General features: G+C 41.4%; 5 protein-coding genes across 10 annotated transcripts; 2 read left to right on the forward strand and 3 right to left on the reverse strand.

Moving 5' to 3' along the window:
- Positions 1-36,905: 36,905 nt before the first annotated feature.
- Positions 36,906-49,394, reverse strand: LOC306889557 (uncharacterized protein). 4 transcript variants are annotated; one of them, XM_079448633.1, is made up of 7 exons: positions 49,236-49,394; positions 48,559-48,682; positions 47,839-47,945; positions 44,910-45,181; positions 40,196-40,263; positions 39,018-39,208; positions 36,906-38,696 (listed from the first exon to the last, which is right to left on the reverse strand). In XM_079448633.1, exons 2-7 carry the CDS (start codon positions 48,663-48,665, stop codon positions 37,126-37,128), a joined length of 2,316 nt encoding a protein of 771 aa, XP_079304759.1. In that variant the 5' UTR covers positions 48,666-48,682; positions 49,236-49,394; the 3' UTR covers positions 36,906-37,125. The 4 variants fall into 4 exon arrangements, with proteins under 4 accessions (XP_079304759.1, XP_079304756.1, XP_079304758.1 ...); XM_079448630.1 differs by lacking the exon at positions 49,236-49,394 and adding an exon at positions 48,991-49,062; XM_079448632.1 differs by lacking the exon at positions 49,236-49,394 and adding an exon at positions 48,944-49,038.
- A 654-nt stretch (positions 49,395-50,048) lies between these two features.
- Positions 50,049-55,842, reverse strand: hmgcs1 (3-hydroxy-3-methylglutaryl-CoA synthase 1 (soluble)). Of its 3 annotated transcripts, none has more exons than XM_079448635.1 (10): positions 55,030-55,253; positions 53,797-54,254; positions 53,373-53,498; positions 53,096-53,260; positions 52,758-52,926; positions 52,405-52,575; positions 52,197-52,303; positions 51,949-52,074; positions 51,706-51,863; positions 50,049-51,621 (listed from the first exon to the last, which is right to left on the reverse strand). In XM_079448635.1, the coding sequence occupies exons 1-10, from the start codon at positions 55,038-55,040 to the stop codon at positions 51,532-51,534; spliced, it is 1,581 nt and encodes a 526-aa protein (XP_079304761.1). In that variant the 5' UTR covers positions 55,041-55,253; the 3' UTR covers positions 50,049-51,531. The 3 variants fall into 3 exon arrangements, with proteins under 3 accessions (XP_079304761.1, XP_079304762.1, XP_079304763.1); XM_079448636.1 differs by lacking the exon at positions 55,030-55,253 and adding an exon at positions 55,651-55,803 and having other exon boundaries at positions 50,242-51,621; XM_079448637.1 differs by lacking the exon at positions 55,030-55,253 and adding an exon at positions 55,763-55,842 and having other exon boundaries at positions 50,253-51,621.
- Positions 55,843-57,288: 1,446 nt separating this feature from the next.
- map3k1 (mitogen-activated protein kinase kinase kinase 1, E3 ubiquitin protein ligase) lies at positions 57,289-93,053 on the reverse strand (the record flags this gene model as incomplete). Its single annotated transcript, XM_079448786.1, has 20 exons — positions 57,289-59,054; positions 59,692-59,823; positions 61,959-62,101; positions 62,273-62,404; positions 62,489-62,651; positions 63,449-63,601; positions 63,695-64,934; positions 65,036-65,228; positions 66,001-66,092; positions 66,297-66,418; positions 69,777-70,040; positions 70,125-70,311; positions 71,167-71,248; positions 72,359-72,480; positions 72,594-72,742; positions 72,825-72,941; positions 73,027-73,221; positions 73,318-73,503; positions 73,670-73,820; positions 92,668-93,053. 20 exons carry the CDS (start codon positions 93,051-93,053, stop codon positions 58,905-58,907), a joined length of 4,359 nt encoding a protein of 1,452 aa, XP_079304912.1. The 3' UTR covers positions 57,289-58,904.
- A 26,495-nt stretch (positions 93,054-119,548) lies between these two features.
- On the forward strand, positions 119,549-128,310 carry ankrd55 (ankyrin repeat domain 55). Its single transcript, XM_079447838.1, has 10 exons — positions 119,549-120,856; positions 120,956-121,086; positions 121,164-121,273; positions 122,263-122,323; positions 123,399-123,527; positions 124,082-124,266; positions 124,715-124,882; positions 125,456-126,114; positions 126,245-126,334; positions 127,751-128,310. The coding sequence occupies exons 1-10, from the start codon at positions 120,811-120,813 to the stop codon at positions 128,020-128,022; spliced, it is 1,851 nt and encodes a 616-aa protein (XP_079303964.1). The 5' UTR covers positions 119,549-120,810; the 3' UTR covers positions 128,023-128,310.
- A 1,056-nt stretch (positions 128,311-129,366) lies between these two features.
- On the forward strand, positions 129,367-140,921 carry il6st (interleukin 6 cytokine family signal transduce). The gene is made up of 16 exons (XM_079448790.1): positions 129,367-129,481; positions 134,515-134,589; positions 134,680-134,982; positions 135,611-135,767; positions 135,867-136,036; positions 136,144-136,286; positions 136,574-136,733; positions 136,834-136,910; positions 136,996-137,227; positions 137,657-137,851; positions 138,061-138,174; positions 138,255-138,398; positions 138,497-138,637; positions 138,732-138,828; positions 138,941-139,022; positions 139,605-140,921. Exons 2-16 carry the CDS (start codon positions 134,535-134,537, stop codon positions 140,133-140,135), a joined length of 2,601 nt encoding a protein of 866 aa, XP_079304916.1. The 5' UTR covers positions 129,367-129,481; positions 134,515-134,534; the 3' UTR covers positions 140,136-140,921.
- Positions 140,922-144,179: the final 3,258 nt, after the last annotated feature.

Below are 144,179 nucleotides of genomic sequence, written 5' to 3' on the forward strand. Positions count from 1 at the left end.
GCGCAGGGAAATGACCCTCTCGTTCACCGGGGTAAACTCCAACACATGGCGGGAGAGCTGGGGGGCTATAAGCAGACCCACACCAGCCCGCCGCCTCTCCCCATGGGCAACTCCAGAGTGATGAAGTGTCCATCCTCTCTCGAGGAGTGTGGTTCCAGAGCCCAAGCCATGCGTAGAGGTGATCCCGACTATCTCTAGTCGGAACCTCTCAACCTCACGCACCATCTCAGGCTCCTTCCCCGCCAGCGAGGTGACGTTCCACGTCCCTAGAGCTAGCTTCCGTGTCCAGGGATCGGGCTGTCGAGGCACTCTCCTCCGACTGCCGCCCGATCCACTACGCACCGACCCCCTATGGTCCCTCCCGCACGTGGTGAGCCCAACGTCATGACTCTGAGAATTTTCTTAGAATTTGGCCGCTAGGAGCCACTTTTTGCACAAAAACTCTTTAGGGATACGGGCCCTGGTCTCATTACAAGGAGGGTGTGGTTTAATTGTGTGGTGTAAAATCATGTATATAGAGTCGATGTTATCTTACCTTGTAGGTATTCTGATTACCATTGTTGGTATTATCATAATTGTTATTATATGGTGTGTATCTATGATATGTTGTGTTTTTTTTTGTTTAGTTTTTTAGAGGGTTTCCCCTTTTTTCTTTCTTTTTCATGTTTTTTTTCTCATATGAATATATATATTAAATTGTAATTGAGTGTTTGGATAATGTCATTAATTAAGGAAGCACTACCCACTAACCTTTTTTTCCCTTTGAATTGTAACCGGGGTGGGTTTAAATAAGTTTGACTTCTACCCACTCCTCTTAGAGCAACAGTTGGAATAATGGTGTTAAAGTATGATGAATTTAACTAGTTGTACAGACTAAACAAAATGCTTCTTTATTGCCTTTGTTATGTGTCATTATATATTGCTCGAAATAAAATACATTCATTTATTCACATATAACTGGTCCATTTGATTTCTCCTGAGCTCTTGAAATAATCATTGATCTAAAAGCTCTGATTCACTTTTAAACCAACTTTCTCCCATCCAAACAGTTTACTGTATTCTGGTATCATTTTCTCATCATCTTCTCACCCTTGTGTTGTTTCAAACCTCTATGACTTTATTTCTTCAGCCGACAACAAAAGACAGAATGTAGAGACTGACAGCATAAGACACCAGACGCTTTCATTCACCATGAATCCCCTTTCCATAAACTGAAAGTGAATTATGACTAAACATTTTTAGAATCGTGACTAACAACCTAGCAAACATCTTTTGTGTTCCACTGAAGAATGTCACATGAGCTGAGCACAACATGAAGGTGAGCAAGTGATTAACATTTGACCTTGTTGGATAAATCCCTTAAAGGCTGCATGCATTACAGACAGTAAATATCCACTTTCTTATCATAATTATAATAATAATGATAACAGCATCTCACCTCATCCAGTTTGAGTGCGTTTCTCTTCTGGCATCTACATACTCGTTTAAGTGCTTTCTCTTGTATATCTGTGAAATGAATAATAAACCAGATAAACTTAAATTTCTATCAGTGACAGTTATGACAGGTTGTTTTATCTGGTTTTGTTCTATGTTCCTTTTTTCCTGCGTTCAGTTATTAGTTAACATACTTTTAATTAGTCCAGAACCCGTTTCTGTTCTGCCTGATTATGTTCCCCTTTGTATTTAAGCCTTGTGTTTTCTTCAGTTCTTTGTCCGTTTTGATTGTTTTTCGTGTGCTTGTGTTGTTCTTCTTTGGATTTATTAAAAGATACCCTTTGGATTACCTTCTTTATTGTGCCCTTAATTTCACACTCCATTCCGTTACATCAAACCGGACCAAGACGTTTTTCTTACTTTTGTTTTGCTTCTTCCCAAAATGGTTTCCCCAGCTGTCCAAAGCAGAGAGCAGAGAGACTGTCCACTGGAGATACACACTCTGTACTTCATAGATTTGGCGTGGCCCATAAACCCCCGGATTACTCGCTCCATCTCTACTATCACCACGGCCTGAGCAAGCAGTGAAAGGCACGCCTACCAGCAGACTGTCCCAGAAAGGATTTCACTGCCTTTGTTGAGTGGTGCACGGTGTAGTGAATGTTCTAGTAAGAGCTTTTTAACCCACACACATTTGATACAACATTTGAAAACATTCATTTAGTCCAAAATCAGTTTGTATTTCATACAAGAGAGCCCTGCAGATGTTTAAGATCATCTTAGGAAATGCTCTAAGTTTAGTTAAATGCATTGTAAACGCAAAACTCTGCAGATTCACTTTAGTTTGTCATGGTCTATTATTCTAAATAAGTAGTTGTGTAGGCTACATTGATGTTGGGACTAGATTAAATTTACAGAAATGCTCGTCTCTTCTGTGTTTGTCTATTCTTTAGTCTCTGCGTAAATATATCTGCTAATGATAATAAGAATTAAAATATTAATTAAAATATAATATTAAAATATTTGCGTTATTATACAATTAATGAATAGTAGGCCTATATAATCAGATACAAAGTATCTAAGTAACTAGATACTTGAGTAAAAGTACAAGTAGCTAGAGAAATTGTTACTGGAGTAAAAGTAAGTCACTATTTAAAAAATGACTTAAGTAAAGATTTTGACTACTCTACCCACCTAATGTTTAAAGAATCATGTGTATATATATTAAGATCTTGTGGAACACCTATGGAAAACAGGCGTTGAGGTACCTTTGGAGATAAATGGCTGTGGGATGGAAAAAGGTATGGAGAAGAGCAGGAGTTATCTGGTAAAACCTAATGTCTGGAGAAGAGCAGACGGCATACTGATCCCCGAAGAGGAAAAACTCCTCAGCTATTGATCAATTTCGCCAAATTAGCCTCTTGAATGTGGAAGGCAAGATTTCCTTCAGCGTTGTGGGCAAATAGACTCTCAGGATTTCTGAAGAGTAACAACTTTATTGACACTTCAGTGCAGAAGGCAGGTATAGGGGGATTCTCTGGATGTATGAAACATGCTAACATTCTCTAACACCAGTTGCAAATGGCAAAAAAGGCAAAGAAGACCTGCATTTGGTTTTTCGAGATCTTGCCAGTGCCTTTGGATCAGTGCCACATGAGCTGCTGTGGACAGCCTTTAACTTCTTCCATGTTCCAGAGCAGATAAAGCTGATTAAGGCACATTTACATAATCTCCAATTCTGTATTACCACACAGGATAGTACCACGATGTGGCAACAGCTGGAGGTTGGCATAATGCCAGGTGGCAATGGAAATAATAATCCGGTCAGCATGTTGGGTGGTAGGAGGATATCGTTTGAAAAAAGGGTTGCGCTTACCTCCAATCACAGCATACATATATATGGCTGGCATGACAACCATCACAACAACCGAAGCATGTACAAAGCGGCTGCTGGATAAGTGTCAGGACCCAGGCCTCTGTGGCTCTCTCCAATGACCACCAGAGAGCATCCTCTCCCGAGTTCTGATTCCGTTCTGGACTACATTACCCAGATGTCCGGTATCAGAAGATAATCACCACCCGGTGTTCCCCGTTACCGCGTTACCCGTATACTGTGCTTGAACTCTCATTCATCGCAAAGTCTTGTTTAGCCTGTCTTGCATTTCTGAGCGTTTATATCGATCTGTTTACCTGTGTATTACCTGTGACTACTCTTGTACCTTTGACCCCTTGCTGCCTGCCCTACCAACCTAGTGCTTTGTTTGTGACCTGTCTATTGCCTGCCGCCTGCCCTGATCTCAGTCTTGGTAGCCGACCTTGATTCTGTCTGCCTGTGACGCTGTTGATTGACTCTTGCCTGATTATACCACGATTTATATTAAACATTGCAAATGGATCCGAATGCCCCTGACTCGTCATTACAATAAGCGCCAGCAGCACATTAGTTGGGCCAAAAATGGAGGTGAAACCCGGCAGCATATATATTGTCAAGGGCTGTCTTACAAATGACAGGTTCTGTATAACAGGTTCTGTCCATTGGTGAGCCCACACCAATGGACACGTAAAAACCCATTAAAAGCCTCAGACATGTGGTACACTACAGACCTTAAAGACGCCAAACAGGTGGAACAACTCAGTCAAGAGACAGCCAGTGGACTCAAGAAAATCAATAAGACAGCTCTTCAGCACCAGACTTCGTAGGATGGGGCCACTGGGCTTGTGTTGTTTTCCACTGCCCCGTACTTTTTAAAATAATATGTTTGTTAGTGTTAGTAAATGTTTTTTTGTCTCCAATGACTAACAATGACACTTATTAATTGGTTGACACCAGGGCCGGATTAGAACTCATTTTCAGCCCTGGAGTTTCATGCCTTAGACCGGCCCACTTTAGTTTACGACTGACTATATTCAAATAATCATAATTAAAACCTAAGTCTGCAATAGCGCACTGTTCTCTACAGCCTTGAATTCATTGTCATTCAGTGAAAATACAGTAGCTTAAGTTTTGCTTCACAGTGAAGATTTATTAGAACAGTAAATAGCCGGACAGTATCAGAATCTATTTTCTTTAAGAATTAGTGTTCATAAATATCCAAACATTGAAATGAGGAAAAACATATAAATTACAAAAGATTAAAATAAAATGTATTGCACTGTCTAATGACACTATAATTTATTTTAATGAAACTTCTGCTTTACAACTTCAAATACTTTTTACAAATATGAGAACATTAGTTAAATAATAAAACTATTGGACTGTTATCTGACTTTTTTCACAATAATTTCTAATGATTGTTTCATCTCTTTTTCCTCTGCATAAGTGTAGCTTCAAGGAAACATGGACAACCCTAAAACATTAATTAATGCCTGAGCAGAGCACTGGTCTCTGCAACTTTATCTATCCCGGATTCCTTGTGTGGCCGGTCCCACTCGCCCCGCTCTGCGCGGGCTTCGAACCGACATCAGTCCGAATGGGGGACGGGCGCTCTAATAATGAGCTAGGTTTGCAGACAACTTTGGTTTGCACGGCCGCTAGCATCTTGGAGTGCTCCTATTCCTAACTACCCTAACGTTAGCTTACCGGCCGCTCGTCGTCTTCATTTGTTTTGAGAAAAAAATGTGGTCAGCTTAGAACATTTGGCCGCGTCAGTTTCCAGAGCTTTCTTCCTTTTTATTTTGGCCTTTTCAGCGCCGCCTTTGCTATTTCTGTCATCTATTTTTATTTCTGACGGTTTTTTATTTTAAGCAACTTGCAGTGGCGCTGTCGGGGGCGGGGCCAGGGAGTCAAAAGATAATCACGTCATCATTAACCTGCAGGCTGCGCTCTGAGTGGGGCTGCGAAAGAATATGAAATAAAAAAGATAATAAATAAAAAGATTAGGGCTGCTGTGAGTGAAGGCAGCCTAGGGAAAGCTACATTTCAACCGTGTCATGACAATACTTTTTCTAGTATTTTATGGGAGATTTGAAATCGGTCTATAGTTTCCTAGTTCATCGGGGTCTAAGTTTGTTTTCTTGATTAGAGGCTTAATGACGGCCATCTTAAAGGGTCCTGGGACATGGCCTAGATTAATTGACGAGTTGATAATGTTATAGATGGGCTCAATTGCAACAGGTAGTAGCTCTTTTAATAATTTAGTTGGTATGGGGTCTAATAAGCAAGTTGTAGGTTTAGATGTTGCAATAAGTTTAATTAAATCTTCCTGTTTAATTGGTGAAAAACACTGTAGCCATAAGCATTTCTTGTAAATATTAACTGCAACATGCAAACACCGGTAAATCCATTCATCCATGTAAATAAATAAAAACATTCTGCCTACTAATAAACCAAGTTAAAACAACAGAACTACGGGTTGCGTGAAGGTATAAACCGATCGTACTTTTTAAACCGTTTAGATGTCAGATATGAGATCTCTGCCAAAATTGAAAAGATACCTTTCAGAGGTGCAATATACAGTCTGTATTATTGTTCTGAATAAATATATTGATTAACATTGTCTAACATAACATGATTCTCATGTCAAATTCTTCAAAGAAATTAAAATATTTACAAACCACAGGTTAAAAGTTCAAAATACGGATGGAGCCAACAAAGTAATCCCTGTTGCTTCTTTTAATGTATTAATGACTTCTTGTTTATGCGAATTGATCAATCTGTGCATGAAACTGGACGTTATTTACAACAGGTAATTCAGACAACAGACTCACAAAAAACAGGTAATTCAGTCGCAACCCGTAAGGCTGGCCCGTAACGCGGCCTTCATGTCACGATGAAACCACTCGCAAAGGCCGTTGCTCTGTGGGTTATAAGCCATGGTACGGTGGACTTTCACCCCCAGGACCTCAGCGACCGCCGTCCAAAGCTCCGATGTAAACTGAGGACCTCGATCCGAGGAGAGGTCGGATGGTGTACCAAAACGGGCCACCCAAGCCATAACGAACGCCCGAGCCACGTCAGCTGAGGTAGTGGAGGACAGGGGAACCACTTCAGGACACCTGGTGGTCCTGTCCACCATGGTGAGGAGGTAGGTGTAACCACGAGAGGGGGAAAGTGGGCCCACTAGGTCCACATGCACATGATCAAAACGCCGCTCCGGCACTTTGAAGGTCGCCAAGGGGGCCTTGGTATGACGAGTCACCTTCGCGCTGGCACGCCACACAGGCAGCAGCCCAGGCCCTGACATCCCTCCGCAGACCAGGCCAAACGAACTTAGCCCCCACCAGCCTAGTAGAGGCCTTCACCCCCGGGTGGGAGAGGCCGTGGATGGAATCAAAAACCTTACGCTTCCAGCCAGCAGGTACCACAGGGCGTGGTTGGCCAGTAGAGACGTCGCAGAGGAGTGTAGAGTTGGCAGCGTCAAAAACCACATCTTCCAGGAGCAACGCTGTAGGGGTCGTCCTGTAGGCTTGCACCTCTGAGTCCGCAGTCTGGTCCGCAGCCATAGCAGCATAGTCAAGGCCCAAGTGGACAGACCCAGCAACTGCCCGGGAGAGGCAGTCCGCAACAAAATTGTCTTTACCGGCCACGTGCTGAATGTCAGTAGTGAACTCTGAGATAGCAGAGAGCTGACGCTGTTGTCGACCAGACCATGGTTCAGAAGACTTGGCCATAGCAAACGTCAGTGGTTTGTGGTCAACGAAAGCCGTGAAACGCTGACCCTCCAACAGGAAACGGAAATGACGGGTGGCGAGGAAAAGCCCCAGGAGCTCCCTGTCGAAGGCACTGTACTTCCTCTCGTTGTCACGGAGCTTCCTACTGAAAACGGCAAGCGGCTGCCAGGCTCCGCCCACCCACTGCTCACACACAGCCCCCACGGCATAATCAGAGGTGTCTGTAGTAAGTGCAACTGGGGCAGTCGGAGAGGGATGCACCAGCAGAGCAGCGTTGGCCAGCACGGTTTTGGCAGCATCAAAAGCCTCCATCATCTCTGGGGACCAAGCCAACACGTCGGCAGGCCTCCCACCCCGCAAGGCGGCGTACAAGGGTCGCATAAGTTGGGCCGCATGGGGGAGGAAACGGTTGTAGAAGTTCACCATACCCAGGAACTCCTGCAGGGACTTCACTGTGCGCGGGCATGGAAAACGGGGTGTTGGAGCGGCGCACGATGCCGAGGTGCTCCATGGTAGTGAACTCCTCCCTGGCGATCGCAAGCTTGGCAGAGTCGAGGCGCCGTGCTCGTGCATAGACTGGGGGCCCAACCGTGGTAATGTAATGCTCCACGCCATGCTTAGCCACCGCTGATGAAAATGTGGGCGTGGTAATGTCAGGGAACTCAGCAAGCAGGTGTTGATACGGGTCCCCGGTAGCAAGTGTATTCGCCAGACAGAGTGCCCCCACCCCTCCCAGCGTGCAGGGGTACGAAGCAAAAGAAAGGGCGTCGATAAGGCGGCAGTTTGTAACATCCACCAGCAGTCTGTAAGCGCAGAGGAAATCTGCCCCCAGGAGTGACGTAGATACGGCAGCCATGACGAAATCCCAGCCGAAACGTCGCCTGCCAAAACACACTTCCACATACCTCGTGCCATAGGTACGAATAGGCGTGCCGTTAGCAGCGTCCATCGGGGGGCCATGCCCGCCAGCCATAGTGTCCACAGGCGTTGCTGGCAATATGCTGCGCTGAGCCCCAGAGTCGACCAGCAGCCGCCGGCCAGACAAGGTGTCGGTGATGAATAGCAGCTTGCAGTCACGGCCAGCGCCCATAGCTGCTAATGAGCGCCGGCCCTGGCTTTACCCTGGGCTGCAAAACTGCAAGGTTGGCGACACTGCTTGGCCTTGGCCCCAAACCTAGAATGGTAATAACACAACCCATCTTCACGCTGTCGGCGAGCTGTCACAGCGGCTGCGGTGTCCGTGTCGTCCTCTGGGGGGGGAAAGGGGGTAGACGTGTGGTGGTGGGGTAGCAGCGAATGGACAAACTGCTGCCGGTTGGCGAGGAAAATCCTGTCTGCCTCCACAGCCAGCGCCCGGTAGTTTCTGGAGGAAGGAAGGGAGGAACTGGCCAGCGCAGTGCGCACAGGTGCTGGAAGCTGCCGCAGGAATATGTGGGCGAAAAGGAATAAGGGATCCGCCGTGCCCAGCACAGCCAGCATTCTCTCCATCAACTCGGACGGCTTGCCGTCGCCAAGGCCGTTCAGGGACAGCAGGCGATCTGCTTTTTCCAGCTCCGACAGTTCAAATAGTTGCAACAGGAAAGCTTTGAGTGCGTCGTACTTGCCGTCAACCGGAGGTGCCTCTAACAGCGCCATAGCCCTGGCCGTCGTCGAGGCATCTAAAGCCGCTACTACGTGGAAATACTTCGTCAAGTCCTGAGTTATTCCTCTCAGCTGGAACTGTGCTTCGATGTGCTGAAACCACGGCCGTGGGTTTTGCTGCCAAAAGTCCGGTAATTTGATGGTGGTAGCGTAGACGACACCGCAATTAGCCGTGCCGCTAGCCGCGGCGTTTTCACTGCCGTCGTTGTGGGACATAATTCCGCCGTATCCAACTCGCATCAGGGGTCACCAATTGTGGAGTGTGATAAATAAGGAGACGGGAGACGGAGATGCGTCGAGTCAACTTTACTCCACTTAAAACAATAAATCGAACAGCGAGTCAGAGTAAAACTACTACACACCGGTTAACCCGGAACTTCATAACGAACACAAAAACACACCCCCTTAAAGGAACAGTCCCTTGGTGAATGTCTCTTTCTTTGTGGATCACCACAGGCCCATTAAACTGTTGTATGGACACTATGTTTTGAGCATATAAAACATAGTTATAAACTAAACATTGTGAATGAGAATATCCAACTGTTCAAAAATTGAGGATGCTTTAAACACATTATTTTGCACCCAGGATTGGATTAAAGTGATATTTCATTTATTTCTTTGATTAGTATCACACATCTTGTAATCAGTCATTCATTCGAATTAAACAGAGAAAAGTAGTCACTGTGCGGTTAGGTATCATTGTGTGACCCACACTGAACATGGAGAAAGCAAAGGCTGGAGCTCAGAAAGAATATAGCGTCCATAACACACACTGAGGTCTCTCGACTGTTACAACGGATTTAAGATTGAACCACTAACAAAACAACTAGAACGGATGTTGAAACATAGTTTACTGTTAACGATCATTTCACGAGTGAATAATCTGAGGTAAATCAGTGTCACCTCTCCTCTCCTCTGTTGTAGTTCTCTGTTGATCCGACAGAATGGTATGAACACGCTGCAACAAAAACAAAACACATCGGCATCAGTATAATCTGGCAAAATTGACCCACTACATAGTCACAAAAAATAAATAAGCAACGACTTTCAAACCATCCAATATTTATTTAACAACAACTACTGCAAACACAAATGCTAGAATTGATAGAGCCATCACAGAGGAAGTTCACAGACAAGACACAAACAAAAATCCATTGAATCCTAGAATCAAGTTTTGGTCCTCAGCCCATTTTAAACAGAAATCACCGTCTTCTCAGAATTCAATAGGACAATCAAGTTATAGCGCAATATAAACATTTTGAACTCTGCTGTTTTCTCGCAACAACAATAACCAAACATAATTTACAGCATTTTCATGGAGCCACCACATGGAAAAATTGATCAAATGCAGTATCATCTGCTCCTAAACTCTTTTGAACTTGTTTTAAAACAGAAAACAAGCTGTCACATCACAGTTCAAAGACAGGCAAGGGTTAAACATTTTAGTGCAATTAGGGCTGGGCGATTTAGCCAAAAAAATCAAATCTAGATTTTTTCTGAACATTTGACCGATTCACGATTTCGATTTTTTCGTTTTTGCTTAACTAGTCAACTTAAAACATAACTACAACAATAAAGTACTGAAATAACATTCTCTTTATTAGTAATTTAGAAAAAAAACATAAATAAGGAAAGTTTTTGTATTTTAAAACATTTCTGTATTGTGCCTAGTTTTTTCAGTGTACTTTACAGTGGTCAAGAAGGTGTAGAAGTACAACTTTGCAAAATATATGATTGAATAATAAAAGCAACTATAGTTTAATTAAAAAAAGTGAGGCTCATGTATGGCTGAAGAGTACGACTACTCCACAGGTAAGTCGTCGTGGAAAAAAAAGATGCGCTATAAAGCTGTTCCGACACTTTTTCGCGTGTTTCAGTGTACATGCGGGGAATTGCGGCTTCTGTAAAATGTTTGCGGCTTGGTAACTTGTATCTTGGATCAACGGCGTGTAGCATATTTATGAGCCCTGCTTTTCCACGGTGTGCATGGGAACCATGTCCTTTGCAATATGAAATGCCACAGCATTTGTTATTTCTTGCCATCGGTGTGACTTTTTATCATATGGAATGGCGTAGGAAAATGATGCCGCTAATGAAACCTGGCGTTGTGCAACCTAGCGTTGTCAGTTATAATCATCACAATTAAAATAAATAAACATTTGAAATATATCAGTCTGCGTGTAATGAATTAATATCATTTCCAAGTTTCACTTTTTTAATGGAAATAGTGAAATGCATCAACTTTTTGATGATATTCTAATGATATGACCAGCACCTATGGTTTCCGTAAGCCTGCTATCTAGTGGTAGTTGTTATTTTCTGCACGGTTGCGCATGGATCTGCAGTTGCGTGTGTGTGTGTGTGGATTGTCCAACGCAAAACCGCGTAAAGAAAGTCTCAAAATCCAAATGAACCGAACAGGATGTATGAACACGCGTCACAGGATCCACAAATGCACATCTTCTCATTGGTATGCGCAAAATTAGTATACATGAACACAAAATAAAACATTGCGATCACAAATCTGCCTCTATTTGTACAAATCGCTTCGTGTTTATTCAAATCTAAATGTCACAGAATCAAATCATAAGGCATTTGTTTGTGAATCGTAAAATACAAATGAAACGTGTATCACGTAATCATTTTGAGTCGAAATTCATCCCATATGTTTTCATCTATTAATTTTGTACATTCGAGCCATTCAGCCTGATGTCTCTGTCGCATAATCTGGAACAAATTAGTTGTGCTGCCACTGCCGGTTGCAACTGACTTTCGACATATCTTGCATTTGACGAGTTTGTTTGACGTCTGCCCTCTCAAATCCAAACCATTTCCAAATCACTGAAGTAACATTACTACCTTTCTTTGATATAAGATCATCCTGATGAGAAGAGCCAGGCGTCTCCATGATGTTAGCCGTTAACTTCTACGTTACTGATTTCTCACTGAGTGAGCGGTTGAGACGCATTCAAGCGCGCCATCAAGTGGTATTGACAAGTATTTCCAACGTATCTAATTGGATGTGAATGAAAAACTTTTTTTTTTAAATCTCGATGTCTCGATTTAACAAAAATTTTATCGTGTTTAAACGTAAACTCGAATTTATCGAAAAAATCTGAAAAAATCGCCCAGCCCTAAGTGCAATATAAGCATTTTGAAATCTGTCAATTTATCTCAATTAGACAAGACAAAAAGAAATGCTATATAATCTGGCAAAATACACAATTTGAATCCTAAATAATGGTGAAGAGCATATTTAATTTGAAATGCTTGATTTCATTTGGCAAACACGTGAAACAGGGGCTGCTGGCAGACTCGACGAGCGGTTCAGATGGCGGTTAGACTCGAGAGCCATCACCGCTTCCCTCACTGATCGCACTCGCAGCAGAATCCGGGTCTTCGGTTGAAGATGCTGCTGGGGCTCTTCGCTCTCGGGGCTGTGAACATTAGCTAGCGCCAGCAGTGAAGAAATGTCCTGGCTAGCTGAGCTGTGCTCGTTGACTCGCTGGCTAGTTGCTAATGCTGACGTTTACTAGCGTAAAGAAATTGCCTATTTTCGGTATATATTTTATGCGATCCCGATATCCTTTTAAATTTCCGATAAACGCTCCCACTTAGCTTCTCCGTGTTTGCATTTTTTGAGTCGTGTTGCGTTGTAGCGCTTGCCGTCGCGCGACCGGCTCAGTGCACGTTGATTGGTGTTACCGCCCCGAGGGCCCTTTAGAGGTCGGGGGCCCCTGGGCAATTGCCCATATGGTTAATCCGGCCCTGGCAGGAAAAATGTGTTTTTGTTGAAACACCATTTCTGAAGAAAACATACACATATTTATGTTAGGTGAAGTCTGTAGTTTCACTAAATTAGTCAACTCCTTCACTGTTTTTTGAGTATTTCTACCAAAATGTCCTGTGGTGCAACATTGCAAGAATTAAGAATAGAAAGAAATATCATTAGAGAGATCTAAACTCATCATTAAACCCGTATTTTCATAAAGTGTTATTTATTTAGTATGAAAACACATGATTTTCCCCCATGACTTGTTTGATCTCAATAAATATGAGAAGAAATTATCTGTCATCCTTTCAAAACTGTTCAAATTTACACAGTTTTAAAATGAGTGATGAGCAGTGTTGGGCAAGTTACGCTGAAAATTAATTAATAACTATTTACTAATGACGTATTCAATAGTAATTAGTGTACCATACAGATGACTCCCTCCAAAAAGTATTTAATTATTACTAATTACTTTATCCATATCAACCTTGATAAGTTAAGTGATTCAAGTATAGACATGAAAGAGTTATTTTAATTGATTCAAATAAATAAACTACATAAAGTTATTGTTATAGAGTGGGAGGGGGAAATTGTTAAGTGGGATATATCCTGTAGGGGGCAGTCAAGGGTAATCAGATGTGCATGCTTAAAAAGGCATTGAGGAAGTCTTCTGGGACCCGTTTCAGAAAGCAGGGTAAGTGCAAACTCAGTGTAAGTTAACCCCAGAAAACGGGATACTCTGGGTTTTCAGTTTCAGAAGTTTCAGTTTTCACCGCGGGGTAAGTCAAGCCCATTTCAGAAATCGAGGTATCTTATACCAAGCCCGTAGGCAGGGGGGGTTCGGGTGGTTCGAACAAACCCCCCCCCTCACTGCCAAAGGTCCAGAATTTAAGTCTTTTTTTTCACGTGATTATTGTCATCATTGTTTTAATCAATGCTTGTGACACATTTCTTGGTTGCTGTTTCAAATTAATATGATTATTATTGCAGGACGCGTGTGTGTGCGTGCGCAGAGAGAGAGAGTTCTCGCAATACACTTTTCAAAGCAACGTGAAGAAGCATCGCCTCTGAATGATGCGGGGGGAGGGGTTATATATATATATATATATATATGAATGTGGCCCGCCCACAGATTGGGACCGACCCTCTGAACAATGACTTATAGTGTGTTCACACCAAACGCGAATGAAGCGTTAAGTGCAAGTGATTTACATGTTAAATCAATGCAAAGATGCGATGACCTACTTGCGGCGCGATTCGCGCGAATGAGTTGAAAAATCTGAACTTTGGCGAAAATTCGCGCAGCGTTAAACAATCAGGAGCTTGCTCTAGTAGGGCCGTGAGCGAGCGTCCGAATATTGGCTTTCAGACCCAAATTTAGTTTGTGTAAGTTAAGTTACTCACATAGCCTAATAATTTGTTAAATTCATAACGTACCATTGCGATAGAACTGACGCGCGAACCATCAGAAAATTTCAAAGAGGCGACAAAATGGCCAAGCGGTTGGGAAAGAGAAAGGTTAATTAATATGCATAAGAAAATGTTTTGAATTTAAGTAGCACTAAACTATTAACTATTAATAAACTATTATACCATTAGGAGGCATCAAAAATAAATTTCAAATCATAATTAAATCTCCACAATAATTCAAGTAGTACCTCCGGCCTGTGTAGTTTTCTGTTACAAACCGACCCAGCCCCCCATTAAAGACAGGGAGAATTATGTGGCCCTTGCAGAAAAAAGTTTGGGGACCCCTGGTCTACAATATAATAACTATATAAACGTAGCGTAATAATAATAATAATAAAACATAGCAAAGAGGCATTGACAGAGAGTCAAGAAATGATGATGAGAAGAATTATTATTAATATTTCAGTAAAGTTCATTAAATCTATTCTGTTGTTAGTGTAGTCTTTAAACGTATGAACTGTGTATGGACTGACAAAAGTATTACATGAGGAAGCAATTTGACAACAATGCAATAAATATTTTAGGTGCATCAAAAAGCGTGCTGGTTAAAATACCAGCAGACAAGCTGATCCAGCACAAATGAGTGCATAAAAGGTCACCAAAATTAAGTATTTGAACCTCATAATTAATACAAGAGGAGGAGAAAAACTGTAAAAAGGTCCACTTTTTGAAAAAAAGAACCTCCCCTTTCAACTGGTGAGTGACCATAGTAACCTACTCTGTGAACCTAACCTGGTCAGGAGCAGGTTTTATTCCACTAACCCGAGGTTTGTTACAATCTCCGCCCCTTTTAGAAGCGCAAGCGGTGTTGAAATTGCCTTCGCCGTTAGTTTTTTCAATCGTTTTCCTTAATCGCACAAGTTCGTAACACATACATTAAAATGGCATGTCCGTTTTAGATGAGGAAGCTGCATTCATTCGGAGAGAGTTAAATTTACGTCATGAGAGAATATATGGTGAAGCCCCGTTTGGATGTTTTATCATATCCGGAGGATCTTTTATTTGAGCGATACCGTTTTTCTTTACAGTCCATTAAATATATCCACAATCTGCTTCATCCTTACATCACAAACCTCACTCGTCGTGAACGCGCTCTTACATCTGAGCAGATTCTCTGTATGGCTTTACGTTTCTTTACTAATGGAAGCTTTCTATATAACACGGGGGATGCAGAACACGTTAGCAAGGCAACTGTATGCAGAGCAGTAAGAAAAGTGTGCATCGCTATCAAGCACTTTTTATACATTTGTGTTAAGTTTCCTGTGAGAGCCATCAAAGAGGAGTTTCATAGGATTGCAGGTGAATGGTGAACGTCTTTCTGAATAAGCTGATCAAATATATGTGGTCTTGCTGCCACCTCTAATAATTCAAATACCCTTTAGGATTTCCCATTGTGATTGGGTGCACATTTAAAAGGTCCCACTCGCCCAGTTCTGCGCGGGCTTCAAACTGCCGTCGGTCAGAATGAGAGACGGGCGCTGTAACGAGGAGGCTAAAGACCGCAGTCCCTATAGCGTCTGTCGCTAGAGCATCTCTGCTGGTCGGGGAGTGAGGCTTACACACTGCACAACTCTTCACTAGCTGGCCTCCTTTACACAGCTGGAGCGGGGCAAGCATGGCCAGTTTTCTGTCTTCTACAGCCACAGTGCTCGGTTCTCATGTCCTCATAACTTTCAAGGCCAGTTTATTAAATATATCAAACTACTAGTAAGAGCATTTAAACTCACCGGACTGAATGATGTTTATATATTTCATTTTCAGCTGCTGCCATGTTCTTTTTATTGCAGAAGGATTTAACCCACGTGACAAAAATTGTAGGTATATATGTTGATATATACATTATATATATATATATATAAATAGTGCCTCCAATTCGGCTGGCGAGAAATAAACAGAGCGCTTTTTGTCACGTGGCGTTGCCATGGTGAATCGTGTTATCTTCGCTCAATTGATGATGGCTTTTTAAAGCCGCGGTGATGACGCGTAACCTAGAGTAAACTTACTCAGAGTGGATTGAACTCATTGAAACCAGCTGTTCTGAAACAGAAAACTCAAAGAGTAGCGATTATCTGAGTAAATCAACTCAGAGTTCATATTTTAACTCCGTGTTGCTTGAACCTCCTTATTGAAACGGGTCCCTGACCTGTTGAAAAGTGATGGTCTGCACCCCTTCTGGGCTGGAGCTTTTCTTCTGTCTAGAAATATGGCACATAGTCTTAATGCTAAAACTTGACTCACTGGGGCCCAGGTCAGGGACATGGGCGGTTCTAGGGGGGTCAGGGGGGGCCAGTGCCCCTGTGACAACAAGCTTGGGTCTCCCTGTGGCCCCCCTAAATATGGAGTGTGAAATAATTTTACAAAAACGTTTTTTGTCGCGATCGTTTTTTACATCCGTTATTAGACCTGTTAGACAGTGGCAACGCGGAACAGAAATGTCACCCACACATTTTCTAGAGGGGCTTAAAGCGGAACACAACAGTGCGTAGAACATGCATCTGCAGGTTTTTTTCTACTCAGAAGTTGGTGGAAGTTTTGCACGAATATTATAGTTGAAGACTTCAAGCAAAAAGTAAATATAGAGGTGAGTAAAGTTGTTAATATGTTGTATTATGTATATGTAAATGCATAACGTTAGATCAGCTAATCTTAACCTGGCCGTTTGTTATTTTGTGGCAGTTTTAAAAGGGATATGATCAACAAACACGTGGTTCTGAGTGTTTTTACTCAGTTAACGAGTTGTAACATTAAATGTTTAGACATAGTTAGTTTCCTAGCAAATCAGTTATTTTCAGTAAATCAATTCATAAGCTTCATGGTCCCCATTGCTTTTGCTCTATAGTTCTCAGCTTCTCACCAAAATGAAGAGAAAGAAGGACATCATGTCGTTCTTCCAAAGAAAAGCTAAGGTAGACAGTGAGACAGAGCCAGATGGTTCAGGTGTGGAGAGAGCAAGAGAGAGCAGAGAGCCTGCAGAGAGAGAACAGGAAGAGTTGTCCATTGGAGAGACGGAGAGTGAAGGAATAGTAGAGGAGGAAAGTGAGACAGATGGAGAGGCTGAGAGTGATACACCTACAGAGGAGCCACATGTTTCCACTAGCAGTGGACCATCAGGTTTGTGCTGTTGAATGCATCTGTAAAGCAGTGCAATATGTCAGGTTATATGGTGTTTATAGAAATTAATCAATTTGTGAATTAAATGTATTCTTATTTAACATGCTATGAGCTTGTGATATCAGGTGGATTTCACAAGTTGCCTGATACCAATTGTACAATAACAATGCTTCTCAATAAATTAGAATGTCGTGGAATAGTTCATTTATTCAGCATCTCCATAAAGCTTGTCATCTGAAGGAAGCATGAAGTGCCATAATCATCAAAATTATAACAAAAAGGCTTGAAATACCTCACTTTGTATGTAATGAGTCTATATACTATATCAGTTTCACCTGTTAAGTTGAATTCCTGAAATAAATTAACATTTCCACGACATTCTAATTTATTAAGCACCTGTATATCTAAAATTAGCCAAATATTTTTTATGATTTTTTTTAAATTATACATTCAGGGTAGGAAAAAGAAAGAGTAACAAATAAATAAACAGGCATGAGTAATCATAACAGTAGTAATAACAACAAAAATACATGACAGAGTAAAAATGAAGGTGGTAAAAAATACATTCTCATCAGGAAATAAAGGAAAACTGAAAAATACTAAGTTAGACAAACAAAGTAATAAGTGTATTTAAAACTTAATTCTCAATATTTATGTAATTGAAAAGGGTATACATACTTTTAAAATATGTATATATATTTTTTTTTTCTTTGACAGATATCAGCAAATCCCGGGAAGAACCACCGGTGCAGCCAATGATGAATATATACCCAAGAACTCTGATGGGTGACCGGAGGAGGAGCTTCAAGGCAGCCTGGTACCATATCCACCCCTGGCTTGAATATTCCAAACAATCAGACTCTGTGTTTTGTTATGCCTGCAGGCATTTAAGCCCTCCCAAAGTCTCAGAGACGGTATTTATTTCAAAATTGGGATTTAACAATTGGAAGAAGGCAACTTACAAACAGGGGGGATTTGCAATTCATGCAAGGTCTGAGCGGCACAAACAAGCAATGATTACATGGAGAGACTATCAGAAAGCTGTAAAAAGTAATGCAACACTGGTAAATGCCCTAAACAAGGAACACAACAAACAGGTTCAAGAAAATCGGGACTATATTAAAACAATAGGAGAAATACTACTACTTACAGCCACACAAAACATTGCACAAAGAGGACACAATGAGTCTGCAGAGTCAGATAATAAAGGGAACTTCATGGCAATCTTAGAAACAATAGCCAAGCATGACAAAACTGTGCAAAAAAGGTTGACATCCATTCATAATGCAAAATATACCAGCAAGGGATTCAGAATGATGTTCTGAGTTGTTTGGCAGACATGGTTCGAACTAAAATTATAGAAGAAGTGATAGACAGTGAGGTCTATAGCATAATGGCAGATGAAACAAAAGATGTAAAAAAAAGGAGCAGATATCTCTAGTACTCAGGTTCTATTTCAGTGGAGCTGTCCATGAGAGCTTTCTCCACTTTGAATCGGCTGAACGACTAGATGCAGCAGGGCTTACTGACAAAATCATACACATATTAGAAAGCCATGGTCTTGAATACAAAAACAACCTAGTAGGCCAAGCATATGACGGTGCTTCAGTTATGAGTGGGAAGCATTCAGGTGTCCAGGCACGCATTAAAGAACAAGCAAAGCATGCTTTTTACGTCCACTGCAATGCACACTGTCTGAATTTAGTTTTAGTGGATACAGTCAAAGCTATCCCTGAGATAGGAGAGTTCTTCTGCTTACTAGAAAGACTGTATGTCTTCACATCTGGGTCATATGTGCATCAAAAATGGCTTAGCATACAGAAAGAAATGTACCCAGGTGCACCGGCTAAAGAGCTTCAGAGGCTAAGCGACACTCGCTGGGCATGTCGATATATGGCTCTACATACTATCATGGATAGATTGCCTGCCATTAAGCGAGTCCTGCAAGACATAGTCCAAGAACAGCGTGGTGACAGATCTGTTGAGGCTAGAGGTCTGCTTGCACAGATAGATTTACAGTTCATTGTATGCCTTGTTACCCTCCATAAAGTGTTTGGAGAAGCAAAATTTCTATCAGATATGCTACAGTCTTCGTCACTTGACCTATCAAAGGCTGTTGATTTAGTTGAAGCCTTAGTTCAGACTTTGAATGACTACAGGGATGAGTCGTTTTTGATGACCTATCGAATGAAGTGTTGAACACAGCTGAGCAATGTGATACTGCAATACAGCCCCCTGCAAAACGTCCAAAAAAGCTAAGCTCTCAATTTAATGCAGACTGTGTACTCAGTACAGTAGGTCAGATTCAGAACAAGAAAAAGATAGCTTTCGTACAACCCTTTTCTACCCTGTTTTAGATCAGATGCTCAATGAGCTTAACAGAAGGTTTTCTAGCAATAACTGTGAAATAATGACTGGCATCCAAACTCTAAACCCTACAAGTGATGTGTTTCTCAAAGAAAAGTCCCCGTTTCCATTTTCAAGAATGTATGAATCAAATATTGAGGACTTGGGGTATGAACTACATCAGTTCAGAAGAATTTTAGAAAGGAAAATACAGAGTGGCATGCAGAAAACCTCCAGTGTAGTAGAGCTGTCATTATTCCTTGAACCTTACAAAGAAGTTTTCTTTGAGCTCTTTAAACTATGCAAGATAGCTGTTTCAATCAAATGTGCAAATGTGCAAAACACATCATGCAAATGTGAAAAATAAAATGGAAATGCAAATACATTGTTGAATGATTATATCCATGGTATTTTGCCTGTTAATGCATGCAGTGCAGAAAATTATATGACAACAATAAGGTCTAAATGTAACTGGCCCCTCTAACAGTACACCTGGCCCCAGCTTGGCCCCCCCAGTTGAAATGGTCTAGAACCGCCACTGGTCAGGGAGCAGACAGAATGGCTTAAGCAACATTCTGCTTGCCGTCTCACGTTGCAGAACACACTAAATACACAACATGCGATAATACTTTCTCCCAAACATCATAAAATAGAGACTGTGTCTGTCCCCCGGATTAACAAACATAAAATAATGTGTAAACCTCTCAAAAGCAGGGACGTGCACAGGAATTTTGAGGGGCAGTTGCTCTGACCTGAAAAAGGGCACCCCCCCCAAAAAACAACAACTCACTGGCTATATAGAGACTTAGAATAACAGGGTATTTATTAAAATATATATATATAAAGAAGTAAAACACTGAAATACAGCACTCAATCACCTTAACTAGTACTAATAACAACACAGAAAAACATGACTTGAGTCATAAAAATCCCTACATCAATATCGCTATCAAAATACATAATACATTTCGTTGCACTGTACTTGTATGTGTGTAATGACAATAAATTGAATCAAATCAAAAAAATGCCTCCCTGAATAGTCTCTCCTGAATCCGCCTCTTTTCAGTGGGCATCTTGGCTTCAAACAATACCAGAAATAGTGATGGGATTTAGGCATTTAACCATTTTGAATAAAATAATTAATGTGATGCATTGCTTCCATCATTCATTCTTCTTGCTAAAACGAAATGTGAGAAACTAACAGCAGACATGTAGCTTAGTTTGCCTAATGCCTACCTACCAAAACAATTGTAGCCTAGGCTGCTTGTCTGCAAGCTATCTGTCTTATTATTTAGGTTAAACGTGGCAAACTCAGCCTGGATTTATGAAGATTTTAATTCATTTCATAAAACTTGATGATGATGATCGTTTGTTTGGTCTACATCACAAACTCACAACGCAATGGTGGCCATTTCCATAACACCAAAAAGGAGGACACTCAGCATTTAGTGAGGCAAGAATAATTACATAGGACACTGATGTACTCACAACTACAATACAATTTTGTCTATCATATCGATGATATCATATGATACAGTGATTCTGAAACAGTCTACTCTATTCATTGGCAGACAATTTTTTGAAAAAATATTTGACCTGAAGATGTTCCTGCAGCTCGTCGGTTACTTTTGTTTTACAAAATTTTGACTACAAACGTCCACTTCACATCGACATCCATGAAAAGTGTCTGTACTGCTTTTTTATATAAAGTTGTGCTCATTCTGGATTAAATGAGGTCTGACGTTCAGCAAGTTACCATTATGATGTGACGAAGCCAGCACGTGGACTCCACTTCCACGTCGTGGAGGCTTGTTTAAATTTTTTAACCAATGATATATCAGGTATTTATTTGACACCTCTTTCAGCCAATCATTTGTTTGACCGGAGATCTTACGGCGTCAGACGCTATACTGCTGCGTCCCAATAAATGTTCTAAAGCGGGTTTTGTTTAGGCCGATTCAGCACAATTTAAAAAAAGAAGGACAAATGAGTGTCTGGTTTGAGTTTGCCCCGGACGCCCTAGACAATGTTGAGTCGTATCACCCGACAACTGCGACAATCTCCTTCTAGGGCCGCTCATGCAGGCTCAGCTCAGGTGCCGGTCGCGTGCAGCGCTGCAGCCACGTAAACAGAGTTTGCCCTTCCCCTTCTGACTTTCACTTTTGTTGCCCGAACGTGGAAGTGAATGAGGCTTTTTTTTTTATCTAGACATATGTGAAATTCTGCATCCATTGTATGATTTATTTATTTTCCACCTCGGAAGGGCAACGTGAGTCGAGAAGGGCATATGGGCAGTTGACAGGCAACCTGAGCAACCCCCCTGTGCACGTCCCTGCTCAAAGGTAATTTAATTAACGTTAAACTGACTAAACATGAACATAATACAGATAATCAACTGTTACGACTCGGATTGCTTAATATTAGATCTCTCTCTAATAAAGCACTTTTTGTTAACGATATGATAACGGATCATAAAATAGAGGCTCTGTCTGACAGAAACGTGGCTAAAGCCAGATGATTATATTACTTTAAATGAGTCACAGGAATAAATTTTGTTTACACAGGAGTCTCGCCTAAAAGGCAGAGGGGGAGGTGTTGCTGCACTTTACCGTAACTTTTAGGATTTCTCAGAAGTCTAATCCTTAATAAAATTATTTTGAAGTCATGGTACTTTGTGTATCAATACCTAATACTAAGAATAAAACATCCTTAAAATGTATTCTGTCTATTGTATATTGGCCTCCAGGGCACCACACAGATTTTATTAAAGAATTTGGTGGGTTCTTATCAGAACTAGTACTGGCTGCAGACAGCGTCCTTGTTGTTGGTGACTTTAACAGCCATGTAGATAATGATACAGATGCTTTAGGAATGGCTTTTAAAGACACTCTTAACTCCATGGGCGTTAGTCAACATGTGTCAGGACCTACTGACTTTCGTAATCATACTTTAGATTTAATATTGTCTTACGGTATAAACGTGGGCGACATAAAAATCCTTCAGCAGAGCGAAGACATTTCGGATCATTATCTGGTATCATGCTTGCTTCACTTCACCTTGTTACAAATATGCTACAAAAGGTGCGTTTCTTGATTATTTGCCTGAATCGTCTCAGATCTCTAGCATGAGTAATAACGTTGAAGATCTTGACTTAACCATTGAAAATTTTAACGCCACCTTCTCGGAAACGCTAGACACAGTTGCTCCTCTGCGCTTAAAGAAGATTAACAATGACAGACCGACACCGTGGAATAATGAACACACTCAGGCTCTAAAGAAAACGGCACAAAAAATGGAGCGCAACTTTAAGAAAACTAAATTAAGAGGTATTTCCTACAGCATGGAAGGATAGTATTCGAAAATACAGGAAAGCCCTAAAAACGTCTAGATCCGCATACCTTTCATCACTAATAGAAGAAAACCAGCATAACCCTAGGTTTTTATTTGATACAGTGGCTAAATTAACCAAAAATAAATCATCAGCGACTTCTGATTCTGTATACCAGCATAGCAGTGATGATTTTATGAACTATTTCAAAAAATAAAATCCAAGATATTAGAGAATAATTTATAACTATGCAACCAGAGGTGAAACCCGCTGAACAAATGACTAACTACAGGGCCTCTGAGACATTGCGATTATTTTCTACCGTAGATCACAATGAACTGTCTAAAATCATTAGATCATCTAAATCAACTTCATGCATGTTAGACCCTATACCTACAAATCTACAGAAAGAGATGCTCCCAGAAATTATAGATCCTCTACTTAGCATTATTAACTAATCTCTGACATTAGGACATGTGCCTAAAGCATATAAGGTGGCTGTTATAAGGCCCCTTGTCAAAAAAAACCCATCTGGACCCTGGAGAACTAGTTAACTATAGATAAGAAAGGTAGATTCGAAATAGGTCTAAAGTTCTGGAAAAAGTAGTCTCAACTCAAATATGCTCCTTCCTCCAAAGGAATGAGATTAATGAAGATTTCCAGTCTGGATGTAGAGCACATCACAGTACAGAGACTGCTTTGATCAAAGTTACAAATTATCTGCTTATGACGTCTGACCGAGGTTTTATCTCCTTATCGGTGCTGCCAGATCTTAGTGCTGCATTCGACACCATTGACCACAAAATAGGTCTTTATTAAGGAAATAGCTTTGCAATGGCTTAGATCTTATTTATGCAACCGTTTTCAATATGTAGCAATAAACAATGAGGTATCACGCAAATCGCAAGTCCAGTACGGTGTACGACGGGGCTCAGTCTTAGGGCCTATGCTCTTCGCATTGTACATGCTACCTCTAGGAGATATAATTAAGAGACACAGAGTTAGCTTTCACTGTTATGCTGATGATATGCAATTTTATATTTCCTCGAAACCTCATGAAACACAGCAATTCCATCGAATAGTGGAATGCCTAGTCGTAAAAAAATGTATGAGTAACAATTTCTTATTACTGAACTCGGACAAAACTGAGGTGTTACTTATTGGACCGAAAACTGCCGTACGTAAAACCAAGAATACTGCTTAACTATTGATGGATGTTCCATAAAATCCTCAACTTCAGCTAAGAATCTTGGCATTTTATTCGATAAGAGAGCTCAGTGTTCGGTCCGAGTAAAGGCGCAGGGCGCGTACTGGGCACGACAAGGAAAGGGTTGGGACTTCCTCCCAAGGGAGAGCGCCTGCAGGTTCCCCACCACCTAGTCCTCGTGGGGACTCTGGGCATGTGGCCAGGTTGGGGTCTAGCCCACGTGGGGTACCGCAACTCTAGGCACCTGCTGGACATGTAGAGTGCGTGCTGATCCCTTACACTCCTGACGGAGCGGCGACAGTTGAAGCATCATCATCATTAGAAAGATCAGGTTCTCCAGGGGCTTCAATGGGGCCTTATGCAGGCCCACCAGGACCATGTTAAGGTCCCAGGAGGGAACGGATAACGACAGGGTGGATTAGAGCACCCACGCGCACCTTAGGAATCTGCTGATTTGGTCGCGGTGCCCAACACGACATGGATCAGGGCACTCTGTGCTGCAGGAAGTGCAGCAGGGCGAGAAAAGGCACCACTTATAGCGACAGTCGCCTAGTGATGATGCTCTTGCCCTAGGGACCATGCTCACGAGAGCAGGAGACAGGTAACTTGGGATCTCCTCATCCTGTCCAGGGTAGACATGGGGTTACAGAGGTCTGATCTCGGGTGCCAGACCGTGCCCTTCTCGCCAGGGGGAGTGGCCGTCAGAGCGTGTGCTCCGAGAGCCAAGTCTGGTTGGGCCAATTCACATTCTAGGTCTTACTGAGACATGGATTCATCCTGAGGACTCAGCCACACCTGCTGCTCTCTCTACTAACCACTCCTCACTCTCCCCACCAAACTAGAAGAGGAGGAGGCACAGGCTATCAATAATATCAACAAAGGGAAATATTCCAACTTTCTTCCCTATGCCACAACTATTCATTTGAATACCACGCTGTCAATATAACTTCACCTACTCCACTCAGTATTGTCATAGTTTACCGCCCCCCAGGTCCTCTGCACAACTTCATTGAAAAGTTAGATGTTCTGCTCTCATCATTTCCAGAGGATGGTGGCCCTCTCGTAGTCTTTGGGGACTTCAATATTCACACTGCCTCGTTCAACCTCATACGCCTCACCACAGCCGGTACTCACAGATCAGGAAACCAGCTTGATCTCATCTACACGCGTAACTGCACCAAAGACAACATTAAAGTCACACTTTTTCACATTTCTGACCATATCTTCATCACTTTCAACATGCTCCTCCCTACAAGCACTACACCAACACCATCACCTTATTTAAGACGTTGCTCTCTCTCCCCTAGCACCCCCTCTGCTAAAGTGACATTCTCTCTTCCCTCAAACTTTGCATCTCTAAATGCTGACACTGCCACCAACACCTTATGCTTTACATTTACATCCTGTCTAGATGATCTCTGTCCTCCAGACCAGCTCGTGCCACCCCTCCTGCCCTTGGCTGTCTGCCATCCTCCGTGAACAACGGAGTACACTCAGGGCTGCTGAAAGGAAATGGCACAAGACCAAAGTTTCCTGCTGATCTAGGGGACTACCAATCAATACTCTCATCTTTCTCTACTAGTGTTAGCACAGCTTAAATGTCTTTCTATACCACCAAGGTGAGCAATGCACCTAACACTCAGCAGCTTTTCAAGACCTTTATCTCTCTTCTTTGCCCCTCTCCTCCTCCGCCCACTACCTCTTTGACTGCTGAGGACTTTGCTGTATTTTTCACTGAGAAAACATCATCCATCAGCAAGCAATTCTCAGCATCTCCGACCTCGGAAGACACTACCCTCACTTCTAACACCGAACTCTCCTCTTTCACCCCCCTGACTGACACCGAAGTCACCCGACTTCTCTCTCGCCACTCCACCACCTGTCCGCTTGACCCAATCCCCTCCCATCTCATTCAGGCCATATCCAGCACACTCACACACTTCAACACCTCACTGCTCACCGGCCCTTTCCATCCACATTCAAACAGGCCCAGGTCACACCCCTACTCAAGAAACCCACATCGGACCCTGATACTACCGACAGTTACAGACCTGTCTCTCTCCTCCCTTTTATTGCGAAAACTCTTGAAAGGGCAGTTTTCAACCAAGTTTCCTCATACCTATCCCAGAACAAACTACTGGATGACAAGCTTCAAAACAATCCACTCCACTGAGACTGCACTGCTATCAGTCACAGAAGCACGGTGGCTAGCCAAGGCGGAAAACAAATCCTCACTCCTGATTCTGGTAGACCTATCTGCAGTGTTTGACACGGTCAATCACCAGATACTGCTAGCAACCCTGTCACCCTGTTCCAATCCTACAGCCCAACAGAGAGCTCATGTTTGCCTGCAGGACTATCACTGGATCTGTGGCGGCTTACTTTCACACTCTACTACACTACTACACCCCATCAAGAACCCTGCGTTCAGAAGATTAAATCTCTTTCCCGCTCACAACTCCTTCCTGGTGGAACATTCTTCCTAACTCGGTCCGGTCGACCACATCGCTCACAACCTTCAAAAAAATACTTAACACACCTCTTCGGCGAATACTTAACAGACAAATCGCTTTGGATAAAAGCGTCTGCTAAATGAAAATGTAATTACTAACAGGTTCCCATGTTTTACACTTTAAAATACTGTTCATGATTACAAGTAACAAGGCCACCCTAGAATTCACTCAATCAAACAGGGCCAGACCGAACAGGTACCCAAAATAGAATAAAGGCTCTATTCCAAGAGCAGAGCCTAGAAAAGTCAACACATAGGGGCGGACCAAACAGCCATAACGGCTACGCTTAACAGGAGAGGGTAGGGCAAGGGGCGGGGCAGGGGCCCAGGCTGCCACAGGGGGGCACCTGGGCCAGCTGAAGCGTTTCGCCAATATCCACATGAGCAGGCTTGAGATGGTCTATAACCACCCTATCAGGCCTACCCACCTTATCCACAACAAAGTTCTTTGACCCCCCCACCAGGACACGGAAGGGCTCATCGTAGGGCCATACACCAGCTCGGCCGATTAGGCTTGAAGATCATCCCTGGGGCGGAGCGAAGGCCATGCATTATCCACGGGAGGCGGTCAGCACAGTCGCAACCCGTAAGGCTGGCCATTAACATGACCTTCATGTTCTGATTAAACCGCTCGCACGGGCTCTGTGGGTTATAGGCTGTGGTACGGTGGACTTTCACCCCCAGGACCTCGGCGACTGCAGTCCAAAGATCTGATGTGAACTTGCATTAGTCCAAGGAGAGGTCAGACGGTGTACCGAAATGGCTGATGTAGTGGAGGACAGGGAAACAACTTCAGGCCACCTGGTCCACATTCACATGATCAAAACGTCTCTCCGGCACTTTGAAGGGTGCCAAGGGGGCCTTGGTATGACGAGTCACCTTTGTGTGCTGGCACGCCACACAGGCAGTAGCCTAGGCCCTGACGTCCCTCTGCAAGCCGTGATACGAGAACGGTTGACGGTTGTAGTGAGGTAAGCGGTACGAGAGGAGTCTCTAACAGCGCCATAGCCCTGACTGTCTTCGAGGCATCTAAAGCCGCTACCACATAGAAATACTTCGTCACGTCCTGTGTTATTCCACTCAGATGGAACTGTGCCTCGATGTGCTGAAACCACGGCCATGGGTTGTGCTGCCAAAAGTCCGGTAACTTGATGGTGGTAGCGTAGATAACACCACCATTAGGCGCACTGCAAGCAGCGGCATTTTGACTACCGTCGTTGTGGGACATAAGCCGTATCCAACTCGCGTCGGGGTCACCAAATGTGGAGTGCAATAAATGAGCAGACAAGAGACGGAGATGCGTCGAGTCAACTTTACTCTCCACTTAAACAATAAATTAAAGAACAGCGAGTCAGTGTAAACTTCAACACACCTAACCCGGAACCAACAAAACACAACATTACCCCTTAAAGGTAGTCCATTGGTGAATGTCTCTTCCTTTACTTGTGGGTCACAACACTGGTAACATAACAATGGGAGGAAAGTGAAACCGTTAACATTTATTTCATCAACATTTCAATTACTGTCATCAACTTAAGGTGAATTATGTTACACAACAAAAAAAACTATTCAGTATTTAAATCATACCATACCTTTTAAAAGCCAACCAATGTCTGTTTCTTTACAGCAGCAAACCTACATGCCAGATCTCTGTTGTTAGTTTTGATACGAACTGCATGAAGCAGATTATGCTCAGTTTCAAGTTTGCAGTTGATTTCCAGATAGATATCCAGATATTCTTATCAAAGCGATAACTGATCCAGTAAACTCAAATAGTCATGTTATGGTGTTGAAGAAAAAATACTTAAATTCGACTTGGACATTTTTTTTATGTTCTCGAAACCATGAACCAAGTCAACTGAAAGACATTATTTGAATTTAATTTCAGTCAAGTAATGGTAGATTAAACCTCCCTCATGAATTTTATACAATTCCTATAAACGCTTGCTTGTCCTGAAGGCAAGCAAAACTGCAAGTAACTCCAGATAGTTGATATGCCAGTGTGGCAAAGCCATGTCTGTACTAGTGATGTGACTTTCTAAATATATTCTGTTAACAGAGAAATCACGTGAGCAATGACAAACAAAGCTTCTTCCACTCATATGAATATAACCTCATACTAATATTTATTGCCACACTTGAATGGGAAAATTCATTTATTATATTCACCATTCACACACACGTTGCACCCGAAGTTTTATTTGTACAAATAACATAAAAATTAATCTGAATTTTATCTGCTAGTTGCCGCCTCTGATATATGTTTAATTAACTAACAGATGCCTCTATTTTCAACACTCTCCAAGCTTTGGACCTCATCTCGAAACAGTCAGAGTTGCTTCACTGTGTATCACAGACCAAGTTCATTGCGTCTTTTATGACAACATGAAGGTACGGTGACACAATTACATAGAGTTAAATCAACTTATTACATCATCTTAACCCACAACATTCAATCTAAATGGATCCCTAGCAGGACTCACTCAGAAGGCTTTAGAGTCGAATTGGGCAGGAATTTACAAGACTGTGGAAATGACAAATAGTGCCAGAAGACAGGATAACATTCCCTGCCCTCTTCTGAAAGTGAAAGTAACTGGTGACCCATACCCGAAATGTGACCTCTGCATTAAACCCATCCCGAGAGTAGTGAACACGCATACAGCTGACCACTGCTGGTCCTGAAGCGCTACCCTCCTGAAGATTTCAGCTCCAGCCCCAATCAAAAACACAGCTAAAGCGGCTAATCAAAGTGTTCAGGGTTGCTTCACAATTACAAATAGGTGTGTTGAAACAGGGTCGGTCTGGTAGCTCTCCAGGAGTAGGGTTGGATATCCCTATGGTAGACCCTGTCATATTTTAGAACGATTGCAGAACAGGGACAGGCGTTACAACGGTTCAGATCCTACCTTTCTGATCGCAACCATTTCATTGAACAGGGAATCATCAAATCTAATGCCACTACCTCATAGATCTGTTTTAGGGTCTCCATGTTTCTCTATATACATGCTGCATCTTGGTAATATTAGAAAACATGGGATCTATTTCCATTACTATGCAGACACTACATATTTCAACCAGACAGGACAAAACCATGCACATCTCTGGAAGTCAAGTGCACCCAAGACAAAGCATTGAATGACCACTAATTTACTTTTAAATTGAGATAAGACAGACATTTTTATCTCTCTCTTATGCAGAAAAGCTAGTTCATGTGTTTATGACATCTAGTTTAGATTACGGTAATGCACTGCTAGATGGCTTTCCCGAAACCTCCATCCATCCATCCATTTTCTACCGCTTATCCGGGGCCGGGTCACGGGGGCAGCAGTCTAAGCAGAGATGACCATAGGTGAGAGTAGGAACGTAGATTGACCGGTAAATTGAGAGCTTCGCCTTGCGGCTCAGCTCTTTCTTCACCACGACGGACCGGTACATCGACCGCATTACTGCAGAAGCTGCACCAATCCGTCTGTCAATCTCCCGTTCCATCCTTCCCTCACTCGTGAACAAGACCCCGAGATACTTAAACTCCTCCACTTGAGGAAGGAACTCTCCACCAACCTGAAGTGGGCAAGCCACCCTTTTCCGACTGAGGACCATGGCCTCGGATTTGGAGGTTCTGATTTTCATTCCAGCCGCTTCACACTCTGCTGTAAACCGTCCCAGTGCATGCTGAAGGTCCTGGTTTGAAGGGGCCAACACGACAACATAATCCGCAAATAGCAGAGATGAGATCGTGTCGTCCCCAAACCTGACACCCTCCGGCCCCTGGCTGCGCCTAGAAATTCTGTCCATAAAAATTACGAACAGAACCGGTGACAAAGGGCAGCCCTGCCGGAGTCCGACATGCACTGGGAACAAGTCCGACTTACTGCAGGCAATGCGAACCAAGCTCCTGCTTCCGCCGTACAGGGACCTGACAGCCCTTAGCAAAGAACCACAGACCCCATTCTCACATTCTCATCACGGTTCTGATCACTTGGCTGACGTCATTTCCTGTTTGCTGAGAGTTTACTGAGAGCGCGTGGTTTGAGCGGGAGCTCTACCAAATCTAATTATTCTTGTTACATCTTGAAGAATTCTGTCTTAAATTGTTATTGAGCGAGAGTGAAACCTATCCTTAAGTATAGCATAAACAAAATCGTTGTTAAACGTACTGATAACTTATTTCTATCGGATCACTCTGTGTTAGCCCTTAGGCTCTTAGCATTACCAGCCTGCATACTGCTTAACTCGCTGTTGTCACTATTACATCACTAATGGCTAATGATAATGCTTCAGACGTGTTTGTACCTTTGAGTGCAGATGAGGAAACGCTCGCGCTACGGTCGGAATTGGATGCTGTGGAGAAGCAGATCCAGGATTTACTTGAGAAGCAGACACGGCTGCGAGAACGTATAACGGCGCTGGAAAAATTCCCGTGCTGAAGCTCGCAAATCCGCGGTAAGTTTTCATCGCGATTATAATACTTCTTCCACTTCTACTCCGCGTGTTTCTCTGCACAGAGCCCAGGCTACGAGAACACGATCAGCCCAAATGAACTTCACTCCTGCACCGGCACACCATCGGCGAAAGGCGCAAGCCAGGACCGGTGAGATGACTCAGCTGCCGCCACCAGTCTTCGAGATCCCGACCAGGAACCGCTTTGCCGCCCTCTGTGAGACCGAATGCAACGCTGTGATCATCGGAGACTCGATCGTCCGGAACATACGCGCTACATCTACTAAAGGTAAGGTGCGCACTCACTGTTTTCCCGGCGCTCTTCCACCCCGACGGCCTGCACCCCAGCAGCATCGGCGCGGCTCTCCTTTCTGACAACATCTCGAAGGCGCTACGCACCTGTTGACTGTGTCTCCCTCAGGTAAGTCAAAACCTTAACCATAGAATGTGCGCATCAACTACTATAAATGTTACTGTTTCAAAATATATAGAGACTATATGTGTCCCCCGAATAATACTACCAAGTAAAATTTTTTGCAAAAGTCATAGAAAAAATCTGATCGTGATTAAACCTGAAGACAATGTAATAAACAACCAAAACCAATTTATAAAGTTCGGCCTACTTAATATTAGATCACTAAATTCAAAGGCAGTTATTGTGAATGAAATGATCACGGACTACTTAAAACACAGTTTTGATATACTCTGTCTTACCGAGACCTGGCTTAAACCAAATGATTATTTCGGTCTAAATGAATGTACCCCACCAAGTTACTGTTATATGCATGAGCCACGTCCGGTTGGTCGGGGTGGCGACGTAGCTACAATATTTAGAAACTTTCTTAATGTAACTCAGAGAATAAAGCATAAATTTAAATCATTTGAAGTGCTTGCGTTGAACATAATTATTCCTAACAAAAGTAAAAAACCATTGCTTTCTTTTGCATTGGCTACGGTGTATAGACCACCTGGTCCCTATACTGAATTTCTGAAAGAGTTCGCGGACTAACTATCGGATCTATTGGTTAACGCTGATAAAATACTAATTGTCGGAGATTTTAATATCCACGTAGATAGTGCTAACGATGCATTAGCACTGGCGTTTACAGAACTACTACAATCTTTTGGGGTAATACAACACATTAAAGGACCCACTCATCGATTTAATCATACACTAGACCTGATAATATCTCACGGAGCCGATCTAACCAATATAGATATTACGCCTCAAAGCGAAGATGTCACCGATCACTATCTTATAACGGGTACTTTGTGCACGTCAGGAATCAGCCCTTTAACTCGTTATCGACAGGGTAGAACAATCACCTCCGCTACTAAAGATAGTTTCACAAAGATCTTGCCAGATCTGACTCCTTTAATAACCATACCAATAAATAACGAATCGCTCGATGTCATGACCAGGAAATTGGGCACTATTTTCTCTAATACATTAGAAGCAGTCGCACCTACAAAGTCAAAAAAGATTACTGAGAAATAATTGCACCATGGTACAATAGCACCACTCGGGCCCTAAAAAGAGAAACTCGCAAACTACAGCGCAAATGGATAACATCGCAATTAGAAGTCTTTAAAATGGCGTGGAAAGAGAGTGCTGCTTTTAGTGCCTTTTTATAACAATTTGCAAAGGCTGAGCACCTTCGTAACCTCATAGAAACCAACAAAAACAATCCAAGGTTTTTATTTAGCACAGTCGCTAAATTAACAAATAAACAGACACCACCTGACCTGGCTATTCCGCCGCACCTCGGTAGCAATGAATTCATGAAATTTTTTACAGAGAAAATCGAAAACATTCGCTACAAAATTGTCAAAACTCAACCTCCAAATCTGTCCTATGAATTAGCACCAACCATCGCTCCAAAACAAAGGCTCCAGCGTTTTTCATCTATAAAACAGGAGGATTTAATTAAACTTATTGCAACTTCTAAACCTACAACTTGCTTACTAGACCCCATACCAACTAAATTATTAAAAGAGTTACTACCTGTTGCAATTGAGCCCATTTATAACATTATCAACTCGTCAATTAATCTAGGCCATGTCCCAGGACCCTTTAAAATGGCCGTCATTAAGCCTCTTATCAAGAAACCAAACTTAGATCCAAATGAACTAGGAAACTATAGACCGATTTCAAATCTTCCATACCTGTCTAAAATCCTAGAAAAAGTAGTGTGCACTCAGTTGTGCTCTTTCTTACAAAATAACGACATGCACGAAAAATTTCAGTCAGGCTTCAGACCGCATCATAGCACTGAGACTGCGCTCGTTAAAATTACAAACGACCTGCTTATAGCATCAGATAAAGGTAACATCTCACTCCTGGTCCTGCTTGACCTTAGTGCTGCGTTCGATACCGTAGACCATAACATACTTCTAGATCGCTTAAACAATTATACTGGTATTGAGGGACAGGCACTACAATGGTTTAGATCTTACTTGTCAGACAGACATCAATTTGTCCATTTAAATGGGGAATCATCAAATCTAACGCAAGTAAATTATGGATTACCTCAGGGATCGGTTCTGGGACCCGTTCTGTTCTCCATATACATGCTGCCCCTCGGAAACATTATTAAAAAACATGGAATTAGCTTCCATTGCTATGCAGATGATACTCAGCTATATATCTCATCAAGACCAGATGATTCCTCCAAGCTATCCAAATTGGCAGAGTGCATTGTAGATATAAAACATTGGATGACCTGTAATTTCCTTCTTTTAAATTCTAATAAAACAGAAATATTACTTATCGGACCAAAGACACGCAAACCAAATATTTCTGATTATAAACTGCAAATTGAAGGATGTACTGTTACTCCAACAAATACAGTAAAAGATCTAGGCGTTATATTAGACAGCAACCTGTCATTTCAAAATCACATCTCAAATGTCACAAAAACAGCCTTTTTCCACCTAAGAAATGTGTCCAAGCGGGACTTTTGATAATACCCAGAATAACTAAATCCTCCAAAGGGGGTCGAGCTTTCTCATACGTAGCACCTAAACTCTGGAATAGCCTTCCTGATATTATTCGAGGATCAGACACACTCGGCCAATTTAAATCTAGATTAAAAACGCATCTTTTCAGCCAAGCATTCAATTAATGCAAATATGCTATATAAATCAGATTTACATCGATATTATTTACTAGAATAAATGGATTTTTATAAAACACCATGTAGCGTGTTTTACCCTTTCTTGGGTTTTTCATTTTTCCCCTGTAAAGCTGCTTTGGAACAATGCAAATTGTGAAAAGCGCTATATAAATAAAATTGAATTGAACTGAACCCCATACTCCCGAAGCACCCTCCACAGGATGCCACGAGGGACACAGTCGAATGCCTTCTCCAAATCTACAAAACACGTGGATTGGTTGAGCAAACTCCCATGAACCCCCCAGCACCCTGTAGAGGGTGTAGAGCTGGTCCAGCGTTCCACAGCCTGGACGAAAACCACACTGTTCCTCCTGAATCCGAGGTTCTACTATCGGCCGTATTCTCCTCTCCAGTACCCTAGCATAGACTTTCCCGGGAAGGCTGAGAAGTATGATCCCCTGTAGTTGGAACACACCCTCCGGTCCCCCTTCTTAAAAAGAGGGACCACCACCCCGGTCTGCCATCCCAGAGGCACTGTCCCAGACCGCCACGCGATGCTGCAGAGGCGTGTCAGCCAAGACAGCCCCACAACATCCAGAGACTTGAGGTACTCAGGGGGAATCTCATCCCACCCCCGGTGCCTTGCCACTGAGGAGTTTCTTGACTACCTCAGTGACTTTGGCTTGGGTGATGGACGAGTCCACCTCTGAGCCCTCAGCTTCTGCTTCCTCAAAGGAGGACGTGACGGTGGGATTGAGGAGATCCTCGAAGTACTCCTTCCACCGTCCGACGACATCCCCAGTTGAGGTCAACAGCCTCCCACCTCCACTGTAAACAGCGTTGGTAGGGCACTGTTTCCCTCTCCTGAGGCGCAGGACGGTTTGCCAGAATCTCTTCGAGGCCAGTCGATAGTCCTTCTCCATGGCCTCACCAAACTCCTCCCAGGCCCGAGTTTTTGCCTCCACAACCACCCGGGCAGCAGTCCGCTTGGCCTGCCGGTACCTGTCAGCTGCCTCAGGAGTCCCACAAGCCAACCAGGCCCGATAAGACTCCTTCTTCAGCTTGACGGTTTCCCTTACTTCCGATGTCCACCACCGGGTTCGGGGATTCCCGCCTCGACAGGCACCGGAGATTTTACGGCCACAGCTACGAGTGGCCGCTTCGACAATGGAGGCAGAGAACATGGTCCACTCGGACTCAATGTCTCCAGCCTCCCTCGGGATCTGGTTGAAGCTCTGCCGGAGGTGGGAGTTAAAGATCTCTCTGACAGGAGACTCGGCCAGGCGTTCCCAGCAGACCCTTACAGTACGTTTGGGTCTGACGAGTCTGTCCAGCTTCCTCTCCTGCCATCGGATCCAACTCACCACCAGGTGGTGATCAGTTGACAGCTCCGCCCCTCTCTTAATCCGAGTGTCCAAAACATATGGTCGCAGGTCAGATGAAACGACCACAAAGTCAATCATCGACCTGCGGCCTAGGGTGTCCTGGTGCCACGTGCACTGATGGACACCCTTGTGCTTGAACATGGTGTTCGTTATAGACAAACTGTGACTAGCACAGAAGTCCAATAACTGAACACCGCTCGGGTTCAGATCAGGGGGGCCGTTCCTCCCAATCACGCCCCTCCAGGTGTCACTGTCGTTGCCGACATGGGCATTGAAGTCCCCCAGTAGGACGACGGAGTCCCCAGTCGGAGTACTTTCCAGCACCCCTCCCAGAGACTCCAAGAAGGTCGGGTACTCTGGACTGCCGTTCGGCCCGTAGGCACAAACAACAGTGAGAGACCTAACCCCGACCCGTAGGCGCAGGGAAACGACCCTCTCGTTCACCGGGGTAAACTCCAACACATGGCGGGAGAGCTGGGGGGCTATAAGCAGACCCACACCAGCCCGCCGCCTCTCCCCATGGGCAACTCCAGAGTGATGAAGTGTCCATCCTCTCTCGAGGAGTTTGGTTCCAGAGCCCAAGCCATGCGTAGAGGTGATCCCGACTATCTCTAGTCGGAACCTATCAACCTCACGCACCATCTCAGGCTCCTTCCCCGCCAGCGAGGTGACGTTCCACGTCCCTAGAGCTAGCTTCCGTGTCCAGGGATCGGGCTGTCGAGGCACTCTCCTCCGACTGCTGCCCGATCCACTACGCACCGACCCCCTATGGTCCCTCCCGCACGTGGTGAGCCCACGGGAAGGCGGCCCCACGTCGCTCCTTCGGGCTGAGCCCGGCCGGACCCCGTGGGGAAAGGCCCGGCCACCAGGCGCTCGCATACGACCACCGACCCCGGCTTCAAGGTGGTGCCCCGGTTGCGCCATACCGGGCGACGTCACGGTCCTTGTTATATTCAACATCATAAGGGGTTTTTGAACCACTTAGTCTGACCCGTCGCCTAGGACCTGTTTGCCTTGGGAGACCCTACCAGGGGCATATAGCCCCCGACAACATAGCTCCTAGGGTCACTCGGGTACTCAAACCCCTCCACCACGTTAAGGTGGCAGTTCAAGGAAGGGTCCCGAAACCTCATTAAAACAAATATTTCAGTCAAGAACGCAGCTGCTAGAGTTCCTACCATGTCATGCAAATATGATCACCAATAATGTTTACACTGGTTACCAATTGAATTCAGTATTGATTACAAAATATTGCTACTTATAAACCCTTAAAGTGATAGTTCACCCCAGAATCCAAATTTGCCGTTTATTTACTCACCCTCAGTCCAGCCAAGATTTTTTAGTAGAACAACCTTTTTACATTTTTTTAGTAAGGAAAATGGTCACTCTCCCGTACCTTCTCTGGATCTGTTCCACATTGGTGGAATGATCTACCAGCTGCTACAAGATCAGCAGACTCGGTTGCCATCTTTAAAAAACACATCTCTTCCGTCAACACTTCGCTGATTGATTTATCCTAATTCTTTTCCCTTTCCTTCTTAAAAAAACACTTACTAACCTCACTATTCTTAGCTTTGTATACTGTGCTAGGCTTTATTGGACTAGTTTGATGCACTTATGTATTTTGTTGCCTATGTTGTTATAATTGCTTCCAATGTTTCCTCATCTGTAAGTCGCTTTGGATAAAAGCGTCTGCTAAATGACTAAATGTAAATGTAGAACAATAAAACAATTTGTAGAGAAAGACTCAATTTTATTTGTGTTTTGATAAGCCACCTGCATGAATAGTAACAGCAGTTTCTTCTTCAAGCAGTGATACGACTTGTTTGTGTTTTTGCTGGTGTCTACTTAGGTGAATTAACCGATAGAAACTTTTTCCACATTGTGTGCAGTGATACGGCTTCTCTCCTGTGTGTGTTCTCTGGTGTTCATTAAGACGATTTGACTGAGCAAAACTCATCCCACATTGTGTGCAGTGATATGGCTTCTCCCCTGTGTGTGTGCGCTGGTGTATACGGAAACCTTTGGACCGAGAGAAACTCTTTCCACACTCTGTGCAGTGATAAGGCTTCTCTCCTGTGTGTATACGCTGATGTTCACGGAAATCTTTTAACCGAGTGAAACTCTTTCCACACTCTGTGCAGTGATATGGCTTCTCTCCTGTGTGTATACGCTGGTGTTCACGGAAATCTTTTGACCGAGAGAAACTCTTTCCACACTGTTTGCAGTGATAAGGCTTCTCTCCTGTGTGTGTTCGCTGGTGTACAGCAAGATAACTTGAGTGAGAGAAACTTTTCCCACACTGTGTGCAGTGATAAGGCTTCTCTACTATGTGTGTGCGCTGGTGTTGACTAAGATGACCTGACAGAGAGAAACTCTTTCCACACTGCGAGCAGTGAAACGGCTTCTCTCCGCTGTGTATTATCTGATGTCTAGTAAGTCGACTTAACAGGGAGAAACTCTTTCCACACTGTAAGCAGGGATACGGCTTCTCTCCTGTGTGTGTTTGCTGATGTAGACGAAGAGTATTTGACTGAGAGAAACTCTTTCCACACTCTGTGCAGTGATACGGCTTCTCTCCGGTGTGTGTTGCTTGATGTCTATTAAGATCACTTGACCGAGCAAAACTCTTCCCACACTGTGTGCAGTGATACGGCTTCTCTCCTGTGTGTATACGCTGGTGAACACGGAGATCACTGCACTGAGAGAAACCCTTCCCACACTGTAAGCATGGATACGGCTTCTCTCCTGTATGTGTTTGCATATGGTCACTAAGAGTATTTGAGCGAGAGAAACTCTTTCCACACGTTGAGCAATGATACGGCTTCTCTCCTGTGTGGATACGCAGATGTATAGTAAGAGTGCCTGACCGAGTGAAACTCTTTCCACATTGTGAGCAGTGAAACGGCTTCTCTCCTGTGTGTGTTTTCTGGTGTTTTTTAAGATTACTTGACCTAAAGAAGCTTTTACTACACTGTGAGCAGTGAAACAGCTTTTCACCCCCGTGTGTGTTCTGGTGTAAGCGGAGATCACATAACCGAGAGAAACTCTTCCCACAATCTGCACAATGGTGATTTTTCTTCTTGCCTTCTTGGTGTTTTAGTTCATTTGGAGCGGCAGAGCAGAGATTATCAGAAGATAAATGTTCTGTTTTCAAGGTCGTCTTGGGTATGACGTCCATTTCCTCATTCTTAATCTCTCCACATATCAGCAGTTTTTCATACTCCTCATGATGACATCTTCTCATATGTTTGTGGAGATATGTTTGAGCCGTGTATGACAATGAACACACAGAGCAGGAAAACACTGGACATGAAACATTCACTAAAAAAGAAAATAAGTAAATATTAGATATAAGAAATATTCTAAGTAAGGATTATGAACTAAAATTTGTCATTCAACATTACAAAACAAAGCAAAACATTACATAAGTTGTCAATACTTTAACAGAAAAAAAGAACAATCAATGGTATTGTTGATGTTTATGAATCGGGATTCTGAATCTCTCCACAATCAGAAAAATAAGAGTATCTTTTGCAATGTCATTGTGAGTGCCTGAATAAATGTGAGGCATCTAAAGATTATCAGATATTTCCATTCTTAAACTAACACCATATTTCACAAACTAATGTATGTTTTTCATACCTCTGTCAGAGCATTTAGAGTTCCACAGGTGGTCAAAAGTGATGTCTAAATCTCTGGCATACTCTTCTCCATACCAGACTAGCAATTCTTCTCCAGTTTTGATTGGCTGGCAACATCGGTAAAGAATCGCTCCTTCATACTGAAATGCCACAAGATTTTGTTCCTCTTGACTGCGAGCACAATTTACATATCTGAGATAAAGACAAAAAACTAAGTATTAAAAACAAGCGTAGTCTCAGTGTGTCAATATCCCTGACATAAAATTTGTTTATTTGATATCTCCTGAGACCTGGGAGAAAAATGGTCTTCGGTGGTGGCTGAGGAACATGGTCATCAACACCTAAATAAACCCTACTGCAAGCCCAATACTGACAATAAAACCAAAAAAAAAGTGAAGAAACATTTTATTTGTTGTTTTATTTCTTTGTTATTGTTTAGTTTTACAACCTCTTGCAGGTTATATATTGGTATAAAATTGTCACATATATGACCTGTCACTCACTCTTCTTTCTTGTACCTTTGCAAAAAAGCTGCAGTTATTTCCACCGGCCTTCTTTGATTATCATTTGCCAGACCTGATCATTTATTTTAATATAATCATATTTTAGGGGATAAATGTTAATTATTATTTTCCATCACTTATTTTAATTAACAGTTCTTTTAACCAAATAAAATACAATTAAATTAGCAGCTACATAACATCAACTTGTGATTTGTTCTGGTTTCAAAACGTGTTTCTGCAGTTACAGACCGGTGTACATTCATGAATGTGTCAAAAGCTAACAACAACACAATGATTACACATTTATAACCTCGCATACTTTTAAGAATGATGCATTTTGTCGATCGTAATGAATTTTTATTGCAACCGTTGAAAACACGACAGCTTACTTAGATCATTCGACTGTGTTGTTTCCAGGTGGACCATTAAAGAATGTGACACGCACATCTCCAGGAAATCCTGTGAAATTGTTTTGTTAGTTGTATGAGCGGAACCCTTCTCAGAGAAAAGGAAACCTGTTTTTAAGCGCAGTGCAACCAGCAGTTATTCAGGTAAAATATTCACTGACTGCACCACATAAAACATGAATTTACTTTCTAAAGGTTTTGACCGTGTCAGTTGCTTTTGATTAATATGCACGCGGTCGAGAGACAGGTAATAATAATAAGAATCTTACCTCATCCAGTTAGAGTGCGTTTCTCTTTTGGCATCCACATATTCATTCAAATCCTTACTCTTGCATATCTGTGAAATGAATAATTAACAATAACAAAAACAATCATATCAGTCAGTTCTAAGTTCAAATTTTAGGACCATGACAAACATTATGTTTAGTAAAATAAAAGAGTTTCTTGTTGGGTTTTCAGTTTCAGAATGAGAGGTATGTCAAACCCGAGAAAGTGGGGTAACTCGAGCCCCTTTCTAAAAGAGAGAACCTATACTTGCAGCCAGTAACCATAGAAAATTTACTCTAATGCCCTTTTAAAGCGCAAATAGTGTACCTCATTCATTCATGGCAGATGTTATGATCACACAGAGACCACCTCAGTGAGTAATATGTCATATGTGCTTTTATAGAGGATTCTGTATATGAAGAGGCTGGATCCATTCATTGGGATGCACTTTGATTTCTGGAGAGCAGTTTAGGACCAGAGTTTATTTTGTCATTTCCCTGAGCATTTTTTTAAAAGATTTAGTGAATTAGATCTATAAACACATATACATCCATTTTTGACATGCAGCCATTGAACTTAAATCTGCTCAGAACAGGGTTCGAACCAGCAAACAGTCTGACTTTGAACGAGAGTCTGAGGCCCTACGGGTGTCATATACACCATGACGTCAGGATAGCATTACTAGAGCACCGATGGCGAGTGAGAACAATGTTTTTTTATTATTTGTTTTATTTCGTTCATTAAAGATCAATTTCTTTTTTATTGGTACATTAATTAATTTAAACTGAAGTCATTTCAGCACATCAGTAAGTCCACTGTCTGCAGAGCAGAACGTGTGCCTCACTCTCAAGTGCTTTCTGCAAACATATTGCTTTTTTTGTGCCGTTGCCATGGTAAATCATCATATCGGAGCTCCATTGTTCATGGCTTGTAGTAGTTGTGTTGCAAGCGCTTAACTCAAGGTAAGCCTACCCAGAGTCAACTGAACTAACTCAAATCAGCTGTTCTGAAACCAACTCCTCAAAGTTTCGCAATCTATTTTAACTCGGTGTTGGTTGAACCTCCTTATTGAAAATGGCCCCTAAAGGCAGCTTCAGTTATCACAGCCGTGGTGCTGCAGCCGCCATGTGACAGCGGTTTTATTCACAGGTGTGGGCTTTTCCTTCAATTATTTTATCACTAATGAATCATTTTAAAAGTCTGGAGTGGATTCTTCTTGTGGTGTTTATATTTGGAAGCTGTTGCTGTGAACCCATATCATGGGGTTTAGGGAGATCTCCATGCAAGTGAAACAGATCATAGTTAGATTTCAAAACAACAAATCCATCAGAAAGATGCCAGGAACATAAGAGCAGAGAAAGGTGGATCTATCCCTGTTGGAGATCCTCCATGGTTTTCTGCTCAGGGATGGAGAATGGATAGACTTCATCGGTAAGAGGTTGATGGGACAGTCCATTGATGAAATCGCAATGGAAGCTTGTCTCCGGCAGAATGCATCTTGGCAAGCAGTGTACTTCAGGAAATTACACATACTGATTCTGTGGGGCTTCTGATGGAAGTGGTATTTACAAGCAGATCTAGAGCTGGCGGAACTGGTCCTGAAAGCTGTCGGAACTGATCTCGCTGGAAACATCATCTCCCATTTCAGAAACTCACATTTGGTCCACAATATGGTTAAATTGTGAGAGATAAGCCAAGGGTCCCCTAGGATGACCCAACGTTTGACCACGATATAATACAATAGAAGCACAACCAATGGGATGGCTAGGGTTATGTTACAAGGGGGACATATGTGCAAAGTCGATCTGCATGGTCTTTTGGTTTCGTTCTGGAGAGTTGGGGTCCTCTAGCTGGTATTGTGTAATTTCTGGGACATTTTCAGTACTTTTCAGTATTGTTATACACTGTGTAAAACTATTGAATATGTATAAATATATATATATATATGTGGTTAACAACAATGTTATTAACAATGTATACATATTTTAATAGTACACATGTAACTAGAATAACTATGTAGTAGTGATATAATCTGGGTGATTTGAAACCACATTTAACCAAAAATGAATGAGATTATGAGGTTGATTATACAATGATTTAATGCTATGATCAGTATACTTAGTCATGGTCAAGTACCATTTATTTACATTCATCAAACATGTTTTATACTCACTAATTATTTACTTACACTTATGGTTTAGAGAACAGCATTTAAAATCACTCTACTTTGAATTGAAGCATTATGTACATACAGGAGGCCTGAGAAATTAAAACTATTAGAGGACCCGGCCTCTCACTATATGTCTTGTTCTGTTGGGATCCATTTTTCCCAATTTCAGCAGGATATTTAAAAAAGTATCCTCACATGACTTTTTATTATTACTATTTAGCCGCAGGAACATCATATGTGTACACACTCATGATGTTGTTCATTTTGAACAATCATGCCTTATGACTATTTAACTTGTGACACTCTCAGTTTAATGTTGAAACAGTGTATACAATGAGCCATATGTTTTTTAAAAAAAGGATCAATGATTGGCTAACCACAAGTAAAAACGTATTTGACAGCTGGAAATCTATTGGTGGAAATTCATGTCAAGTAATGTAACGATAACTCAATTCGCGTCAATTCATCGCAAATAGGTCATCGCGACCCGGGCCGCGATGTATGTGGAGAACCCGCGTGCAGACGGAGAAGCGCAAAGCGCAGAAGGAGATCATAGCGGAGGAAAAAAAAGACTCGTCTCTCTGCACCAGATGAGGGACATGCATCCTCGTTGTCTGATATGTTCAGTGAAATCCTGCAAGAAAGTGCCTCAAATAATAGGAAGTCTATTCTGTTCTTAGGCTTCTATATATGAGACTAAGATTGTATCCACATTTCTGCTAGATATTTTTTATTTGATAAAAATGTTTATTGGCCCTATTTACATACAGTAGTCAAGTTAAACATTTAAGTTTGAATTTTATTTTATACTGTGCATTGTTGCAATGTGCTAAATACAAATTTGCATAATTTGTAATTGATTTATTCTCTGAAACTTTAATATTAATTTATGCAATGCCTTTATTTTAGTAAAGTTAGCACAAGGTCATAGCCATAAATGCCATGGTACTAATAATTGGCATAATTTATTTCGGTGTTTCGGTTTTCAGCCTTGGTTTCCTCTTTTTCGGTTTCGGCCAAGAATTTTCATTTCGGTGCATCCCTAGATAACAGCGATGTATTAGATTGGTTAAGAAAAAGCCCCCCTGTCAGAAATGTTACTATAACTATGGGCTTGAAAACACTGTAACTTCAGATGCTTTGGGATTCGGCATTCGCAAATAAAGTTAACTTTTTGACACCTGGACCCTCCTGTCTGAGCATTTTTTGAAACTGCAAGAACAACTTGCGACAACTTGGCTGGAAGGGAAAAACTGATTTTGAACCGGTGACTGTTCTTCCTGCACACATCTACATGCATGAAGAGATGAGATAAATCACCTTCCATCAGAACAGTTGGAATATCATTTTTTGGGTAGTTCGTTTTCTAAATGCTAATTTAGTGTCATACAAAAAATAATTTAATATTTAGTTAAACTAAATGTACACTTTGTAGTGCAGCAATGTAGGTAGGCAGATAACAGTGACCTTGTCGTATCGCAAGACCACTGCCAATACACAGCCCTAATGCACAGTAGATTTCAATTGAAATGATCAAATACTTAAAACTAGTTTTTCTTTGTTACTTGGACTCGTATCTGAATTATAATAATTAAGTTTGTTAGCACAAGATTTTATTATTTAGTACAACAACCATATCGATATCACTTTCAAGTTTTCATGCAATTTTAAGTAATGATAACCAATTAGATTTTACAGTTAAGTTTTTCACATGATGCTCAAATACATTTTGCCTTCCATCTCATAAGCTATATTGAAGCAAATAGTTAAATGAAGCAATTGAATATAAATCGATTTTGGAATTAAGACATTGATCTTAAAACCGCCTGTTACTAAATTGCAGTAGTGAATTATTTTTTCCAAGCCCTTGTAAAAATCTATATATAGTTATTTTTACTGTGAGCCTTATTACTGCTAAAATAAGTGGCACCAGTACTACTTGGTGCTATATTTGACTTAATATTATATATTTACAATTTATATATGTCAATATTCTTTGTGGTAACTTCATTGAACTTGATTTTCAACATAGAATGTCAAAATGTCACCCTGGAGTGTTTGTAGAGGTTGTTACAAGACTTTAGAATTTTTGTGACTTCAAAAATTATTATTTTTGAAGTCACAAAAATTCTAAAGTATTTAAATGAGAGCCCTATAAAGGGTTAAAGGTGAGGTGCCACAGTGTTTTGTGCATTCTGATGTCTTAAAACTGTTAAACGTGCTGCCTTATGCTTGACAAGGTCAACGTTTCAAAAAACTATTTCGATGTATGACGTAGTGTTTTTGCGCTCTATACAGTCCCCCAACCTTCGTATAGGTTTAACATCGCTTTGTTAGCAATGGGTGCGGACAGGCTTTAGTTCAGGTTGTCTGTTTTTGTAAATAATTGTAAAGCTGTCTATATATTTTATAATTGTGATCAAACTAAAGTCTCTTCGAAAAAACAAAGTATGCAATACTACTCTATAGGTACTCAAGATTAACATGAGATGCAAGTGTTGCATCTGCTTTAAATCTGTAAGTGCTTTTTCAGACAACAGACTCACCACAAACGAGTATCCACTGCTGACAGCTTCCTCCATTTTGCTTGGTTCAGCCTCATAAGGGCCAAAATGTGCTCCGACTGGAAGAATCTTCCCCTGGTTAAACACCCCGAGTCCTGCGTTGGGAATATCGGATGTCCGAACCTCAAGTCCAGCAGGAAGGGTAAGTCTGGCCCGGTCTGCAGCCCCCACAGACACAACGGTGTCAGGAATGAACAATGGAGCACCATGAACATCACATTCACTGATGAAAAATGACTGACACTCTTCACAATCTGTGTAAATATAAAACAAAAAATACATTTACATTTATTCATTTGGCAGACGCTTTTATCCAAAGCAACTTACAAGTAGTTTTTTTCACAGTGTCACATTACTGCAGAGCAATCAGGGGTAAGGTGTCTTGCTCAAGGGCACTTCAATCATGACCTGCTGGCACTGAGACTTGAACCAACAACCTTATGATCACAAGCCCAACGCTCTAACCACCAAGTCACAACTAACCCCCAAATACACACAATTGTTTAGACAAAATTGTTGGCGACGGCGCATAAGATCCAAAGCAACCGCATTAGCGTCCTCATTACTATTATAATTATGGGTTCAACTTTATTTTAAGTGTCCGTTTGTTACAGTGTAATAGATTATATGCACGCTGGGTGATGACGTACTACAGCTGAGCATTGTTGAGTGCCTTGTGATCAAGCCTCAAATAAGTGCAAAAGTTTACTTGTCTTTTTAACATATTTGTGAATGTAGCATAAAGCATACAGCCTGAAGCCTTTCCTCTTTTCGATGTATGATAGTCTTTGGTTAATTTGACTCACGTTGACCAAAATCGTAGGTTCATCTCGAGTGAAAAAGTAATTGTTCCCTATGGACGCTAGTATATGGAATATTTTTTGAATTAGTATCTCATAATAATGAGAAAGTCTTTTGAGATACTTAAATCATTATTATGAGATACTAAGTCATTATTTTGACTTACTAAGTCAATATTATGAGATACTAAGTCATTATTATGAGATACTAAGTCATTATTATGAGATACTAAGTCATTATTTTGACTTAAGTCATTATTATGAGATACTAATTCAAAAAATATTCCCAACCCTGGCGGAAACGGGCTTCCATACTAGTACGACTCCTCTAGCGGAAGAGAAACATTCTGTATGGCCCCTTTTCCTAAATGCAACTGCAGTTTGAGACCAACCTAAATAGGACGCGTGGCAAACCCATCATCGCGACAAGGTGTTTGAGTGGTATATTAAATCCTGTAAACCCTTTTCATGGTCTGCAGAACCCAGTGAGACACATTTGGTGAAAAAGTTGTGGTGTGTAGCTAAAAGAGTTGAATCTGATAATCTGACCTATCCACGAAGGCAGGACATGACATGCTTGCATCTACCAACTTATAGATCTACCATGTATAGAGGAAATGCACGTGGCATCACTTTCCTACTTGAACATGCCAAAAACACTCCCTTGAGTGGCAAAACTGCAATTCTGTGCAACATATCAGGGTCCAAGGACACATGGTTCCTTTGTAAATCGTATGGATCACCATTAAGTCCAACTGCTATTCAATTCTGCAAATAATTACTTGTTTCTTTATTTCTCCTATTTTAAGCACCCACTCGGCTGCATGTTTTACCCAAGTGGCAACCTTCCGATCGCTCTTGTGAAGCCTACAACGAAGTGACTTAAACTGCTATTCATCAACTGGCCGCTAGAAACGGGGCCCAATGAGATACTGCTCTCTTTTGGTGCCAATGTTAAAATGGGCAACTTTACAGCAGAAAAAAATAGGAATGCGCCAATCGATCGGCATCGGTGGAAAATCACATTTTATGACTTGATCGGTTCTAAGTAACTTTGCCGATCTCACGAACCGATCGCAATTTGGTGACGTCACCATGTGATGACGTGCAAGATGATTGGACGCCGCAGTCATGTCATGGCCAGTGTGGAACTATTATGACATTGAGAAGAAATGAAAAATGTGCAATTTGACGTATGTTCCAAAGAAATCTCCAGTGGAGGAGCACTGTCCAAGGTGTTTAATATGGTGAACCTGATTCGGCACTTAACGAGCCACAACTGACCCCCTAATTAACCGGCACAAATTGAAATTATAACAATTGGTAAATCTGATAAATGACAGAGCAATTCATCACATCAAATTTACTCTTTAATGTTATATTTCACTACAAATATACAAAAATATAACTAATTGGTCCAAAAACAAAAACCCATTTTGAATGTGTCTAGTCTGGTGGGACATTGTGGACAAATTGACATAATAGAGTATTAAGGAGTGTGTGTGTGTACACAAGAGTACACACTCCAGCTTATGAAATGTGTTTTGTGTTGTAAGTGTTTGTAGCAGATTTTGATGCCTTTAATAATTACATTATATAACTAGAAAGACTATTGGTTCAGTATATAATTTTAAATAAAATTCCTTCCCATATCCTTTAACACTTCCCTTAGTATACAGATAATGTTTTGACTACATCAATATGTATACGATGGGCTATATTTTAAATGTTCTAGCCTAAAATGTTAGACGAGCTTTCTTCCAACTTACCTTCTCCATCACGACGTGTGTCCGCGCGATATCGTTGGTTACCTAGTAACGAACGTACGGTGGTGGAGATAGGAAGGAAACTTCACTTTGTGTGCCTGCGCCTCGTATACAATGTTATATATAAAGCTTGCAGGACAACTTGGTCGGCATTGCCTTTTCGGCGTGAGAAACACACGGTGTGGTGTGTGAACTGGTTGAATTGCGTGTGTCTCACGGCCAATGCGTGAGACTTGAGAACCCGGAGTCAATCTGGCCCTAAATATCTTAAAGCCAATAGCTCTTTGCAGCGAGGACAATGGTGACACATAATACAACAAACAAAATTTGTAATATTTGTCTCACAGAGAAAGTCTTGTTTGTGTTCGTCCTCCATGTTGGCGTCACGTGGTGCAGATTGTAGCGGTTCACCTGCACTGACTGAATCTTCACTCGCCCTCTTTCTACTGCTCCTTTAACACACAGAAGACAAAGAAATGAATACAAGAGCAAAGTTTACAAACTCAGATCACACGTGTAAAGTATCAGTCACACACAAAACCTCTTTGCTACCGTCGTGTTGTGATTGGGGTGGTGAGGGTTCATTTAGGTGTAAGGGTTGGGGGAGAGGTGACTAATACTGTTTTGTATGGTGGTCGCAAAATTGTATAGGTAAGCATAACTTGTCAGAACACCGACGTTAGCATGAGCAGTTACGCGTTTTTGGCTAAAACGGGGTTTTTCCTTCTTAAGGGGCTTTGCTTGCACAGGAAACAGAAGGATGCGCACCGGTTTGAGCTTGACGTGCCCCAGGTGACGTTAACTAATTACAGTAAACCTAATCAAACATACTGTTTACATCCGAGTTAATCGCCATCTCTCCTAGACAACGCGCATTCATCACACCGTAGCACAATAGCAAACCCACTAACACAACTTCATATAACATATTGTTAACTAGAACTGATTAAACGATTAAAACATGAAATCACGTTACGTCATTTATCACATTTGATACGTTAAATATGAAATAAACAATAAGAAACCCATTTCACAAGCAAATAAACTGAGGTAAAGCAGTCTTACCTCACTTTCATTCTTTTTGTTTGATGGCGGTTGACAAACCATCTTATGTGTGTGTGAGATGCTTCTTCTTCTTCTTTTAGCGGTTGACAAACAACTATTGGTTGCATTCCCGCCCCCTACTGGGCTGGAGTGTAGAAGGTGGATGGAGTTTAAGAGAAACAAATAGTTCGAAAGAAAGCAGAAAAACAGCACCTAAATGATATTGTACAAGTCTATCTATCTTTCTGTCGAGTTTCATTAGAGCAGTAAGTATTTCATCCATTATTCAGTAGTGTTTAAAGTCTAAGGCGTTCTATTCCCAAACCTCTGAACTCCTGAACAATATAACAGCACATGTTCTCGTGATATTAAGATTCATGTTTACAGTCTCATTTAAACAACTAACCTGAGGAAACGACCGATTGTAATATCCAGTAATCAAAACATATTTACGTGTTTAATGTCAGTTCGACGCGACAAGAACATCACCAGACTTCCGCTAGTTCATGTGGCTTTAACTCAGGTGTGTTTATAGGTTGCGGTTAGCCTATTAAAACATCTATATGATCAGCAAATAATTCACATTTAAACTGATTCTCGTTCTTTCATTCTGTTTATTTTAAGTTGACCTATTTTTAGGTGTCTGCAACTTCTGTAGCTACACAAAAAAGTTAAAGGGACAGCTGTAAATCTCTTACCTCTATGTAAAACCCAAATGCATTATGATCTTTTAAGAAAGGAAGGTTGTGTTTCAATCTGGTAGTAATTTGCACTCCAAACGTTTTAAAATGTAGATCAAGAAATGTTGTGACAAATAAACGTTTTGGACCTCCAGAATCCTGCGTAAGACCCTGCCTATGGTGCAAGGTGATATTACGTGCTATTAGCATGTTTGTGATGTCATCGTGAGGTACATGCGTTCTTTGAACTATTACGTTTCTGTTGTCAGACATAAAATACTAATGACAGACAAATGTTCATGTAACAATGACAGGTGCTTGTACACACTGTTTTTTAATAATTCATTTATTCACTTACAAGTAACTTTAAGCTGCTGTTAGGTCACAAAAGGAGAAAACGCAGTGAGACTTTTTTCCACTCCCTGAAAGTTAAGGTTTATCCAATATGTCGCTATCTGAAGGAAAAAAACTGTAAACACCTCCCCACTGGTTAATGCGCACCTGTGTTTGTATGAGAGCACGTGACGAGAGGTTGTTACCTATATTTGCAATATTTAAGAAAGTTATAAGTTATAGTTTAAAACTGAACAAGCGTTTTTATTAAAGATATTACATGACAAAATTATAGATTTTATAAGCGAAACTCACTATTCAAAGAATACAATAAATACCCTTATTTGGGGTTTTATTTAGTTATTAAGCGAAGGATTAAAATAAAATTGTTTAGGCTTTTATCCGAAATTATCTGATTATTAAATTATAGCTACATTTATTGTGCATTTCTATCAGGAAGCTTTTTTGTTCTTTTTGACTGATAAAATATGTTTTTTCGCTATTCCAGTTTTGCGTATAAATTTAATTTGCATCTTTGAATGGAAACATGGCTGCAGATACTTCATTTTTAGATCTGTTTTTACACTTGACACATAACTCCAATGTTTGATACTGTTTATGTAACCATTTTCATTCTTGCTACCTAATTATTTTGTATCTTCTTTCAAATCATTTTGTGCGCCTCAATGTTAAAAAAAGATAAAAGTGTCTGCTAAAGGAATACATGTAAATGTAATGCATTACAATAAACTTAACAACATGAATAGATGACAGAAAGCAAATCTGCAAATTAAAATTTAATTTCCATTTCATATAGTATTTTTAGATTAAGCAAGGCAGTTGTCTACCAGTTACACCGGATCACATACCAATCTTTGTCTATCACAAAATATAAATAATTTTACAGTTAGTGCTGTTCTCACCAGCAACTGGTATTGTTAACTGATATCAGGGAAACCTGGTGTAAACATAGGATGTTTTAAGATATAAGCATACAGGCCATTTGTCCAGGCAGCAGATTAAAATGAGTATATTGTTTTCAGAATGAATGTTTGTTTTGAAATGCTTAGAATAAGTTGGGTTTGCAGATGGACCAGAAACACTCCCTTTTTACAATATTGCCCTAGATCCATGGATTGAAAAACAAAGGGCCAGTTTGGAAGAATCAACAGCAAAACTTGATCATTTTAAACCACATCACAAAAGATTTCTCAACATATCAAGCATGTGAATATTATTGTTGTGATGTACCAATGTAACGGTGGTCTGGGCTCTTTGTTTATTCACTAAAACCTGTCTAAAATCTGCGTGACTGCTGAACACACAAGAACAACAGATCATTCTCATTCACTTGACATTAATGTTACTTCTTTTCTAATATAAGTCAGATTTGTAGCAACTGAACAATCATTACGGTTAAATAAAAACCTATAAAACGTTTCAAGGTTTGGGTCATTAATATGTAATCCAGGCACACTTCCCTGACCTGGCCAAGGTGTTTGATACAAGAACGGTTTAGCAAAACTGAGGTATTCTGACAGCTCACGGGGACATCGTGTAGTCACAAGAAGTGTAAAAAACAAAGATATTTAACCACCCCTCATGGTCCTGACAAACTATTGTTTTACATTTCTGATTGAGTTTCATGCTAACAAATATGTGCATTGCCCACAGATGGACATTTGAAAGTCAAAGACACAATTTAGGATATCTGCATAGATCATTCGTAGCAGCAGTTTATGGGAACATTTCCGTCGGTGTCCACCGCAGAAAAACCTCTCCACGCCTCTGTCAGATAAAACACAGTGATGGTCAAACCAACCCTATCCTGGAAGAGTTAAAAAGCTTTGCGTTGAATACCACTCATTGATTCGCCTCGAAAAAAGGCAGGAACGGTTCCGGGATTTTGTTTGCTTGTTGCTTTTTCACACCGTGTGTCTTTATCGTAATCTGTCAATATGTGCACCTCATAGAGGTCAACTCAATGATCCCCGTTGCTAATGACGACCACCTCAGTACCAGCTGCGGTAGTTGGGATACGGGGCATCTTCTTTAGTGGGCTGGGAATATGCTGTAGGCGATGGAGAAGAAATATTAGACAAAAACATCTGCGTGTCCATCAGTGGGAATTATTCAATGATGATATAAGGCATACCTCTGATGTAATGCTGGAATGAACCAGACCTGCCTCCAGAGGTCCGTCGTCGTTCAGAGAGCGTCTGGCGTACTGTCTGCGATGTTTCTCGTCCACCCGTGTGAGGTACCAAGTGCCCGGGAACAGGTCATCTACAGAACCCTGAGGGACGTAGTTTGCTGCAAAGACGCGACAAAATCACAATGTAAAAGCGCTCCGATCTCAATCAAATGAAAGAACGACAACATGAAAACGGCCGCATACCTAAATGGTGAGTTTCTTCTCGGATCTTCATGTTGTCGGCGAATAGAGCCGGTGAAATCTTCTTCCTAGAGTCCAGCCTGGCCTTCAGGTCACACAGACTGGATACCATCTTATCTAATGCAGACCCTTAAGAAATAAACACGTACATTAGCTAACAAGCAGTACCACGGTACACCCTCACCGGCCTGTTCAATTTCCCCAATGACACCAACAGTCGGATTTTCAATATGTTTTGCGAGCACACGTACCAGGTGTAGCATCTTGTGTGACTCTGATGGAGTAAAGCGTAGCAGCGAATCCTGAGCCATAAGAAAACACGCCGATTCTCTGACCTGCCAACTGCTGCGGTGTGTGTCTGTAGAGTAGAGAGAAAAAAGGTCATCGCGCTGTGAGCGATTGTGGTCACTTCAACTGGCGTAAGAAAGATGACACGTGAGAAACGCGTGTGACACTCACTGCGCGAGGACCGATGCCAGGCAGCCGTACACTGACGGCGTGTACATGTTGCCATTCTGATTGGATATGAGGAGAGACGCCTTTGTTTTCTGTTCAAACAGCTCTGTGCTGGCCTTCATGAAGGCTTTCTCTACATCTCTGTCGAAATAAGTTTCCTCAATCTTCACATCTCTGAAAAACAAACGAAAGATTTGTTTTCTTCCACCAGAGCAACGAACGTAAATACACTTTGGACATTATTTTGACTTACTAATGGGGGTCAAATCTGAACGATACAAGTGGGACCATCGGCCCATATTTGCGAGAGGAACTGAACATGCGTGTGTGTGTGTGTTAAGCTCATCTGGTGATACCTGAAGGCTTCCAGTCCACTGAACGGGCCGCTCTGTGTGTTTGGATTGGGATGAGACAGAAAATCATTCAGCAACAGACGAGCCAAAGATTTCTGGACCAGTTTGCAGTAAGGCGAGTGAAACAGCATGAAGCCAAAGTCCTCGAGACAAAAACGCGTTTCAAGACCCTCTGAAACACAAGTTAGAGAACCCCTTTAGAAGAACACAGCAGACTTACCCTCACTCATACATAATACAATAAATACATAACAGGGCGCAATACAACAATAATTATATATCAAATAATATAAACTCTATTATCAGCAATTGCAGAAAATAACACGTTGTACTTGACTAACCTCTTTGCCACTGGGCATGAATCTTATTCCTGTAGACAGAATAGCAGCGGTCTAATGCACCCAGATAACACTGAATGGACAGCTTGCCGTCCACCACCGGATACTCGGACACCATATCAGGCTTATAAAAATCATACGCGTGCTGCATGTGTGTCCCACGAAGTCCTGTTTACATAGATTGTTATGATCAGACGACCGCAGATTAAACACAAACAGAAAAAGGTGTTGGACATTCTGTAAGGTCATGAATGCTGCGATGTTACTGTAGCTCACAAACCTCTATCAAACGCCAGGGGGGCGTTGGGTCCCACTAACATGGCCACGGCTCCTGCGCCCCCTGTAGGCCTGGCGCTGCCTGTGGCGTAGACGGCAATATCACCGGCAACGACCAGAGCGTAGCGACCTGCGGCGTGAAAAATATTCAGTCAGCAAACAATCAAAAAATACCAAATCTGGATTTTTAAGGGACCCGTTGAATACTTGACAGACAAATGAGAGAAAAAAAACAACGTACACTAACCCTCTCTCTTCTCTCTTCTCTCAACAGGTAGTGGTCTGGCTTTTGTTGAAACTAGTAACGTTGTATTAGCACCTATTGTATTATCGCTCTTTGTGTAACCTATCGCTTATTGCTCCTTGAACTCTGTGTAAGTCGCTTTGGATAAAAGCGTCTGTAAATGACTAAATGTAATGTGACGTACCGTCCCAGGAGCTGGACTCCACCCAGTTAACGGCGTTGAAGAGAGCGGCGGTCCCGCCGTAGCACGCATTAGTGGTGTCCACTCCCTCCACGTCCGTGTTCCCCGATTCCTCAAACAGCTGCATCAGGACAGTCTTCACAGACTTGGACTTATCGATGATGGTCTCCGTGCCCACCTCCAGTCTTCCCACGCTGTCGTACGACAGGCCGTTTCTCTCCATCAGCTGCTGCACGGCCGTCAGGCACAGAGAGTTAATGTCCTCGCGGTCCGTGCAGAAACCCATCCGGGACTGTCCCAGGCCCACCGTGTATTTGCCGGCTCCGACTCCATCGAACTCCTCCAGCTCCGCTTGGTCCACGTACTGCGAAGGCAGGTACACCTCCAAGGCGACGATTCCCACGTCTTTAGGCCACGTGGCCTCACAACTTGCAGGCAGTGATCCGGGCATCCTCAGTGAACTGAAATCAACATGAGCCATACTTTCAATCTGTGATCATAACATCTCACCATATATCACTGTTCGTCATCCAAATGAAATATTAAAACATTGGTCCCGTCTTCATGCCCGAAAAAGCAGAAAAATGGAATTTGGTTTCATTTCATCAGTATACACAGACTGTTCATATGCAAATGAGTCCCCGCCTCCACTCAATGACCTGATCCACGTGACTTATCTTCTGGCGATTACAGATGAGATTAACACATTTCATTGAGGGTGACCCATCTCATCTTTACTAATAACCAATAAACTGTAGCAGTAGATCTCTGCAATGAGAATGAAATAACGGAGTGGATCGGAATTGAGCAGATAAACGTGAAGCATGACGGGTAAAACCCTCTGATCAGACGAAGCCTGTCACCGGTTAAGCCTGTCACATGACCTTTAACCTACATAGATATGACCGGACAGAGGAGCTCGTCCTGACCCATGTCAAGTCAACAGTGTAATAAACAAACATGCAAAGCAAGCGTTCTCGCAGGGCACCGCAGTATAAAGGGACTCGCCACTAGCTGACGTCAGTCCATGTCATTGCTATAGATCCGCATATAGCGATCGCTCGAGTCTGATTGTTTCGATCAAACCCATTCACGCGTGCTGTGTGAGCCGTGATGGATCCATCGAGTTAACGGAGGAGCGCGTTATCGTGCGTCACTAGCAGACCGCTAACGTCACAGGTGTATAAACGTCACATGTCACGCGAGTATGAAGCTGCTGGACATTTCTCGGCTTACCTTGCGATCATAAAGAGGTCAGTGTGAGCGAAGGGTCAGAGACAGAGAGCTGTGCTGTCCGATACCATAAGGTCAGAGCTCTGACGAGCGCTACAAGAGAACGGACCGCCTTCCGCTTACAGAGCGCTGCGTCAGCTCACACACGTCACGACGCAGTACGCGCGCACGCACTTGACATTGCAGGTAACGGTAGTGGTCCAGTTCACTGCGTGTGCGCGCGCTATTACTAATCGATTCATTTCTGACGTTTTATCAAATATAATTCATATCCGGTTAAATGGATTTTTCATACACGTGGTTTTTAGACTTTAATTCGCTTCTCTTAGAACGCGGGAAATGAGATTGATCAACTCAATTTATTTACATTTACATTTAGTTATTTATTCAAAAAGCGACTTATAAAGATCATTTTACAGAAACATATTTTATATTTACGGCTATAGACAAAAAAAGGTTTAGTCCAACACAAACGCACAGCCGAAACTCACGCTTTTCATTATTTGATCTTTTTGATGTAGTGCACCTAATGGACTTTTGCATATTTGCAAAATAGTTGAAATACCTCATTTACAAAGTATTTCACCGTATTATTGTTAAACAAACATGTAATATGTCACTTACCTATAGCGTGTGAGTCCAATGTCTTACGTGTAATATGAATAAATGACGCGTGCGCTGCCTCTGCGCAGTGTGTTATAGATGTACAGTATTTATAGAGCACAGAAGATCATACCTGCGGTAAGCGTGAGCTCCTGTATCATCTGCGCTCCTCACGCGGCCAATCAGCACACAGCGACACTCCTGACGGTTCCTGTCGTCCCGCCCCTTGAAACGGTCAACCAATGAGCATTGAGGAGGGGCGGGGGACAGGAGGAGGCGCTCATAGTGGTTCAATGGTGTGAGTGAATGACGGCGTATGGGGAGAGAGCCCGATCCAATCAGAGCACACGTCTGAGAGCGGAGCATCCAATCGCAGCACACGTCTGATTTGCTCGCCATTTTCGCGCAGATCGGGAGGGAAGCCTTTGCCGTTTCCATGACAACAAGAGCGCGTTCAACCCATCGCTTCACACACTGTGCGATAGAAACTTGCATTGTTTAACAAGTAATCATGAATAAAGGACGCAGCTTATGCAATAGTTGGCTATAGACCCACGCGAGGTACAGAAACGACGCATTTATGTTTGTCATTTCTGATATTGAGCACATGTTGATGTGACGATGTGGATTTTCCGCTCTCATATACTGTATATTTTTTTTCCTCACATTACAACTCAAAGCTGAATCCTAGACTCGGTTTAAGGTTTGGACACATTGTCGTGGCCTTGAATCATAAGGTTCTATGTGACATTTTGGTCACAATTGAGATATTTACATATTCGTAGCCTCTGACAAATTATTAACATTGTATGATGTTTTTAAGACATTTTCAGAGCACAAAATGGGTTCAGGTGGAATGCAAAAACTTTGAAGCTTATCATTCCAAGGCGACGGATTGTCTGCACACAGTGCTGTTTCTTTCATGGACCGGATCTGGATTCGGTTTGCTCATGGTTTTGCCTTTCGGGTAAGAGTTCACTGAACTGATCACTTTAACTGTCCGTTCCTAAACTATGGTCACTTTCAGGGCATGAAGGCAGGGTAGCCATATAGCTATTTATTCTTTGAACATAACAGATTGTGCGAGGCTCCTTTAAGTTGTAGGTTGACTGATGAAGATCTGGCAGATGGTAATAGTAAACTAAGGTTATGATGAACTCTTTCGTTTCCAAATTCACCGCATGAAACCCATTAAAAATAAGCGAATGACACTTCATGATCACCTTGAAAAACAAACAATTTAATTGTGTTTTACAGAAATATTTGCAAATATCGTTAAATAATTCGATTGAAATGAAATAATAACAATAATTGAATAGCTACTGGGGGACAGACTCCGCCTCTGAAGACGAGTAAACATTTGAATATAAATGTTGAAAAGCTGAACACTGCGTTTGTGCAAGTAACCAATTATGTTTAAACAGCAAGAAGCCGTGCAATGCATTTCAATTCTCTGATAAACCAAACATCTGCAGGTTTAAGGTTTAAGACGAAAGGTTTCCTGATAAGAGCACTTTATCTGAATGTGTCCTGATTTATTTACTCCGAGCAGCACCCGTGTCAACCTCAGTTCCTGAGCTCCAGCCCTTAAGGTTCTATAGTAATCCTGAAGATGTTGATCGGCTGCACAGACGAAACAAAGACCAGGCAACAAGAAAGTCATTTACTATACGTTTTATTTGCTATAAAGACCAAAATAGGTAGATTTCATTATAAAATGCTTCAAATGGGGTAAAAACCTCTTAAAACATTTTGACAAAAGCTACACGAGATTAAAAGATACAGCTTAAGCCAATTCACCTCTCTTTAGCTGAACCCAGAGATTTATTTGCACAGTAAAAGGTGCTAATATAAGTTAGCCCTTAAGCCCTGGAGATCTTTCAGAAAAAAAGAGATAATAAAAGAATATATTTCTATATATATAATCATTTATATATATATATATATGTTGAGAAAGTGAACTTTGGTAGAAGAGATTCTATAGGACACCTGAGGTAGAAAAGACTGGAATAAAACAGCAATAGACGATCTTCACATCCAAAAGTACCAAAAGACAAGAAACAGCATCATTTGACATGAATCCATTCAGCCCAGATCAATAAGCCTGTGAAATAACAAACAAGAGGCGTCCAAAACAAATATACAGCGACCAAAAGCTGATTGAGAAAAAAAGAAGAAAAAAAAAACCCAGATGACTCAAGTAATACTGATTAGATTTACCATTTTAACTGAAACGTTCCAGTATATAAAAAGACAGAGTGCATAACTTTAAAGCTTTCGTAAAGACATAGAAAACGTCAAATAAAACACGCGTTTATGAAGAGGAGCGTGGTTAAAAAAACAGATTTAGCTACCGACATTTATTTACACCTTAACTCTTCAAGCTTGAACTCCACATAAAGTAGAAGGTTTTGCATTAAATACAATTATTTCCAAAAGAATATTTTGTCACATTCGAAAGTCCTCATGATGAAAGCCCTTTTAAATTGACCACTTGATTTCTATTTGTTCCACGTTTGGATTTTTGCTGAATCTAAACCGCTTGAAGAGCTAGAGTTCATTCACCTGCCATTTCTGAACATTAAAGGGCAAAAAATACAAAAGCTAAAATACGATCCCTCCACCAAAATGTTGAACAGCATGTACTTATATACCTGGAAGTAAACTAAACATCTCCAGGTCACCAAACCTTTATAACACGTCCTGACTGGTCCTTAAATGTTGAATCAAAACATTTACAAACAGCCAATGAAGTGAACAGAACAGCACCAAACAGAAAGAAAATATATCAACGTTAATAATAAATCAACATCCAATACGACCAAACGATTCAAAGTGAAAGTTGACATCAGAAAGGATGTTCCAGTGAGACGTGACTTTTCAACGTAGAAATCGACAAAACCAGGTTCCCATGTGAGCTTAAACGGTTAAAACCGGACATTTATACAGGTTTAAAAAGTAAAACATATCATCGTCGCAAGCGTTCACATTCAGCCTTGAGCTAGTTCAACTAACGTGATGCATGACGCGTCGAGTTCAACTCGTTCAGTGTAAGTGGATTTAACAGACGAGCCACCGTAACAAACCAGTCCAACTCTCATTTCACACAAGCTCATCAGCAGGAAAACAGACTGATCTACAGAGACATGGCTCTTGGGCACTCAGGGGTCTGTTTAACTTCATCTGTGAGAGAAAGAGACACATGACAGCAGTACAAGGCACAGGTCAGACTCGACCGTCAGTAGTTTTTGACGTGTGGCTGCTCCAGGTGAGATCTACCAGCTGTGGCGGAAGACGGGGTGCTTCAGCAGGTCTCTGGAGGGCGGCCGGTCGGAGGGCTGCAGCTCGAGGCATCTCAGGGTGACGTCCCGCAGACCTGGAGACACGTGAGGTGGGATACTGGGGGCTGTGGTGGCACTGGCAATCTGAGACCGGAGAGAGATCAGAGAGTTCTTTTGAAAACGATGAGAGATTTCACAAAATTCTAGCCTCACCATTATTCAGACTTTCCACTTCAAACACAACGCCTTGTATCAGTTGTATGCAAAGTCATATAATAAAGTATGAAGTCATGGTTTTTGGCTTCACGTTTAAAGGTTAAATTGTCATTTTGATCCTGCTCACACAGAAAATCATCACAACGCATTCAAATGTTTTTGATTGTCTTCATTGTTTTAGTATTTCTTTTTCCTGACAAAGAACCCTGAACCTTCCTGTTAAGTGCAAACTTGAGCAATGATCAAATGTGTTATTGGGTTTCATAATAAGTGTTTCAATTTATGTCACACTACATTATTTGCTTTTTATACTCAGATTTACCTACGTGATATAAAAATTATATTATAAAACTTTTACTTTTTGGTTTGGAAATATTTTGTGTACAAATGATTGCAAAGTTCCTTAAATCGGTTCCTACAGAGATGATCATTTTTGTTTGAAAGGGGTGCGCAGTAGGGAGCAAAATAGGTTGACTGAAAATGTATAGGCGACCCATCACTGCGTTCGGACCGAATGAAGTACCCCAAGCGTAACGGGAGGGAACACACATTCACACACGCTTACCTTGAATATGAGCGCCAGGTGGTTGGAGTGTTTCTCGGCGTTCCAGGGAGGTTTAGCACAGGACATCTCAATAATAGCACAGCCAACGCTCCAGACATCACAGCTACGACCATACTGCTGCCCTCTCAACACCTGAAACGCACACAACGTTTAACGCTAAAAGAAACGGTAACCACAGTCCAAACACATGTTTCTATGATGCGCTTTGGGTCACAACATTGTCACCACTACAGCTAGAATATCTCACTGTGAAAGACTGGATGGATCCATGGATCTGATGACCTGCATGTGACTGCAAATACACAAACCCGTCACTAGAGAGCGGTCTATACACGCGGTCTGTTTTATACAATTATTTCATCATTGTACCAATATTATTTTCATTTTAAACCATTTTTCTTTGCATACATAAGCAAACTTTGTTCAAACAAACAAAATGAGAAAAAGTCAATACATTTTGATGTTTGACGCCATTGGTTATAAAAGGATTTCTAAACTTCTGGATGTTCCAGTGAGCACTGTTGGGCCACAATTCAGAAGTGGAAAGACCATAATTTCACCATAAACCAACCATGACCAGGTGATTTCTGACAGAGGAGTAAAAAGAATAATCAGAAGAGCGGTCCAAGAGCCAAGGACCACTTGTGGAGAACTTCAGAAAGACGAGGAATTCAAAGAAAACAATGAGTAACACGCTCAACCGCAGTGGCCTGTGTGCACACTCACAACGCAAGACTCCATTGCTGAAGAAAAAACATGTTTAGGCTTAGTTAAAGTTTTGAGGCACAACATTTAGACAAGCCTGTGAAATACTGGGAGAATATATAGTATGGTCAGATGAGAGCGGAACTCTTTGGATGCCATAATACACTGCATGTTTGGAGGTCAAATGCCACTGCACATCACCCCAATAACACCACACCAACAGTGAAGTTTGGAGCTTTATGGGTGGGTCTGTTTTTCAGCAAACGGAACTGGCAAACTTTATATAATTGAACGAAGGATGAATGGACAATGTACAGAGACTTTCTTGATAAAAATCTGCTGCCATCAACCAGAATGATGAAGATGAAAAGAGGGTGGACATTTCAGCAAGACAATGATCCCAAACACACAGCCAAGGAAACTCTCAATAGGTTTCAGAGAAAGAGAATAAAGCTGCTAGAATGGCACAGCCAATTACCTGACTTGAATCCAATAGAAAATCAGAGTTCATAGAAGTGGCCCACGGAACCTTCAAGATTTAAAGACTGTTTGTGTGGAAGAATGGGCCAAAATCACACCCAAGCAATACATGTGACTCATTGTAGTCTTGAAGCTGTCATTACAAACAAACGCTTTCGTACAAAGTATTAAATTAATTTCAGTAAGCGTGTTCAATACTTTTCCCTGGTGTCATTCGATTATATTCCATAAAAAGTAATTTGTGAACTTATTTGTTTTGTTTTCTTTGTATTGGTTATTTGGGAAGATCACGACATCTGGTGAAAACTTCATGTCAACAGCAGCTTGAGAAATATATTTACTGAGAAAAATGGTGACATGTGCAGATTTAGTGTCTCCTACTGATTGTTTATTTTCTATATCTCATTCTATATCTTTTTTTCACATGTAAATAAAACGTGTTATTATGGGAAAATAAAGTACATGTAACGTATTAAAGGGACAGTAAATCCAGCTCACTGCCATTGAGAAAGACACATCCGTTTTATTGAAACATGGACACAAAATGCACCCGACAGCAGCGGTTTGTTTGCATGGGTTCAGTTAATGGAACTAGTTTAAAAGAAGCTACAGAAGTTAGCAGGCTCGGCTCTACTTTAGCCTTCTCTGGTTGGCGAAGAGAAAGAGAGGCGTCTTCAGACAAAAGCAGGCTTGTTGATTGTTGAAGAGGTTTGACTGATGAATGCACTGCTGGAGGAGGCAGAGCCAGCTGAACTCATTCCCAATTAAACAGAGTTTGGCCCACAATGACAACAAGGAATTAAGGGGCCGTTCCATTGTGACCGCCTCAAAGGAACCACAATTTACTTTCATTTCAAGTTACTGAGAGATCTAAATCCACTTTGTCCAGTTATCCTGACCGGCCGCGTAACTCTAAACGCCAAACGGAGAGGTCACAAGACTTGACCAGCACTTTGTTCGAGAACATTCCCATTTTAAGGAGTTAAGAAAGGTTGGGTATCCGCGACGACAGTAAGAAATACAACTTCTATGTATGGTAGCACAAAATGCAACCAGAACGGTTGTGTTCTTTTTAACCTCACCTCAGGAGCCATGAAGGCGATGGTTCCCAGCAGCTGTCCCTGAAACTCGCCCGCACCCGTGCCTTTAGAAGCCAGACGAGCCGCCGCCCCGAAATCGGCGATGCGTAACCTCTGTCCTGTGCTGTCAATCAGCAGATTAGCACCTACGCCAGACAAAAACAGACAACTGTAAGACCGAGGACAAGGCGCCAAGCAGAAACAAACAGCTAACAATAAAACACATTATTCCACCTGAAATGTTACTGCAACCAGATTGATTTGACAGCGATGCATCTTGGGAAAAATGAAGCAGAGAGTCACTGGTCTGTACTCACCCTTGATGTCACGGTGGATGATCTGGTTCTCGTGGAGGTACGCGAGACCTCGCAGCAGCTGGTCTGTGTAGTTGATGATGACGGCCTCTTTAAAGGCACCATACTTATTTAACAGATGAGATACAGAGCCACCTGAGAAACAGAAGGGGATTTATGACACCATGTCAGGAGAGAACTTCAAGAAAGTCTTGTTTTTTGCACTAAAAGAGAACTCGCCTGCCATCCACTCCACAAAAAGGTTGTAGTTGTTCTTCTGGCAGGTTGCGCCGAGCATTCGTATGATGTTCGGGTGGTAAAGGAGACCCATCATTCGAATCTCCTCCCGCAGGGCCTCCACCACCTCCTCCTGCTCTGAAGAGGTGTTCCTAACATACGTCACCTGAGGGTTAAAAAAAGAAAACATCTTTAATATAAATATCATTGTAGTTATACACAGGTGTCACATATTAACGTTAAACCAAGTTGCCATAGCTGTGCTGTATGGGTAATACTATTCATTTGTTTACATGCAATACATTTACACAGGAATCCTCACAGCCTCACTGTCACTGCCTAACACAATGTACTGTACTGTACTGTAACACAATGATTTTTGTTTGTTTCATTATGTTTAGTCGAGAGCATTGCCTTTCTCATACTTACTGAACACTCTTCACCGCAATGAAATGACTTCATAAAACACAACCAAACATTGCTTCCGTTACTAACAAACAAACCAATTCTCATCGATCTGCGTATAAAAGACATGTAATACGTACATCAAAGGTCAATTCTGCATGCATACAATGCACCTATGTTTTCATGCATAACATACGCCAGTTTTAGCGCATATATGAAACAGCAATTTGCCCTATTAAACTTAACCTAACAGATTATTTTTATTATTTCAGTGTTTGCTCTTCATGTACGTTTCAAAATGGCTGCTCTCCACCAACATGCTCTGAAACATTGGCGTATCATATGCACGCATAATTGAACTTTGCCGTACGTATTACACGATATTGCAACAGTGTGTTATCTATACGCAGATCTTGAGCACGGGTAGAACAAACACATGCCATTTGTTATTTATTCCTTCATCAAGGAGGTTCTTGCTGATGTCAAGGAAGTTTAAAAAAGCATTGTTTCAGATGATTTCAGGTTGATGTCTGTGTATATTTTGATAATGAAGGTTACCTGTTTCACAGCCATCAGAGTTCCAGTTCCCACATCCTGAGCCTGATAACATGAAGAGAAGGCACCAAGGCCAATCTGCTGACCCTTCAGCCACTCCAAACCCTCCTTATATGGCTGCTTTGCTTTGGTATGACCAGGAAGAGTCTCTGGTGTCTAGCCAGGACCAGAGCAAAAGGTAAAAAAAGATAAACATGTTTAACCACTCGCTCTTCAAAAATCCAACTGTCATCAGAGGTTTGAACTTACATCCGCCTGAATAATGATCACGTCCTCTCCTTTTTCCACCTGTAACTGCGGGATAACAGGCAGGGCATCCTGTGACTCCGACATCGCCATGACAACAGCCAGAGCCTCCTCCTCCTCCGCTTCCATCTTCTCCTTGCACTTCTTGTTCTGGGTCACATCCTCGCTGTACACGTCATCGTTGGCGTTGACTTGCTCTGTTGACAGCACGGCCACTTCCGACTGGAAGGTGACCCTGCCATCCACGGTGGGCATGGAGGCTTCCAACAGGTCCTCCATGCTGGAATTGAGCTCGGCCGAAGCGTCGAGACCACAGAATTTCTCCTCCACCGGAGTGAAGACGGCATCCTCGCTGGGGATAAAAGCAGATCCTCCGCAGCGGCACGGATCCTCCTGAAGGTCCAGTCTCATGTGGCTCTTTGAGGCGGTACTTAAAGCTTTAGCTCCATCAGATTTCGTAGCGGGTCGAGACGGTTTGGGCCAGTGGATCTGATTCGAGGGCAGGGGTCGAGCTTGGGTAAACTGAGCTGTGGGCATCTTCTCCATGTCCTTAGCACTACACCCAGCTCCTCCCGCTCCCTTCTGCAGAAGTGACTTACGCTGGGTACCCGGAGACTGGGCGAGTTTGCTGGCCATGAAATTATGTGGCAGGGGTTTGGGGCTGTCTGGAGGGTAGGCGGAGGCCGTGGACATCGAGGGAAGGCTGGGAGGTTGACTGGATGACGGCGAATTCAAACATTGACTCCGGGGTCTGTTTCGGGCCTGAACGGGGGGCTTTAGAAATTCAACGGAGCTTGTGACGATGTTCGAGAGTCTCTCAGTCACGTCGTTCACAGAATTCGAACCGGCCTGAGCCGGACACAACACCTTGGCAGGGGTCTGCTGCAGGCCGTGGGTGGGAGAGTTTCTTTCAGTAGTGCACGGGGAGTTATGGGGGGCTGAGGGTTCCAGAAAGGCGTCAGAGTGCAAACTGCTCCCGCTCTGGAGCTCTTCCACACCCGTGTGGATGGCGTCTATGATGTCCATCTCCTCAGCGATGGCCAAGAGACGACGACGCATGCGGGCATAGTGAGTGGAGCTGGTGACGTTGAGCATGTCCAGTAGCTTAACAAAGATATGAGGCACGCGAGTCACCATGCGTGCGGCGCTCAAGAAGATACGGCGGGAAAGCTTGCCCACCATGGAGTGAGAGTTATCGATGGACTGTAGCGCGAAACTGAGAAGAGGCAACAGCTTCTGGTACCTAAAACAGCAAACGTTTCAAATCAAAACCATTAGTGACATTTCAACAGCAAGATGGCTCTTATAACACAATTATGACGGGAACTGGAAGGATTTCTGTACCTCTCCACAACATTTTGGGCCAGGTTGCAATCTCCACCTGACACGATATGAGGGTAGAATTCAGCAGGAAACTCCAGTAAAAGCCTGTCGATCAGACACAGTCGACCCAGCAGCGCCTGCCAGTTGCTGGCTTCCGTTTTAGAGCCCAAGATACAGTTCAGCACATAATCCACTCCACTAATGCCAATAGAGCCTGAGACACATTCAGTCACGTTAAACACTTTGACAGGTCTGTCATCATTCACCCACCCTCATGTGCTTTCTGCTACTGTCATCGCAGAATAAACTCTGACACTGCGACCTCTTGTAACACACTAAAGGAGTTTATGTTAAATATGTCAAAAAAAGGGTAAAAAACTTGATTTATCGCATCCAGAATTAGAGTTTGTGTTTACATAATATTTTCTAAATCTATGTGTGTATGTGTTCAACTGTGCACAGTGCACAGACGTACTGCATACTATATAAACGCAAACTGTTATTCTGGATGTGATTATTCACGATTATTCGCAGAACAGCCCTTGGACAAGAAATATTCTTTTATTAGCTCATTTGTAACAATTGCAGACCTTCCGCTAGAAAGTTTCCTGTCCGGTTTTAAGCCAAGACACAAACGAGATGAACATGCAAATTTGGTTTAATCGTTTCTAAATAAAATCTCATATTTGTTATCATTTTTTGTGTCATGTTAAACTCTATGGGTCATGTTGACTCGCAGTACCCAGTTGATTGCGTTATTAGTCTTGAGCCGTTGATATCAGGAAATATCAGACCTATAATAAGATAATATAACGGTCTCACTTGATTTTGCTTGCGTGCTGTGTACTTAAGCTGTTAATACTGATAACTTCCTATACTACGGGTTAGGGTGGGAACCTAGTATATGTAAAGAAAGTTAAACAGGCGTGTGGTGATAGGAGGGTGAGAAAAAAACATCTTTATGTGAAAATGTGTGGGAGTTGTACCTGCTTTAAGGATTTCTCTGCCCACAGCGAGTTCACCCATCTGACCCTTACACAGCTCCAGTAGAGTGGACACAGACAGCTGACTCGTACGGCTAGAAAACACATTGTGTACATTCAGCAAATACACTATTCACCATTTATATATACACTATATATATATAAATAACTGTCAGGTGACAAGACAAGGAATGTGTAAGGAACTTTTAAACAAAGTTTAACTTCGACATGAGGCAATCTATGTTGGTTACAGTGCATGTCCACTAGGTGGCTGGCGGTACATTCAGTCTGAGTGCTACCTGTTAGCATCGGCACATTTCACCAGGATGGTTTCTACTACGGGCCGCAGTAACTGCTGCAGTCGAGTCCGCTCTGTCATGGAGTGACAGGGGGTGTAGACCAGCATCGCTCTCAGGGTTTTCTGAAACACAGCGCAGACAAAACACATGTGAATGAAGAAGACTAAACATCACCAGCTGCAAGTTTACCCTTCAGAAAGTCACGGCTCCGTACCAGCAGCTTAACATTCTGCTCGAGGAACAAATGTTTATTTAGGCATCACACAACTGTATTATGCGTTCTGATAAAAAGGCACACGACTGAAACCGCAGGGCTGTTTTTTAGGAGCAGACAGACATCGTGCTTATTCTCGTTAGGCCAACCAACATTTCCTTTGAATTCTTATGAACATTGAAAGGTAAAAAAAGATTTGAATATGCAATCTGTTTATCTATGGTGGACATCTGTCATATTTTGGCGCTTCCACAAAGTAACAGATAAATTTCAACATTTCAACAAGAGACATAAACACGCTGTCTCTCTCCTCTGGGTCATTTGAATGTGTGTGTGTGTGTGTATCTCGGGCAGTATTGGGGAGTGGTGACTGACAGAGCATTGCACTGGAGCTCTGCCCAGCGCTGACTGACCCGACACACACACACAGAACCGCCTACACACTCACAACACTAAAGACTTACACATTCACTCCATCTTTTTCAGACGACAAAAAAACACACGGCAACACTAAAACTCCATCTCTTCAGACTTGATATCAGCCAAACTATACACATCTGTCACATTTTTAACTCACAGCAACTGCTTGCTTTCTTATGGCGTGTACGCTCGAATACAGCAGAACTGAGTTGAGCTGGAAAGCCCCGATCAGACAAAACTCTTGTTGTTTTCATAAAGGAGACTCACTGGGAAAGACAACGCCCGAGGGATAGACAGCGTCCCACAAGTCCGAGCAGCATGCTCTATTGTTTTTGTAAACACAGGAGAAATAGGTTAACTCAAAAAGAATAGGTTTCTTTCCGGCCTCGGTCAGAAGATCACAACTGCTCCAGGCTTCCTGCTTAGAAGTGAACTTTTAAACCAGCGGGCGAGGATTGTTGCTCTTTGGAACTTTGGCACGCTTTAGATAACAGATAACCTCCAACCAAAGTCGATGAAGCAAAAGATCGAACTGTTTTACTACTGTTGTTATTGTGCCTTATTACAGCTCAAACAGTGGTGATGGGAAATATATGAAGAGTTTGAGATCCAAAACGAACGCAATAAAAACATCATTTCAGAACAATCCTCATATTTTCCATACAGTGCAGGTGATTTTCTCACCCATCAAAAGATAAATAAAAGAAGAGCCGTTGAGAATTGACTATCTATACAGATTCCGTCTATACGGCTATCAGACGGTTTCACCGGCAACAACATAAATGAATGTTACGTGGCCCAAACGTAACTTCTGGTAGACCACCGCAAAAACCAATGAATAACTGTGGAGTAGTTAAATGAATACAATGAAAATACATTAAAATACTAATATAAATCAACGCTATTAAAAATTAAATGCAAAATAAATAATTATACAATAACCAAACAAAGGCCAGAAGTTAACCTCGGGCCAGGCGCATGCGTCAGTTAACTTACGGGCTGTGTTTGACTAGTGTGTGACTATATAACTATTTATATTTTATTACATTTATGTTAATATGAATTCATTTGATTGTATAATAGTTGTATTAAATAAACGATTTGTTGAATTTTGTTGTACCTTCGTATGATAAAATAAACAATTTGTTAAATGGGTCCTGTAGTCTGAATGCACTGTGTGAACCTGGTATGGTACATTGACATCTAGTAGTGCTTGGTATCGCAGTCTGAATGAAAATGAATATTGGAGAGTCTTTTGGGTTTCTTTCGCTTGTTGTCTGAAATAATCTACAGTCAGTCTTTTGTTTGTTAATGTAACCGGAAGTTAAGGGCAGTTCACGAATGCGCGCATGCGCAGTCACGTTTGTGTATGATGTCACTTTAAAACCATCTATAGCTGCAATCTGTAACTTTTTTGGTTCCAGATAAAAATCATGGTCACATTTTATCTTAAGGTCCAATTCTCTGTATTCATAAACCATTAACTATGACTCCGTAAACTCTTTGTTGCTTATTAAAAGTTAGTAAGGTAGTTGTGAGGTTTAGGTATCGGGTAGGATTAGGGATGTAGAAGTCATGTAGAATATGTGCTTTATAAGAACTAATAAACAGCCAATATGCTAAAAATAGTCATGCTAATAAGTTAATAGTGAGAATTGGTGTCTATACTAAAGTGTTGTGTTATTGAGGAATTATATAAAAACATCAATGTAGAAAACGGTGTCCTTACCCAGAGAATAAGAAGTTTTCTTTTACACTACCGCTCAAATGTGTAGGATCACTTGAAGAAAATGTTTCTCATGATCTTAAAAATCTTTTCATCTGAAGATGTGTGTTTTAAAAATCACTTTTGTGGACAAAAATATAAATGTGCCAACATATGAATTTATTTTATTACAAAACCTGACAACCACCTTTTTTTAAATATATATATTTTTTACCAAATAATAAATAAAAAGCAGTCAATAAGAGTCCAACATATATGGATATTCCTTCAGTACTGTCAAAAAAGCCAGCTTCAGACCTCAAGAAATGTGAAGTGTACGATTCTATTCAAAGGGTGGCTACTTTAAAGATGCTAAATATAACAGTTTTCCTACATTAGTGTTATTTCATGTTTTTGGATGCGTTTAATATTTTTCTAAACTGTGGAAAATATGAATAAAGAGTGATCATAAACATGTGACCAGTATCAAAGGTTACGCTTAAAGCTAAGATGGCGAAACTTTAATCCGCCATGTTCTTGGTTATTTGGCATGGAAATGCTGTGCAAGCATCTGTGCTTTTGTGGGGGTTCCTTATATTACATCATAGCTACAACACCGTCAGTATTTATAAAGTGGGCAACGTATTGAGTGATTTGTAGTGTTTCAGTCTGAATGGAACTGGGCTGAATGTGCCGTCGCTCTCATTCATGTGATCAGAATGAAAGCTGTCACACGCCGGGAGATCTTCATGTGACACACAGCTGAAGGGCGCACATGACAAAAGTGCTGAGACGTGACCAACTGCGTCAGTTGAGGTTGCATGTGATGAAAGCACCTTAAAGCCTAATTTCAGATCAATTTTACAGTTCAAAATAGCATGCGAACATTTCTACAAAGCTGCTTTCCACAGTGCACATGGTGAAAGCGCTAGACCGAACCGAACCAAACTGAACTCAATGTATGTTTTCAATTAACGGTACAAGCAACTAACAAGAAACAAAACTGACAACACGATGTGTCCAGCATCCCAACAAAGTACAACTTTATGCAAATGTGGATCATCTTTTTGTCAGGTGACACAAACGGACGCAAAAGCTCATTCTTTTAAATGATAAGCTGTTACTAGAGGTGTGAGCTCACCAGCGCTGCGACGTAGACTTTGTAGACGGGGTCTGCGCAGACCATGGAGAGCACACTACAGCAGCACTCCACCAGCACATCTCCCGACACGTCTCCAGCGGCTGTGCCCAGCAGTCCCGGGCTCGCAGACGCCCCGGCCACAGAGCGCTCACCGTTGGCCAGCAGGAGAGCGCCGCTCACGTCGTGTGACAGTCGCCGGAGAGCCATCTCTCTGATGTTCCAGTTCCGGGAAAACAGACAGCCCACCAGCTCCAAACCAAACACCTGCATCGAATATGACAAGGAGAGCAAACCATGTTTAATGCGCTAAAAGATGGGGGGCTTATGTTTATTACAGGTCAAACGCACCTTGATCCAGGGTTCGGCGAGTTCAGTGTAGGTCTGAGGGATGTGCTGTACTCCATACTGTGGAAGAGAGAAATCGCCGTCCTGAGCCGCTCTCAGGCTCTCAGCGTGTACTGATGAAGATGAGGACGATGGGGCCGTTTGGCTCTGAGAGGGACTCGTGCTTTCCACCGTAGATGATGGCTCATAACTAAACACACAAATATGGAGTGGAGTATTAATATTACGCACGACAGAAGCATAACATCTCCATCGCTTTCAGAATGCACTCGCTATAACCCATTTCAAAAGGTGACCGAGCAAAATAATGCTTTGCATCTAGAAAGATTATACTTTTTCCTGTCTGAATGAGTAAGCGCTCAAAAATCTTGGCGTCTTGCCAAACATAGGGAAAGAAAACTGTGTTTGGTTTCTGCCTTCATCGCGTGGGGGGTGAATCGTGGGGTTGGCTGGAAACACCAAACTCCGCTAGCATGTCAGTTTGGGACTGACACACAAAACACGGCTGGTGCCATGCTGTCTCGCTTACCTAACCACCAGAGGAGAGCTCGGCATCAGACACATCATCTCTTAACAGTAAACACAAACACTAAATATTGTCCCTGAGAAAGCAGGATTTATCTGTAGTGTGACGGTCTTGATGAATGTGACGAGGTTTGTTGCCGGCAGCATGTTTGAACTGTGTTTGCACTTGTCGGGTCTTATTAACCTGATACGATCGAGATGGCCACATTTGTCCTGCTTGTTTATCTGCTGAACACTTTTCCTATGAGTGTGCTAACCGGTGATACACCTCTGTTAACATGTCTACTCTCTTACGTCCACTACACACAGCTGCTTCCTGCACATCAAACAGAAACAAAAACACGCGATGGGATGATGAACTGGACACTAAAAAGCGTATTGAGTACCGTCAGACTTTAGGTCCTACTCTGAAATACCAAGAGTGTGTTTTTGGTTCTTCATCATTTCAATCGTCGAATGCAGAAAATAAAAACAGTGGATTATGATCAACAGGACCAAACGTTCGGTTGTAGAAACTTACCTGTAAAAATCATGAGATTTCCACTTGGCTCTACACAGAGGGCAGATTAAAGCATCTTGATTTCTCCGGCACTCCTCTGCCCCTAAACACACAAAATACACAAGACACGAGCGACTGTCAGGGTGAAGTTAAACTCAAGCCTTTCATAAAGCTCTGGATCTATAAACTAAATACGCCACATGTACAGAATGAAATATCATAAAGAGCTGACAGTAATCTGATGTAAACACTGGTCTCATTTCATTTTGCTATTATCTTTCAAGCCTACTCTGGACAACAAATCAGGCATTATTTCTAATTTAAATCTGAATAATAAAGCTTTCTACTGATGTGTGGGTTGGTAGGATATGACAAAAAATTGGCGGAGATACAACCGTTTAAAAATCTGGAATCTGAGAAAATTGCCTTTAAAGTTGTTAATCCGAGGCGCAGTAGCAGGACGTCCACTCATAAAAATAAAGTTTTGATATATTTATGGAACATGAAGAAAAATCAATCATTTTGATCCGCACAATGTATTTTTCTCTTTTACCTAGAACATTCCTGTGTTACTTAAGACTGGTTTTGTGATCCAGGGTCACATATTACAAATCCATAAAATATATAACGTTTGTATAATGTTAAACAATGAAAAAGGAAGTTCTTCCCGACCAGTGCGGTCTTTGTTTACGTCTTCCGAAGAGGTCAATGATGACAAAAGTGAACGGGTGCTAACTTTGGACACAAATGAGGTGATATTGATGTCAATGCTTGTTCTGTGATTATTCTTTTAATAATAAATGATTCGATCAGATTAGGGCTGTCAAACGATAAATCGCAACCAGAATAAAAGTTTGTGTTTACATCATTTATGTCTGTGTAGTGTGCATATTGATTTTGTATTTATAAATGCATACACATACATATACAAGTTTGGGATACATGAACGTGTATTTATTTATATGACCAATCATTTTTACATTTTGTATATATGCATGTATGTAAATGTGTTAATAAATATGCACAGTACACAGACATATATTATGTAAACACAAACTTTTATTCCGGTTGCGATTTATCGTTTGACAGCCCTTGTTCAGATGCTTGTGTTGGGGAGCATCTTCTTTTCTATCGATGTTAGACAATCGGGTCTGGAAGCACAAAAATGTGGGCTAATCTGAGATATGAGCAGGAATACTGTGAGGACACTTACATATGGACATGCAGTGATGGTGGAGTTTATTTCTGCAGCCCTCCTCACATACAGTCAGACTTTCTTCATCCAGCATGTCCAACAGACAGATGGGACACATCTGTTCCTCCTCATCCTTTACACTGGACACACACAAGCCATTAAAAAGAGATCTTTATGTATATTGCTTGTAAATAAGCGTTGCTTTCTTCGTGCAGTTATTTGTCTTTTGGGCATCATCGTCAACATCACAGACCTGCTTTCATTGCTGGACGGGGAGGTGCTGGAGGTACACGACGTGTGCGAGTTGGACATCCGAGACACAAACTTCTGGATTGTGCTACGAGAGGGAGCTTTGATGCGCGAGCTACGGCGACTGTGATACTTCTGAAACAAGCTCTCCACCTGAATGAAAAGCACACATCGACGGCATTGAAGCTTGAGCTCTAGCTGTGAGTTCTGGCTAGATCACAGGTGGTCACCTCACCTCAAAGTTCTTGAGGGTCTTTCTCCAGAGCAGAGGATCAGACGGCTCCAGCTGGAAGACGCGGAGCATGACGAAGAGCACGTGGATGCAGAACGTTCCTCGGCCACAGCTGCACGTCTGAAAACGAACACATAGGAGGGAAGTAAAGTGCAAAACAAAAGTGCGTTCACTTGAAAACCTGCCAAACGCTGCATTAACATACCTGCGGACCAATGAACACCCGGAATTTGTTATCGGGACTGTCTCCACCGATCAGAAACGAATTGGGCCCTATTTGCTGCAGCAGGTAGAGACGGGCCCTCATGACCTTGTTGACCCTGCGGTTGGTCTCCTCCGGACTGTACGGAGAAAAGCCATCAGGGGAGGGGGCTCTCCGAGGGGGCGTCACCCTTCCGCTCTGGAGCGACACATTCAGACACACATCAGCTCTGTTCTGCCAGTATCGGTCAAAGCACACAAAACTCACGGCACTGCAGACCGCATACAAACTCACAGGCACCGGAGACGCCCTCCGTCTGCGCAGACTAGGAGAATCGGGCTTTCCTGCGGTCTTAGTGGACGAGGAAGAGGAGGAAGAGGAAGGACCAGGAGAAGGGCTGCGATGAGCTCTGCTCTGAGAGGACGACGAGCTTTGACTGGCCTCAGTGCCGTCGGCTCTCAGAGGAATGGGCTTCACTACCTGACATCAGATGACACAAAATCATTTCTGTATACTTCAAAATCAGGTTGCAAACAAATACTGTGTACAGAACCAGAAAATGCTCATTCAAAATCGCCAAATACTTTAATACTTGATTGAAACGGCAGTGAGAATGACCCGCGTGTGTACTGTATGTGGCGCGTACCATCGGCCCTCTCCTGCTGCGTCTCTCCAGCCATTCGCTTTTCCAAGTGGGCATACAGGTTGCCTTGAGCTTCTCTCGGATCAATCGCTCTTCAGGCCGGTCTTCCATCTTCTGCAGCCCACGCAGGGTCTCCCTGTTGTCCATGTCCCGGCTGCAGAAAGACAAGAAAAAGTGAGACACGTGTAAAGTCATTGTTCTTTCCCTCTGTTTTCTACTACGTCACGTCTGATAGCAAATATCCAAACGGTGGTGTTTTTTACTCGCTTTCAATTGTCAAATATTCAAACTTGATCTTGTTTTATCGCAACATTGCCATTCATTTGTATTCATATGACAGTGAGAAATGATTGACACATCTTCATTACATCAATTTAAGGATCATCTACAACATAATCATATAACAAACACACCGTAAATGACAAAAAAAATATAGAAAAAGATTGATTTAAAAACAACATTTAATCATTCCAACCTTAACCTAATGAAACTTTACATCTGCTGAATTGAACTAATTTTTGGAGTGCTGACCTCAACCAATTTAAAACGAGATACTTTTTTAAAGAGAAAGATGTGTGTCCACATGTGGCATTGGGGTTCAGGAGTATCTTCTCTGTGTTTATTGAAGAACAGAGTCCGTGCTATCCCTCCGGCTCTTTGAGTTGTTGAATAAGAAGCAGCGAGCGCTGTGTCGCAGTAACAAAGCCGGGGCAGGAAAGCCAAACTTCCTGTGCTGCCCCAGTCAAACCGTTGAGGAAGTGACTGCAAAAACACAAGCCTTTCTGCTGAACAATGACTTTCCAAACCTCACTAAAGGAAATACTAGCAGAAAAACCACAATCATCATGCGTTTCTCAATAAAATACAGTTTTTCTTATGAACAGTGAAAAGCTGAAGTGAAGACCAGCTTATACATTGGCTGTTGATGTTCATTTACTATTCATTTAGTCATTTAGCAGATGCTTTTTCCAAAGCGACTTAAAGTAGATGGAAAACAATAGAAGCAATTTGTGCAACAAAAGAACAACACTGTATAGGTACAGTAAAACTAAGTTTATACCAAGTTTATAGAAATGTTTTGGGGGGGCGTTAGAGTTAGAGAAGAAGTAGAAGACTGTCCTAATGGGTCAGATGTTGATGTCGGAAGTGATGTATTTTTAGCCGATTCTTAAAGAGACACATTAAACACATCCTCTGAGCGATGTTGGTATCATTTTATTGTACTTGCAGTAGATTGTGTTCTCATGTGCATTGTGTTGTTTTCTGTGGAACTGTCGGGGTGTTGACTGCATACTTGTTGTGTAATGACGGGTTTGTTTTGGTCTGTAGTGTAGCTGTATTCTTCAAAAAAAAGGAACAAAGCGACAAACTGTGAATGTACTGAATATGACCATCAAGGAAACAGTTTCCAAAGGGCTCTGTTCTCTTAACAAAAGTCTTCTGAAGAGAATCGATGCTTTTGCTTTAGAAAAACATCCATATTGACATCCGCTGCAGGCGAACGAGAGGCTTGTTTTTTTTTATGTGGTTTATAATGTAGTGAGGTCATATTTTCCATAGAAAAACTTAAGTATAGACGCTTAAAAAAGTACTTGAGTAAAAGTAAAACTACTACCATTGATTTTTGTTTATTGCACAAAACTGTCAGGTGCAGTAAGACACAAAAGTGCTCATACGCATCCCTGACGCAGGATGATGTGCTTAAAGCACTTTCTCTTTCTGAAGTCGCAGGGATCTTTGCTCCCCGTGTTCACTGCATTTATAACACAAAGAAAAGAGATATGTTCTGTGTTTAACACAGGTAATCGTGCATTGTGTTCATACTACAGAGTGATTGTGTGTGAATGACGCACAAAGCTATACGAGTAACATCTGCGGCTAATGCACGGGATCAGATTTTTGGATCGACCCTGTCAGTCCGAACCCCAGGGGTTCCCAAAGTAAGGTCGCAAGGTGATTTCCAGAAATGTTGTTTTTAATACTAGAAATAACGTCTGTAATCAATAAGTGTAACAAAATATAAAAACATTAGCAGGGCTCCAGACTAACTTTTTTAACTGGGAGCCCTGTAGCCCCTTACTGAACATTTTAGGAGCGTAAGCAGAAAATGTCCTCAATGATCAGCTGAGCTGTGACCGACACGACTACAGTGAGTAACATCAGTCACCCAGCGGCGCAGCTCAGGACTGTCCTCTTCTCACACACATAGGCCTACACTGGTGGGATATAAGCACCACGTTAAACAGTCCCATGTGCACGCAGGTTATTTTTCAGGACACATTTGTACACCCCCCCTCCTCCCCTTTGAAGCACTACTGTAGCTGACACTGAACTAAGATGTTTTCACGTCTTTGCCGAATGAGATAACGTTTTTACAAAACGCTCCGTAGAGCAGTTTGTCCGTTAGGGCTTCTGTAGAAACAACACGGCGAATGTTTTTTTAAGCAAAACATTGTACCGATTGCAGCTTTAATCAAGACATTTACTTTACGGAAGAAAATATAAATAAAGCAAACTGTATCTCATTTTCTACTCAACGGTCTGTTTGTTATAAACACGATTCTCGTACACAATGTTCCGTATGACTCCAGCACGCATTCAATGCGATTTAAACGCCGACGCCATAAACTTGCAAGTACACAACAGAATACCTTTACTTCCACACTAGAAAAACACTCTCAGCAGCCTGAGCCAGCCACCACGAAACCAGATAGCAGGAATTTACCATCCTTACTTTGAATGAGAAAGTCGGTGGTGGCCTGCCCCTGCCTCTCAAATAACAGCTATCCCACAGTGCCATGGGGCAGAAACAAAGAGGCATTGTGGGCCGTGCAGGTGGGACGTGGAAGAGCCAGCAGCTGGGATTCCATTTCTACCCTGCAAGTAAGCCTAGACTGCATCCCACACACACACACACAGGCGTGCACACACCCTTTCTCATGGACCGCGACGCTCTCAACACTCAGGTTACTGCCAACACAATGACAGCGGCTCGGCTGGAGGGGCCGGACTCTCAGACGCTAAATAAAGACGCCAAATACACACTGAAGTAACCAGCACTCGACACAGGTAACCAAACAAGGTGGAGAATCACAAAGAAGAGGACACAAACCAACCTTTCCATCACACAAAGCAGAACTTACAGAGCTCACGACGTGTCGAAAAACTCGCCCACCTACACGAAAGAAACAATGCTTCACTGAACTCACAAACACAGGCTCCAAAAACTACAGGCCATTAAACAATCATACTCCAGTTGTTTATTTCTTCCAGAATGTACATTGTAGGATGTAACTCGCTGTAGGAAACAAACATGTCTGCTTTATAACACTACCTAAACACACTTGATCCACCATAACAACTTTATACTTAACTTTAAACCATTTAAAACAAATCGTCAATACAAGGGTTTAAATAATTGTGTGTCCAAACTGAAGTTAAAATGACATCAGCTTTACCCAATCAGCAATGTATAAAATGAACCGTGAGAGTAAGTCATTTTGATAGATTAATATAAGAGGTTCAAAGACTGGCGCTATATAAATATACTGGAGGATACAAAAGAACTTCACCATAGATTATCACACGCTGCTCTTTTTAATGATGCGTAAAAGGTTTATTGTCTCGATGTTAAATCTACATGTTCTCCTGCTTTTAACACTGTTCATTTGCAAATATTATGTAAAAAAATAACCCGCTTATTACATAAAAAGTCAGTGGTGGTTTATAATGGCATACAGACAAGTGTCTGTAAAACATTTAGATTTAATAAAACTAATGAAATGATTTTTCTAGTGAAAAAGATTTTGTAATAAAATCTTCAAGTAACTGTGTTTCATGCATTCTGACTTGCTTTCAATGTTAAACGTGTTGTCTCATGCTTGACATGGTCAACTTGTCAAAAAACGAGTTGGACGTATGACGTAGTATTTCTGTGCTCGATACTCTCCCCCAGCGTTCATACAGGTTTTAAAGTAAGAAACCACCTTCAAATATCACAAACAAGCTAATTGGTTTGATCATTTCAACATATAATGTTATTAAATAATATATTTATAATACATTTTTGTGTAATATTAAACTGTCCCTCTCAAAAGGATTTGCAGCATCCAGGTTACAGGGTGGTATTAGTTTTGAGCTAACTGGCCAATCAGAATCAAGCATTCAAATGAGCCGTGTTATAAGGCAGCTTTAATGTTTAATTGTCGATTAATGAGCGTTGGATGTCGGTCAGAAGATAAATGAAAATGAGCGGCCCTTATCAGCTTTTCAAAATACAAATCACTTTCACATACATGCAAATCAAGCGATATTTCTTTCGAGACAACTAGGGGAGTTTCATGATATGGGTATTGATAACCATGAATATTAATTGTCACAAATATAACAATATAGCAGGTGGTGCTCAAACCTATTTACAATTTGGCCTTAAACCTGCGGTTGATCATTTTATCCCTTAAAACTAATCGTTGACCATCAAATACATATTTAAATATTTTTTCCGGCCTAAAAAAAAGCTTGAATGTAACTCTCCGCCTCAGCTTCATTAAGTGTTTACAGAGACATGAATTACCACCGAGACGGCGCAAAAAATGAAAGTGAAACTGAGAGCTGACACAGCAGTTTAGCCATCATTTTAGCCATCTTTGCATATTTATGCCTCAAACTGCTTATCCACAGGGGTCAAATGAGTCACAGGTTTATAATGTCATCAACCTGAGCAGTTTCTTAGATAATAGGGTTGTGCCGATAGACGATGGCTGACAGAAATTACGATGTTGAGCCGGCATGGTGATTTCAACAAATGTTTTACGTTCATCACGTGACTCTGTGCCACGGGCTGCAAATCACGTTGTTAACAAATATGAACAAGGCTAAGGGGCATATAAGCTCACACTGTACAGATCGGACCAGCCTGACTTTATAACTGTATTAAGAAGACGCATGTCCACACAGCCCGCATTGTTTTAAGAAGACTTGTGTGGCATAAATAATACGCTGCACAACTCTAGAGGTATAGAGGAACGCGTTGAGGAGGACACGTGTCTGCGCAACCCGTGTTGTATAAAGCAGTTTTATGGAGAAAATACTGTACATTTGCACATGGTTTATATGAAAGCATATTAAAAACACAGTATAAACAAAAATAAAAACTTGATATTCACCACATGGGGTCTTTAAGAGTCACAATGGTTCAAGCTTTCTCTCTGCCTCCCTTCACTCGTGTTTTGAGTGCAATTCACAGTCACAAGCCTGTATATTAAACTTTAAACACACTTGGATTTATTGAAACAGAACAGTCGCATACCTTGATCAAACAGGATCAGGTTATTTTACATTTAAAATACAGTTTAACAACAAAATTAGCTGTAAAGAGAGGCTGCAATCATATGAACCGCTGTCTTTATGTGAAGGTGATGTTAAACTCGACGACACACCCGCATCGGCCGTGTAAATAAAGCAATGAATGAACGATATGCTCCCTGTTGTAACTTCCACCCGTTGAAAAAGAAAAGTGACAAATTCTGGAAAGTCGTAGCAATGACATTCACGTTAATAAATGTTCAGTGTTTGCAGAAATATGAAAGACTAAAAATATATTCATGGCTTTTGAGAATCGAGATCGAATCGAACGCATTTTTAAAAAACGATTCATCGATTTTTCTGCCCAGCCCTTATGTCGCGCTAATATTTTATTACTGAAATCCATCTGGCTACGAGAATTGGTGAAAATGTGATACTGTCACAGCACTATAGTGACAAGCAGCAGCTAATTTTGAGATCTGTAAACACCTCCTCTTCCTCACACAAAAACATGTGCTCGGTTTAAGAAAGTAGGACAGGCTTTACTGCCCCCGCCGTAGTATAGCTCTTCAGGTTTCCTGCCCTTAAGCATCACGCAGACTGAGCTCCTTCACATCGGCTGTAATGTGAACTCGTACTAACTGCTGTTGACATGAGCGTGAGACTCTCACACTCGCTTACAGTTGAACTGGGTCATGCTGTAAATCTAGCAGCGCTTTTAACCCGGGTTACTGTACACCTGAGAGAAGAAGAACATGTCGTGTTTCACAGACACTCAATATATTTCACACTATATCAGTTTCGCCAACTATTAGGGATTTTAATGATGTTATTGTCTGATCTGATGAAATACTGAAAGTTGAGTGTGGAAGTCACCGGCAGCAATTGCTGTTAATATTACACAATGCTTTCACGTGCAAAAGCAAACTGTTCCCAAGATTCCAGAACTTCACAGTCCAGTACAATATATCATGATAATGAACATTCATTGTTATGAACATTGTTATCATGGAAGCTTCAAAATATTGCAAACAAGATTTTTTTTCAATAGATCGATCATGTTATAAAGAGGACAACATGGATTTATTACAAATCCCAATACTGGGATAATATCGAGGCACCACGGCATACCACGATAAATGGCCCATCGATTATCACGGTATACAATGACTTTAGACGCCGTCGCACATAGATTTCCTACTGCTGTACTGTATGTGACATCTGTCCAACTGTCACAGATGTGCCGCTTCATCTCAGTTCAACACTCCGTCCAAAACAGAGACAACTGCTTTGACTTTCAGAAACCTTATTAAACAGGAAACGATTGTATGATCATAATCTAGCCCTATAATGCATATTAGAGATGTAACGGTGTGAACATTTCAGATCACGGTTATAGTGAACAACATTATCACGGTTATCGATATTATCACAGTCTTTATTAATATGTTCTGGAGCTGAAAAAAAGTGCTGATGTAAACCCAATTTAATATTGAGTTTACCTGTAAATGTATTTTTGTTTGATTTACATCAAATAAATAATATTATTGAGGTAAAAGTTTCCTAGTTCAGATTAAACAACCTTAAGTGAGTAAATCAGATTTAATATAAGCAAAACACAATTCAGCAAATCATTTCTCAGCGTGCTGTGTGATAATATAGGAAAAGGGTGTACATTAGGACCCAGGAGACATCTGCGCTCACAACAGCGCTCATAGCAAACAAGCTGAACGGGTTTCAAACTCATATCACATCATTAAATGAAAAATGAATCATTTTCGTATCTATCTTCAATGTGCAATATGGGGGGCAACCAGTTCTTTAAAAGGGTTTACAGGGGGCTCGACCATGAATAGGTTGAGAACCACGCGTATAAACCATGCGTGTGTGCAGGTCAGCCGCATGGCCCATGGCTCTGGAATGCAGAGAAATTCCTCCCACTGGACTGCTTCACGCTACCCGATTGGAGCAGCGTGACCCCCGCAATCTCTTCACTGCCCCCTCAGCAGGCTTGACCGACACACAAACATACTCATGACAGCAACAGGCCACCCATGTGACAAGCTTTGCTGCATGTTATTGGTTAACTTTATTCAAGTTTTTATATTTAAAAAGGTTATGAGGTAAAAAGGTGCTCCTGCCAGCCCCTCACATGGAGGACTTGTGTATCCCACCGCTGCTGTGTGTCAGGACGATTGAGCTGTGAGCTCTGATGGGACGAGTGCTGGAAGTGGAGCATGAGCTCTGCGTGTGGTGGGGGGTGCAGGAACTTCACAGGGCGTTAAGAAGGGGGCGAGGAGCCCGCAAACACACACTCACAAAAACACTGGACATGGCCAGACCCTGATTACAGCACAGTTTTAATTCTCTTGCCACACAATTTACAACACGTCTCGAAAATGTACATGCACAGTCACAACAGATGTAGTTTATTGTCCTAATGTCTGAGGCTGTCAAGCTCAGCTTGTAAATTCTATATTAAAAGGACAGAAGAAAATTAATGTGTAACTTTCCATTTAGTTTAATCATGAACTGTTGATCGGAGCTCCAGACTGCGCCAAAAACAACGTGATTTGCGACCAAAATATGAAATTGAGAATGATATTTTTGCAGAGATTGCCACTTGCGATCTGGCGTGTATTTCCAAAGGAAGGGCCACACTTTTTTAAAACATCAGGGTTGCGAGAGAGCTGTGCAGGTCTCAGGGAAGGTGCACTTCACAACCTCAAGAGGTCCTCTAGCGGCAGATGTGACCGACTCCCATGCCAAGACCTTTCATAATAATAAATAAATATATATATATGTGGTATATATTGACATGCACACCGCAAATGGAACGCCTGTCATTATTATGGGAGTCTGCTGTGATTGGTTATTACAATACAGATAGTACTCCACTCATTCTTGAAATAAATACTTTGAGATTTAATAGATTGAACACTTAAATTAGCAGAGTTCATAGCTAACTGTAATACCCCAGAAATATGGGTACATGTTACCGTAAGTGTTATATGCATTAGCTAAATATATTTAAGTTAAGACAAAAATAAATAGTCACACTTTTCCTGCAGGGAACGTGCTGACATTATTGAAGCAATATTCGGTGAAATGACGTGCGCACAGTAAAACCCTGGGGTTATACTCCTTATGTGTCGTTTGAAAAATGAATTGTAACCATTGTTTCCTTAGAAGTTCTTCCTTTGGTAGATTAAATAAGACGGACTTCGTTTCACAACGTAGAACACAGATTCTAGACATGATGCACACGCATCACGAACGAGCGACAGTGTTTGGGGAGGAGAGGGAAGTTTTCACGGCTGTCCCAGCAAAACGTAGGCGGGGACTATTTCTAGTGACGTAGATACGCAGCGGTTAGAGACTCGGACTAGGTCACGTCTCGTTTGCGGGATTCGTTGTCGACTCCCTATTTTACAAGCCAATAAAACACTGATTTTTCCAAAATTTTAGGCTGGAATTAACAAAAAAAGTCAACTGGAAAGAAAAAATTATGTGAGCAACGAGAGGGAAGATTTACACACAACAGGATAACAAAGTATGTGATTAAAAAATGTAAGTTTGTGTAACGCCTGCTTTTTTCCCCTATGGGAGCCAATGGATCCTTAACTGGTGTTATTGTCTGGAGCCCAGTTGATAAAAAAACAATCAATGTTTGACTACCATACAGTACGAGAAGTATTTCTAATCCATCAGCTTTTTCTGTTTCTCGTAAAACACAGAGTGACCGGCCGGGTCAGTCTCTTAACATCAAAGAAAATGAGAAATAATTGACATTCCTAAGGTTGAATATTAACAGTTGTCATGGGACTTGAACACTTGTGCAGAGTTCATAAGAACACGGTTTCGCCAACAATGCTTCTCATGTAGAAAAAACACTTCACACAAACATTGCAGATAGGACCGTGTCGATTAAATCTGTCTTTTAAATAAAGAACCAGAGGTTTTCTGTTTAAAAAGTTTAAACCTTAACATCCAATATTTTTCCATTCTCATTTTATTAATATTGTTTTTAATTAATTATGACACATGCAATTTACCTATCAAAAATGTGTTAAATGTCCCAAGTTCCGAATGACATCAATGGGTTTTATGGTCTTTTTGTCAATTCACCCACCAACGGCAGGAGTGGAAGAGGGTAAATCTCTTTCAGTGGCCCTTAAAGTGACAAGAGGGATAGCGAATTCATGTGAGAATCTGGGTTAAACACTGCTGAGAATGACATGTGTGGCCTCCCAGCAACCGGCAGACAAAGAGGAACGCATTTTCCTGCCTTTCCAAAGCAAATATACACCAATCATTCGCATTAATTCTGCACTTATAATGATAATAACCGCAAACCACCATTTCTTGGATTGTGGTTTTATAATTAGCACAAAAATACCTGCATATGACAGATTGATCTCAAGATATCAGATTATAAATTATACAACACTGCTGATAAAAACTAAAGAAACCCAAAATAATCTATCACAGAAATGAATGGTTTCCAATAAAATACCATTGTGAACCATTTGCTTTTTTGCATTACAACATTGCAGTGTTTTGGGCACAATTATTGGAAAAGGACTCATCTTCCAGATCATGAGAACGGTGTGAGTTTCATTGATTTTAAAACGAGTGAGAGTTTATAATAGTGTCGTGTCATTTGCCTGTTGAAAATAATAACTGTCAACAGCTTTCAACAGCCGCCCAAGTTCAGAAATATATGAAAAGGCACTTTATTTACATGCCACTCCCTTCACACGCACTCTATACTCATCGGGAGACAGAGAAAGAGAGACTGGCGCTTATTCTACGTTTACACTGCCAGCCTTAATGCTCAATACAGATTTTTTTTCTGTTTGGCTGTTCACATTATGTTTAAGAATGTGGCCCATATCAGATTGCAGTGTGAAATGGTCGCGGTCCTGAACTCAATCGCATGCGCACAAGAACAATAACAACACGTCACACGCAGCACGCTCAGAGTAAACATGGAGGCCACGGAAGTTTGTGTTAATGCGTTAGGAGCTTATATTTTTAAATCAATGTGTAGCGGAAGCCACAAATTCACGAGCAAATGATAAGGAGAACAAGGAGCAGGGGGTAAAGGCAAAACTTTTAAACATGGTACTAAACATCTAATTTAGGAATTGCTGTTCTGTAATAGCATTTGTCCTAAATGAGGTCCTAACAGAAATTACCATGGTCAGCGAACAGATAGAATATGATTTTCAAGTTACAATCTTTCTGTAATACGCCCCTGGACCACAAAACCAGTCTCAAGTAGCACAGGAATATTTGAGGTAAAAGCCAACAAAATATTGTATTGGTCAAAATGATTGATTTTTCTTTTATGCCAAAAACATTAGGATTTTAAGTCAAGATCATGTACCATGAAGATATTTTGTACATTTCCTACGGAAAATATAAAACTTTTTTGGGAGTGGATGCTAAACAAAATGGCCAGAAATACACCTACAAACTTCACTCGCTGCTGTCCGCCATTTAGGAATTATTTACTCAAGTTTGGTATCTATGACAAGCTTAGAATTTCAGATTTCGGTTGGGTTTTGCGATTTGGGGAAAATATCTAATTGTAACATTTTGAGAGATGTTAAGTCAAGCTTCAGCTCCATATTGTCAATAGTGGGCAGCAAAAAATAAAACCCATCACAGAAATCCTAATTGTTTCCATTACAAAATTAATTTTTTGTAGTGCTTTTTGGGCATTATTCAAATAGGATTTACTTTTGTTCTGTTGGTTCCCAGCTGCTGGATTACATCACATCAATAGAATCCAAAAACCAGACTACACTATTATAGTTTCCATTAAAACAAATACAACTCCCGTTAAATATTTGACATTTTAAAAACAAGAAGAAAATGTGCTGAATGTTTCATTTCATCCAAGTGAAATAAGCAAATGGTGTAGTGATGTCGAGCCGATTTGAGTATAAACGAGCATTACGAAACAGTTTGTGTGTGCGCGTCAAGTTTAAATGGCTCGTCAGGGAAATGCGCCGCATGGGCAGAGACGCGCGAGTATGACACAGGACAGGCTATGTGTGCGGTCTGACTGCACTCACTCAGTTTGTTAGCACGAATGCCACTCAAAGCAGGCTTGGAAAAGACGTATTGCATAATTTTCACATTGCATCCTCATGAGATTAACAAATCGCAACGTCTCACATCGCAATTTCAATTCGAAATATTGTCTTACCCTAACAAACATCAACGAGAAGCGTATTTATTTAGCTTTCAGGCAATGTATAAATCTCAATTTAAAGAAAAATGTACCCGTAATACTGGTGTCATTGTCCAGGGTCACATTTAGAACTTCATTTAGTAAATATTATAGTTTTGCAGTGTTTTGACAAACAGACCAGTCCTGCTGCTTCCGTTGCTGTAGCTCGGTTAAAAGAATTATGTTTTTGGGTTCGAATCCCAGGAAACATACTGATAAAATGCATACTTCAAATACACTGCAGGTCGCTTTAGTGTCTGCATACAAGTCAATAACAGTATGCCGGTAAAAGACCCCTGATCCCAAATAATAATCAAGAGAATCCTAGCAGCCATGCAGCAATGAACACCTCAACATTACAGAACCCTGGCAACTGTCCACAGAGAACACAACAGCAGTGGGTTCGGCACAGCCAATGATATAAAATATCAAAATATCCATACTGACCAACGTTACCCTTATATAAAACCTTATTAGACTAGAACAAATCATAAACACTTGAAAGAAACCATGAAGTCTTGCCAGAGCCACTTGAGTTTGAGGTGCTTTACAAGTGTTTGTTTGGACCCTGTGTGGTGACGGTCAGATTTAAGCACCAGTACAAACCAGGCAATTGAAGTTATTGTTGTACTTGTGTAGGAAAAACAAGTGGCTCAGACCACCCCCGTTAATCACCAACAAAAGACCAGCATGGATTCTGGAATCATTCTGCAAGTTAAGAGCCTTCTGGGGGTGCTTTTGACCGTTTAGGCAGAAGACGCAACTGGAAGAAACTTTTCACAAAGCACCGGTTATGTTAATTACAGAAATGCTTAAATTAACGAACAGGTCGACACCTAAGAAAGTGTGTAATTCATCTGCATTCGTCACTGGGGGTGCACTTGGAACGTTTGGAGATGTGGCTTTGAAAATATTTTCAAAGTCAGGTTGGACTAATATGAAGATGGAGAAGGCCAAAGGAATTGTAAAGTGGTTGAGAGGCACTGGCTCATTTCCTCTGATGGCCCCTCCAATAATGAAGTCTAGAGCTGGGATCATTGCGACAACAGTGTTGTGGTTCCACAATGAATCTCTTTGTGCTGCGTTCTCAAACTCAAGGACTCCATTTCTGTCACTCCCAATTTACAGGCAGAATCAGATTTCTAATGGATTGTCCCTGGAGACAGACGAGATGCTGGGAGATCGATGGCTCTTTCCCATGCCGTTTTAACATACAATGTGTTTACAACACTCGCTAGACACAGCAGAGATTCTTGTAACAGAATATAATCAACAGAGTCCAAGAGAAGACTCGATCACGCACTAAGAGAAGAGTTTCACTCGTCCCAGTTTAGTTTAACCCAACCCCTAAAACTCATGTGGCCCAGGACAAAGTCATCAGTTTTGTCAGTCTTAGCGTACTCCTCATATGACATCAACTGTGAGTTTGAGGGTATCTAGCCCAAGTCTGCCACAACACTTGTTGTTTTAACCGGTAATCTGGGTCTGATTAGTCCCACTCCGATGTGTTTACTTTTCACATGTAGCCCGGCTTGTCCTCCTGCTAACCAAACAAAACATGAGAGGAGGGGGGGACCCCTGTGTCTACGGACAGGGCCTAATGGTTATGGAAATATCCGGACCTTTGTGTCCAGCATTCAGGCGTTATCATTCAACTAACCCGTGCAGTTCCTGATGGCCGTAAAGAGGCCTTTGCATTTTCGCTGGATGGAAAGACATTCATGTGCGACTGTAGGGTTTCAAACTTCTGAGTGCTAACATGTCCATTTAGAAATAGTAAGACTTTTGGAGGCGTCCTGTGTGCTCCACGGGCCACCTCCTGAGGCGAGTTGAGTTTTATCCACACAAGTTTGTATAGAACTCGATTTATATTTGGCCATATAATGATTGCAATTGGTTGCATTAAGTTATCAAGTATTAATGCTTTATTGCTCTGCTAGATGTCTGTTTGTTTACCCGTGTCTTTACAGGCACATACAGCCCAAAACTCTTGGTATCAGTGGTATCCGTGTGTATTTCCGTGACAAATAGTGCACTGCACATGTCAAGCAGACCAAAACAAAAAACACATTTTCATGACACAACATAACTCTTTTCGTTAATACATTTCGTTGCACTGTACTTGTATGTGTGTGATGACAATAAATTGAATCAAATCAAAATCAAATCAAACTCTTCTCTTAATCCACAGGAGTTAGGTGTAAATAATTTTCCGTGGTGTACAGTCATTGGTCATTGCTGTTTCATGCATTAAAATTACAACAGCGTTTCCCATACAATGCAAAGTATATTTGGCGTCACATTCTGTACTTTTTTATCCATCCGCGATAATGACTGTATCTGTGATCGACTAGCTAGTGGATTCACAGCGATTACGCATCTTGTTTGGTGTGAGTGGAACGTGGCCACGTGCGCGCATGGCATCCTCTGTGTTCGCATGGCATGCACATGAGCTACATGTGTGTGCGAGCCCTCCGCCTCTCGTATTAAAATCAAAAAAAGAGTTCGTAATACAGCAACACATTGTCAAGAAAAGGCAAACATAATTTTGAATGTAGATGTTCTGTATTGTGATTTTGTCCGATGATGTGGCATTTATAAATCAGGATTTTAGCAGCTGGTAGCATGTCAAATACAGTTTAATGTGACGGATCAGAGAGAAGAAGAAAAACAGATAAGTGCTAACACTAACACCATGTGATGATGACGTCACAAATATGCTAATTAGTTATAGACGTCTGTCAAATCCCTCGGGGAACACAGTACAATACTTCTCAAGAGAGTCACAATATCCATTTAATATCTATTTTTAATAATGTAAACTAAATATACACATATAGCTTCAACTAGTCTTAAGTGTTCAAACTATATGACACAACTTCTCTAGATCAATTAAAACACCCAGAAAATGTATTACATTTGCAAGTGTGGGTTTGGGAGAAATCGAACTTTGACCTCTCTTTGAAGGACCTGATTTTGTAGTGCTACGGTTCCTGCTTAGCAACAGAAAACTCCACAGACATCTTAACAACAGCTCATGGTCATCAAACTCTTGACATTCCACACAAAATGTCTGCAGCCTTGCTGAAAATGTATTTTACAAGGACAAATCATGCTGGTTTGCAAAAGAACAGTAAATACACTAGTACAGTATATCAGTATTCATAACTCCTTTCACCTGACATTTTTATTTCTCATTATTTTCACATATAGTACACGACGGTTTATTCAATCTCTGACAAGTCTGAAATTACTGCTGCATTGTGTTTAATATACTGACTTACTGCAACTGTGTTTTTAAAATGTGTTGAACCTTTTGAAAGTTAACATTTACAAGTTGATATGCAACAAAACAAACAAGAAAGTCATTTTACAGACTATGACTACATCCGGTCCATAGTAATGCAGCCCACATACTGTAGAATTATTAGGGTTTACTAAAGTAAATAAATACTGAAGTCTACTACAGTTTCTTCATGTGTATTAAGGCATCATCAGAAATGTAGGCGAGTTCATCCATCAGTTTAAATTACTGACAGAGAGATTACTAGAAGAATGCTAAATTGATCTTTGGTGATGGGAACTGCAAGAATTCACCTTGACTGCACTAAAACCCATTTTAAGAAGCAATGTGTCACATTTCACACTCAAACGCCACTAACCTACTCCCTCGACACACAAGACGCCACCAGAAACATACACCCTCTTTCTTTAGCCCCTGTGCGTTCGACCTCAGGAAGCTATATTTGTCACGATGAAGCTCTGAGGACCTCGTGAATCTTTGAGAGTCTTCTTACAACGTCAGCATGTGGAGTGGATGTTTTCAGCAGGAACAGACGTGGACTACAGCGTGTTTGAGAGAGAAAACTTCGACCACTTGGCACAAACGTGATGTTGGCTCGGATAGCTTATTTCAGGGCTCACGGAAGGTCAAGTTCTTACATTTGACAGGTCAATGAATCATACACAACACCTTCAAATTACAAGAACGTCATAAACCAGGATGTGCTTCAAAATTACACTTGACTGATTTTAAATTTATACTTTACCAGACAAGAAACAATAGAGTCAACATAGTAACGTTTAGTTTGTATCTTTGTAGCAGGTAAAAGGCAGACCTCGTCGCTGTCCCTTTTAACACAGGGGGACAAACAGTACATAGACAAACCATCACTCATGTACAACTCAACAACTCAAGAAGTTAACATGGCTTGTTAATGCATCTTTATATTCCTTAATAAAAGTAAGATACTCGTTACATGTTTCTGACGTGGATATTCCTAATCATAGCAACCAACTTGTCTCCAGAAAAATGCGCAAAGCATCCGAAGCGCCACCAGCTGGTATTATTTCAGCTAGCTAAAAATGTTATTCATTTATTGTTAGGCGTGCAGCCTATTAGTCTCTTATGCATTTATGCAATATAACGTGCCAAACCTGAGAATGGAATCCAGAGAATTCCACAGCATTCTTAGATCCGTAATTTGTTGTAATTCATAGGCGGGTATTGTGCCAATTATGAATGAGTGTGCATGCACGCCTTATTACCAATGATTGGAATTCATTATCATACACACGTTTTACTATCAAATCTGACATTTACGAAGTATTTGTGAATCCGGAGGAGATTTTGGGAAGGTCTGTTTTACGCACACATCATTATTTATGAATGTATATTATTAGGAAAAAAAGCCTTTGAATCACAAACAATATTTCTCAAAAGACATTTCAGACACATTCTAGACAAGGGCTGTGTATTGGCAAGGGCCTCACGATACGATACATATCACGATAGATGGGTCCCGATACAATATATCACAATACATTCGATACGATACAAACGTTCGATATATTGCAATAATTAGTTTTAAATAAATACAAATTAAGAGTGAGCTAAAAATACATGTTGTTGTGTACAATCTATGGTATTCTGGTATGTTCATCACATTATAGTGATAACTCTGCAGACACAAAAGATTCCATTCAATTTTATTAACAAAGCTATTTATAAGAGGTATTTGTCATCTTGCTTACACAGTGTTACTGAACAGCGAACATATAATGTTTAAAGTGCATATTTAGTCATTAAACATTTAAATGCAAATGCCACAAAAAACTTATTTTTTCAGTATGTTGTCAATAAAAGACAAAGTACATTAAAATCTCTTCATAAAACTGAAATTGTCAGTATGACTCTCTTTTATATCCCACTCCACCAGTGCAGTTTTCAGTAACTCCGCAATGTTTATGCCAGTATGGCTCGTCTCATGCATTGCGCGTGTCTGTGGTTGTGATGTAATCCTAACATACGATGCGTTGCAAGTCAGGGTCACTCGCTCTACCGAGCTAAGGGATTTTTTTACCTCTTCGTAAATCCCGGGTACTTCTACGTCCGTTATGTGCCTGCGAATCGGAATCACATAACACAGCTAGTGTTCACCATATGCCTGAAGCCGGGGTTTTCAACCACACTGTCACAAATCCTTACAAATAAAATACACCACCGACTCTGTTATTTTCTTTGCACAAGCTAAGATATACGGAAGCTTGTTGGTGATATTATATGAATGAATCTACTTTACGCCATTTGCTTTCTCGCACCCGCTTGCTTTTGAGACATTGTCTGTATGACAGCGACATCAACAGGAACGGAAAAAATTGTTATGCGATGAAACGTCATTTTGAATCCATTCAAAACATGACTTATTTAAGGTATCGATACTATAGGTTGGACTATCGATACACTATCTTGAAAGAAATGATCGCAATAGTTAGCTGTATCGATAATTTTGCACAGCCCTATTCTAGACATAAATGTTCAACCTCTGGCAGTGGCTTCAGTAACATCAAAGGGCGGTGATAGTTCCTACTCTGGAGGTGTTATCTTATCCTGCATCAGTTCAAGCCCCACCACATCCGCTGGAAACACAAACAAATTAATTACGATTCTTTGGGCTGGGAACACCCAACGGATCCCACCAACTGTGTCCACCGCACAGGAAAATCCACAGTACCCAACGCCAAATCAAAAATCAGCTAAATCATATTTCATATTCATCTTGTTCAAGCCAATCAAAAATGATGAATATTTAAAGGCCACAAGCATTCGAAATGTAAAACTGGAGAACACTAAACATAACATTATGCTCCGCTGGTGTGGGTACTACAGAATTAACGTTGAGTGACAGTTGTGTGAACAAACTAGTCAGATTCAATGTGAATTGATAAGATGTTGCTGCACGTGACATATGGGCAGGTGAGACTCATCGTCTCAGGTTAAGGAGCATCAGTCGGGGACTCCTTTGATCACTCAACAATGCATGAAATAGGGTGTGAGCAGATGAGGTGGCCTCAAGTAAGAGAACATCTGCTCTTTCTTTCAGCTCCTGTGTGCACCTCCACTGCTTTTACCTGTAACGTTCCCTCCATCAAAAAACACAATGACCTCAGCTCTTGTTCTGACTCGAGGGGGAATGGCGGTAAATAAAGAAGCTCGATGACGTACAACAAGGTGTTTGGAATAACAGACTGTGAATCCCTGTGTGTCTTTACCAACACGCAAGAACGTGACCACATACTGGATGAAAGAAAATATCACACGACTAGCTGCTGGAAAACCTAAAAACGATTTAGTTCAGTGCTCCATATCGGTAAGGATTTCAATTCTAATATGCACTTCCCGTGATTACTGCGAGAAACATGCGTGACCCATATTTCAACCGTGCAACCTTTTGGACTAAACTCATGAACTGTGCAGTTAAGATTTTGAGTCCATCAGCAGTCAAGAGAGGAATCTGTAACTACTTTCCTAGAAATCACAGTTCACAATGGCACACGTCTCTGTTTCCAGTGGTTTCTGAAGCATCAGCTCTCATTCTGTTTACAGTCTCAAATCCCACATGTACAATCATTCTGCAGAAGCATTTACTCATCTCAAGAACACGGCTTTGACTGGTCACTACACGGTCAACAACAGAAACAAATGAAATGAACTTATCATTTACTGACCACATGAAAAACGCTCATAACATCAGAACCCAATTCCATCTGTCCTCCATTATATATTATAACACAGAGCAAAATAATACTTCCAATGTTCTGCTCTTGCCATGGCTTATTACTACATAATAATAATAATAACGAACACAACATTATTCAAGCCCTATTCACAGAATTACACTTCTAAGTGGTGAAAATCATTTGTGTGAATATGAAAAACACTTTTGAATGCAGAAATGCTGAAACTGTGAAAGCAACGCGGGCTCATCTGCGACAGTAAAGTTGAGCAGCAGAGATGAAGAGAAGTAAACTTACGAACAAGTCAAAGGTGTTTGTAAAGAAATCTCTTGTGTGATACACACACACACACACACAGTGATATATTACAAATTCGGAGCCGTTTACCGTGCGTCCATACCTGTATAGCGTCAATGCATGTTTAAGCGGTTGTTACCTGTTGTGTGCCGCGTTCATGTCCGCGGTAGCATGTCCAGGGCTCGGAGACTCAGCAGCACTGACCCTTAAAGACCTTTTCATCCATTCCTGAGCGCTATCGGACAGATGATCGCCGCTTCTGTGAGACTCTGTGAGACTCTGGCGCAGAAACGCGCTCGCGCCCGACGCCTCCGCGGCGGTCCCGCTCTCACATGTATCCAGATCAACACTCTTCACCTTCCGCCTCCACTCAGAGTTCTCCCCCGCGCTTCTCCTCGCTTTCCCGCAGCTGTGAGCAGGTCCGGAGCCACCGAAGCTTCCCTGAGATCCGATCCCGACGTTTGGTCCGTTATTCGAGTCTAATAATCCGCTTAACGACGACGTCCGGCTCCCCGCCGTCGCCATTTTCTGTACTGCTTTTTTTACCACTTGATAGATCCTATGACAGGAGGAGGGGCTTGCGGGCAGGAAGGTGGGGCTTCGAGCCACATGGGAGGAGACATCGCTTCAGAGGCACGCCTTCGTGTGTGTCGTCACTATGAGAAATTATTAGTTTTCTTTTTTATCTGATCATAATATACTTTGATAAGTACCTGATTATTATTATGTTTGTTGATTGTTAAGCGACGGGCAATAAGGAAAACATTTATTGGATGTTTTGAAAGAACAACATTTGAAATTGAACAAATAAACTATTTGTTTTTATTTCAAATAGCAAATATTGTAGAAATTCAAAGACTGAGAAGTTTCTTATGAGGGAGCATGTTTTCAACACATAGTGGTTTTTAAGGGGACTTAAAGGGGTGGTGTCCCAGACATGCATTAGCTTAAGCCAAGACTGGGGCTTGGTTAAATTAGGATATTTAAGTCGTTTTAAAAGCAGACGTTATAATGCTGGTGGACATCCTGAGACATAACAATCACATTTATATATTTTAAGATATGTCAGTGCAAGTTGTTTTCTACACCTCTAACATTTAAGTTAGTCATGGACTAGGCTTAAGCCCTGTCTGGGAAACGTATAATGTACAAACGGGGTCAGCTGTGGCCTGGTGGTTAGAGAGTTGGGCTTGTGATCAGAAGGTTGTTGGTTCAAGTCTCAGTGCCAGCAGGTCATGACTGAAGTGCCCTTGAGCAAGACACCTTACCCCTGATTGCTCTGCAGTAATATGTCACTGTATAACTACTTGCTTTGGATAAAAGTGTCTGCCAAATGAATAAATGTAGTTGTGTTCAATGTTAAAGAGCAGATGTGTCATGAGGTGCACACTCAGATATTTGAACAGTCGGTTTAACCGATCCTATAGAACGACACCATATCAGTTATGTGCTGCACCCTCGTCCTCTTCTGGAGATTCTCGACGTTTTGATAACGATCAGCTCACAGAAACACCCGCGTCCCCGAAATAAGACTTTCAGACTCGTTCTACGCTAGTATTCCCCGTCGTTTTGGCATATATCTTTTTATTTTGTTCATTATATAGTATATATTTTTGTTTCATTTTACTTTTGTGCTCTATGTTCATGTATGCAGACAATGACTTTAATAGCACAGAATTGTAAACAAGATATTTGTTCTCAAAATACACCCGAATGATGCATTTACATTGAGTCATTTAGCAGACGCTTTTATCCAAAGTGACTTACAAAGAGTTCAGGGAGCAATAAGCGATGTGTCATAAAAGAGAAATAGTACATTAGGTGCTAATACAAAGATACTAGTTTCAATAAAAGCCAGACCACTACCTGTTGAGAGAAGAGGGTTAGTGTAAATGCTTTTTTTCATTTGTCTGTCAAGTATTCACAGAAGAGGTGTGTTTTAAGTCGTTTTTTGAAGGTTGTGAGAGATGTGGTTGACCGGACCCCATTGGGAAGAATGTTCCACCAGGAAGGAGTTGTGAAGGAGAATGAGTGGGAAAGAGATTTAGTGCCCTTATGAGAATGCAGAAAATAGGGCACAAATCAATGGCATTACAAAACTAGAAAGAGTATGGAAGCTAGTTATATAAGTCTATGTTTGGCCTGATGAAAGGAACTAGGATGTCATGCAATAACAGCAATACGTACAAAAGGAGTTGAGGAGTAACTTGCATTGTGTACGCTCTCACGTAAGTAAAAGCACAAGGCATGACTTATGCATAAAATAATACACCATATTTTAATCCACTTTTAAATACAGGACTAAACAAGAAACTAATAGCTTAATTAAACAATAGGTGAATAGAATTCAATAATCAACCACAATGGGTCAATAGTTTTTTGTGTTAAGGCAATTTAACTGCTGCAACAAAGCTGCCCCGGTGGACAATAGACATTGGATAACTAACAGTTGGCTAACGTCCGGTGTAAGATAACTGGGCACAAGGTCAGGTGGAGTGGGGGTGGTAGGCTCCCCGAGGCTGATGTTGAATGCCTGGTTGTTGCTCATTAGCACCTGCTCCACACATGCAGTGAAATCGTTTCGGGGACCACTCCTTGTCATACCCGGGACCGCTTGCTAAGGCTTGAGATGTAAATGCGGTTTAGGTAGCAGCAGAGCTGGGTAGAAATGGATTACATGTAATCTGGATTATTTAATCAGATTCCAAAAATCAAGTACTTGACATCAGATTTTTTGTTTAGCTGTTCACACTAATTTTAAAATGTGGCCAATACATAGACCGCGGAACTGGGGGGGCCAGGGAGGCCACGGCCCGGGCAACTTTTGTACTCTGACAAACTATCTGATATGAATAAAAGCCTAAATTGTATCCGTGTTTTTACGAGCCAAACAATACTAGTCACCACACAGCTTCACTCACTCTCACCAACTGCTGCGATAAAAAAAACTCACACTGACTACTGCATTTTGATTTGAAATTAGTGTGCATTGTTTATCAACTACGACGTTACGTTGACGTAGTTACTAGGTCTGTCATGTGAGAGCATCGTCGCGAGCTAACGGCGGGCATCTGTTTAACCGCTGGCGGCATTACCAGGCTGCGACAATGAAGGGACAGAAGTCAATGTCAGATTTTTAACAAATAAACTGGCAAAACAAAATGAGCAAACTACTCCAGCTTCCACTGTCGCCTCAACAACAGACCCGGAGCGTCCATCTCCACCACAGACTCAGACGAGCCCGCTAGCTGCTCTCCTCCGGCTTCAAGCCAAGCTACCGACAGCCACTGTACAAGTGAGTGCTGCGGGGATCTCACAAAACCCTGCTGTTCTTATGAAGACCAAAAAGGTACAGGGGACTGGGTCTTCACAACAAGCAAGATCAGTTCAATATCAGTGGTTCAAAGATTTTAACTGGCTGACATTTTGTGACACGAGCGGAAAACTTTTCTTGTTTTGTGGGTGTGAGTGTGTGTCTGTGCGGCTCTGCACATCAATCTGATAATAATGTCTTGACTTGTGATGATAATGACTATGATGTTGATTTAGATTCAAGGCAGCAAGATGAGTTGTGGTTGTGGACTGGATGTACTTTATGTGTTTGCTATAGTTTCATCTGTGCGTTTATGTGTAAATAGGCTTGGCCTGTTGTGTGTGAATGTAAGTGGGATCAGAGGGGTTAATCTGAGGAAACATGTGTGCGTGTTCATCATGTGTGTACTGTAGATGTGACTGTGTGGTGTCGGAATAAAATAAAGTGCTCCGCAACGTTATTTAATATATCAGTAATATTGTCTGTTTCAATGCATTTGCGCCTCACCCCCTCCGCGTGACTTGAAATTATGGCCCCCCCTTGTTCAGATGCGTTCCGCGGTCCATGGGCCAATATCAGATTCTAGTCTGCTCCGCCCACACAACAATCTCATTCGATGTTAGGTCTGCACCTCATGAATATTACTCGCCAAACATGGATGATGACAGGCTTTATACATTTGATTACATACGTTTAGATTCTGAAATTAAAATGGGACTTCTTCAGGAATCTCCTCACGTCGCGTGTGGTTAGGATGCAGTGTAAGGCTGTTCGACCCCCATTGGCACCGTTATTGGATGCTCAGGGCACAACACATTACCATAACATCGATGGCCTGGATTGCTAATATTTTTGATGATAGGATGGATGAGATATGTTTTGATATATCTATTTCACTGTAAAGAAAATGGTACAGCTGTAATAAATTGCTCTCCTGAAATCAGTACATCCCAATGAATTAATGCAGCCTCTTCACATACAGGATCCTCTAGAAAAGCACAGTCTATGACGACATTTTAGTCACTGAGATGGTCTCTGTGTGATCAAAATGTGTGCAATGAATGACTCCATTAAATGTAAGAATAAGGTACATACGCATCTGAGTATCCTCCTTTCTGAAATGGGCGCCGGGTGTGTTTTTGACTTTATGCAGTGCAAATTTCTTATTATAACGGATTCTATAGTCATTTGTTGCATCGTATCATGCGTCTCACTTGCGGTAGACAGGGCAAGGGCTTATGTTTATAATCTGATGCTTAATGTTTGGCACCCAAGATGTAATGGGCACTTCCGTCAATGAATGGCAAGTGAAGCTTTAAATTAGCGCAGAATTGTGTCACATGCCGATTTACAATGGTGGATCTACAAAAGTGGAATGAATTCCGATATGACCGTTCAGACAGAGGTCGCATCGCGAAACATCAGAAATTCTTTATAATAAACATACCACTTATACTGTACGTGATGAGATGCAAAATGGAGCGGCACTCAGCATTTGATGGCTAGATGTATAGACATTAGGGGGTATGACGAGACACTTATCCCAAGAGATGAGATGAGACACAAGATTGGGTTGACGAGAACAAGACAAGATTTTTCTTTTATTAAACTGAAAATGACAAAATACAAAATTGATGCATTGTGAAAATTTAGCTTGAATGAAATTTTACGCCTGTTTAATGAATTATAATATGGTTTAAAAGAGGCAGGGCATCCTAAATACTTATTTCACCATCAAACTCCATCATGCTGATATCACAAGACCTGGATGACCTTGTCACATTTTCATCTTGCGAGATCTGATCTTGAGATTGAAACAAATGTATCTTGTGGCACACGATCTGGTCACACCCCTAATAGACACCCTTTCATTTTTAAGGAAACTCATGGGAAAAGATTGCTTTCAAAACTCCAACCGTACACATGGAATATCTCTCAATGCCATATAGTTAAGTCATTCTCCATCACTTTGTCATAGTCTATGTTGAAAACATCTTCATCTACTGTTGGAGCCAAGCCAAGCAATGCCAGCATGTAGGAAGCAAACATTATGTGAGTGTAATCTATTCCTCAAAGCAGCTAAATGCAAGTTCCATCAATCAGTTTGAAATTCAGTTTGAAACTCTTAAGCTCCATCCATGTGCATGTTTCTCCCATAAATGCAACCCAGCGGAGAAGAATTACAACGATGGAGACTGTGAACTGCTGGCTATCAAATTAGCCCTTGAGAAGTGGAGACACTGGTTGGAGGGATCTCACCACCAATTTATGGTATGGACAGATCATAAGAACCTCCAATACCTCAGAGAAGCTTAGTGTCTCAATCCACAGCAGGTCAGATGTGCTTCGGTCTTCAACAAGTTCCAGTTTAAGATTGCATTTTGTAGGCTCACACAATCAGCAGGGTCCATTCACAGACACAAGAGACATTAAGTTGAGTCCTCATAACATTGGGCCCTTTGAAATAGGAAAGGAGATCAATCCAGTTATTTTAAAGCTCAAATAACCTCAACACTACCTTATTCAGACAATCTTCCATTATATATTTCACAATTAAAACCCCATCACTCACATGTACCTCTTTCCCCCGTAGAGCTGGTCGAGATTGACGAACCACCGGTTAAAGAAGGAGTCTTCACAGTAAGGGACATCTTGGACTCTAGCATGACGATGAGTTTGGTAGATTAGAATATCTCATAGACTTGGAAGGGTATGGCCTGGAGTAATGAGATGACCTGTTTGATCCTAGTCTACTCACAGAGTACTAAAACAACCACCTCCAAAAGCCAGAGGTCATTCACCTTGTCATCTGGGTCCCCGGCCCCCAGGAGAGGTGCACTGTCACTGAATCTCCAGGCTCCACCCTCACACAGTCACCATCGGCAGAATACTAATAACCTAATCACTGACATTTGTCACAAACATAAGGACTTGCTTCACACACACAGCGCCTGGTCTCATCTCAGACTACCACTTGTGGACTTACCTGTGTTTAACTTACCTGTTTTACTTGATACTCCATTGACGAATTCTCCCGTTGTATGTACAAGGACAAAAAAGAATCATGATATGTCAGTGTCTATAAGTGTGTGTGTGTGTGTGTGTGTGTTCGTGTGTGTTCGTGTGTGTGTGTTCGTGTGTGTGTGTGTTCGTGTGTGTGTGTGTTCGTGTGTGTGTGTGTTCGTGTGTGTGTGTGTTCGTGTGTGTGTGTGTGTTCGTGTGTGTGTGTGTGTTCGTGTGTGTGTGTGTGTTCGTGTGTGTGTGTGTGTTCGTGTGTGTGTGTGTGTTCGTGTGTGTGTGTTCGTGTGTGTGTGTGTGTTCGTGTGTGTGTGTGTGTGTGTGTTCACGTGTGTGTGTGTGTTCACGTGTGTGTGTGTGTTCACGTGTGTGTGTGTGTGTTCGTGTGTGTGTGTGTGTTCGTGTGTGTGTGTGTTCGTGTGTGTGTGTGTTCGTGTGTGTGTGTGTTCGTGTGTGTGTGTGTTCGTGTTCGTGTGTGTTCGTGTGTGTTCGTGTTCGTGTGTGTTCGTGTTCGTGTGTGTTCGTGTGTGTTCGTGTTCGTGTGTGTTCGTGTGTGTTCGTGTTCGTGTGTGTTCGTGTTCGTGTGTGTTCGTGTTCGTGTGTGTTCGTGTTCGTGTGTGTTCGTGTGTGTTCGTGTTCGTGTGTGTTCGTGTTCGTGTGTGTTCGTGTTCGTGTGTGTTCGTGTTCGTGTGTGTTCGTGTTCGTGTGTGTTCGTGTGTGTTCGTGTTCGTGTGTGTTCGTGTGTGTTCGTGTTCGTGTGTGTTCGTGTGTGTGTGTGTTCGTGTGTGTGTGTGTTCGTGTGTGTGTTCGTGTGTGTGTGTGTTCGTGTGTGTGTGTGTTCGTGTGTGTGTGTGTGTGTTCGTGTTTGTGTGTGTTCGTGTGTGTGTGTTCGTGTGTGTGTGTGTTCGTGTGTGTGTGTGTTCGTGTGTGTGTGTGTTCGTGTGTGTGTGTGTTCGTGTGTGTTCGTGTGTGTGTGTGTGTGTGTTCGTGTGTGTGTGTGTTCGTGTGTGTGTGTGTTCGTGTGTTCGTGTGTGTGTGTGTGTGTTCGTGTGTTCGTGTGTGTGTGTGTTCGTGTGTGTGTGTGTGTTCGTGTTCGTGTGTGTGTGTGTTCGTGTGTGTGTGTGTGTGTGTGTTCGTGTGTTCGTGTGTGCGTGTGTGCGTGTGTGCGTGTGTGTGTGGAACTGAAAACTGAAACAGGAAGTGATTCTGGACTTGTGCTGTTTATGTCTTGCAAAATGGTCCACAAAAGAAGCATTACACATTGAGGATTTTTAATTTAATCTGTTGTTACTGTGGGAAATGCAGGAAGCCTATTGTCCTCTTTTATTTACTTTTACTACAATGATGTACAATATGTCCTGTTAAAAACTTCTCCAAAACAAAATACTTAAAACATAAATGATTAAAGAGGAAACGTCTATTTTGTTGGACTGGGATGTAAAAGATGCTGACATTACAGATGAAAGTACAAAAATACTTTGTGCTGTGGTGGACGTGTGCAGGAAACACAGAAGTCACAGGATAAGAAGCAGGATGAGAAAAGCCCTTACTGATGTGAATCCACTTTAACCGGAATCGTTTTTGTCCAGCAGCCCTCTGACTAATCTGTTCAACCAATAGAAGGCTCGAGAAGATCTCTGCTTAAAATGAAAGATATTTGCTGTCTCATGGATGTGCTTGCAACTTGGACTAAATTAGTATGTTAAAGTGAACCATGAATTTTAAACCCAGAAGATGTTGGGGGATTCAATATTGAGCTGTAATATAAGGTTATGTGTTTCTCCAACAGAATGTTTTCTTATATGTTTGTATGTAGTGTCATTTTGTAAAGCTCTAGTGCCAGCATTCCAGTAATGTTGCAATAAGCATGAGGGGTGGGAATAGTTTGGTCCCTCACGATTCAATTCAGAATCAATTCTTGATGTACTAATGAGCATATTTAAGATGTCATTGCATCAACTTTGCGCTCAGAGTCCGACTAGTGTTGGTACCTTGGGTTCTTCACTTAGTACGGACTGGTTACCGGCTGGAAGGCCACCTGTGCAGGACTGGTCGCCTGCGGCTGTGCAGGACTGGGGACCTGCGGCTGTGCAGGACTGGGGACCTGCGGCTGCGGCTTTGCAGGACTGGGCACCTTGTGCTGTGCAAGACTGGGCGCTGGCCCCCTCTGAGGCTTCTATTTCTTTGACCGGCCCACAGGACGTGTGGCCGGCTGCAGAGAAGCGTTGGGGGGCCCGACAAGCTCCGTGCTGGAAGAGTCGGACGGGGAGTCCCACGACTCCCTCCTTCCGTGCCTACCATGAATGCTAGCTGGAGGTGGCGAGATGGGTGGTGCTGAACTCACCAGAGTGATCATACCCAGGGTACATCCCTCCGGGATCGAAGACAGTGAGGAGGGGGATCCGCCTGGAGGTGAGGGTCTGGAGTCGTTTGATATTTTACGCCTGTTTAATGAATTATAATATGGTTTAAAAGAGGCAGGGCATCCTAAATACTTATTTCACCATCAAACTCTATCATGCTGATATCACAAGACCTGGATGTCACATTTTCATCTTGCGAGATCTTGTGAAACGAGAGGGGCGGGGCCAGAGTTGAGACAGGAGAGAACACATATTATGTCATGACTGACAACATGTTTCTCTCCACACAAAACACGTGGCCCTGTCATGATCCTGCCACTAGACTAGGAAATCAAGACACGAGAAGGCAGAATCATGACAAATGGCTAGGTAACGTCCGTTGGGAAAGACCAGGCATCACAGACCAATATGTTGCAGGGTCTATGAGCAAAGACCAGACTAAAATATCCCTGGCAACACAAGGGTTGGGATCAACAAAGTTGGGTTCACCCAACCTGGAATTGCTAGAACACCACAAGAGGAACTGTTGGGAGTGCTAAGGGTCAGGATGAATAAGGGGATCTTCTCTATGTGCCCACAGAGTGTCCGGATGCCAACATAGCACAGATATACCATACTCCGATGCAAAACACCAGACGGCACAGGGGTTTAAATGATCCTCCCAAAAAGACTAAAAACAAACTACATAAGTGACAGTTCATGTCTTATTTGGTATCTTTTTTAAACATCATGATACCCTGTGTATTTATTGTATTTAAGTACAAGCACACACTAGTGTATGAAAACAACCAAAGTCTGTTATTCTTAAAGTGGTAAGAAAACAAAAGCTACTTGTAATGCCTCATTCATCAAAAATGTATCAAGTTTTTAATCTTTGACTGAAACTCAAGGGTGAATATGAGTGTAATAAGATCCATAGAAGGGAAGGAAGGAGGCGGGAACCGGCGGACATTTAAACAATAAAACTTTAATTAAACAAACAATAAACACGGAAGTAACCGGCAGCCACCTCACGGTCGACTGCCGGCCATAAAACATAAACAAAAACTTAACATGTTCGGGCCCGGTCATCTCTCGTCAACAGTCCTGCCTGTCGTCCTTTTAAGTTCCCGATCTGCTCCGTAAGATATGCAGGACCAGTCCGCGTACAGCTGATTGCAACTATCACTCACACCACCGGCCCTGCCTCACGGCTCTCGTCCCGTCTTCCTCACCACATACCCCCATCACCCCTTACAGGCCGGGGGGCACCACTGTACCTAGTCCCCCAAGGGAGCCAGTCTCGGCATCGGTAGCGCCTGGAGGTATGCACCGACGAGACGAGAGAACGGAGACGGGAGCGACAGGGACGAGAGAGGGGAGAGCTCGATCCCCCGTTCCGCGCTGCGGCAGTTACCCACACGGCGTCGAAATCCAACGGCCTCATCGCCCTCATCTCCGAGCGAGAGAGTGGCTCTCTGAGACCGGTGTTGAACAGCACCGCCAGCTCCCTCTCTCCGAAGACGCCCTGTTCAGCAATGTCTAGGAATCTCTCCACATACTCGTCCACAGTCTCACTTCCCTGGCGAAGACTGCAGAGGCGACGGGCCAAGCTGGACCGGTCAGTGTCCATGCTGCTGCTGGGTTCTGTAGTGGCTGGTTCGTTCTGTCAAGAAAAGACTGTGTGGGGAAGAACCCAATTGCAGGCAGACACAGGGATGAAGGGGTTAACGAATAGACTTTAATAAATCATAACACAGGAACAAAACATAAACACCCTCGATGGGGAAAACACTACTAAACAAGATACCACAACTGAAAACTAAACACTCAACAAGACTAGCAAATACTCAATAGGATCGTCAGGAAACATGAACACTCCAAACAGGGCAGGATACATGAACAACGAACCAGCCCAACACAATAGACAAGAGGGCATTAAATAGGGAGACTAACAAAGGAGATAACGATGGGCAGGTGTGGGTAATGAGACACAGGAGGAAAGCTATACTAGAAACGAGAGGGGCGGGGCCAAATGACGAGACTGGAGAGAATGCATATTATGTCCTGATTGACAATAATATGTTTCTCTCCACATAAAACACATGGGTCTGTTATGACTCTGCCCCTAGACCAGAAAATCAAGACAAGAGTAGGCAGAATCATGACACAAGGCCGCAACAAAGTCGTAACCGAATTTAGTTTCCATGTCTTCATTGAACATGAGAAGGAATTCTCTCTCTTCAGTTCACAGTTTACTGCAAGGGCAACAGATGTACCGGAGGAACTCCAACTGGAACTAATCAAGCTGCAGTTCAACACACCCTGAAAGACAAATTCGCAACAGTCACTGTGGATATATTTTACCAACACCTTGGACCGACGTTCCCCAAAATGATAGGTTTTGCGTCCAAAAGCTGGTTTGGGACCACATACCTTTGTGAGCAGGCATTTCCGGTAATGAACATCAACAAGTCTAACCTGCACTCTCGACTCCCACTCCGACATCTAAATGACATAATTAGAGTCGCAACTGCTCAGAAACCGGTTGCTGATGTGGATGCACTGGTTGAACAAAAGAGATGTCAGGAAGTAGGAATTAAAATCATAATGCGTCTGCTTTATGAAGTCAAACTTAATGCATTACAGAGGCACAAAAATATTCATATTCAAAGGAAAGGTTTTGATTGCCTTTACCTAAACAAATTCAAAAAAGATTGTTAATAAGAGTGTTATTGAACAGAATTAATTTGTAATTTGGTGCAATATGGTTTAAAAAAGGTGATTCGGCCCGCACATTGCCACTTTTCTTTCCATTCTGCCCTTACCCTAAAATGAGTTTGACACCCCTGCGTTAAAGGGTCCGTATGAAGAATAAATTCAGTAAGTAAAAAAACCTTCCCACAATCCTTCAGAAGCGTACAAGCAGTCACACGTCACAACTTTTCCTTTCATCAGTTGAAAACAATAAAATCTCTCAACAAAGCTGTTTCCTGAGACTGAGCAAACATGGAAAACTGGTCTGCTGTTTCTCTGAATGCTCTTGGACCTTTTCCACTGCTATTGTACATGAGTCTATTATGTATAATATGTGATGTTCCACAGGAAGATTGCCATTTGACTCTGCTTCACTGCAGTTAACAGTGGAGTAATGATGACAAAAATACAGTACATGCAAATATAAACTCCAGCTTACATGACATTGCAGGAAGGTTAATATCTAAGCAGTGGTATCTGTATCCTCCCTCATGTGTTGCTGAAAAGCGGTGCCTGGTACAGCCAAGCTCCGGCACACAAACACAGCTTCCATCACACAGTCTGCATACCAAAACAACCAGCAAGAAACACCTTCATTCCAGCTCATGTTATGTGCACTGTCAATATTATTATTCACACATATTGTTTTTCTTTGAAGTGCCATGCTTTCATAACATGTGCTTTTAAAGATGATTCGAGAAAACGTCAAAATACGTTGTAGTAGCAGTATAGTGCCAATGTTGTGTGGTGTCTTGCAAGGAAGTTCAACAGTAGAAACAACCCAGACAGTAGCAAACATGCTCCATCTTTACTTGACTTTCTTCACCAACATTACGTCGCTATGTCATTACGCAACAACAGCACTGAATTAGCAATTTTTCTAAATAGTAGTCACAATGCTAATTGACTTGTGAACACAACATTTTCCCTTTTTTTTAGCTATACTCAGTGTAGTAACTTGGCAGCAATATTAATCCAAAGTATAGTCATTTTGTTCATTTCAACAACATTAACTCTCCAGCACAGCACAGTAACAGCATGTTGATGACAGAGGTATACAGATTGTAATCTTTCTGAATTAATAGAACTCATTAACTCAAGATAGAACTTGGCATGCAGACACAGTATGCAATACATCAACAATGCAGCAATACATGAGATTTAAGTGACAAAGTAATTTGCCAACTAGCTTTGTACACATTACGTGTAGGTCTAGAGGGAACGATATTCACCGAGTAATAAGTGTCCTCAGTAGAAGCTGTTGTTGTGCATGGAAATGCAGTGAGATGGAAAGCATTCGAAATATTCCCATCACTAAGAACATATGTACCCATTACCAGATTTTGGTGAACTTTGAGAGGATCTTTGAATACCCTGTGACCCCTAGGAACATGCAGATGGTTGCAGACTCTCACTTTATCACCCTCCCAATTTCATTGGCCTTTTAAAAAGTACAACAAAGTTGATAGGTTTTCAAGTTCAAACCCCATCTGTCGGTTCGACACAACGTTGAGAAACCAACAGAAAGGGAATGCATATACAATAATATACAATACAATAATATGTTTCTCTCCACACAAAACACGTGTCTCTGTCATGATTCTGCCACTAGACTAGAAAATCAAGACAAAAGAGGGCAGAACCATGACAGTTTGGTTCTCACCTCCCCTTGAAGGTGTCCTTCATGTGCTAAAGCAACCAACGTAGGGCGAAGAGCAACAGGCGCAAACAGTCGTGAGCTTTGGAAGACAAAGTTATCCTAACAGATATTTCTGATAGTACAGCAGCAATTCAGAATTCAGTCCGTTGGATGAAGAAGACCAACAGAAATCTGGGCACGAAGCTGGGGTCAGTACAGGGCAAGCAGCACATGCAACCTCATCATCAGTAGCAGACAAGGAATTACAGGAGGCAGGCAAAAAGGCAACATACCCCTCCACATCATCCTCATCATCATCATAAGCTAAAGCAACAGTGTTGTCTTTTGAAGAACCAGAAAGGGGCACACTTAACAAATAATCAGCAGGAGCATTTTGGGAACCTGGACGGTATTCCACATCATAATTAAATGACAGTAGATGTGCAGACCATCTTTCTACATAAAGTCCAGCACAGCCAACACCTTTAGTGGTAAGAAGGGTTGTGAGGGCCTGATGATCCATATGTAGAGTGAAACGACGGACCCAGTGGTATTACGCCACCTCTCAATTGGCTATACGCACGCAAACTCTTCTTTTTCTACACTGTCATATTTACGCTCAGTAGCAGACAGTGTGCGTGAAGCAAAGGCTACACTACGTTCAATGCAATCTGGACTGACTTGGGAGAGCACATCACCCAGTCCATAATCGGAAGCGTCTGTGGAGACAATGGTGTGCATTTCCGGGTCAAATAAGGCCAAAGAAGGACTGTTTGCAAGCAATTGTTTCATTTTGCTCAAGCTTTGTTCAGCTTCCTCGGACCAGCTGAATCCATTTGGAACTTGCAGGCATGCACGCACCGGAGCTACAACAGTGGCAAAATCAGGAAGGAACTTACTGTACCACAACATAAGTCCAAGTAAGGAGCATAAAGTAGATGCATCAGAAGGTGCAGGAGCATTGAGTATGGCCTGTACTCTTGACTCATCCGGTCGAAAGCCCTCTGCTGACACTGTATGTCTTAATAATAGTAGGCTGTTTGTCGGAAACGACACATGTCTTTGTTTAGTTGTAAGCCAGCTGATTCTAGGCGATGTAAGTGTTTTGTCATGTGAAGCCACGTCACGTCTGTCGATGATGATTTCCGACCCCTGTGGCAGGGGTACGGAGCCAGAATCAGCATCACCTGGGGGATAGGCCTGCATAAAAAGCCAGCAGGGACACACAGACAGCTTTTGAGTAAGTCACAAGCCTGGCTGTCATTTGTGACAGTGGCACATCACTGAAATGGCAGGCGTAAGTGCTGTGAATCAAGATAGAAACAGATGACCCGGTGTCGACCACCAAATTCACAACACAAGTCTGGTGTTCAGAAGTAGATATTGTTACTGCACTGTAATGCTGGGGAACAAGCTGAGTATTTTGTGTACAGAACAGTTGCTTCAGGTAAATCAATTTCATGAATGGTACTGTCATGGCAGACAAGGACAGACTCAAATGCGGGGAAAATAAGATAGTTTATTTCAAAAAGAAAAACACTCTCCAAGATTCGACACCGCAAGGTCTGGGTCGCCACAGGAACAGGACGTTCCCCGGCGGGAGGTAATCCACAGACAAAAGTAGGGAAGAGAGTGTGACAGGGCAGCAGAGACTAAAGGTGAGTGAATCACAACGAGGAGATTCAGGCGAATTAACTGGAACAAACTAGACGGAGACAGGGACTAAGACTATGACAAGAGACGCACTAGACCTGCGGCAGTCTGAACTGGCAAGTAACATGCAACGGTCAGACAAAGGACAAGAGACACAGGAGGGTAATAAAGAGAAATCGACTGAGTAGTAATGGCGAGCCGATGTGAAACAATTACGGGGAAAAAATTAAGCTAAGGGGCAAATGGGCGGCAGGTGCACGAGTGATAACTAGGTGAATCACCGGTGAGAGGGAAACCTTAACAGGGAAACACAAGGGTGGGGCGAGTGCCGTAGACTATGAGCAAACAACGGCAAGCACGTGCTCAACAAAACAACACACCTCCCGTGTCAGACAGCGACCAGATAAGACAGATGCCACAACAGGTACACTTTAGTGTAATGTCCAATCTTTTTTATACTTCCTACATGTTGTAGTTGCAGCAGGACAGTTTGCAGAATTAGCTAAGTGTGTCTCTGGGCCACAGCAAAGCAAGACCTTCTTTTCTCGACATTAACAGGAGTTGAAGGGGTGCGTAATGTTTCCGTTCTCCCGTGCTTTACGTGCTGCACAGCTTGTATGGGAATTGAAATAGACTTGGCCTGATCGGCAGCAGATTCGCTATCATAACAGCTCTGTCCAGTGTAAGATCAGTTTCGTGGAAAAGTCTCTCACAAATTTGTAGGCTAAGTAAATTTTCTACTAGCTGAACATCCCCTGTTGCATCAGAAACTCGTAGGTAGTTTTCGAAGATCCATGCCAGGTGCCAAACGGCATAGCAGGCTCACCGGGGCAAGGCAGGAAAAAAAGGCACGTTGGCAACAGCCATCTTTGCAACCAATTTTAGCGGAAAAAAAAAACTAAATCCTCTTCGTCAATTTGTGGTGTCTGCAAGGTAGTTCAACAGTAAAAACAAACGAGACAGGAGTAGTGAACATTCACCATCTTTACTTGCTTCACCAACATTACATTGTTACGTTACGTCATTATGCAACAACAGCACTGAATTAGCTATTTTTCAAAATAGTAGTCACAATGCTAACAGGTTGTATACTGGGTTTAATCATGTCCAAAATATTATTTCACATCCTGTATGCATCAAGCTAAATACATTTGGTTACATTAGCAAAGGCCATTTTAAAGACTTTAATCGAGTAGAAGATTTAGGGTAACATCCACAGGTAACTAAGATTTACAGTGCATCTCAAGGCAGTTTGTGGCATTGGCACGATATTTGGAATCTATTGATTCTTGTTCATGGACATGAATTTCCCCCTTTTTTTTGTGTCACTCATCACTTTCAATACACAGACAGCGCGCGTGTGTATGTACATGTATTTATTTATAACCTCGTGCATATTTAAAGTGGTGACTAACTAACTACCTTACCTCACCCCGAACTCTAAAATCACAGCCGCAAAGGCAAATTTTGCTACAAATGCAAGTTTCATGATGTGGCAATGCAATTATTAACCCCGCCCCTAAACCTTGCGTCACAGGGCAAAGTCAAATCGTTACAAAATCATTACATTCACATGAATGAGCCACCTTTTAAAATCATTGTGTTGTTATACATTCATACATATGAAAGATACCACATATTAAAATACGTGAAAGTTGTGCTGGGTGAAACGAAAAAAGGGGAAAAGTCGTGTCCATAAACACAAATGAATTAATAATAAAAAAACAACGAATTACTGTGAAACTATGTTGGTTTAACAGCCAGAATCCCTCAAGCTTCTGTAAAACCTGCAGACAAAGATTTTTGCAGACAATTGCAACAGAATAAATCAGATCTGAAAAGAAAGAATGATTTAGCTCAAAGGTTGGTGGGGCTGGTCTGGCACTGCACTTAATCAGCTTTATTCACAGCAGTGGGGAGATCCAAACACATGCTGTATAACCAGAAGAAACAAAAGAGTATTACAGACTTTCAATGTGAATTTGTGCACTGCTGAATAGAACAGAGACTTGAATGATACAAACCTGTATGAAAGTTTCAATACAGTATTGTGTGAAATCTGTGCACTTTGTAAAACTGATATGTCTGCTAAATAATGCACAAAAAATAACAACATTTACATGCCATCTTTACTGCATAATTGTGCAGAATGCTACCAAAAAAACTCAAAGTAATTGAAAGTTGTCGTTGTGATGTAAATTTTGGCATGCAAAAAGCAGTACATGCATTTAGAAAACATTTGGTTCCTAATGCATAACCAACAAAAACACAAACTGCTATTTTAGCATCAAGACATTTCATCCGTTAAAGGGGTGGTTGCTTTGAATATATACATTCCTGCAAATGTGGTTGTTGGTCTGAATGGGATTTAGTGGACTCACAGTGGAACACAAAAGAGGATATTTTGAGAAAGGTCTCAGCGGTTTTGTGTTCATACAGCGGAAGTCAATGGTGGTGAGTGTTCTTTGGTTACTAACGTTCTTCAGAATATCTTTGTCATATCAAGTCACACGGGTGTGGAATGACATGAGGATGAGTAAATGATGAAAGAATTGAGATTTTTGGGTCAGCAATGCTTGAAAGCCATATATAAATGAAATACAAAATGTTTAATTCAAAGATGAAAGTCACACAAATATTGTGCGAGGTTAAATTACAACATACATCCATCCACAGGCTTCCATTGAGGTTTAAAATTACAGGGCTCATTTTTGATCCAAGCGCAGACATCAAAGCTTTGGACTGCCACAAAGTACAAATAAATGATGTAAGAAACATTTCAAACTTGGATTTCATTACATACAACGTCTTGAATATGACTGAGTGCTGTGCTTAATATACAGTAGAGCCCTTTATAAAGATGTTATCATGACTTCATCCAGCAGACTGTACATCGCTGAATAAAGCTGAATTATTCCTCAAGTGAACTGCTCTGGCCTTCTGTCTGTAACATATCACCTGCAATGACTTTAGATGATCTTGATACTAGAAAGCATAGCGTTGACGCTTGTATGGCTGTGAAAACATATTACATTTAGAAACCAACACAAAACCCAAAGGGTGAGAGAGACAGATGTTGATATTTTTAATAAGAAGTGTGGCAAATGAAGAGGCCATGAGTGAGTGATGTTAAAAGTCTGTCATGAGTTTTAATGAAATTCTGTGATGAAAGTCAGCAGTCCTTCATAGAGCTGAAGGTCAAGATGAGGAAATGAATGTCACTACAGCTAAAATGTTAACATCATGACTTCATTGTATATGTGCCATTCCCTTTGAAGTGAGCTATTCAAATCTATATTTAATATCTATATTCAACATATATCTAACCTTTTACCTTAATAGGAAAATGTTGTTCAATCCAAATTATTTTATTAGATTCACTAGTCTAAGTATTACATTTCTAATGCATAATACAAATGTTCACATATTTTAAAAATGATTTCCAATTGTCACTGTCAGAAAATTCTCGAAATGTTTGAAGCACAGGGAAGGTGGGATGATGCGATGATGTGTGACTACATCTGGATCTGGTTTGTGAAGACAGGATTAGTTTTAAAAGGCAAAAACCATCAAATGTATTTTATGGAGCATTCAATGAAATAGCACAATGGCTCCAAAATATCTGCCAACAGACTTCAGAGGAATTGTAACAAAATCCACGTAGATGCCACGTGCTCACTACGACTCTGGGAATCAGAACGCTTTTATTCCGAACACTGCGAATGTTGCCTAGTTCACTTTGAAATAACCCTGTTCATGAAATGACGCTCACGTGACTCTGGAATCATTGAGTGAACACGAGCAGATCCCGGATCAGAAGAATCGTCTTCTGCAGGAGCTTTCAGGCACTGGAACAGAGACCACGACTACAGGTGACAGGATCAAACCAGTGACTCTGGTCTGGACACATATGTGGGTTCGAAGTAGGTTAAAAAAGGCTTCAGTCGCAAGATAACATGCAAGTTCAATGTGTATACAGGAAAAAGCATTTTAATGATCAATGTAAAGCAGAGATACATCCGCTGGAAAACACCCTTCCTGTATCCATATGATCTCGTTCTCTCTTGCATTGCAGGATGTTCAGCTGCTCTACGCAGTCTTTGTAGTTTCCTGACTGCAGATCATCTAGTGGTTGATAAAGTTTACTGCAGTGGTAAGAGCTCTTTTCAAAGGCCCTTTTGTTTGATGTTTTCTTTCTCCTCCATGCCCAGCCGACGTCCCCCCTCCCCTGCCTTTCATTCTCTGACACACAAATCCCCCCAAAAATGGAAGCTTCGGGTCAGGTCATGTAATAGCAGTGGACATTCTTCTTTGTCTTCAGGGGAAATACAGCAGGTTTAGTGTACAAGATCTGTGACATGATGACTCTTCTGCAATTGACTGCTTCAATCGTAAAAATAGAAAAATGTTCATTTTCAAGATATTTATATAAATGATTTCAAATCTATAACGTTCATTTTAAATGTTTATAATCACAGTATGTCGATGATTTTATTAAAAGCATACGTTTTGGACATTCAATCAGAGATCAAATTCTAAAAGAAATGCTGAAAGCAACAATTCCAGCTGCACTTTCCAAGTGTTTTGATAGTTTCATACTGAGCTTATGTCATTTACTTGATAAACTAAACTTTTATTTGAGTGTAATTACTGTAATAACTAATGTAGATATGATTATGCTATTCATGTTATGGCAAATGTAGATTCACCTGTGGTTGAAATCTGCACATTATTACAAGAGTTAAGTCATGAGGCTACAAGCCAGTGGAGTTGGTGTCAAACAAAAGCACACAAGAGAAGCCCAGCGTGACAAATAAAAGCTTTGCTCAATAAGTCAGCCGCTAGAAAGAGAAGCAGGACGCAGGTGAAGCAGGTTGATTGAGGGGCTTTAAAAGGGTTACAGACGGACGGAGCCGCACAAAAGAAAGTAGAAACTCTCTCTTGAAATGTTCGCCAAGATCAGCATTTGAGTTCAGCCAGAACCTCAGTAACTCCGTGAACTTCAACCCCGCAGTGTGTGAATTAACACACGAGAAGAAAGACGCGGTTGCCAGAAACATGAAAGGGCTGAAACGTGCCTTAAATCAAGAACACCACCATCAAAAATCATTCAAAATGTGCATCAGACTGATGTATTTCATTTATTTAAAGAGAATAGTTTCTGTCACTTACTACCAAAGCAATGAATATTAACTATAAAATGCTGTTATTGACTGCCACTTCTTTTTTTACTAGTTATATTAATACATTTTTTAAACCTTTTTTAGAATTGTAGCATAAGTAGGGATGTAACTATATCTTGGCATTATATATCAGAATAGAAATAATGTATATGTGTTACGCTGAGAAACCTAGGCAAACAAGGCAGTGGATCAAAATGTTGTGAACGTGGAATGTGTGTGGAGGAAGAACCCAAGTGCAGGCAGCAGGGATGAAGGGGTTAACACCAGGACTTATATATATATATATATATATATATATATATATAAAACAGAAAACAAACAAACCCATGAGGGGGTAACAAAACAGAGTACACGAAAGACTGATAACTAAACACACTCAACAAGAACTCGACTATAAAACACCAAGACTAAAACGACCACTCACAAAGACTAGGATATACTTAACAGTATTTCTCTGGATAAGCACACTTAGGACAATGGCCAAGGCTTCTAGGACAAGGTAACAAGTACAACAAACGAGCACAAGCCAATAGACAAGAGGGCATTAAATAGGGAGACTGACAAAGGAGATAACGGTGGGCAGGTGTGGGTAATGAGACATAGGAGGAAAGCTATACTAGAAACGAGAGGGGCGGGGCCAAATGACGAGACTGGATAGAATGCTCATTAAGTCCTGATTGACAATAATATGCTTCTCTCCACATAAAACACGTGGGTCTGTCATGATTCTGTCACTAGACCAGAAAATCAAGACAAGAGAAGGCAGAATCATGACAGAACCCCCCCCTTAATGAACAAAATGCAGTATAAACGAATAATGAAAATTAAACAGGACAAACCAAAACAAATAATCCGGAGAATGAATGCAAATGACGACCAAGCGTGCATTTCAATATGCCTCCTCGTTTCCTTTCCCGGAAATCAATCGTGCTCAGCCATTTTTAAGGATATTCACATTTTGCACTGGGATGAGGCGAAGATCGAGGAGGCTTTCTGAGGAGTCACGAGCAAGGATACGCGCAGATGTTTCTTTTGCGGAAGTGTTTTATCGAAATACCGTCCCAAACTGGATTTAGGGGTCTAGTGGACTTAAATTCTGCGTGCTTGCCAAGTCTATGTTTGTCTTTTTAGTGCTCGCAAGTGCCTCCTTGTGCCCTCGAGATGAAGACCGCATTGATGCCAACTCCACTGAAGTTACCTACCCAGGAATCCTTGCGAATGCATGGTAGGAGTGTCGTGGATGTCAGACATATACTGTACGTAAACATGACGGATACACTTTTAAAAGTATGTATTGATCATATTAAAAATTAAGTAATTCATTCGTTTCTTATTAGCATTATTTTCTATTAAGCCAGCTATTCAAGAATAAAAACTTTAATGCGGTGCATTTCTCACCTAAGGTAATAAGCCATGTTTTGTTGTATCATGATACTGTTGTTATTATGAACCCAGTTTTGTGTATTGTATCGAATCATAAGATGAGTGTTTGAGCATAAGTACAAGACGTTTGTGTCAACCAGTTTGAACCATGCCTTACCGACATCAGACCCGATGAACCATAAAAGCAGAAAACAAGATAGTGAGGAATGTTAAAAGTCACTTGAGAGATTAAAGATCCTGTTAAACATTACATTGTAAACATAAGATAAAAGAGATGTCTGGACGGATGCATTCACGGGGGGCTGTGTGTTTCCTGATCAGAGGTTTGTCCTGTTCCACTTGGCAGACAGTGTGGAAGTAGTTTTTGGGTTTGCTCATCTGAACACACCCCAGTGGTGCTGGCATCCCAGTTCAAGAATGCTCAGGGAGGGAAAAACAATACTGAAAACACTGGAACAATCCTTCTTTATTTAAGCTCACAGATACATACTGTATTAACCAAGACTTTCTTTCAAGAAACGGAATTGTAAAGCTCAGTAATGAATGTCTGAGAGAATGTCACGATTTTCTCCTGTAAAATGTATCAAGGATTTTCACAAATATAACTGAAACCCACGGTTACTATTGTTAACTATAGCCACAGTAACCATAGTTTAACTGTGGTGTTCGTAGTAAAACTCTGGTTTAAATACAAATGTCATCAATCCACCAAAAGAATGACTTTTCCTATAATAAAACCATTGTTAATGTTTCGTAAAGGTTGTCAGAGTACTCTAGTATAAACATCTGCATGTGCGCAAATGTATTCAAACACATTGAACGCTTTCTGCATCTCCCATCCCCCTAAAGCACAGACACTGCGAGAATCCAGACATCTCCTACACGACTGACATTCCCATTTCAAATTCCAAGGAACAAAAGAGGCTGCCCACAGCCGGCTCAGACAAACAGCCGGTCCACAGTACTCCAGAGGACACAGGGCCTTTGGCAGAAAGCCACTCACTGTAAAAAGAGGGAAAAATAGATTTTTTTCATAAAATGAAAAGACCAGGGGTTAGTACCCCCACCTCTTCAAAGGAATGTGTTAATAGTTCACTTCATAGAGATGAAAAGGCCTTTTATATGATAAAAAGCATAAACAGGTTTCACCTCAAACGTTTCTGCACTGATGGAGATCACTGTGGAGTTTTGGTTAATATACAGTCACGCACCATATATTTCTCTATAGTTTCGTATATACTTTTCAGTGGTGACACTGTTTTTTATTTCGTTTGTAACAAAAGTGTTCACAATGAACAATACTTCTACGGCAGTTATTAATCTTAGTAGCTAGTTTTTCGTGATGCATTTATAAAAGTCTGTTACTGTTATATTAGTTAATGCACAGTGACCTAACGTTCATCAACATGAGCACAGGTTGTTAACAAATACACATTTACTATTATAGGGTTATTTGATCATTTTATGTTTACTTAAGCTTAGTTTTATTAGGAAATTAATTTGTTCTTTCAGAAATAAATGTTGTAATTGCTAATACACAAAAATCAAGTCAACGTCAGAAAAAGACTAGCTAGCTATTGTCATCATATTTGATCCCTATGCATAACCTTAACCTTAACTAAATGGTTCTTTACGGAATATTGAAACCATATCTGACGTCATTTTTTAGTCATGTTGCCAAAGCAAATACTGAATTCACGAAAAGATCAAATCATTAAAAAAAGTGATTTCATGTAGATGCAAATGCATGTTCAAAGCAACTTCTGAATCCATGAAAAGAGCAAATAATCTAATAAAGCTGAAACAAACTTCATGAAAAGAGCCCAGGGCACTACCTTGTGGCCATGTGCAGTATTTCATGTCATGCGTCTTAATCCAATATATTTCCCAAATCATTTTTACCGTGACATTCAAAGCTGAATACAACCACAAGAAAAACATGTGGCACCAATAGCTGTCAGGACTGGATAGCTGCTTATGGAACAACATCTATACACATTTTCACTACGTTATAGTTCACTTCACCCTGTGAGGGTTTTTATAACAGCGTTACAGGGTATCTTGGCAAATAATAATGACTGGCCACGCTTCCACTGCTGGGATACATGAGGTTGATGTTAGGCATGTCGGTACCATCAGGACTTCCTCATGGTCAGTTTATATGTGCCTTTTGCCTGTGGATTTTCTCTAGGTTAAATAAAGCCATCTTGTGAGGGTGGGTTTGAGGGGTCAATGTCAAAGGCTGAGTTTAGCTTACCCGATGTCAGAAGGTCAGCACAAAGAGATCTGAAGATACGACGATAGATATAAGATAAGGAATAAAATGAAGTTAAAATGATACTTCAGACTCACCTGTGACTTTGAGGTGTTAGGGTAATGCCAGTGGGTAATTGACTTGATGTTGTAAAAGCAGATTGACTGTGGTCTTGGAGAAAAGAAGCTGCTGGCCCGGCAGTAATACTTGTGTATGATTATAACTAACATAAAAACAGTATATGCACATTCTAATGAAATGAGTACCAGCGGAAAACAACATTTTATGGCAATCTGCTTTAGTTTACTTTTAAAGTTTTGATGCTTCATGAAAGAGTAAGTGAAACAGAACAGGGCTGCGATCCCCGATAACATTTTCTCTGCACGTTAGGAAGACTCTAAAGGTGCACCTTCACTCCAGTTATATCTTTTCTAGGCGTGCTTCTCGAACTATACCTGAGGAGGTTACTTTCTTACGTCCCATGTGACCAGGTGCTGTCCATGGCGGTGGTTGCATGATTCTGCCTCTTATGATCATGTTTTTATAAGTCTTGTGGCAGGATCATGACAGACCTACATGTTTTTGTGGAGAGAGACGTTGGTTTGTTTTGGCGTGCCATGCCCTGTCGCTTCCTCGTTAGCTTCCCCTCAGTGTTTGATTCCCGTCACATGTACTAGTGCTCCCTTCCCCACCGTCGTGTCTTGGATTATTCCCTGGTCTGGATTACCTTGTTGCTGTTTCACTGTGCCCCGTCTTGTTCTTGGACCTTGTTTGTTTTGCCCCCTCACGGGAAGTTTTTAGTTTGATGTCTTGCTTTATTTATTCTGTTTCCCCGTCGTGGGTTTTTGTTTATTAATAAAAGTATTTTTGATATCTCTTTTACTGCCTGCCTTGGATTCTGCCCACTTACCCTGACAGGTGGTGCTGAATGAATGGATATCAATAGTACGATAATCTCTATCCAGGGACCTCTTCACTGCGTTATGTGAGGTAGCGGCGTTCTTTATAAAATAAGCACTTTAGAAATAGTTGCATTTAATTGAACTCGTATAAGGTATAGCTAAGAGCGCTCCAGACCAACCTTCTGAACGTAGGACTTAAAGTGTTCTTAACTAAGAACGTTTCGGGAAACACAATAACGATAATGTACAGCTTGAGGTATAACTCAAGAACGATGTAGCGTTAAGGTTTATGGAAACACGGCCCAGAACTAGAGCAGGGCCTGCCAAACACAAACAGATGACGACAGCACAGGGTGAAGAGGGTCAACACTGACCAACATTCTTCACAAGTGACCCAGAGCCGAAGACATTCAGGGATGGGAAGAGAAGAGGGGAATTTACAAAGTCTTGACCCAAAAAACATGAAAGACCGGGTTTTACAGAACACGAGAGTTTGGTAACTTGAGGACTCAAGACTTCTTCGGTATTGTAGACACTAGTTTCTGAGTGGTGGATGCAATTATACACATTGACAGTGTTACGATACACACAAACACAGAGGTTAAGCTCCATGTGTAATTTATTTGAAGGTGCACACAGGTCGAGCATCAGACCAAACAATAAATCCACACTAAACAACTGGGTAACAAAACAAAACAAGCTTAAACTTAAACCAATACCAAGCAATGAATGAGTGTGTGTTTAAATAGGCAGAGGTAACAAGACACAGGTGGATGCAATACGGATTAATGAGTCCAAAGGATTATGGGAAATGTAGTAAGAATTTCTGTCCGGGTGGTGTATGGAGTGCCCTCTTGTGGAGCACAAGGGCACTCTGGCTGGTGACTGTGACAGACGGGTACATGAGTCCATTTTTTCCTGTTGCGTTCCATGTTTGTTGTCCTTTGTTAATTAGTTTCTTCGGGTGTTACCCAAGTGTATTCAAGACCTAGTGTTTCCTTTGTCTGGTGTCGGTCTTTGTTCTTATGCTTCGTACAGTCAGTGGATTATCTTGGTTTATTTTTGTATGGTATTATTTCATGAAATGTTTTCTGCCTGGAAAACATTTCTCTCCTCCCCATCTAGTTCTAGGAACAAGCCAAATCTTCAGCAAGTGTGCTGAACTTCCTTATACTTTAACCATACAGCCTTCCAACGATATACATCTGTACGGCCAGAGGTCAACATCATTGACTGTCTTCAGTCAGAACCGCCTACTGTTTCCCATTCAGAATTCGGTCACGTTACACATTGGTTTGAAATGGCTCTGGCTCATCTCGTGGACAAAGAAAGGTCTCTGATCGGTGAGTCTGTGGAGGATTGTCAGGATTCGGGATTGTATATGTTCTCGGCAGGGTTCATTTAAAATCACACACACATTTCTGGGAACACCCCTTTCTATATGAGCGGGAGCCAGCAACTGTTACTATAGAAACATGACTGATGTTATGAATGAAACATTTGATTTATGTGTGATGATGATGGGCAGGTCGTGAGATGTTTATCTCGGCATCAATGAGCCCATATCTGCACACTGATTCAGTGACTGCATGTTTCTCGTGATGGCCATCAGGGTTTCCATGGTGACAGCATGATGAATATGAATGGAATGAAAATATGTGTCAAACTCTCAATGCTGCTGCTATTTTAACAGGGTTCATTCTTGACATTTCAAGAAATTTAGACTGTGACGTCAAATATCAGGACAGGAGACAATCGAATCTGTATCATTTATATTAAATAGTAAATATAGACATAATACAAATTTTAGGATATAATAATGTAATAGATTGTTTTCCCCCTATTATCTTGTAAAATCGTTGTGCAGTAATTTTACAGTTTTTTACCAGATTTTAATCGAAGTCTTGTAAAAAAACTAACACTTTATGGCAGCTGGGTGCAGAACCGTAAAATAACGTTTTCCCTGTGAAATGACATGTTTTCCTGATATTCTTGTTCATTTGCACGCTTTTTGTCCTTTTAAGTTTTATGACTGTATTTACAAAATAACTTAAATAGAAATAGTTTTTTTTACATAGAAAATCTTTAAGAAACAACAGAAAAAGTCTGTAAAATGACGGGTTTATACAGTGTATGTTTTAAATGTTAAACAGCAGGAGAACTAAACTTGCATACATTGCATACAAAAAAATTTCATCTGAGACAAAAACACAGCTGTCTTAATAAAAGAAGATCGAAGAAATGTGAAAGGGTGAAAAGAAAAGCCAGACAATATGAAGGGATTGTTCACCCAAACGTTTCCAGCTGATTTCTGGGAACACCCCCTTCTACAAGCAACGACTATAGACACATGACTAAAGGACATACTTCAAAAGATCTTCTTTTATATTCTGCAGAATAAACCAAGTCATACAGGTAAGGGAAGACATGTGGATGAGAAAACCATGAAAGGGTTTTAATTTTTGACATCCACAGCAGCACTGTTCCTCATGATTGATTGCACTGAATACAGATTTGACCCTGCTGTTGGCGACGGGCTTCTGCACATGCTCAGTGCATTTTCCCATCACATCATCACGCACAGTCCAACAGGAACAGATCCTCACGCTCTCCTCCGTGACTCCTCCACACGCATCTTCTGACTCGAGGCATCTGTGTGTGTCTGCTGCATCGTAACCGTCTCTCTGAGGCGACATTGATGCTCGGAGCGTCCAGCGCTGGAAGAGACGAGTAGGGACATCATGTGTTGGGCAGCAGATGGGTTTCTCTAAGATCTGCGTATGATCTATTATGGATTTCAATGCTTCGTCTGTATTTGAGCAACACAAAGGTAAGTGACTGCGCACAATGAGCTGCTAAGGAGGGGTTAGCGGCGCTGCCTCTGTTGCCATGACGATGCTAACCATCAGGCTCTGGCAAAGCCCATCAGTTAAGGGTAACCATCTGTGTGTGTGTGTGTGTGTGTGTGTGTGTGTGTATGAAAAGAGAGCATTGTCTTTTATTTTAATTCATATTTAAATCTCTAAAGATTGATCAATAGGTAATTATTATTATTATCATGAAATCTGATTGCAGTTGGAATAATGCAAAACATTTCTACACATTATATTAGAACAAATGTGTTTGTTCTACACACAGGGCAGAGCCCTCAACGGCCACATCAACTTTAACACTTTAAAGGGATAGTTCAACCAAAAATGAAACTTCTGTCATCATTTATACATCCTCGTGTGGTTCTAAACCGCCATGTGACTCTTTTCTCTCTGGAACACAAAAGAGAATATTCGCAGAGAAAAGTCGCAGTGCTTTTGTGTTGGAGGTCAATGGGGTTCAGTGTTGTTTGGTTATCAACGTTCCTCAGAAGATCTTCTTTTGTGTTCTGTAAAATAAAGAAACGCATACAGGTTTGTCCGCGATATACTCGTTCTTGCATTTACTTTAACAGTTCACCCAAATGTGAAAATTCCATCATCATTTACTCACACTCAGGTTGTTCCAAACCTGTAGGAATTTCTTCGTTCTCCTAAACACAAAGGACAATATTTGTAAGAATGTCAATAACTGAACAGATCTCATCCCCCATTGACTCACATAGTATTTATTTTCCGTGCTATGGCAGTCAATGGGGGATGAGATCTGTTCGGTTACGGACATTTTGGGGTGAACTATCCCTTTAAAGCCTATTGCTTCAACAACTGTGTATCATATTGTTATGGATGTGGCATGACACTGTCAGACACAGTTAAATGATGTTTTCTTTTCAGAAGTTGCTGAGGACGTCGATCTGAATGTGGTGTACCAGGCAGCGGCAAACGGTGATGTCAACACGCTCACAGCCATGATACGAGAGGACCCTTCCATCCTCGAGTACTGTGATGGTGAAGGTATTCTCTCACCTTTCCCTCCTGCTGATATTAGTTATCACTGTCTTGTTACCCTTCAAGTCATCGTGAGTGTTCTGAATGTTTCTGTGTCACTGACAGGCTCCACGCCTCTGATGCACGCTGTGTCCGGGAGACAGGTGGATACGGTGAAACTGCTGCTGAAGATGGGCGCTTCCATCAATACACAGGACGCTTGTGGACGGACGTCTCTCTCACTTGCAACATACCTGGTAGAGAAGTCTCTCAGGATGGTTTCAGCTCTGAATGCTCTTTACTGTAGTTTGGTTTGCTTGTTTGTGTTCTGCAGGGCTGGCTGGAAGGCTGTGTGTGTTTGCTTCGGAACGGAGCCAAGCAGAATATTCCCGACAAAAACGGACGTTTGCCCATTCATGCAGCTACTGCCGAAACTGACTTCAGGTAACCGGAGGAATAATTTAACCGGAGGAATCGTTTGAATGATTTATCATTAGATCTTTTATTTGCATTTGCAATTACTGATTCCTGCACTGTAAAAAATCCAACTTACAAAAAGTTGTACAAACTATTAACTTTTAGTTAACTGAACAATAAAACTATAAAGAGTTGACTTAACAAGTGGAAATAAGTTGTTTCAAAAATTGTCTCATAAACAATTCTAGTGTTTGAAAATTCCCAGCATGCATTGCAGAATTTTCAATTTGCAGTTTAAAATTATTTAAACTATTGCTATTTTAGTGTTTGCTGACTATATATTTTTGTTTTTGTTGTCATTGAAACTTACCTTTAGTATTTAGAGTTCCTTTTTTAACTGTATGATCTTGAATGATGTTTGAGGATTGTTACCATGATTGAGGCTCATGTGCTCAGTGTTGAGGTCTGAAGTAAATGATGCAGTTAGGCCATTACTAAAATGATTAAACATAAACAGCTTAAGCAATTACTTAAGCTATCAGTGTAAATGATACATCTATTAAGTAGTGTGTATATAATAGAGTAACATTAACATAATGATGATAAAGAAATCTATCTTTTGAGCTGAGTCAACTAAATCCACAATTGAGCAAACGCAGAAATTTTATTGTTCCATGTTCATATTAAGTTGGTTCAACAATTTATTTTCAATTGACAGTCATGTGACATTACTCAGTTAATTGAGTTGGGTGAAATACTTGTCCAAAAATTGAGTAAACCAAAAAAAGCTGTGCAGCTCTTAATCTGACGATAGATGCTACTGAGAAAACAAAAAGAACTGGTTGACACTTATTTTTAATTAGGAACTTTTAAAAAGTATTGTGTGTTGGCATTCACAGAGAGTGCTTAAAGAAGACACTAGAGAACATGATACGTTGTTAAAATACATGAGTTTGATACAAAAGCACTGGTAGTGTTGAGATGTAACATGTTTTCTCTTTGTTTTTTTTGTTTAGACTAATGGCTGTGCTACTTCAACAGTCAACACTGTGTGAAATCAATCACCAAGACAATGAGGTAAAACACAGCAGAAACGTCTTTGTAAAATATACGCGGACTGTACAAGGGCGGGTGGTGGTGTGGATGGGGTGATATGGGATTGTTCGGCCGTTTTTGTTTTTTACATATACATGGCTAAAATGTGCCTGCCTAATAATTTTCTATAGCCTAATGAAATAATATTAGATTGAAAAAATGTATATTTTTGATTAGGCTATTTTTGGTTCCCCATCGGCACTTGGTGCCCTACGCACAGCGCATGATGCACCTGGCGGGAGCGGCGGCGCTGTCTGGAACTTACCGCGGCTTTCTTTGGCCAAGGCCCGCGAAATAGGCCATATGCCTGACAGATAAAGCAACCAATCACGTCTCGTCTTGAGCCGCATTAATGTTTAGAGGCGTGGCAATGTCCCCACAGTAACAGACCTTTGTGAATTCATGAACGTGTCAAAAGTTAACAGCAACAAAATGATTATAAGTTTATGCCGTGAACCTCGCATACTTTTAAGAATGAAGCATTTAGTCGATCTTGATGAATTCTTAGAGCACCGTTGTAAACACGACAGCTTACTTCTTAGATCAGATGATGACTTTGAACATGCTGAAGTACTTCCAAAAATGTGCACCTTATGCATCAAACGTCCAGACAACGGATCGTGGGCCTGACGTCTGAAGCTGAGATGAGGAGTCGTCTAAAGCGTAAGATATAGTTGTGCATCGTACCCTACGCGGACCGCAAGCGTTGTGATTGGTCTGTTTGAACCCCTCCCTCAGGTCAAAAAACTCTGCAATAGTTTACTCATGTTTACTCCAATGCATTTCCGAATGAATTATCTAAGTAAATAATTTGTTCTTCTGTATTTAACATTTCAAGCTGTAACAAAAGTGACCGTTTACTTGCCGCTACCACTGCTAATGCTTCTCAAACCAGCCGATTCTTGGACTCTTGTCCTAGTTACACAAGCAACTGACACGGACAACGAGGCAGAAGTGTAAATGAAAACCGACACGTAGCCGGCGGCGTAAAGGCTACGGCGTAGGTCTGACTCACAAGTAAAAACTGGGCTTAATCCACATCATTTCTTTTCATTAGGGAATGACAGCTCTACACTGGGCATCCTTTCACAACCGACCGGAGCATGTCAGGGCCCTGCTACAGAAAGGAGCCGACCCGACACTTGTGGACAAAGACTTTAAGACCGCTCTTCACTGGGCTGTGCAGGTGAAAAAGACAGAATGTCTGAAAGCTTAATAACTGACAGGACTCAAAAAGAATGGGTAGTTCACCCAATAAAATTCATTGTGACTCTTTCTTCTGTGGAACCTTGAAGAAGAGATTTTGAGAAATGTGTTTTTGTGTTCACACAATAGTGTTGGATGGGGTCCAGTGTTGTTCTGCAAAAGAAAGAAAGTTTTTAGCTAACACTGTGTCTACACCGGACACGACAAACGCATTAGAACCCATTATAATTGTACATTTTGTCCGATATTGGATGCGACGCAGCCGTTGTAGACACGGTGTAAGAACGTTAAGTGATTATGAATTGTTTGTGTTTGTTATACAAAGGTCTCTTGTACTGATCTGTATTTACAATTTGGTGTGACGTGTGGTAAATGTTTTGAAATACGTCTTTTGATAATTCTTCGATAATTGTTATTTTCTCTGAATAACCGACCTGAAAGATGTTTAATATACTGTATGTATGTTTAATACCGCTAGGATTCAATCTTTGTTACATGTATTATTGGTACATGTGTGTTTTTACTGTCCGGCAGAGTGGCAGCCGATTCATGTGTTCCCTCATCCTCGACCATCATCTGGGTTCCTCCGTCATCAATTACGACGATGAAAATGGGAAGACCTGTGTTCACATTGCTGCGGCCGCAGGTTTCAGTGACATCATCTGTGAACTAGCCCGCATTCCTGAGACAAACCTGCAGGCTTTAGACGTGGATGAACGGTACAGTTATTTGGCCCTTAAGTGCTACATTTCATAAAACATTTGTTTCATTTAAAATGTCTGGATTTATACGCTAAGCTAATGCTATTTATTTGATCTGATGAGGTTAACAGATTCATCTTTGACTGTCATATGTAGGTTAGCATATTACGTTTTATTCCATCAATGACCTTGAGTTGATAGAAAGCAATTGTTTCATGTCATGTTGCCCTTTGATGCCTCCTAATGCGAAGAACACAATCAAGTAAACTTAACCTAATCACACTTAAAAACGTAATATGAGAAATGTGTAAACATTTCTCTTCCAATGTGACTCACAGTGTGATGACATGAAAACAATATTGATGTTAGTACTGAAGTTTTTATAAAGATGTCATCTGTAAGGAATAGCACCAACATCTTCAGTCCTGTTTATTTTCAACAGCATGATGTTGTGTGTTTCTGTCAGGACCCCTCTTCACTGGGCCGCGGCAGCGGGGAAAGACGAGTGTGTACAGGTTTTGTTGGAGTTGGGGGCTGAGTCCAGTCCTCGAGACATTAATGAGAACACGCCACTCACATACGCCATGTACTGCGGTCATACCGCCTGCATCAAACTCCTCTCTGCTCAAAGCAGGTCGGTTCACACAAAGATATTGTTCTGCATGTTCTATTCGTGGTAAAAAATGCCTCTTTAGTGACGTAAGTCTCATCTACCAAATAAAAGAGCCAATTATCAGTCGTCAAAACACAACGCTTCTAGACTGGAGGCGTGGCTTGATGTTGAGTGTTGTGAGCTAACTGCCAGCCTTGAAACTGGTCAATTATATATATATATATAAAAAAATATGCTTCAATCAATAATTTGTGAATAAGCTGTAATCACAATGAAACAGCATATTAACGATCAATAAGTAAACATGACATGAACTGTGTAATAACTTTGGTTTGCTAAGCCAAAATCGCGCAAAACAAATCACACCACAAGGCAGGTCTTCCATCGCTAGAGCGGCCATATTGAACGTGGCTTTCTTCGCCATTCATTGTAACGGCAGTGGCGTATCTTGATAGTATTAATATCTTTGTCTATATGACATAAGATATGACATTTAGATGTGTCCTCTAAATTGACTGTTTGTAATATATTTTATATACAGTATAAGTCCTCCTAGTGTCTGTGTAAAATAAATCTTGCCCATGCTTAACACAGGTCTAAATGTAGTGGCTCGGTTCACGCTCCAAACAATGACCACTCTATACGGAAAGAGGGAAAATTTCGCATGCTAAACCAGATCTTCTGCAAGAAGAAGAAAGAACTTTCCCAGCAGATTGACTTGAGTGAAGATTGTCAGCTCAGGGAGGAGACGTCTGAAGTAGATGACATCATTACGATGTTCGACAGTGTCGCTGAACCGTTAACCCGAAATGAGAGTGAAAACAACTCGGCTGTAAGAAAACTAAACAATAATGAGTCTGTGAAAGTCCACCTGACCGAGGACACGTCCTGCAAGGACTTAAAGAGTCTCCCACCCATACGCACACAGAGTCTTCCACCCATCACTCTAGGCAAATCCTTGCTGGTAAACTCCCAGCCTTTGACCCACAGAAACGCCTCAGGTCACGTGGTAGGACATTTAGCTCACAGGTCACAGAAGAGCAAGAGCGAGCACGACCTGTTTGATGGTAAAAGTAAGAGTCAGAAAGGTCTCGGACCTGCATGGAAGATGGAGTCCAATCAGATACTGAGTCACAAAGCGTGGATTTCGGGACCATCGGAACGCCTGCTCGACAGACTGTATCATGAAAGTTCCAGTCCTCTAGATGTACTGTGTTCAAATCAAACACCATACATACAAAGAAATGATCAAGGTAAGAGAAATTAAATGTCTTTATAGTAGTGATTCTTCAAATAGCTGTTACAGCACTCAGAAGTGCTCCTAACTTGGTTTAACCACAGCTTTTATATTGCACATCTGTGTTTTTTTCTTTTTCCGAGCAGCTCAAAATCATCTCTTACCCATGAGAGTTCGAGAATCCACCCTTACGCGTAACAGTCTCGCTCCCATCCATGACCACTGCACTCACAGGTGTAAGTTTCCTTTATGACACCTTAAAAGGAGATCACATACAGTTCATTCATCATTATAGTAGACCAAATTACTCCAGTGGGTAAACAACTGTTTACTGAAGAGAAATGTTACGTTTGTGTCAGAAAGCCATTCATATTTTGAGCTTTGTTAGTGATGAATATGTGGCATGGCCATGGCACCATACAGACCAGCGCAGTACATTCAAATTTGGTGGCATGGCTCACTTTTTTGTGGTTTGCTAAGCTGAACAGCCAATGAGAATGATCCGACTCCTAGATGAGTTGATTCGACATGATGAATCGGCCAAAAAATTAGAAAAAAGGTCCCATAGACTCCAATCTGTGTAAAATAGTATCACATGCTACAGTCAAAATAAAAAGGATATGCATAGAGTCAGCAGCTACTAATAAGTCACTGGAAATCTTCTCAAGTGTCAACTCGACAGTATAATAATAATTAGAGAGGAGAGAAAAACCAACTAATTCTTTTGGTTTTAACCAACTAATTCGTCATGTGATCCAACTGATAAGTGGCTGATTTTGATAATATTACAGGAGAAATTGTGCTATTTTTGTGAACTATTCCTTTAAATCTCTTATTTTTGTTGTTGTATTTATATCTGAAAGGCTATTTGTCATGATTCGTCCACATCATGTCATGATTCTCTTGGTCTAGTGCCAGGATCATGACAGAACCTCATGTTTAATGTGGAGAGAGGCAATAATTGTTGATTTGGCTTGCCATACGCTCTCGTCTCTGTTCCCTCTTGATTTGATCCCTCATTTAATGCCCAGGTGTCTTCTGTCTTGTGCTGGTTTATTTAGTTCCATGTGGTGAGTTTCTGTATGAGTTCAGTTATTTACATTTACATTTACCAGACACTTTTATCCAAAGCGACTTACATTGCATTATCCTACACATTTGTTTCTAAGTATGTGCAATCCCCTGGGATCCAACCCACAACCTTGCCGATATTAACACCATGCTCTTACCACTGAGCTACAGGAAAGCCTATTTGTACCTAATGTTTTACCTGTATATCTGTTAACCCCCGTCCGTGTCTCACCACTCGTCTTCACGACACTGTTTATGATGCTACAAACAAGCACTGTTGTTTTATATTGGCAATATTAGAAAGTAAGTTACAAAATAACCATTTTGACTTTAACTAAAGCAAATTCATTGATCATAAAGAAAGATCCACACCATAGCAATGCCCAAGAGAGCATTACGTGCCTTGTAAAATGCTGGAGATGTAAAGAAGATTTTTTTCATCTTGCATATTCTACATTGGGTCCATACTCCAGTTTAAAACTATTTGATCAGGATTTTGCTCATTTGTTTAGTTGTATTATGTGTTTTGTGTGCTGAAAGACTACAACTTATTTATAAAAACACTCTAATGTCTTTTGCAGTTTCCTTGCCACCAGACCAGGTCTCGCAGGGAGTGAAGAAGTCCAAATCATCGCTGGGAATGAGTCTGGCTGGACTTCCCCCTCCGTTCACATCCAAAATGAACAGGGCCGGCATTCCCCACATCCAGTCGCTCGGATCCGTCCCGACTCCTCTCACACTAGAACCTTTATGGAACATTCAGGTTCTGCCGGCCATACCTCCCCAGAGAAAACGCAGCCCATCTCCACTCACATCTCAAAGGCCTGAGAATAATTCTGACAGCACATCCTGATGAACAACTGCCCCAAAAAACAGACAATAATTTTTCTACATTTTAATACTGTTCAGGTTTTTGTGTATCAATGGTTGCAGTGGGGCAGAAGAGAGCATGACGATGCAAATGTATTTATTTGATAAAACCAAGTCTGTACAGAAAGCTATTTTTTCATACAGCTTGATCTTTCTGTGTTATGTACTGTATATGGTTCTCCATTTGACAGTATTACTTAAAGACATGGTTTAAGATTAATTGTGAATAATAACTCGTAATAAAATAAATGTTCAAGATATCTAGTCTCTATAACCATGATAATCATTGACTTTAATAGCTTTTAGAGATCCTCACACCCAGGATGTGGACAAATATCCATTATATTGAGGCGCATGAAGTAATTATTTATTAATTAAATAATTAATGTTCTGAATCATGTGACGCAGCAACATAACAAATACTGGCAGAAGCAAGATCACCCAAACGGCTTTAAGATGTCCACACACAACAGTCCATATGCTGTCCGACAGCTTATACACAAAAGTAGCTATAGTCCAATAGTCGGATAGAATTGTAAAATGATACCAAGTTTCTTTTACATACAGATACTTTCTTTCTTCCCCACATAGATTGTTCTTTCATAGCCTGTACTCAATTGAGGTCTCACTTTTTTAAGTATCAGCTGTTTTACATGTTCTTCCGTAAAGAATAATAAAGAGGGGAAAAATGAACACTGTCATGATCCTGCTCTTCTTGTGGTTGTTTTTCTAGTTTGGAGTGACAGGATCATGACAGTCCCATGTCTTTGAGGTAAACCTCCAGAATTCCACAATACGGTTGCAATATTTCCATTAGATCAGGTGCTGAGGTTGCTGTAAAATGACATTTAATTGTGCTAAATGTGACTTTGAATATAGGTTAATAACAGCAGCATAAGAACACAAGTAAATGTTGCTTGCTGAATTTGAACAAGCTCAAAGTGAAAGAGAAAAGCCCATCCATGTGTGTCCATAAACATTATTATAAAATTAAACATCTATAATATACAATGATACAACAGGTTTTAACACTGACTCGATTGTATTCGTTTGCATGTTCTCTATGTAAATACACTTTTGCTACACGATCTGTTATTGGCTGAACAGAGCTCGTCTTTAAATGGTTTTCGGGCAATGGGTGGAGACTAACTGGAAAATGACTCACGGGGTACATCGGGATGACTGGCAGCTCTCCGGACCAATCACGAGAGGGCCGATGGCGTCTGTGCTGCGTGCATGCGCAGAATGCTTCGATCTGTATACGCCAGTGACAGCACACTGCAGCCTCGCGCGCACGCTGCAGGTTTATCCGCATGATTCTCACAACAGACCGGAAGTCACGCACTGACACAGCACGAGCGTTCCGACGCGCCTGTTAGTGTTGTATTTGAACTCTTGATATTAATGAGCTCATATAATGTGTTGACGATGACAATGTAAAGGTGAGTTGACGTTATACGTCGTTTTTACTCATGTTCTGGGGTTGCTGTCAGTCGGGTGTCGTTTAAACGTGTTGTTTTCGGTTTCCTGTGTTACGTTACTTCACGGACGTGAGACGCTTCGGTGGGCATGACGTTACATCTCTACACTTAACGTTACTTTGCTTGCTATATAAATATAGATGTTTATGTATGTATTAGGCAGATTTCTTATAATAATTTATTCATTATAATCGTAATAAGTTGTTTTCTTTAATATTTATGAAGAGTTTTAAAAGTCTTTTGATTGTTTGTCAGTGTAACTGTCACACTGATATCAGTTTACAGCCTATATATATAATATATTAGAAATGATAATACTTTTTGTTGTATAATTGATATACCCTAATATTACATACTAATTTGAAAACCTGGAGAAAGCTGTGTGTGACTAAATGAAGGTTTGCTATAATCCCTTATCTATATAGACATTGAACATAAGTGTTTTTAGGTTAGTAAGTTGAACCAGTGACATGCAGTTTACACCGATGAGGGTTCACTATTATTTTTACATGTTACAACATGCTGGTTCTAGACGTCTGGGAGCCCTAAGCAAACGTCTGAGAGGGGCCCTTATCACAAAGGTTAAAATTAAATACAATCAAAAGTGTAGGCTATAAGAAATAAAACAAATAAATCAATTACCACACTTAAATGAAGACAGAAAGACAAAAAAAAACATTACACTGACAGTGAGAACCATTAGGTAAAATGAAATCAAAAACAAGATTGACAGGTAATTGAGGTAGAAATGTGTATTCAATTTGAGTAACACGAGGCTCTGGAAGCATCTAGCGGTCAAAAAACTATAACAAGCAAATGCATTTTTACTGCAGTTTTTGCAGTATAAATGTTGTTTACTCAAGAAAGCTTAAGCATACGAAAAGCATAGAAGATATAAACATTCAAAACTCACACATGCGCTCTTAAACATCTAGACATTTTATGACATTGTTCTACCCTTCAGCCCTTCAGTCAAATTTCTTGTTCTTTAGAATCGGAAGAGTCCCACGCCCTTCACTGTGAAAGCTGCTGAAGCGGCGCCTCATATCAGCCACTTATTTGCACATTTATTAATGGTGCATATAGTGCACTGGATAAGCCATTGGGGCAAATGAAGTCTAATTTTGTGTCATTGACACGCGAGCGTCTCCATGAGAGGTGTGCTCAGTTTGGACTAGACACAATGGGCTAGTTGCATAACACCGTATGGTAAAAGCAGGATTTTCAGCTGGCAAACATGGGTGTTTTTTCAATAAAACAAGTGGTATATCAGCGATATGACAGCATCATCGCTGCAGTCTTGTTGCGTAAAGATGAAAAACGCAGTGCCACGCACCAACTGATATTCCTGATCTTTCCATTAGACTTTCCAAAAAGAGTCAATTCCTCAATTCCAAATGACTTTAAAATAGTTTAATTTGACCTGTGCTTTTTTTAAAACAGCTTGTAAATTAGATTATTAATGATACACTGGAATTGGAGGACAAGATCCTGCAGCCCTACTTTCCATACCACTGTGGCTATCACGCTGTTAAATGCAGCTTTGCCAGGCTGACTGTGGCGTAAATGAAACCCTATTGGTTATTTTAAAAGAGGGGCCTTGATATGTCTCGCTCTGTCTTTCCTTTTTGGTTGAAATTGCATCTACATGTGAAATAATGCTGTGCATTCCAAGACCATTCACTGTTAGTCTTTAATGTCTGATAGGCAGATGTTTTAAAGACCTACTGAATTGACTTGAAATGTGCAGCTTTGTGCATCTAGACTTGGGCGGAATGACGGAATATGCCGTTAATGTAAATAAGTAGGTGTGGTTAACTCGGCGCTCTGCAAGTCGAGAGTAATGATGAAAAAACATGTGAATGAATGCATCCCATAACAAATAAAGACTCCCTGACTCTCTTTCAGTCTGTAGTTTTGTGATTCGCTGCAGTCCGGAGCTCATTTCTCAATAGCTCATTCTCACGTATTTCAGAAGTCAGACTGTTTTGTAAGGCTGTTAATAAAGTTCAACTTTGGGCAAGCAGAGGAGAAACTTGCGCTGAAATGCGCGATGCTTTGACGTGACGCACCGCAAGCCTCCGTTTTGGGAAACAGGTGCAGCGTTTTTCCTGGCACAAAACAAGGAGGAGGTGGTGCCATCCTGATCTTGAAAACACACAAGGAGGCCTACCGTACCTTTAAGTGGCTTATCCAAAGTGACTTCAACATATTCTAATAAAATTGAATGAAAATTACAATTATTAAATTATACAAAACATTACTTTTATTTAACCATACCAGAAATGCTTTTTATCATTTTCAACTAACTTTTTCCTGTCTGACTATAGCGCGTCACAGTACGTATTATGTCCAAAGGCGAGGGCTGTACAGTGCGACATACAACTTTATGTATTTACCAGTGTACGTCCAAATATGTTAGCACGCATGCTATACAGTTTGACTAAGTTGTTGTGCTTGTTTCTGTTTTACTTAGTTTTAGTCTATTTTGGCTTGATTTGTGGACACTGTTATTTAAACATGCCATCTGGCTGTTCTGTGTGTCTGAGTGAATGAACTGCTACACACGTGATTCTCATGGATTTGTCTGCGTCTGCGCTGTATGAGGACATGAAGACATGAACTTCATCTGCTTTCAGAACATTTTACTGAGTGAAGCTAACACACACAAAATAATGAGTGTCTTACGACGACCTGCCAAAATAAAAGTCTGGTTAACTACAGTAGTTGCACAAAAATGTATAAATTGCGTACACCTAAATTCATTAGAAATTGCACTATATTGTCACCTAGTGGTGTGTCTGGGTAACCACTACATAACAACCTGTTTTATATATTTTGTGGCTCCAGACAAATTTGGTGGGAGATGGCCGTAAATGGCTCTTTGGTCGCAAAGGTTGCTGACCCCTTCCGCTAGTGACTGAAAGGTTAAATAATGAAAGGAATCTGTTCAAATGAGTCATTCATGTGCGAGTCGTTCCGAACACAATGTGTGTTCATACTGGCGAACTCGCTGTCTACAGAATGAGCTGATTCAACGATCCAACTGAACAGATGAAGACATTACAATGATGTACGTCATGTTCATTTGAGAAATTTCAAGAAGTAAAATGCACTTGGATGCAAAACAAACTAAATCCTTGGTGTTTCGATTCTGATGTCATCAAGTGAACTGTGTTTTTTGTCAAGTTTAACAATCGTAGGTAGTTTATACGGTTAGAGTTAGGTTGGGGTTAAGGTTTCGTATCACTTCAAACGCCAAGGATTTAGTCAAAACTAGAGATCGACGGATATGCGTTTTTCAGGGCCGATGTCGATATCTATTATTACATGTATTACATGCCATGACGGTGGTGAGCTGCCGCAGGCGGTAGTGCATGTCACTGTGACAAATATAAGTGTAATACAAATGATATTTGTGATCAGGATTGATATGTGTAGGCCTTCAATTGTAGATGGTTTTATTTAAATCAATTTAATCAACGCAGTTATGATTCCGTTGGTGAGTTCGAGCGTGGGCCTGCATGTCAAAACCAGGTTACTCTGCGGGTTCTGCGATGGATCTTGTTGTGAAGTGAACTGTTACATTATATCCAAACTGGCTATGACCCGCTTGCTTGGTGTCAGAGAGCATGCAGGATTTTTTGCGGTTGCTGATAGACATTCGTTTGCGCTCTTGTGCACATCTTCTGAACGTGCATTAATTGCAACTGTAAACATTTTAATCTGGACATTGTCAACATGTAAATTTTCCACCATCGAGTAGGAAAGAGTAACGTTGTTATGGCAATCTGAATAGCAAAGCCAAGATGGGTTTAAACGGTCAAATGGAATTGTTAAGTACTGTAAGGGTTTATACGCGACTGACTGAAGGTGTCACTGCAACAAGAGCTTTTTTAGAAGTTCTCATTATTTACTGATGTTTATTTAAATGTTTTTTATACTGTAGTGTGCCGTTTCACTGATAGATTTGTGCAATATATGGACGGATGTTTCATCCTCATTTTTTTCCAGATATCATATTTCAATTTCAAATATTTAACCATTTCCAGTATTCAAATAGGATCCATATTTCTCTGCCACTCGTCATGTGGTTGATTCACGCAAACATAATAATATAAATATTATTTATAATTAATATATATTTCTCAAACCACCGCACTACCGCTGTTGATTTGTCCATTAACAAAAAACTGCCACCATCACAGCCGTCAGCAGAATACATTAAGTTTGGTTTCATAAGGTCAGGTACTGAGACTAAGCTGAAGACACAGTGTGTTTTATGTGGAGAAATCTTGTCGAACGATGCGCTAAAACCATCAAATTTACAGAGCCATTTGAACACAAGACAACCCGGTGGTCCGACCTGCCCTGTTATTGTTACTGAGTAGACCTGCCTAGTCTTGTCTATGATTATACAACAGTTTTCATCTATATTCATGTCAATTCCAATCAACTGAATTTATAGCAGGTGGACTCCAATCGAGTTGTAGAAACATCTCAAGGAAGATCAGTGGAAACGAGAGGCACTTGAGCTCAATTTTGAGTGTTATGGCAAAGGCTGTGAATACTTATGCATGTGCTTTTTTCCTTTTTTATTTCTAATAAATTTGCAAAGATTTCAAACAAACTTCTTTCTCAATGTCATTATGGGGTATTGTTTGTAGAATTGAGGAAAATAATGAATTGAATCCATTTTGGAATAAGGCTGTAACATGACAAAATGTGGAAAAAGTGAAGCGCTGTGAATACTTTCCGGATGCACTGTAGCTTACTTGACTGAGTCTGCTACTGTGGCATAAAAGATTAACAGTATATGTACTCTTTGAATATTCTGTGTTCAAACTATCATATTTGGAAAGGTGGTCCTCGGAAATGTTTTAAACAGTCCTTGGTGAGCCATGAGCCTGATCTGGATCATGTGTTGTGAAAATATCTTTGTGTCTCGGACATGTTGTCGCTAATGTTTGTGCATAATATGTATCTTTTCTCAGATATCCCTCTAGATGCCATCATGGAAGCTTCTTTTCATGTGCTCGTCCTCTTAATGTATTTACATTGTGCAGCAGGTCAGTGGTATATAGACTCATACATCCCGCAATGCCTTTCCTTTTACCTGTTTTTGCTGTGATGTTCAGTTTCTGTCGTTGTCCACACAGGTTTCAATAACTGTCTTAAAATACTACCCGACTCCATTGACAAGATTTATGTTGAAGTGGGAACAGACTTCACAGCGACGTGTTGCCTGCAGGACGATTCCCATCACACCTCCGATGACATTGAGTGGAAGTTAGATAACATCAGTCTTCCCAAGCACCTTTATCACAAAATAAATGCTACAGCTGTCAGCGTCACGTTTACCGTCAGCCAGGACATGCGTGGTTTTTTGACTTGCTTCACCTCTCAGAAATCGCTGTCATACGTTAATCCGTGTATGTACGGAATCTTTCTGGAGAAAGGATGTGAGTGTTTTCTGCATCTGTCTCATACAGTGTTGACTCTCTAGGCGTGCCTTTTCTACACTGGCATGTTGCATTTCTGTTTTTACTAGATTATTAATGAAACAAAAGACATATTGGAGTTTCTTTTGTATTTCATCGTTTGACAGTGAAGAATATTTGCGGGAATGAACGTAATATTAAGCTTACAATTGAAAAGAGTTCACATAACTTGTTTTCGCTATTTAACACCATTTTAAAAATTAAACTCACACAATCAATTTATTTCAAAAACATGAACGTTTTTGTTGTACATAAAACTTTGACGATAAAACATTTGACGATTCTCAAGGTTTAATGGAACGTTCTGTATGTATATTATTAAAAATAAGTTGGTCACCAACAGAATGAAGCTATATTTTAACAACACAGAAATGAAGAAAGCAAACCTCTTCTTGAACAGTGAAAGAAACAAATGTAAGATTGTATAGTAATACAGTAAATAAATCACCATATCGCTACAGTACATATCTCAAATATAATATTGTTCTGCGATGTGTAAAATATAGAAATATAGCAATGGTAACAGAACTCATCAGGTCTTGATCCACGAAGCCTCAATATGCATCTAATCTTTGTGTTTGTCTTTCAGACCTTCCTTCAAAGCCAAAGAATCTCTCCTGCCTTGCTTTACAAGAAGGCAGCAACTTTTCCCCAAACTTGCGATGTTTTTGGAATCCGGGGAACCGCGACACACTGCTTAACACCACGTACACACTTCACGCTAGCTTAGACTACGGGTTTGAACAGTAAGTAATGGACATTGCAAACCTTTAAAAAACATGGATTCATTTTCCAGTCAAATAGTTTCATAGGACATTGGTTTCCTCTACGTTGTCTTTTTTTAGATCTACGCCAACTTCATTTCAGCATGTCTGTACAGAGCGTCTCGCAAGAAATTGCACGGTCAACCTGAGCACTTTTCCAGTTCACATCGGACTAAGAGTGTGGGTCACCGTGAGTGACGCTCTGGGATCAGTGAACTCAGATGAGCTCCTGAGAGAGTCCTTTGCATTTGGTATGATTGCAGTCGTTGCATCATGAATAGTTTTTGAAACTTCACCTTTGTCTTGAAAGTCTGTTGTTGCAATTATTGTAATTATTATTCTTTTGTTGCTTCCATAGCAAAACCAAATCCCCCGGATGTTCAAGTTCTTGCTGATGTTATTTACTCGACTGTGATGGTGGAATGGAAACATCACATATCTAATATAGAACTACGTTATGTCATCAGATACTGTCAAGCAGGCTCCAGTGTTTGGACTGAGGTGTGAGAACATGAATCTGTTCAGATTTGACTACAATACGATATGAGAGATATCAGGACATTTTTTAATCGGATGTTCTACAAGCAAGAACTATTCTTGTACCCACAAACATAATAACAGTTCTTGCACAATGTCCTTCTGTGTTGAGAATGACACCAAATTGAGTAAAGTAAAGCGCTCACAAATCACAGATGTAATCGACTTGTTAAAAGGAGCAGTCATGCAAGTCCAACTTGAAATTCAGTGCAGTTGTTAGAGGACAGATTCATGAGTTTGATGTCTCTCAGGTGTCAGAGGAATCCACAGAGATAAGCAGCGAGTCCTTCAGACTGCAGGCCCTGCAGCCGTACACCCTGTATGATGTTCAGATGAGATGCATTGTAAAAAATCATCAAAGTTACTGGAGTGACTGGAGCAGAAACGCTACCAATCGCACTGCCGAAGCCAGTAAGACCCACATGTTCGATAACTATAGATGTTACAAACACTGAGGTTGACGTGACTGCCAGTAGCGCTGCTTCATGAACTTTACTTTTTATACTCTCAGAGCCTGCGAGCAAACCAGATCTGTGGCGAATCATCCAGTCCACCAGCGACAGCAGAAACGTCACGTTATTATGGAAGGTCAATTCCGTCAGCTGAAGAATAATCAGTGTGTTTGTTGACAGAAAATCTGTTTTAAAACTATTAAACGTGTTCTTCATTGCAGGCCCCTGTGAAAGCTAACGGAATCATATTGAGATATGATCTTAAAATCACAATGAAAAAGGATAGCAAGTTTAAAGAAGTTATCACTTCCGTTGACCACGATCCACACAGACTGTATCAGACGTATTCGATGGAGCTGTCGGCAAAAACAATGGCCTCTATTGAAATAATTGCCGCCAGTTCAGCTGGAGTGTCGCCCAAAGCTACTCTCGTCATTCCCCTGTCAAATCAAGGTACCTCAAAAATAATTGTCTGTGAAAACTTGAAATAACACGGATGACATTTACAGGATAAAAGCTAAAAAAGTCAAGTTTCAATTCTAGGGATGTAGCAATATTAAAATCTCACTGTACGGTCAAACCTCGGAATACCGTCCACAGTACAGTATTTGTTGCAATATTCAAAGACAAATGATGCCATAGGAATCCTCTTTTCTTTATCATAACTGTCGCTTAAAGGTGTGATTATATGAAAGAAAAAGAAAATTGCACCAGATGGACGTTGACAAAGGATTTTTTTTATGTTGTGCCCGGACGACCTCTAGCTTCATACAGTCATGTGACCACAGTACTATCGATAACTTTTAGCATTTTATCAGGAAACTCTCAATATATTAGTGACACAAATAGAGTTTGATGTCGGGTTTATTTGTGTTGTGGTAGATCCATCCGGTGTGGAGCGTTTGAGCTGGTCTCTGCGTGACGGCCAGCTGTGGGTGGAATGGATGCCGCCAGTGGCTAACCTTTTGCGGCTCTCTGAATACCTGCTGGAGTGGGAGAAAGTTTCACTGGATGACCATCAGAGAGACAAACACTGGCAGAGAGTCAAAGCCAATGTCAACAGCACAACACTGACCGGTACTAAAGCTATATCTCTTTACGGCTTTATCGCTGGGCATTATTCATTGGATAACATTGTCAGTAAAAAAAACTGAAGCAGCAAGTAAACTGTATTTTAGTAATGATATCATTGCAAAAGAAGAAATGGTCATTATCATACTTGCATCATACACCAAAATACAATATAGCTGTCATTGAAGGTGACCGAGTCTTTCTTCCCCATCAAGGTCATTTTGAGCCATTCAAGCGATACAACATATCCGTATATCCAGTTTACACCCTTCAGAAATACACTCAAGCAGGACGACCAGTAACCACAGCAGCCTACACTCAACAAGGACGTAAGTACCACAAACATGTCGTGAATTTAGCAAGTTTCACTTTAGATGGTAATGTTCAAAACATTTTTGTTTTCTTGCAGCTCCGCTAGAAGGCCCCACTGCTAACATTACAAAATCTAAGAAAACCAGTGCCGAGGTGAAATGGACTGAAATTCCTCTGCACCGTCAGCAGGGATTCATCACTAACTACACAATCTTCTACAAGACCGGAAACGTTGAGAAGTGTATGTATATATATTCAATGCTACATGTGTAAATGACGTGAACGTTTCACAAGCGCATGCAGTGAGTTGTCTGACGTGTACTGAATGTGTTTCCACAGCTGTGACGGTGAACTCTGACAACCGCTCATGCGTTTTGACCAATCTCACCAGTGAAAGCGAGTACGGGGTTCACGTCATGGCATCAACCGTAGCAGGCTCCAGAAATGGCACAGATTTTAATTTCAAAACGCAGAAGTATGGTATGTGCTGTCTAATTGCACCAGATGTTTTTGAAGTAGAAGTGATTGAAACATCAGGATGGATTCATTTGTGATGTGTGTTTGGTCTCTGAAGCTGATGGAGAAGTGGAGGTGATCGTGGTGTTGGTGTGTCTCAGTTTTCTGTTCATCACCGTTTTCATTATAATGCTCTTTCTGCGGAAGAGAGAAACGTAAGTCAGCACTTTCATCTCTCTCTAAACGAAAGGTGCTTTAAATTGTTGTGATATTCGTGAGGTTGTCTTGTTTACTTATAAAATGATTCTTTTTTTCCTTCTGTTTCAGGATCAAGCAGCTGTTGTGGCCGCAGGTCCCCGACCCATCAGTCAGCTCAATTGCGCACTGGTCACCTGATTTCCCCGTAAAGGTCAGTGACTGGCATTACATACAGCGGACTTGCATGAAGGAAGGTCTCTTATAATATTTACAATTAATAATGTGTGCATTAATAATTTCATGACAAGTGTCAAGGTAATATGACCTGGACATGCTGAACAATGTGATTTCTGTTCAAATACCTTGACATTCATTTACGGAGTGTTGGGATCAATGGGTCTCATTCACTAATAGTCATTTGCATAAAACTCAGCCAGTCCATCTCCGTATTAGGCCTAATACTGCTACCACCAAGTCAAAGTTACTCCAGGCAACCACATGTGACACTGTCTACAGATGCGCTCTCACAAGTAATTCCAAGTGCACAGTCCTCAAAATCAGTTCATAGACAATAAAACACCTTTTGCACAGACATGCAGTTTACAGAGTTCTCGTTAGCCGGCTGTCAATTTTAGTACGAAAGTTTTGTGACTCATTATTTGTTTCGTGAAAACGTTTGTATGCTTAGTGAATGAGACCCAATTTGACCAGCTTAGATTTACTGGTTCGGGATACATACTGTGTATATTTGATGTGCCACACCAAGCATAACGCCTCCTAAACCTCTCAACAGGCCAATATTCCCAAAGAAGACGTTAGCGTAGTGGAAGTGGATGTGTTTGACGGGAAATCATTGTGTGAGGAAGACAAAGCCGTGCTGCCGCTGAAGAAGGACAAATATATGTCTGAGGAACACAGCAGCGGTATCGGGGGCTCATCCTGCATGTCGTCCCCCCGGCACAGCGTGTCTGACAGCGACGAGGGCGACTCCGGCCAGACCACAACCAGCACGGTGCAGTACTCGTCGGTGGTGGCCAGTGGCTACAAAGGCCAGACCCCCAACCATCAGCCCCCGGTGTTCGCTCGATCAGAGTCCACCCAACCGCTGCTGGACTGCGAGGAACATCCAGAGCATCTCCACGATTCCAGAAACTCTTACTTCAGACGAGCTAAAGGTGTCGAGCTGGGTGGCCTCGTTCAGGAGGGGGAGGAGTCGAATGAAAGCTCTCTTACCTTCTGTCCAATGGAGGAGATGTCTCCGATTGTAGAGGACCCGCCCACCCCATGTTACATGCCACAGCAGAACAGTTATCGACCTCAGTGAAGAAAACATGAAAACAGACATGTTCAAGAAGACCTCAAGCTATCAGATACGTTTATCATTCGTGTTACGTTATAATTGATGTTTTGAGGTGGCTGTGATGATATAGCATATTCGCTGCAAGTCGAGAGATTCTCGAGATTTTACTTCTAATCAAATTCACGCTTTCGTTGTTGCAGTACTAACCTTGTTGAAATTGATCTCGCTGTTCTAAAAGAATCCAGGCGAAAATGGTTCTTATACAAATAGATAAAAGGTGCTTTGTTTTCTTACTGAAAGCTGATTGGTCAATGTTTCGCGAACATTCTGAGGTGACTTTGACATTTCAAGCGTGAACGTAATAAACTACCTGCTTCACTTTTTACACGTCATGTATCCAGTGGCTGAATGTACTCCTGTGCTTCATGGGTTCTGTTGCCTTTGAATGCTGTGGTATCAAATACAAGACTCTTCAAAAACTGCTCCACAAATGATCACTGTCGCCGCATTATGCTTCAGTCATACATACACCAAAAATAGGTTTTTGTTGAATGTTGATATGGCTGGACATTGACTCTTTTAAGTATTCTTTTTGATAGGGATTTCATGTTTTTTATATGAAAAAGAATGTAATTAGCTCTATGCAAGTTGAGTAAACATTGATGTTTCCAGCAGGATTAAACTAACACTACATTGAAATGCAGTATTGTCATTGCATGCTGTTTCGCATGTATTCGCTCTCAGTTTGATTTGTGTTCACATCATTGATGTGTGTGTATCATGCTAAATAAACACTTCTGTATACAAATGATGGCCAGAGACTGCTTTAGCACCCAGGACCTGTGTGGTCACAGATGTGCTTTACTTTATTGGGATGATTGTGTGCACTAACAATATTGCCAAAGCATTAGACAAAAAACAAGAGACAAACATTAACACATTTAGTCATTTTAGTCATTTTTTTAACACAATAACAACAATAAGGTGGAATAGGTGCTAAGTGATGACTAGAATTTGAAATACAATATAATAAAGTATGTAAATATGACTTTAAAATAAAAACATTTACATACACATAAAGAAAGAGTGAAAGGTTAAAGGCACTGTATGTGTCATATTGTATAGATCAGGCCAGTCGTTCTGGCAGTAGTAGGATGTGTGTCTTTTCTCCAGTAACATTTCTGAAGAGCTCGGAAACTCACAACTTTGACATTTTGTGAAAAGATTTCTCTGTCATCTTTAAGTTGATCACAATGAAGTTGAAAGTGTATCTCTGTCTCGAACTCACCAGTGTCACAGTGTGCATAGACTTGTTCTTCTGTTGGAGGCCGTGTTTGTCTGTGTCTGCCGCTCATTTAAATGTCATTTAATTTTTTACCTCAGAGTTGTTTAACGTGAGACCGGCTGTTGCAGATTGTTCCAGTAACACAGCTAACTCATTTTTATAGAAGTTAAACACAGTTGGACTCAAGTTGCATCCCTGTCTGACCCCACGCCCTTGACTGAAAAATGTACATGGATAGGCCAGCACCCCCTGATATGTTGGTTTATGAAAGGGGCGAGCCGGTTACTTTCAGTCACAAAGTCCCTGATCCCTGATTTATCAGAGGTTCTGGATACTCCCCCCTCTGAACTATTGGAAAGTGTGAATTTTCAGCCTCTTTCTTTAAAGACAGCATTACTACTTGCTCTCATTACGACAAAGCAGGTATGGATCCAAACTTACGCTGAGAATGAACCCGACATTTGTTCCTAAAGTCAGAGAGACCTCAGTGGGAAATCGAGCTGTTGAATTGCTGGCGCTCTTTCCACAGCCTTTTTCGTGCAGAAGACGGAATCGTTAAGGTAGGGTAACCTGTTTTTAGTTTCTTGGGCTGACAATTTCAAGTGAAGACCCATTTCACGTCAGCGAATCTCTCACTGGCTGGTGAATGCGATTGATATGTGTTACAAGGATGCACATTTTAAGTCTCCTCAGAGCCCATTGTACTTCAGGAGTGATAACATCCTGGGCCCTGTTCAGGGGGTTTCCATTCAAGACATTTGTGTCGCGGCCAGTTGTGCATCCCCATACACATTTGTGAGCTATAGACTGGATGTGACGAAGCCATCTCTAGCTCATTCGGTACTCAATGTGAGAACAACGGATGCCGCTTAAGCACCTCTCACAGGTAATTTACATGGTTTTTCCCAAGTGTGGGTGCCTATAAAGTGCCACAAGCATATATACATATCTACTCAAATATGCTTTATCAATTCAGGGTACTTTATCTTTCATGAGTGCATGGTGACTTCAGTGTCAGAACACTCACAGGTACAGCATATCTTCAATGCGGAAGTGGTCTATATCCCATAGTGAGATACCGAACGGATATTCGAAAGAGAACAATAGGTTAGTACAAATAAGTTTTGAGCAGTGGCGGCTCGTAGATATTCAAAAATAGGAGGCACACTAAATTAAAGAGGTCCTAAACCTGACGATTCTTTTTTCATAAAGGTGCAGTTTGTAATAATTTTGCAGTAAAATATCCAAAAAACCACTAGGCAAGTGTTATGTATTTTTTTCAGCTGAGATCTTACAATATCTCAAATGTTTCTAACAACTTTTAAATCGTGAGAAAATTGCATTGTAAACAGTGACACGGGGCTGTGCAGTCACCCATCAATGGCATCATATCCGCGTTATCCTTTAGAAACCGATGACAAAAGTGTCACGGACCAATGAGGAAGTAGTGTCTAGCGTCTAGTAAGCCACTAGCTTGTTTCTAGCAGTAACTTATTTATTGACCACAATTATACACAACATTTATTAAACTTCATAAATTGACCTCATTCGCTAACACGATGTCTTGTTATAATCTGATTGATGGCCATCCGCGGTGGAGTTGAAGACAGCAGATCCCATCATTCCACGCTCCTTCACAGCAGGTTATGCGCATTTGGCATGTTGTACAGGGAGTGGGCTCCGAGCTCGCCGGATCTATCCAAACCCGGAGCACTCTACCCTGCTCAGAGCAAGTGCTCCGGGCTCGGAACCGGCTCGAGCCCAGAACACACCCCCCAAATGCAAAATAGAGCTGGACAACCGCCGAAGTACGCATACACCCCCCAAAAAATGCCATACTGACCTCATGGCTAGTAGTGTCTGCTGCTACAGAGCACTTGTTGGAAGCTCGGGCCCCTGAGGGGGCGGTCGCTGCTGAGATACTGGCTTCATTGCTGGTGGTGCCTGCTGCTACAGAGCACTTGTTGGAAGCTCGGGCCCCTGCGGGGGCGGTCGCTGGTGCGATACTGACTTCATTGCTGGTGGTGCCTGCTGCTACAGAGCACTTGTTTGGAAGCTGGGGCCCCTGCGGGGGCGGTCGCTGCTGAGATACTGGCTTCATTGCTGGTGGTGCCTGCTGCCACAGAGCACTTGTTGGAAGCTCGAGCCCCTGCGGGGGCGGTCGCTGCTGTGATACTGGCTTCATTGCTGGTGGTGCCTGCTGCCACAGAGCACTTGTTGGAAGCTCGAGCCCCTGCGGGGGCGGTCGCTGCTGTGATACTGGTTTCATTGCTGGTGGTGCCTGCTGCTACAGAGCACTTGTTGGAGGCTCGGACCCCTGCGGGGCCGGTTGCTGGTGCGATACTGTCTCCATGGCAAGTTGTGACTGGTGCTACAGAGCACTTGTTGGAGGCTCGGACCCCTGCGGGGGCGGTTGTTGCTGCGATACTGTCTCCATGGCGAGTGGTGCAGTCTTCGAGACTTTGAGAACAACATTGTGAGATGGAAGCGCTGGCTGCCTTGTTAACAAACTGTATTGTGGTGCCGCCTTCAGCAAAGAAAACTGGCTCAGCCGAGCCCCAGATGTGAGAACCATCTCCTCCGAAGGCGTTCCCGGGTGACAAAGCTGGACAACTGGTAACTGTGAATGCGACACCTGCTTGAGTCGATTGGTCCGAAGGTGATGCGATCTTCAGGGAGTCATGCGTCAAAGTGGCTGAGGTTTGAACTAACATCCGAGACTATCAGATGATACGGGAAAGGAGTGTTCGCTGGGCTTCCCTGAGGAGCGACAGGTCCGTCCG

Source organism: Barbatula barbatula (genome assembly GCF_947034865.1).
Source record: "Barbatula barbatula genome assembly, chromosome: 24".
NCBI classification, from domain to species: Eukaryota; Metazoa; Chordata; class Actinopteri; order Cypriniformes; family Nemacheilidae; genus Barbatula; species Barbatula barbatula.

Coding starts and splice junctions, on each gene's coding strand:
- LOC306889557 (XM_079448633.1), bottom strand. CDS start 48,665: ATGCAACCAATAGTTGTTTGTCAACCGCTAAAAGAAGAAGAAGAAGCA. Junction 40,264..44,909: donor GCAGTGGATACTCGTTTGTG/GTGAGTCTGTTG, acceptor TTCATTTCACAG/ATATGCAAGAGTAAGGATTT. Junction 39,209..40,195: donor ACGCACTCTAACTGGATGAG/GTAAGATTCTTA, acceptor TCTTTATCTCAG/ATATGTAAATTGTGCTCGCA.
- hmgcs1 (XM_079448635.1), bottom strand. Junction 52,304..52,404: donor CTGGCATCGGTCCTCGCGCA/GTGAGTGTCACA, acceptor TCTACTCTACAG/ACACACACCGCAGCAGTTGG. Junction 51,864..51,948: donor AGAAGAAACTCACCATTTAG/GTATGCGGCCGT, acceptor GCGTCTTTGCAG/CAAACTACGTCCCTCAGGGT.
- ankrd55 (XM_079447838.1), top strand. CDS start 120,811: ATGATACGAGAGGACCCTTCCATCCTCGAGTACTGTGATGGTGAAG. Junction 121,274..122,262: donor ACTGCCGAAACTGACTTCAG/GTAACCGGAGGA, acceptor TTTTTTGTTTAG/ACTAATGGCTGTGCTACTTC. Junction 123,528..124,081: donor CTCTTCACTGGGCTGTGCAG/GTGAAAAAGACA, acceptor ACTGTCCGGCAG/AGTGGCAGCCGATTCATGTG.
- il6st (XM_079448790.1), top strand. CDS start 134,535: ATGGAAGCTTCTTTTCATGTGCTCGTCCTCTTAATGTATTTACATTGT. Junction 138,175..138,254: donor AGCCTACACTCAACAAGGAC/GTAAGTACCACA, acceptor GTTTTCTTGCAG/CTCCGCTAGAAGGCCCCACT. Junction 139,023..139,604: donor CACCTGATTTCCCCGTAAAG/GTCAGTGACTGG, acceptor ACCTCTCAACAG/GCCAATATTCCCAAAGAAGA.